The 144179-nt window shown below is 41.8% G+C and overlaps 1 protein-coding gene across 1 annotated transcript; it reads right to left on the bottom strand.

Moving 5' to 3' along the window:
• Positions 1-400: 400 nt before the first annotated feature.
• GRIN3A (glutamate ionotropic receptor NMDA type subunit 3A) lies at positions 401-68488 on the bottom strand. The gene is made up of 9 exons (XM_052700872.1): positions 67769-68488; positions 38737-39341; positions 32235-33282; positions 16041-16186; positions 14589-14704; positions 12562-12713; positions 5079-5243; positions 4284-4357; positions 401-2169 (listed from the first exon to the last, which is right to left on the bottom strand). Exons 1-9 carry the CDS (start codon positions 68486-68488, stop codon positions 1833-1835), a joined length of 3363 nt encoding a protein of 1120 aa, XP_052556832.1. The 3' UTR covers positions 401-1832.
• Positions 68489-144179: the final 75691 nt, after the last annotated feature.

The following is a 144179-nucleotide window of genomic DNA, read 5'->3' on the forward strand; positions in this document are numbered from 1 at the left end:
GGAAGAGACTGGGTGCTATTCACATAAAAAGCTCTTCCAAATTAGCTGAGAATCTAAATGAGTCAGGTGAGTAAAGCTAAGGAAAGGCAATAAATACAATGTGACTTGACCAGTCATATATTTTGTTAGGAGCAGGGAAGACAAGGCACCTGAGTCTTTCAGACTCTCTGGTGGTGCAGGTCCCCTGCCCCATTTTGCTGTTTTCTGTTCAAATCCACAATTTTCTGAGAAACTGGCTGCACTGAAGGAAGCAGCCAGACTTAATTCTCAAAAGCAGAAGGCAAAGACTGAGCAGGGATGAACTTGTTTTGATGAGGCTAACTGCTGTGCACGTTGCTGCTGCCAGCTTTTAGTTGTCCATATAGAGCTTTCATTAACAACTGCTTTTCAAATGTTAAAGGTGCAGAAAGGTAGTATGCTTTATTCAAACCCTAGAATGCAGTTTCAGATCTAGCTGTAGCCTTTAACCATGCCTACTGAGAACATCACCCTTGGCAACATTCACACGGTTGGCTGGAGATACAAAGAGGGAAAAGATGACCTCAGTGACATATCTTGGATAGAACTGATAATTCTGACAATGTTAAGGCATTCTTTTTCTCTGCAACACACGATGTGTTGGGAAGTGATTAACAGTTCACAGAAATCCTGTATACATAACACAGTCATTTGGATTGATGTATTATTTATTCAAATGCTGAACAGCTTACCCTTCCTTCCCCTTTACTTATCATTCAGGTGGGAGGGAGCTCCACTCAGTACATTGTCTTTGAAACAGCAAATCTCGTTTTCCATTACTGTGAGTCCTGGTCCACAAGGACGCTTTGGTGCCAACCTCCCTCCTACTTGGGTGGGAGTTTGGTGTCAGAATAAATCCCCTTTATGTCATTTTGACTGTAAGGAAGAACCTTAATGTCTGCTGTAGACAGAGAATATTAAGGGAGTGGTTTCACAGTGGTAAACCTTCAGCAGAGGGCACAGGTAGCGGTCTGCAGCACAGCTACCCCCTCCCTTCCTCTCATCCTTACCCTGTGCCACTGTGAACCCAATCCCTCACACTCGCCAGTGCAGCTGTTTGCATGGCTTCTCTCTGTGTGGACGTGCAAAGTGAACCTGGGCTCAGACACAGACAGAGGTGACGGTTTGGTTTATGCAGTTATTTTTAAGCTGGTGAAGTTTCTTTCTTACAGTCACAGAACAGCCATGTCTGCGTTTGTGCTGAGGAGCTAAGGGAACGCTGCGTACTGGGACTACCACCAAGAATATGTCTCGTGAACCACAGCCTGTGCCAGGAGGGAACGGGTTGCCAACACAGAACTAGCACCTGGTGTAATGAGGCAACCATAAGGAGCCTTAGCATAAACAGAGACTAAACCCATAGGTACCACAACAAAAACATATGAACAAGGGACATGCTTCCAATGAGCAGTTTAGATTTCCTTCTGTTTTTTTTTTCTCTTTTCATTTTTTTCTTTTTTTTTTTTTTTCTTTTTTTGTTTCCTTTTGAATTAATGCACAGAAAGGGCTAAAAGAGAGGAAACTTCACTGTAGTGACAAGTGAAGGAATCAGGGACTCTTGCTTTTCAGACACTTTTTGTTTCTCTAGTCCCTTGGGAAGGGCAGGTGTTGGCCACGAGAACGGGAAACTTGCTATGAAAGGAGGAGGACTCAGGATGGTGGCAGTGGCTGTGGGCTGCTGCAACTCTGCTCTCATGAAGAGCATATTGCCTGCTTTATTTTCATGCCTCTTTCTGGCATTACAAAAGCGAGTTACAAATTTTACAGAGAAGGGGAATAAGGAAGGACAGGGGAAAGGGGCCAAGTGTGCTGGCCTAGGGCTCTGCAGTCCTGTTTGTCCTCTGATATTCTTCCAGCTCTGATTTCCGGTCCATGGCGAGTTGCAGCTCTTGCTTGATAATTTGGATCTGCTTCTCCAGCTCCGTGAGCTCTTGCATCACTGACGTCCTAGCAATACTGAGGGACTCTGCTTTTCCGTTGGTCGTTAAAGAAGCCAGAGTCTCCCTCCTCACCTGTGGCAGAGGAATGTCTTGGTGCTGTCGGACTGTCACCTCGTTTTGTCCTTCGTCAGTGCAGATGTACTTTTTCCGGTGACAGTTGCCTGTGTTGGCTGTATTCCACACAGCATGCTGGCTGTTCCCTACGTGGGACCTGAACAGAGAAGTGTGAGAGTTAGTACAAAATCAGAGCCTCCTCTTATGTGTATGCATCTCTTCCCTGTGATCCATCCCACTGGAGAAATATGATGCTTCTGTTATCAATTGTATGTATTATTTCTTTAATTATTATTACTCGAAAGCACAATTTATGAACACAAATAGCCAAATGCTTATGGTAAACTGCAGCTGAGACTTGAATCCTAAAATTCAAGTTCCCCCAACATTTTTTTTTTTTTTTCGTTGTTGAATTGCAGTACTCTCAGCTCCAGCATAGGAAGACTTAAGCCTGCCTCCAGAGCTCTCCGAAACCTTCGTGGATGCAATATCCAAAGTTTGTTACACCATTAAGGTGCTGTAATTTGTTCTCATGGAGGGGAAGGGGGTGCCTCGAGTTGGTGTGCAGAGACAAAGGGGAAAACATGTTGATTTCTCGTTGAAAGCTCCTTGTGCTTTGAAGGAATGGACCTGGCTTAATAACCTTGCAGCACAGCAACATGAGCTTCCCAGTGTGAGTTATTATCACTGTTATTTCTGATGTATTTTTCTTTCACAAATTGAAGCTCTTTGATAAAGCATTAGTTACTGCCATAGCTCCTGCTGCTTATGGCTGGCTGGTCTGGGAAGCTGGTTCTGACAAAGGCCCCAAACCAAAATTAGCACTTGGCTATCAACAAGCAAATGAAAACCTTTAGAGTTCAGCTACTGAGGCTGACAAGTTCTCTCTCAGAACAGACTTTAAGGAGTTCTGGAAAGAGTTGCAACCTGAGTAGTTTCCCCTCTGAGTAGTTACCCTCTTAAGTCCCATAATACAATTTTTTTCCACTTCTTTTCTGTATCTTGCTGCTTGTAGTAACTACACAATCCTCAGCAGGAGCAATATAAAGTGTAATAATGCAATTGATCTGAAACCTCTGGGTTGCATCTTGCTGTGTAAGTGTTGATTACAAGCTACTACACATTAGTGTAGTAGGTGTTTAGTTAAGTGTGTTAGGTGTTTTGAGCTAAACTCACCACAATTCTGTGCAAATGGCAGCTCAGACCACACTCAGACTACTATGCAGAAACACACATGGGCTGGGTGCTGTGCCAGCAGAATTTCTGGGGCAGCAGCACGTGCTCAGTCTGAATGATGAAAGAATACTTGTGCAATTCTTTCTCAGAGCTGTTCTCTGTAGGGCTTTTGGACATCACCTGCAAAATTTCTGCACTGCTCAGTATGTGGCAAATAGTTTAGCCCGTCATTTTTTTAATCATCAAAGATACAAACAGACGATCTAGTTCAGTCTAGAAGCTTGTACATGCTTCTTCTTATATCTGCTGACACTGGCACTGCAGTAACGAACTGAACAAAATGTACATTTATGTGTTCTGGCCAGAGTGACGTTATGTGGCGTTTCAGTCATGCCAAACACACAGCAGCAGCCAGGAAGACTTTTCTTTTCTGGATTCTGTCTCTACCCATCTGCAGAAAACCAATTACTGATGCCAGTGTCTTTAAAAAGTGCAGCGATAGCTTTGAGTTACTGGGCAAATGTTTAGTTTTAAGAGAATGCCTTGTGGTCCTTATTGCAATAGGTAAGTCAAATTGTCTGCTCTTCACAGCACACAAGCTACGAACACAAGGCAAGTCTGTCACCTACTTTTTCAGTAACAAGAGTTAAGACAAAGGCTTTCGAAAGGACTGCATTTTTTCAGGATTTTTTAGTACTTATTCTGAAAAATAATAAAGTTGAAAGTTTTTTAAACACATGTACCACTTGATCTGGCATTCACTGTGAAGCTATTGCACAGGGCATGTTCATCTCCTGGTTCTTATCTGAAGAAAACCAACAGCAACAGACCTAAAAATCTGAAAAGCCTGTGCTCTGAATGGAGTGCTTTTATTCTATTAAGGAAATCGCGAAAGAACAAGATTTCTAGATTTAATGTTTTTTGTTGGAAACAGCTCATTTTTGCTTCACTCCTTTGTCATGTCGTCATTTCTATTTGTTGTTGTTGTTCTTATATCTGATGTGTATTAGATCCATAAATAGACATTCTGGCAGAGAATACTTCATATCACAGTAATTTCTATAGTTTGTTTTAAAGGCATTCAAAAATTCCTACCTCTTTTCTGCTCGTTTTGTTTTAGTCTGGCGTTTGTCCTCAATAAATGAACTGTTCAGGGCACGATGTAATCTCTAGAGGGAAAAGAAATAAATTACTAAAAGCAAGATTAAAAATAGCTCCATAAATACATAAGCAATTTGGGCTTTGTGTGATGGACTTAAGCATAAATTATTTTGCATTTTCAAGGATACAAGCAATGTCTGTGCTTTGTCATTACAACAATCTATTTTTCCCATGGTTTCCTGAGAAAGGTTACTCTGAAAGGTGGATAGATAGTTGGCAAACAATCCTTGGAGTTATAATTATTCTGAAGAAAAGTCTTAGGAAACGGTGTTATTTTCTAAAGAAGCTCTTTTCACTGTACTGCTTGAAAACAATAGAAAGTCTTATTTTGCCTTTTTCTGCAACGTAACCTCTTCCTTTACAGCAAACACCTAGAGCAATTTTCTTCTATTATATTCCTTAGAATAATGGCATAAACTAGCCAGCACCTCCTGCACACATCAAAATTTGGGACCTGCTGTAGTAAGATAAAATCTTTCAGACTAGGATAACAGTATTGTTTTGGGTGTCCAAAAAATGTAAGGTTAAAAGGGCAAATGGAGAATTCTGTGAATTACGAATAATTCTAGCAACTCCTATATACTTCTGCTTTCACCCTTAAGTGAGCCTCTTCAAATTCCAGTAGCTGCTGCCATCCTTCCGATGTCATTCATCACTGCTCTTCTTACAACCTTTTATACATTGCTCTTTTCCAGCATGACTTTTATTGGGTCACTGCTGAATTCTTACCTGGCTTGTATGGAGCCAGTACTTCATCTTGGATTTCTTCTTGAATCGTGGTAGCACCAGTCTGTACACTATGTGCTCCCCAATGGTAGTAAGAATGGATAGAACAAACCCAATGCACAACATCACAAAGAGCCCAGAAAAATGCTTGATGCCCATTTGCAGTGTCTGTGAATAAAATCAAAAGGGGAAGTTAATGAAGAAAGCTGCTGGCTTATTTTAACAGACAGTTATATTTTCTTATTTGGAAATGTGGTCTGAGCGGATACGCAGCAGTCTGGATCCTGGTCACAACAAAGCCTTTCTGTGCAGCATGGCTACTTGAGAACTTGGTGCTATGTCACAGCAAATGGGAGTGAGATTCGGGCCATACAGAGAGTCATCACTCTGCTGTCTTGCTAATGAGATGAAGTGCTGAACATCAGAGAATCCAGTACTTACGGTGTCTTTGCACTTGCTTTTGTGAAAGCAAATACTGCTTCGAGGAATACAGTCAATGAACTGTAGAGCAAATCTTTCATCAGCAGTGAGCTAAGACTATTCCTATTTTCTGAGAACCGAACACTAACTGCCTTTTTCATGCTCTGCCCTTGATGGAAGATCATGGAAAAAATGTTTTGAAGTAGTAGCATAAACACAGCATCTCTCCAGTTGTTACATTAATGTAACTGTGTTATGAAAAACAGAGGCGCCCTCACCTTGACTTCCCCTGATCCACCCTTTTCATGTAGAGTAGGAAGTCTTTAATTAATTTGGATCTCTTCTTGTCTTCAATCGTGTTTGAAGTCTGTGGAATCATGTACAGCAGCATTTATACCAGAAACACCTGAACTGCAATGTGTGGGTCAGGCATGAGTATCATGTACTTTTATTTTCATGCCACCATAACCCACTTATGAATTTATCAACAACTTAAAAACTCTACCTAATAATTACTGCCCAAATAATACTTGGGAAATATTTCCAAGAATACAAATTTTACCCTTGTCTTTCTTTTGAAGAACTTTATTTGCCTTCTTGGTAAAAATTGCATGGGTAGTAGGACTATATGCCAGGACATGCCACCTGGATGATGCTGTCACACCTTGAATAATTGACCTGTTGAGTTTGTTGTTTGTGTGGTGAGCACAGGGACTGTGCTTTGTTAGCACAACAATTGTGCAATCTAGAAAATAAACTGGATTTAGTTCAAAGTTAGATCACAGAATTATTGGATCATTAAGGTCGGTAAAATCCTCTCAGATCACCAAGTCCAACCACAACCCATCCCCACCATGCCCAATAACCATGTCCCTCAGTGCTCGACCTCCATGTTTCTTGAACACCTGCAGGGATGGTGACTCCACTGCCATTTCAATGCATCACCACAAAAAGAAATTGTTCCTGATATCCAACCTGTGATAAATCACAATTTTTGATAAATCTTGTTAAGAGGTTATTTTAAGCTAAAGAGCTAATTTGTGATGAATTCACTGAAATTGAAGGCTCTGCAATCTTTTTTTTTTTTTTTCTGAGTTTCTGACAGCATTATTTCTCTCTTCTGGTTTCTATGCTTGGTTTCTGTTCTTTAGAACACAACGAAAGGAAGCAGTGTAACACATTTCTTTAACAAGAACAGAGCTTCAGTAGTATGAACACTTCTATGCTGCTCTGGCAATAGACCATGGCAACTGCAGTGGGGATTCCTGCACACCTTAGACATCTCCTCCAGCTTGAGCTTGGTGATTGATGCCATTATAGCACTAGCTGCAAAAAGAACAGTTGGCCAGCTCTTCACATAAAAAACAACTCTGTTGTCTACAGTAAAGTGTGCTGATTTATGCTGATGAGGTTCTGACTCACTGTCCTGTCAGCTCTGCAGAATAGTTTTCTCCCTTCCTTGGAAACAGGAGAAAGAAATTCCAACCCTGGCATCCCAGATGTGTTTTTCACTTGTAATGGATAGCTTCTGAAATTGTCCCAAACAAGACATCTTTCACTGGGAAGGGCAGTGCTGAAACAAGGCTTCAATAGTATTTCATCTAGCAATAAAAAAGATAACACTCTGAAAGAGCTGCCTGATAAACATCAGAGGGAAATCTTGAGAATAAATCGCATGCAAAGAGTTAGAGGAGAAATAACACAGTGTGCCTGACAGTCTGAGTGAGGATCTACACTGAAGTCAGCAGACTTACATACCCTTGTAACAAGGCAATTTATCAGCTCTTCACAGTTATTCAAGAAGCACACATATGTTAAAGAATCCCTCCTTTTCATAGCATCATGCTGATCAGTATGAAAGCAGCAAGCTCCAATACTTCTCTGTGTAGTTCTTTTACATTTGTGGTGTATATAGATTATATTTGGAAAGAGCAGCAATTGACTGCATTCTCTGTATATGATTGCATTCCTCTCTGCTGAAGGGGTCAGGTGCCTAGTCCTTTGCTGACAACATAAAAACAGCAAATACTTTCTATTCTGCAGAACTTTTTAACAATAAAAGCTCATAATGTGCCGTATTCTCTATTAACCGAAGGTGAAAGAACAGTTCTCCCTCCATGTTTGTAACCATACATTGAGGAGGTAGCTCCCTGTCTTTCAGAAACAACTCAATTATGCCTGTGTGGTGGCTCTGAAGCAATAAGCAACTAAAGGCAGTCCTGTGATAATTGCATGTGATGGGCGGTGAGGACACACTGGCAACAGCCTCTAAGTCATCTGCTGCTTACAAATGGGGAAACTGGCAATTTGTGCAAACCAACAAATACAAGAATGGTTGTGAAGGTATCTGCCTTTTTACATATCCTCAGAGACACATTTCTTATTCACTGACCCACATCTCCAATTGCTACCTAAACAGTCTGTGCTGCCTCTTCAGAGTTGTTTCCTTTTTTCGTTGGGCACTGAGGAGAAGGGAGGTGATGCAGAAAGCTCAATACTTGTCTTCTGCTTGTAGGGGAAAGCATGCAAAAACAGCACACAGTGTTTCATTACTGGATTTAATGTGCAAAACTCCTGCTTTACCCCCGTTACAAGAGACAACAATCTTCTCTCCTTCGTTGTACTGAGAGCAGTGAATAGGCCGTCAAATAATTTGAGGTCTAGAGGTTTGACTAGTTAAAAGCTTCTAAATATCACTGTAGACTCCCTGCAGGTTGACAGCACAGCACAGCCATTAATGCTATACAGTGCTGAACACAACACTAAGTAGAGATGTTAGGTTTGTATTAGCTATAATAGTAAAATAAGCTACTCTTTTTGATAGTGTTTTTCCCTCAAAGATTTTAGAAAGCTTTAGTGAGATCAGGCAGTTAGATTTTACAGCACCTTTGTAAAATTCCTCTGAAGAAAGAATTAATTCCAGCTTTACTAGGAATAAATGGATATAAAGAGCAGATTTTTAAAGACATTCAGGCACCTCTGTAGATTTCCAAAATCCTGCTGACACTGATGCTTATATTTAGGTAAGCAGACAGTATTAAAAACTGTCCTGTCCCCACATTGTAGCATTTCTTGCAGCTGCAGACAGGCATTCACCCATCCGTCCATTCGTCCATTCATTCATTCTTTATTCATTTATTATTCTTATGGCTTTGTGTGCTTTCAAAGAAGTGGCAGCATTGATGTAATATATATTTAATCTCTTTAGAGGATTGTCCATGGCAAAGACTGGTGACTATAGCTTCAGGGTATCAAGTGTCAAATTTTAAGATACTGTAAATAACTTCGTCTCACATTACAAGTTCCTTTCCCCTCTTGAGAAAAGTTCTGCACAGAACTGCATAAAACTCTCTTCTGTAATCAATCCTTTTCATTTAACTCATACATTACTCAACTCCTGTCAGCAGTAGGAAGAACAACAACACAAATACCATCAGAATTAGGCACTGGGCTGTCTGTTTCTGTGACATTACAGGCTGACGAATTGGGAGTAATAATTCTGCCTCCTAACATACACAACTCTTTTCTCCATTTGGACAGGTGAATCTAAATCTGATATTCATTTTCTAAGGAGCTCAAAAACACTTTTCCATACTGTGCTGCACGACTCAGTGCTCACATACTTGTTTCCCAAGGACCATGTGGAAAGTACTTTTCTTCCTTGAGCATGTGCAGACATCATTAGATCATCCCACAAAGATAAAAACCCTTTGCAATGTAGTGTCTGTGGTTTTATGACAACCTTTGTCAAGTTTCCAGTCCTGCAGTGAGCAAGGGCCAGCTCTCCTCCCACACAGTATATGTGCAGGCTGAGGAAATCCTGACAGCAGTAACTTTGTTCCTACTCTTTGTATAGTTTTACATGGACTGATATAACCACATGTGACTGATGGAGGCTTTTCTTGATTAGCCAAATAAACACAAGCACTGCTTTTCTTCTTGTGGGGGGCCTCACTGACATTTGCAGTGCACCAGTGACAAGTGCACCAGAGCTTCAGGGAGACGGGGAGAAACCCGGCTGTTGTAAAGTGACAACAAAATGGAATCCTTGAGGACACTGGTCAAACTTAGAGCACAAAGACTGATTGCCAGATGACAATGGGATAAAATTACGGCAGGATGAACAAGGCACTGTCTGATGATGTATCCTGTGCAATACTGAGGCCAAGGATCACCAGTGTGGGCACCAGACACAGCAAACCAAGTTTTGGCAATTTCTTCCAAGATTCCAGAGAACAGCCATTGGTGGATTCCACCACTGATGAGAAAGGATGAAGGGACCATGCTGTCACTGCATGCAATAGAGGATAGTGTGACTTTTTGTTCCTTCTATTATTTGTTAGGACTGAATTGCCAGTCCATGTGCCAGTCAGTCTTTAAGCTCCAGAGCTTCAGAATAATCAACCTTTCCAATTAAATGGAAGTTAAAATTTAAATAATAACATTTTTGAAAATGTCCCATAAGAGCTATTAAGAAGTCTGTATATATAGCTAGCTGCCTCCAGCAGCTGACCATCCCCTGGCCGTTCTCTTTCATACTTTCCTGAGAAACCTCTCAGTGCCAACTCACCTTCTGAGCACTCTACCTTGATCACTGCTAATTGGTCCTAACAGTAAATACCACTGCTAACTGATGTGCAGCTTTCCTGTTCAGGTTATTCACTGCCTGTGGTAACAACTGCTCAGTGCTCAAGCTGTTCCACTCCCATGAGCAGGAAGCTGCAAAGCTGCCAGTTCCCAAAAGTTCCATAGGAAGAAGGAATTTACAGTCCCACCTTGGTTCATCCTTTTCTTGACTAGCTGTTCTATGATTCATGCTGACATGGCAATGGGAGAGGAACAGCAGACTGACGAATGTCTAAATGTATTACAAGTAAACTGAAAATGCCACAATTATTAGGTCCAGGTGTATCCTTCCACACAATGCTGTGCTCCAGGTAGAGGCACACAAAGAAATATGTTTGAAGCTAGAGCATTGCAATTTTACATAAGGAGTATTCATGTGGTATTGCTACTGATCAGCCATCAGTAGGAACAGTTAAGGTTACCAGCTACTGCTTTCTGGGCAATAAAAAGCTTGTTCTTATTACGAAAGTAACAAATTCTGTTCTAATTCTAGGGTCTGGCATCAGAGGAGATGGATAGATCAGCATTTCCCTGGTGCAAATACTAGTATAAGAAGGGAAGGGAAGAACAAGGAAAGGAAGCAGAAGATGCAAATGTATCAAAATGTTCACAGTGGAGGAAGGTGGAGTCTGAATCATCTCGAGACTTTGTTGGTATCTAGAAGGGAAGAAGCTAGGGAAAGATACAGGCTTGGACACGGAGCATTCCCTTCATGTCTTTTGTCTGTGTGACTGTTAAGCTCTCACTAATAGAATCTTAAGCACTTAACACACATGACACATTTAACTGGAACTTCTGACAGCATCTTTTGGGGCTGCTGCAGTTGGGCTTTTGGGTAAAGGTGCCACATGCTGATGTAAGTGACAATAACATGGTAAAGCTGCCTTCCAATGTGGTTAAAGCCTCTGAACCACAGAGGCTCATGTTACGTTTTCACACTTAGTGCAGGGTCACTTTTAATTCAGAAGACATGGGGCTTTGCCTTGCTCTGACTTTAGATTGTTCCAAAAGATAGTTTTCTGGCCAATTTTTGACCTCTCTGCCCTCTTTTAAAATGCAAACACTTAATAAAAGTATTTAATTGCTTCACTGGGAATTAATAACAAAGTAAGTCTGTTTCTCCAGCTTTAAGACAGTTAGGGTAATTAATATAATTACCATCTGGTAATTTTCATGCGATGTAATTCAAAAGACTGTGTTAAAGTGCAGAATTAAAAAAGGCCACTGAATGAAGTGCTTGTCAGGAACAAATTTGTAAGCTCCATTAAAAGCAAATTCCTCCAACAACTGTCTTGTTAGATCATATAATCTTTAGATAACCCAGATCAAAAATAGCAGTGAATGCACATTTAACTATACTTTTGTGTGTCTATGTATATTGAAGCAATCACAAAAAATTGAGTAGGTTGAATAAAAATAAACTGGATTTTCAGATGACCACTGAAGAGCAGGAGTCAGAGCTCCAGGAGCCTGTACTTCCTTTACAGGAGAAACTGGCCATGCTACTACATCCCTGGACAACAGGAGGGCTGGTTTAATACTCGGCTAAACCTGCTCTGAAGAGGAGACAACAAACTCTAGCCGTGTGCTTTGTGAGAACACGTAACTGATGTCTTTTGGAACACCTCTGAGTTAAAAATCTATGTTCTGAGCGGCAGGCATGCTGGATCTTTTGATTTCTCAGTACTTTATCTTTTTTACTTGACAGTCTTGAGAACTTGAGAAAAACTGCTATTCCGATAAGAGCAGCCTTTTTTCTCATAAATAATGCCTATATCTTCAGCTGCCACAAGCTGGCATAACTCCTCTGATTTAATACCAGTCTGTAAATCCATGAGGATTTGCTTCCATTTCCTGTAACTGTACTTCGATATGAGAACTGCTTCTTGTTCTTGTCAGTACTCAGCACTGTCTTTTGGTGGGCCTTTTCTTTTATGAACTGTTTTTGGTATAACAGCCTGCTACCTATGCTAGGAAGTGGCTAGGGTTACATCAGTAACTTGGGGTGTATTAAATTCCTGCTCTCTCTGCTTCTTTCACTCCTGTCATTATTTGTGTATGCAGCCACCACTGCAGAGTGAGATGGTCCAGAATCCATGGCAGCAGTGATGCACATAATGGAGTGGAATCAGACAGATCTGTTGTACAGCAAGCAGATCACATTTTCTAACACAACATTACATATCCTGTTTGTCCCCAGATGTGCTCTCTGACGCGTGCTCTGCAAGCCTAACATAGCAGCACGGCCTTGCTGATGTTTTCCTTGTGCTCTGACCTCAATGGTTTTGAGAGTAACGCCTCCTGCTTCTAATGCTTAATGCTTCCCTGCAGCTGCATGCCATCTCTATGTCTGTGTCATGTGGAGAATGAAGAGAAGTAATTGGCAAGTTGGGCGCAACCTCAGCACTTTCAATTAGGTCACACATCATTCATCATTTACCTCTGTGACAGCAAAGCTTCTTTTCCCACATGGAACAACTTTGTACCACTTGTCATGCAGAACATCCATGAAGCCATGGGATTTGTACTGGCTTATCAGCTCGGAGATGTTGGAGGTGAGTGGAGAGTTGGGGGGAAGACCAATGCCATATCCTGGAAGGAAAAACAACAGTCATCTCTCTTACTGGCTTTTTTTGCTGAAGTGCATTGTTTTATACTATCAACTGCCAGCACGGCAGAGCAGGCTGGTGTTCAAACCTGGATGCTTTCCATGGACTGAAAATGCTGAGATGAGACTTCTTCGTGTGCAAGTAGTTTAATACAAACAGGATATGTAGCTTCAAAATGATTACAGTCACAAAAGTAGTATGTAAAAATGGAGATTCAAAAAACCTAAGATGTCAGTACAGACAGATAAATAAATCTGTCGTGTCCAGAAGCACAGCCTTCACACTGCTTTTACCATAGGTTCTTCTGGTTTACATTGCTTTAACACTGCAGAGGAGCCTTAATGCCAAGTAAATGACTATGTATACCTTTACACTGTTAGAGCAGTAGATGTGACCGTGGTGTCAGATGTGGCATTTTTTCTTCCTGTGTATTTTTTGATGAGAAGCTGCACACATGCCCATGGGAGTAGTCTGTATTCTTTTCACCAAAATTTAAGCCCCAGGGGCTGGGGCTTTCCTTTATTGCTGTTCTGCTCTGGACAGAATTTAATTATTATTTGTTGTTTGGCCACTTCAGGGTGCTGGTACAGGACTCAGACTAAGTGCAGCAGGGTTCAGGAACTATAAATACGGCCTGCTGCTTTAGAGAAGGGTGTATATTGTGCCTATATTTGTAGCTGAATATATCTGCTAACAGTGAAGAAATGGTTTCAGAGAAAGCACAACCAGGGCTCGTTAATACATTTTCGGCACTTTTAACTGTTTCTCAGTCGGGTGCTATCAAAGACCAGCTCTTTTAAAATGTATATTTGAGGGTTGCTTTTTTTTCTGCCTTCTGTAACTGACTCAAAGTTGTGAAAGCTGGTGGTTTCCTTCAGTAGAGCTGACCTGAGACTTACATAACTACACATGCATGGTGGAACATGCTGCTCCGCACACGTCCTGCTACAGCCTGGGCTCTGAGCATCTGTCCTCCTCAGTAACACAAAGACAGGAAGAAAACGTATTGCTTTCAAGTCTCTGGTGCGAATTCAAACAGGAAGCACTGACAGAGTGAAATTAAACATTCTAGAAAATCTCTTGAGCTGCTGGCTTGTAGCTGAAATTAATTTATCTCTCGGCTTCCACCAGTCTTCCTTCCTTTTGCCTTCCTCCTTCAGCTGCAGCAGTTCTTTAGGAGATTGTTTTAATGTGCAATGGGAACAGCCAGCCAAATCAATTGCTCTGGGAGGGAGGGAAGGAGGAACTTCAATCACTTTCACTGCCCATCTATTGCAAAAGTGATTCCTGAAGATTAACAGTGCTAAGTGTTTGCTCATGCTGCAGGTGGCTCCTGACCAGCTTTGCTTCCATGCTGCCTTCTGCTCTGCCCCTCTGAATACAGCAGGGCTGCAGGACCAGTAAGGCTCTGCAATTTGGATGCACTTAGTGACAGATCCAGCAGGGATCCCACCTGGCCTTTAGAAAGGGAATGGTGAAATTGTGGAACGGCATTTTGAATACACTTCACTGAATTCTGAAAAGCGAGCCTAGAGAAGCAAGCCTTATCTCAGGAGCAGCTTTATTTCAGTGCGAGCAGTGGGATGGGCTGTGCTTCCTGCCTGCTGGAGACAGATCACATGAGTACTGAATAATTCCTATACAGAGTATGGCAACAGATGGTGTGAGTGATCTGAAAGCTCAAAAAATACACAAAAAAGGGCAAAGCCTTGGCTCTGCTTAGTCACTCAGAATGCTACCCATTAGCTTAAAGGGGTCCTCAGTTTCGCATAAGCAGTTTCAATCAGAATACCAAATTACAATATAGCAAATGCAACATATGTGAAATAAAGCACCATGCTGTAAAATTCATTATTACCTTCAATGGCAAAGGGCTTTCCCACAGTTAGAAGCTTGCAGTCGGCATCTATGGATACTTCGTAGTCCAAGAGAGCTTTATCCATAATGAAGGCATCAAGTTTCTCTGGGTCATTCCTGCATTCAGCATCAAAGTCACAAACAGAAACACTTCACAGTCCAAGACTCAGAGGTGCGCACTGAACATTTATCTGTCTGGTTCTCTAGAGGCATAGCAAAGGGAATCAGGAACTTGTACTTTAAATGCTAAACTGATAGACATTTTGAAGGAGGGAACTGTGCATGAAAGACACAACCTTTATGCACCCAAAGCAGGGCAGCAGGGCTAGGGCTTACTTCACTCTCATGAAATACCTGATCTGAAAAATGGAAAAGACTACAAGCCAGACTTTGGCTCAGCTGAAAAGCAGCACACATTATTGGAAGAGAAGAACAAAATTGTTAATACACTTATGCTGTCTTGGTTTTCTTTGTGATGTCGAAATTGAGATCATTAGAGCAAAAATGCAAGAGGATAACTCATACAAAAGTGTTCCTCTTCCTTTCTCCTGAGCATGTGGTATATTAATTTCCTTCTCTCAGATCAGCTCTTCTCTGTGCTAAGCCTTTGTGAACGCAGAGGATTCAATTTTACTAACCTAATAATTAGTGAATAGCACACCTACAAAAGCTGATGGTACAAAAGAACAGTTGCATTGCTTGCTTTCATGTGACCAAAGGGCTGCACCTTCCATCTTCATCCTTGTCTCTGTAAGGGTCAGGATGTTCTCCTAAGTTCTCTAAAAGTTACATTACTTTTTTGATCTTATAGAATGATTCCAGCTTAACTCAAGCAAAGGACTGCCTGTATTTTATCATTAGGATGGCTCTGGGAAAAATACGTAAAAAAGAAGCAACTTCTGGTGGAAATTCCTGAGTCCATCCATTATGCAACTTCTGTGCGTAAAATGCAGTATTTCAGGTGTGTCATCACTTCTGCAGTGTCCTAGCAGAAAGAATCAATTGTATGATTCCAGATTGATAGCCATAACTGTCTTTGAAACATAAGGACATTATGATTTCCTAAAGCAAGTTTCAGTTACTTTTTACATGTCTAATACTTTTATTCATTTTAATGACAAACACTCTAAGGGTTCTCCCTGACAAACTCTCCTACTAGCATGCTGAAGATGCTAAGGATCTTCATTCTCAACTTTTGCCTGGACAGCAATGTTTTTTTCTGAGCGTTTATCACTGCCTGGTGAAGGTCTCCCATGCACAGAACATTGCCAGAATTTAAACACTGCCTATGCTTGATGGCAGCCTAGCAGTTAACGCAATATACCACTTCCTGTGCTCTCCAAGTAGTAGGTGACCACATGCTTGCTGAAGTGAAAGTGGGAAGCTCATCACCACCTCACTGCCGCGTGTTCTGGCCGATGGACCAGATGTGCTGTTGCATGCAGAGGCTCACTTTAGATATGCTACTCCATCTGGGGTTGCAGGGACATTGTACCGCCGCATGTACTCGTGCATCTCAGGAAAGCTTTGCCTCACGTAGTCTTCCGCACTGCTTTCTCGCACAGTTCCAAAGCGAAACCCTTGGGACGGGTGATGGAGCTAAGGAGGTGAAATGACAGATTAGCAGCATCATTCACACAGGATAACTTGGTCTCATTTGTGAACGTTTGTCAGAAATTCTCAGTGCTCATAGGCCTGTATCAAATCTTTTCCTACAGCCAGCTTGTCATTTCACTGAAGTACACACAGACTTACCAGATCACTCATCAGCCTGTTTATGTACTCAGGATTTTCTTCACACCATGAAATATATTTCCCTTGAGACACCTAGGGCCCCACAATCTAAATGTGGTATAATTTGTCAGTCAAAGTTTCAGCAAGTATCAGGACAACCTTCCATACATGCTAGGACCCATTCCCTGAAGCTCTGGTTAGACAGCAGAGTCTGTTATGGAATAATATTGACTCCTTAAGAATGAAGTTTACTCTTCTGCAGAAGGGTAACACCACCTTTTCATTTCTAGAAACTGGGAAATCAAGTCCCAGACCACTTCTGTCTTTATTATCATTCTCTGCAGAGAAACTGAGACTGAATAGTTGTGGACATTAAGTCTTCCTTGGCTGAAAGGAGAAGAACACCCACAGTACAGCCAGTTATACATACAATTTTTGTATAGAACGTAGACACAGTTGTGCATCCTTTTCACAACTGGCAAGCAGCTTAATACCATCTGTATTAAAGTCTGGAATTGGTTAGATGTTCGTAAATTTCAGAGACCTGTGTTTTTACAGTATCCTCTTTGTCTTGGGAGCACTTAATACACCTGAAAATGAAATTTTAATGGTTCAGGCAGTGCCCTCTAGTAAGTCAAACACTGCCCCAAGATAGCTGCATGTTGCCAAGTGCAGGCTAATTGGAAGGCCTTCAGCAACGTGCCTGCCTTCGAAAAGTCAAGATTTCAGAGCTCAGTAAAGCTAAGGCTGAAGAAGATGGGTTCTGCTTGCTTCCTAGGAAGCTGAAGGTCTCCACAGCAGTCTGTAATGATGATCTCACCATGGCCATGCTCTGCTTTGCAAAGAGCAAGCAGAGAGGCATTCTGCCAATCCATCTGTCTCCCTGCATTATCATCTATGCAAAAGAGAGTGCAGAGCAACACAAAGTTGTACAGAAGACTTTGCCCACTCTTCAATGACACTGTGGATAAAAGACTATTCCCGGCTTTTAGAAAAATAACACGTATGATGTAAACTCATCATCATCTAGTTCAGTCTGAAAGGAATAGAAAGGGTATTTTAATGGTATTCTGATTATCGTGGAACCTGTAGTTTATTTCTGGAAAGTGGGCAGGTGCTTTTTCCACACTGTGCTTTGCTGACCTGGCTCTTGTGTCCCAGAAATAAGCCCTGCAACCCAGAAATAAGCCCTGCAAACCTGTGGGCATGGAGTGAATCTGAACATGTTTTTTGAGTTGTCCTGGCCTGGATAACATGAGGATGCACAATGCAAGGACTGCCTCCATCAGGAGCTGGCCACCAAGCACACTGTGCCAGAAGGTCTGTGGGCGCAGAGGGAAATGTTCTTGCCTGTAAGTGTGGAAGCAGCATTTAAGTGCCAGAAGACATAAATAACAGAGAGTGGTTTTGTGACAATACATCATGGAGCTTTCCAGCACAATGTTGTCCATCTAGGTCTAGTCTAGCTTCCACACATCAAGGATAACTTCCATAAAGAATGAACTTGGACAGGCTCTATGTACTTATGCTGTCCTAGGAAGTAATCACCACAGTAAATGTCAGTTCTTCAGGTTTTATTTGTTGTCAGTTTCAGTGAAGAAAGAAACAACATCACAAGGTCTAGACTATGACCTATATTAACCTTCCAAGTCAGCTGAGGTGTTTGCTGTGACATTTGTGGTCCACCCAGTAATGGCAACTGTAGTGCAACAACTGATCTGAAGACAGAGATGGCTGATGCCTGAGCTCACTGGAAAGCATCTCGCTCTGTCACCAGCAAAACAATTCTAAACTCCATGGGAAAGACAGGAACAGAGAAAATAATTGAGCCTATCTCAATTTAACAGTTTTATGTAGGACTCTGTGTGCTTTGCTCTACGTTGGGCATATTGTCAAATTTCACCACAAATAATAACAACAGAGGAACATGGATTAGACCAGAAGTCCATCTGGCTTAATATCCTGTCTCCAGCAACACCATATGCCTGGTGGGAAGTCTGGAAAAGTCTGTATAGGAAAGTTGTGCAGTGCACACAGTGAACACAGTGCTCTTCCTGCCTCCAGCATTCTATGTTTTTTCTTAAGAATAATTATGCGACTGCAAGACTGTATTTGGTGACTCTTGACTCTTTTAATGAAGGATAAATCTTAATAGTATTCTAATCCTGTATGCCTCTTGTCACTTCTGCTTTCTTCTTACTGCTGCTTATTCACATGTGGAAAAGACTTACTTTCAGCTATACTGAGCAGCGGACTAACAAAGCAAAATGCTGCCAAAAGCAGATAATGGACTACCTGCACTATCCTTGCTGCCTAATCCACTAAGGCTCCTGAGGGCTACTTGCTTCAGTGGAAGATAAAAACTCCAGGATTGAAACAAGGCTCTTCGGCTTTCATTGTGGTGTCACTGTTGCTTTCTTACTTTCAGTAGTCATCTCTGGGAAGATTCTGTGAAAAGACGGAAACCAAAGTATCTGTATGCTAAGAGTACAGGTAAATGGCAGTCTTTGTGTGAGTCTTGCCTTAGTAATTGTCTTTTTAGATTTTTCTTTCCTGTTTCTCATGCTGTTTCTTCTGTGTTTCTCAGACCTGATGAGTTCTATAACAAAAACAGATCTTTCCAAAAACAGATAACAGGATCCTAACGCCTAGGACTTAGAGAAATCCCTGAAAACCTGACTCTAAACAAACCTGCATTTGAAGAATCACAATCTGGAGATTCAGGAGTGGATTTATTTTTTAAACTGGTGATTGTGGGAGACAGTTACTTAGTGTTGGTATCACTAATAGCAAATATAAAGGCTGTTTCACTCAGAAGATAAGCTGTCCAAATTATAGGAATTTCTAGATACGCAGAGACTGCATTTCTGTGTAAACTCCACTGAGTTTTTTTTACTCTAAGCCTAGCTGGTACTTAAGGTGAATAACCATCACAAAGCACACCTTGGGCAAAATGTGTGTATTGACCTGGAGATCTGCTGGTGATGCTACTATGTTTAAAATAAATAAATGCAATGACTGCAGATCCATCTCCAAGTGGTGGTATGAGCTTTCTTGGCACTCAGCTCAGCTAATGTTACAAGAGCCCTCCAAAATCAGGTATCTATCTATTGCTGCAAGAAATCACAGGATCAGAGTTTGTCTTCATCTAGAGAGAAGCTTTCATCCTCTTCATGAAGCAAGAAATTCCCACTCTGATAATGCACTGAACAAACTAAAAAGACAGTTAAGGATACAGAAGAAATCCCTCTTTATTCATCTCTTTCTCAGCCATACTTCCCTTCTAAAGGCCTGGGAGAAAAAGAAATCACTCTTTATTCCAGAAGGATCATTGCTCCTGAATGTAAGGACTCCTCAACCAGTAGTGCACTTCTATGCACTGCACAAGAATTGAGTATTGCTGCCACGCATGGGACTGCCTTCTGTGAGCTGGCATTAGGATATCAGGCAGCAAGACCACCATCACAAACTGCACGCTGCAGTGCAGAGCGACGGATCTGGAGAAGCAGAAGAGCACCACCAGGAGCTGCGGGAGGATGGAGCAGAGCCCTGCTGCACCTGGAGGGATCTGGGTGCATTAACCATAGTTGAGAACCGAAGGGAGATGGATGGTTTGCAGTCTTTCAGACTGAGTCCTTCCAAAATGAATCGTTCTGTAAATAATGCTGGTAGGATTATCACCTTAAAAGCTGAACGTAAGAGATACCTGACATTCCAGAGGTTAATTAAAGCTCTGGGCTGCATCCCATTAGAATATGATATCTGTGCTGGCCTGGCAATGGAACAATATGCATAAAACCAGATTTATGGAGTAGTTAAAATACTTCCTGGGTTAAAAAGCTATTTCGTGTTGGTGGGTAGTGGCTCTCCTAAAAAAAAGGAATATTGAATACTGCCAGCTAACAATTGCACTTTTGCAGCTGAAATGGTCGAGATGAAGGATTTCACAAAATCACAGAATTGCAGGTGTTGGAAGGGACTTCTGGAGATTGAGTCCAATCTTCCTGCTAAAGCAAATCTCCTATCATATTTTGCATTAGTAAAATTAATTGTTTTATATATGAAGCACTGGTGCATACCATGAATGGCTATGCTAATTCGGTTTCTCCCAGATTTTGTAAATCATCTCCTTTATGCTATGAGAGCTACTGCATGTGAGGCTGTGAGACATGTGGTGCCTACCATTCAGACCTGGGATAGTGCCTGGGGCCAACTCAAGAAAGAAAATATGGCCACGAGAGCCCTTGCAGGAGAGGGATGCAGAACCAGATGGAGCTGAGTACTCGGCTTCTTCAGTCTGTAGTCTGACTGCACAGATGCAGGGCTGTGAAATACAGGACCTAACGATCTTGGTGCATAGATCTAGGGCAGACAGATCAGGAAGATGACTCATCTTCTATGAAGACAGAACTCTTGGGAGGCCTATGAAATGCTGCTGGGAAGAGCAAGTCAAAGGTGCAGAAGGCTAAAGATCTTTGGAAATGAGAAGGGTTTCTGTACCTGGGGCTCCTGAGGATATTCATCTACCGTAGGGTTCATGGGTTATGCTAGTATTTCTAAGGACAAATCTCACTGTGTAAGAAAATACTGTATCCAAGGTAGGGGTAATGTGATTGTTTCCAAGTGCTGAGGAGGTAAAGTACTTAAGTGCTGAGGCAAGGAGGTCACGGAGCATCCAAGAAAAACCCAGAGTTCTGCATAACATTCAACCTCTATGAAAGCTCCAGGAAAAGCTTTGGGATGCCTCCGAGTTTACTTGTATAACACTGTGCTACTAAAAAATGATGTTTGTGCTGCTCACTGCAGATACCAGTTCCACTGGTTTACCACCTTACTTCTGCATGTTCTTAGTTTTCGTCTTGTTGTTAAAACATCTGCTGAGTGGGAAGTGGAGAGCTTGTGTTTTATTTGGGAAGATGTTGAGAAGAATTGGGTATGTACATACATCTATGCCTTGGGGTGCCAATTATGCATGAAAATACCAATGTGATAAAACCAGAGGAGCAGAAACAGAAAAATAAAATCCTAAATGTCAGGGATTTTGAATTACTTGGCACATTCCAGTTTATGTAATACAGTGCCACTGCATTCAGTACCATCAGCCAGGCTGAGATCACCTAGACTTAGACTTGAAAATACTTAGGCATAGAAATGTCCTGTTCAAGTTGGGATTTAAAACTGAAAATGCATGAGATACTGCTAGGAGTTGACATAATCCAAAGTTTGGCTGTTAGGCTGTGGGGCCTTTATAGCAGGCTCTGGTTTCTGAATGAACTTTCATTGCTGTGTAACTAGATTGGGCTCAAAGATTTTTCCCCTTTGGTGCCCTGCTCACTTTATCTACCATCACTTTGAGGTTTGCATCACATTTTGGTTGTCATGTATTTTTGCTGCGTGTAGGAAACCTTACATGTTCAGAATATAAACACAGTGAAAAGATTTACCTCAGTCCCAGAAAGGCGAACAATAGAATAGGTGTAGTGAACCTACCCAGTGGGAAGAGCAGTTTTTTCTTGAGGAAGTTCTGTATCACATCCTTGTGGTTCTCCTGAGAAACTAGCTTTCTGCATATGTACATAAGGGAGAGAAGTACACTGATTGCCTGATTACAATGCTTCTTCTGTATTTGTCAATTTTAATAGAAGCCTGTTACCGAGATGCCAGACTGCATCAAGACTACTTAACGAATGGAGCACAGCGGGGTCTCTAAGTGACAGGAGTTATGCTGAAGTATGAACTGGCCAGGTGGATTTCTGGCTTTGCTTCCTTCTGATTCAGTGGAGTTTGAGCTTGCAGGGAACTGTAGAGATAAGCAAGTTCTTAACACTCTCTTTTCCAGAGAAACTGCTGGGAAGTGAAATCGTGGCTATCTCCAACAAGCAGAGAGATCAACATTATCCATACATGACTGACATCTAGGAAATGCCTTCCCAGCATTTGATTAATGGGATGCAGTACCTGTCTCACCAACTTTAATTCAAGACTGTTTTGTGCACCTTGATAGCTGGTGGGAGGAAGAATGCTTCTGGAGCTCAGTTTCCAATTAGTATCTTAAATCATCAATGTGATTTCATCATTCATCCAAAATACACCTCCATGAAGATGAGGACAACATATAGTGGGATGCAGTGGTAGTGACAGCACCCTGAGTGAGAGATGCAGAGGTCACACAGATTCAGCTTTCAGTGCCACCTGTGATACTGCTTTTCAATTTTAAGAGGGTACAGAAAGGGTGAACACAGCTGAAAGCATTCTCCTAACTTTCATAAAAAAATTCTGAGGAAGAACTGTTGTAAAAAGGCTTCAGTAGCTCTGCCTCATACTATTGTTAGTTGCTTGGTGTAACACCTCTGCAGTGTTTAATGGTCAGTGCATTCATCAGCAGCTGTGCTGTGAGTGCCAACACGATCTGCACCAGGGAATTGCTGCAGACATTGGAGAAAATGTTCAGTTTTGGCTGTTAATTGCTAGAGAGTGGTGGCATCAAGTGCTCTGCTCTGCTGTGAAAAACTGACACACTTTTAGAGTTCTGCTGCTTTGCTGCAAGCCTTTAGGAAGCAGTATAGGTTTTTATTCTCCCTTACATAACCCACACACTTACACGGTCATATAGCTTCTCATGATAGATTTCTCATGACTGCTGACAGAAGAAATGCAACTGCTGATACTAACCAAAGTTTCAGAGTAAAAAGAACAAAACAAACAAAATTTAAAAGGATACCTACAAAGTATAACTTATCTACAAGTTCATGGGCTATTCCCTACTTATCTACAAGAATTTCTGAAAGCTAACTCCAGTGCATATTTATGGGCTGCAGAGGGGGATGAAAGGAAATTATTCATAGTGAAGCACATGAATTTTATGTTTTAGCAGATGAAAATTCACAGCTGTACTTCTGGAAGCATAAGCTTTGTTTAGCTGTCCCATGTGTTCGGGCTTGAGATGTGGAGGTGTTCCTAGGGTCTCCAGGAGATGGTGTATGCAGGATACGTCTGAAAGCTCACTATCCTTTCCCTGTTGAGTAAACTGTCAGCAGAGCTGATTCTTGGTTTGTCAGGATAATGCCATATTTTGTTAAATATTTTTGTAATTTTGAATTCAGCTTGACTAGGTCATTAGTTGGCATAAATCTTTACAGCTCCACTAAAGTAAACGAGTAGATTTAATCTGGGAACCAATGCACAGTACTGAGTTTTTCCTCCTATATCTCAACATGATTGCAAATGAAAACAAAGTCAAACGTAGGTCTCTTAAAAACATAAAGGCTCCTTCTGTGAGTGGTAAGAATAAATTTTAAGATCTGCTTTACTTTCTTGTGTGCTGCAGAAACTGCTTTGCTACAGGGTGCAGAGTGGGACTCGAGTCTGAGCAGGTATTAATTTCTGAGGATTGCTCTGCTGATTGAGTTTTCTGGGCAATATCTCAGTGCAATAAGCTCTGTAAGAACAGAACAGTGATGAATATAAACTTAAGGATATGTTCATCTCTGTTTTTAACTGCCCTTTTGGTCTGGATAGAGAGATCTTTCAGATGGGGTTTATTCCAGAAAAGTTGACAACTGCATGATAGTATGTGTAAACATTTTTAAGCCAAGTTGATAGGCTGAGGGAAAAATAGGGATGTAATTCCCAGCAGACAATAGATCACTGTTTCCAGTTAACTTTAGTGGCATAAAGCATAAACCATAAAAATGCTCCAGCCTGTGTTCTTCTGTTCCCAATACCTAATACCCAATATCCAATAACCCTCCTCTGTAAATAGGGTTAATGCTGCTTTAATGTCAAGTCCTTCCCAAACAGAAAGAGAGCTGCTTGGCTGAGTATGTTTTCTACACCAAAAAAACCATGGGGCATTTCTGGTTCTATAGTCCCTCTTCGCCTTCCACCCAGTTTGCTGATGGAAAGTATTTGAAGAGCTCTCCAATTCTGTGGGCTGGAAGAGCACACCTAATATCACAGTAGCATATCATGTAGGGTAGCTTCCTCATCAAGTTTCAAAACAACCACCTTTTAAATCATTTTTCTTAGAAGTTCCTCCTGCTCCAGCTGTCACACACTGGTTGGTCAGAGCCATGCTGTCAGTCCCAGCCATGTGGCACTCATCCCTACATTGTACAACGCTGGTATGGCAAGGACAGCATTCTGCAGTTTGTGGGAAAGGGAAGACAGCAGTGTCATGGTGGAAGTGGGGTGACTGGTTAGAAGAAATTGAGGAAATTTTTAACAGTGAAACATGTGTTAAGCCCGAGATGTAAAATACAACGATGGGCTCATTTGGAGGACATGACTTTCTGCACAGTGAAATATGGCCAATGGTACTTGACTTCACTTGGTGTTCAGACGAATCTCGTTGCACTTGGTGAGAACTTCTGGTTCTTTTCAGGCGTGATCCCCTAGTGTCCCTGAAATCCAGTGATGCTGGTGCTGAGCGAGGACTGCTATCATGAAACAGGCTGGCATCCAGGTGTGTTTTTATAGACTACAATGGCTGTGAGCAGTAATAAATTTCCTTTCACCCTGCTAAGTCAGCTGTACAATGATCTTCAATCTGCCACAGGATAAGATCAACATTATGTGTCTTCTCTGTCCTCTGTTCTTTGCCAGTTACTCAGTAGTATCTTCTTGTCGTCTTTCTCTGCTCGCATTACTGCATTATTTCTTGCAAGGATCTCAGTCTCATCAAGGATAAGCTGCTGCTTCTGATGGTGGGCTCACTTTCACTGCTTTTACCTGACATGGCATAAAGGTATACTGCAGTTTTAGAGTAGGATACTGATGTGAAAACTGCTGGGAAAATCTCAGAACACACTGACTCCTTCCAGTTCTGAAAGAACAACTTTCACAACTTACACCAAAAGGAGCAAAGACAGCAGAACTTACCCCCTTCTATCCCCCTACCTACATGTTTTGGGTCAAATTGCATAGTGAAGAGCAGCCTAGGCAACAGGTGACTGAAAAACTCATTCTATGTAGACAAAGACCTGGAGAAGCAGGAGGATAACATGTAAAGATGCCACAAGGATGACTGTTGACAAAATGGTGTAAAAAAGCAGGTTTTGAAGAAGGAGAGTTCTTTGGAGAATGGTCAATACAGTGTCTGATAGAATATTAGCATGGCAAAAATCCAAATTAGCAGGATTCTGAGGCTTCAAAGCCATAACTTTACAAGACATTTTTTATAAGTTGAACGGAAAGCTAAACAAGTACATTTTTCACTGCTATAAACTGCATGGGAGTGCTAAGGAAGCTAGGATTTCACCTCTACAGACAGGAGATGTCTTCATCCCCATATCAGACTAGTCTGCAAAGCTCTTCTTCATATGACCCTTCAGAATAATATACTTAAATTCTCTTCCATTTGAGATTTTTGCACTTTGTCTGGACTCCACGACATTTGAAGTCCTCTTGAGTTCACTGACTCATTAATACTCAGAAAAGCACCATACACTAATTAGCAGGTTGTGATGCTGTCAGTCATGACCTTCCTGTGTCCAGTATCTTCCAGCACAGACATGTATGCTGTATAGACATTGTTGCCTACTTCTTGGAATTCTAAAAACAAATGAATTCTACAGTCCTAGGAAGTACAAAATATCATAGTAGCAGTAAGGTTTCTGTTAACTCCATTGAGATTGTGCTTATTTTTTTGCCATACAATTTAAATGCATTTAATGCATATTTAAATACATGCTATTTCATTATTTATTTAAAAATAGCAGCTCAAGCAGTGCTCCTGACAATGACTCGTCTTAGGTGGCTGCAGCTGACCACAGCACTTTAAGTCCATTTGCTTAAGTGTAATTCTTACAAGACTTCCTTTTTTATATATAACCTTTGTATATATACATATATGCATATGTATATTCCCTTTGAATATATAACAGTTATGGCCTCACTATAAAGCTTGTTGGACTCATGGGAAAATCTCAATAAATGCAGTTCTGTTCGGATCACACTGCTAACTTGGAAAAAGGCCTGTAAAGTGTTTGGAGCTTTCCCCTTTTGTGGTTTGATATTGCTAAAGCTCACCTGCAGTTACTAGCTGGTTACTATTTCTGGGCTGTTTTAATACTATACACAGCAGGGAGTTTTCAGCTGATACACAGTTAGAGACATAATGCCTCTAAATTAATTTAGATTTCCATAAATCAGAAACAAGAGTCTGCAACCTCACAAACTACACTTTAAATTTAGAAACAAAAGTCTGGTTGATTGCAAATGCTGAATTGATGGATAAAATACTCTCAAAAACATCTTGCTTCGATTATTCTAAGCACTTAGTCTTGCAACAGAGAGATAGCTCATAAAAGTATGTGTTCTGGTGGCATGTCAGAAGGTGGATTGGAAATATCCAAGAGAGAGCATCAGAGATTTCTGAGGATTCATTCTAAAGCATGGTGGTTGGAAGGATGTAGCAGATGGGGCTTGTCAGATTGCAGGTGTCTGCAGTGTGTTCCCCAGGGCTTCTACAGTGTTGTGAGACATCAGTGCTGGATGTGCTAGCACACTATCACATGTGATGGAGAGAAGCTTATGCTTTCAGGAAACGGTTTTGGTGATCTTTTCCCAAAGTGTCTTCAACAGAGGACTCACAGCCAGATGTGCCTACCTCTCCCATCTGTGAAAGCATATCAGATTGAGTAAACCACACATAATGTCCCCAGTGCAGACATCTCAGGTGAGATAAAGCAAGGAAATTGCAGGTGGTGGGGCTCACAGCTCTAGCACTTCTTCTTAAATGAATCTCAACAGGTATGGTATTTTCTGTGAAGATACAGCATGGAGAGTTCCTTTGCCACTACCATTGAGCACTGTGAAGGCAAAGTGACCCAGAGAGAACAAAGTACCACCATACTAAATTAGCATACACAGATACAAAAATGTATCATGAATTTGGCAAAGAAAAGCTGAAATCTTTTACAGCTGTGACAATGGTAGAGCAATACCTGAAAAGTTCATGGTACTGCTGAAAGCATGTCACCTTCACTAGTAGAAAGAAAAGCCAGGTGTGAGACCACCACCTGGAAGATCCTCCCTGCTCTTCAGCTTCTACTGATGGATGCTTTCTTACTGACAAGTTTGCAGTGTATCTTCTGTTCTCTGGCCACAATCATTTTCCCTTAGATAATATGGGCTTCTCAATATGCTCCTGACTTTTACAGTACATTTCCAACATGTGACATACAGTAGAAGCCTGAAAGCAAAGTCCCTGCTTCAAAGAACTTGACACTGACAAACTCTGCTCCCTGGGGAGAGTCTACAATCCAGAGCCTTCCTTTTAGATTTGACAGAGAAATTTTCCTGCATCCAGGCCTTAGACTGCAGGGTTAAAGAGCAAAGAAAGGCAATGGGAATTGTTTATGTATTTATAATCTCTTCTTTTCCCTGATTGTGGCACTGAGATATAGATCACTCGCAAGCAGATTGTAATGCTTTACCGGAACCATACTGGAAACTAAGACATAAAATATTAGAACTTGTCACAAGACTGGCTAGAACAGACAAAAGCCATAGAGATACAGGCTTTCAAAGCAACCTGGTAGCAAATTCTCTTTTTATACCCCAAGTCTCTTGTTTATCTCTGTGCTCCTTCTCTACTCAGCCCTTGCCTGCTGCACAGCAGTAATGCAGTCGCTGCCTGTCAGTCAGGGAACAGATAGAGCAGCCTCCTGTCTTGTCCCCATCTATTCCCATTTGCACACCTCAGTGCCTCTCTAGCAGCATTTTTAATTGGTTACCTTTTGCAACCTAGTCTCTGTGAAAATATGCGCTGGCCTGGCCACAGCAAGGGATAAAAGCTTTTGGTGGTGGCTTTTTCAACTCAGACTTAGTATAATGTCATGGCCAGGGGACTAAGAGCAATAAAACAAACAAGGTGGCAAGCAGATTGGGGAGATGGCAGGAATAGTGCCAAGTGTCTTCCAGGCTGTGACAGGAAGGCAGGACAAATGATCAGACCTGCTCCAAGGCAGCCTGCTGGTCTGCGTGCTCACAGGATGAATAACTGACCTTGTACGGAAGTCAGGTCTGCACAACAGACAGTCTGCCAAGCAGTCTGAAAATCAGGAATGCCGTGAATTTTTATGCACCCAGAGATCTGACACTAGGAAAACATCCTAGGATTCAGATAGCAGAAGGGATGAAAGCAGTAGAAAATGATCGGAACTAAATGTTTGCTGTCTCCTGCCTGCAAGTGCGCTTATAAACTCATTGCCCGTGGTGCGGAGAGCAGCCTGCTGCTTCAGATGAGGGCTCAGGACACTGCTGCAACCTGTGTTGAAACTGCATTCATGCTGCAGCTATCCTCTACTGCTCAAACAGCAGCCTGGATTCATTCAAGTGAATGTTTTTTTGTGTTTTTTTTCCCCTAAAAGATGGGTTTGCCAGTTTGTACTGAGAAGACACCATGGTATAAAATGTGTAAGATTAGAAAACAGGAGGAGATAAGGCAGCTGTGGTCCCCAGCTGCCCATTTTCTTAGGAGAGTAAGATCTTAAGATGACAGAAAATCGCTTTAACATATTTCTGCAGCTCAGCGATGGTGCAGCTTCTGCTAAAAGAAAGGTGTGCAGTCAGGCTGCAGCTGGCTGCCTCTGAGGTGGGAGCTTCCTGGAGAGCAACCACCCAGCGTTCCTGCAGGCCTTCACCTGTGGCTGACCAGAGCCTGGATACGTTTGCTCACTATTCACGAGATGTGATGTGAAGAACTGGAGGACAGACATTAGATAAAATGCATTTCTAATTCCTTCAGCATCAAAAGGGCTTTCAGGTTTGAAAACGCGAGTCAGTGGAGTACCTGGTTGGATGGATGCTCTGGGTATTTGGCTTGCCCTTGTTAAGATTCTGCGCAGGTCTCACTCAGAGAATGCGCACCAAGAACCTGAGGCACAAGGCCTGTTCCCAGAACAACATTCTTCTGCCTCCCATTGCTGCTGTGGGTAGCACCATGCCTGGCTGGTGCCTCCTGGAAGCAGCATGGTGATATTTCAGTATTTCATCACTCCCTTCTTGTCTGAGCACATGAAGGTGCCCTGGTGAGACCCCTCATTCCACATTCCATGTGATCAGCGGATCACCGCAACTGATTTTCTGTTGATCTCTGATGAGAAGGTCGTACCTCTGAGACTCCTTTCAGAGCTGTAGTGAGCAACTGCTAAAACACGGAGCTGCTTGGTCAATTACACATCACCACTGCAACATGTATTCCTCCACAAAGGCAAATGCTGTTTATTCAGGCCATAGCTAACCTTGGATATTTTTTTAATCAGAAAAAAGAGCATAGATCCTCCTGTCAATACTGACTTTAGAAACCAGGTTTCTCATGCTGAAAAAAGACTTTCTCTTTTTCCCATCTTACCATCCCTCCCCTCCTGCTTAGAGTCTCACACGGGACTTACTGTCTGTGGTGCCAGGTTGGGGAAATCGTACGTTTTACACCACCTCAAACAGGCTGCGCATCTATTTTGGGTTTTGCTTTTTAAATACTTTCCAGAAGCACAGTACAAGAGTGTATCTGCCTGGGGAACAGCAGGGGAATGTTTAAAAGCACATTAATATTAAAAAGATTATTTCAGCATCTTATTGCCATCTTTTTCAAAAAGATGAAGAGGCAGGTAGATCTGGAAAAGAAAGTAAAATATTTAAATCACCTAAAAATATTTAAAGAACTAATCAAACTGGTGGGTGTACCTCTACAACTGCTGTGCTCCAGACGTTTTCCAAACCTGAGCTTTATATTATAGAGAAAACTCTGTCAGAGAGCAGCTCAAGCTCTGTGTGAGAACAGATTAAAGCAGTACCTTTTCTGTTATAACTGATCATACAAAGACTTCAGAAGCAATCATGAGAACAAAATATCTACAAATATTTTGTAGTTCATGTAACATCACGTAATCCTCCCTCATAAAACCTATCTGTTTTATTTCTACATTGGAAAGTGGGAACAATTCAGAATCTTAGCCTTGTTCCATGAAGCAGAGAAGTGTCTGTCTGGGAGAGACCAATAATGCCACTGATTTACCTGATCCCTGAGGTGATTAACCCCAAACCATTAGTCAACAGTGCTTTATTCAGGCCTAAGACCTGTGTTTGCAGTGAGCAATATGCTTCAACACCGTGCTCAATTTTGTAACTGGATGGCAAAGCTTCACAGTGCAGCTTTAGAATAATTCTATCTTCTTACAATTTGCAGAAGTTTTCCAGTATCTCTCATAGGAACTGCCTGCATGATCGTAACAGTGACGCAGAAAATTAGGATGTAATCTGATGTGATTAGGTAATGGATTAGGTAATGCCCATACAAAAAACAGAGGACTAACTTCATTTTCAAGTCCATGTTGAGGCTTACCAAACAAGGACTGAAACACTCTCAATTACTCATCCAGTATGTCCTGAACAAAACAAATACGAAATTCCAGCAGTCTTGAAGCTTAATTTGATGAAATTTTTTTTTACTATTTCTATTTTTTACTATGTCTGATTCTTTATGTAGGGGGAAACGCACAAGCTTTAAGTCATAAATCAGTGCCTTAGGCCAACCATAGAAAATAATATTCTTTAAAAAAAATATTACTGTTCTAAATGTTGGAGGAAGTGATTCAGAAATCATATTCACAAAGTGAAAAGTGGATGGTCATCAGTCTGAACACAAAGTTTTACTGATGTGAAAGATAGAGCTTGGCCTGTATTATTTGGAGGTATGTATATAACCTTTATTAATAAATTTTATGAAAGCGAAACAAGCGATTGGTTCTGGAGTTCTTGAGGTGATTTGTTCCACTGGCATAATGTTTTATCAGTTCAGCCACCTGAGACTGATGGTAGATAGTTTCGCAGCTGTGTACTAGCAGTTAAATTATGAGTATAAAATTGTGGACAATACCATGAATCAAACTTTTGCTGGTGAAAGCTTCAGATAAACAAGAGAAATTTTCTGTTGGCATTCTGTTCCCTAGAGGGACTGTCTCTTGAAGAGGATGCCTGCTTTTGTGCCACCTGCAGCTGTGTATTCTCTCCATAAACCCTTCTGCTCAGTTTTATTTGTGACCACAAATTAGTAGCAAATAAAATCATGACAGTCTTCTAAAATGGCTGAACTATGGAATGTGGCTGAGGCTTAAATTTTTACCTTCAACCACCTTGAGAATGAGGGAGAGAGTGTGTGTGAGCAGTCCTGCTTCTGCATTTTTCCTTGCCTTCCCAGTATGTATCAAGCTCTCTGAGCTACATACATACATACATACATACATACATACAGCTTGCGTACAAACTGTCTACTACGCAATCCAGTTCCCGCATGAATAGTTCCACAGCAGAAGTGACACTGAAAATCAACTGACTACTCATAAAGTACTCTGTCATTCTGACACAAAAAGTAGTTTTTCAAAATATTTCAGTTCTTCTCCAATTGATTTAATATTCATGGAAAGCACTGGCAATAACACCATTAAGGCCTCTGAAATACTAGCAAAATGCTGCCTAGAATATCAGGTTTTGTGTCCATGCTTTTGTCTCCACACTGTGTGGTTATTTTGCCTGAGTAAATCTCAGAATGATCTAAATCACCTAACTCATCCAAACAGCTGCAGCCAAAGAGACTTCGGAACTGTAATCTAACCTTAAATCTGCATGCAGAAACCACTTAAAATCTTTGCTGTGAGCAAAACAAAAAACCTTGACTAACCTCTAACCTTACACCTTTGAAATCACTCCATACACTTTAATGGATATTTAAATACCTTCTCTCACTGGAGTTTCCTCCTGAAGTGCTGTCAGATGATAATTAACTGTAGGATAACTGCTGTTTTGCAGACAGGTCGCTTTCTGATTTTATTAAGAAACCATAAATTATGTAGCAGTGAATTTCAACTGGGAAAAAGAAAAAGCTGAGCTAATAACAACAGACATGCTTTACCTTTGGGTCATGTATTCCAGAAAGCTCTTCATAGATCTTCTCTCCAACCATGACAGCAGCTAAGTTGGCTGTGTACGTGGACAAACAAAACAGACAGAAGATAGCCCATAGATTCATTAAAAACCTTCCAGTCCAGCATTTGGGGGGTTTGATGGCAGCTGTTCTTCCAAACAAGATCGCATAGCAGACATTCAGGGCAGAGGAGAAAGAGAAGACTTTGTTTCTGTTCCTTCCCTTGGGGGTCATCCCAAAAGGACTTTTCCACTCGTATAAGGTGAGGAAAACAGCAGTGATGTGGAGCGCAACAAATATCCCCAGCCACATAGTCCAGTGAAGTGGCCACATGAAGGCTCCAATCGGAGCTGCCGTGTCTCTGGTCCTCACCAATATCCCCAAACTAGTGGAAAAGAAAGGGCTAGTGAAATCAATCACTTGGCTGCGGGCTGTGTTAATGCTAAATGATGTCACTGCCATGTGAGCTGTCCCAGAAAGAAGGTCTCCTACCAGCCCAGTCCAATGACCATTCTTCCAGGCTCCATATTTTCCATCACCAACAATGTACAAGTCAAAATCAAAGTTCATATCCTCAGCCAATTTCTCCAGCAGATCAATGCAGTAGCCGTAGCAGCATTTCTTCAGCTCAATGGGAACGGTGTCATTTCCTCCTTGAAGAGTTTCAAACAGGTTATCCAGCACTGCTGAATCGTTGGTCAACGGATCCAGGCACAGCTGCCCTGCTGGGCAAAGACCTTCATCATCTACATCTCTTGTAAAGACAAAAGGGTGCTCAATAAGAGTTACCACTCTGAGGTGCAGCCGAGTGGGGTGCTGCATACGACTTTTATGTCTCTGGGCCTGTTCTGGCCATATCCCATAGTCCATGACAATCTTTCCTTCTTGCCAGCTCCCTAGACGAGTCCACATAGGGTTCCCAACAGGGTCATGCTGCAGGTTCCAGATGAAGAAGTTGTTTTCTGAGCTGATAACAGAGGAGCCCTTCACCTTAATGTGGCCACTGAGACCATCAAAAGTTGTGTTAGCTAAAAACCTGTTAGAGAGAGAGAGCAGAGTAATCAGAAGCAGATATCATAAGCCATACGCTGAAACTTATGCAGACGCCATGAATTTATGTTTAAGGGATTAGATTAGAAAATCTGGCTAAACACTAGATATTCATAGCTTTCCTACAGCACAGTGAATAACCTACTTATGATTAGAATACTTGGGAATGCTCTGTCTCCTGCATATTTTAAGTAGTGTAAATGGAAACTATGTAGAAAAGATATTTTATTTACTTACTATAAAAAAATGAGAGAAATAATTTTTTTTTCAATTGCCTTTGCCCTTTGCTTCGTAAGTAAATGAAACATAGGTTAGTTCTCAACTGAACTTAAAGAGATCAGTAGCCAGATTCCCAGACAAAAATATGAATGAAAATGGAAGAATGCAAATGAAGAACTGCCCTTCCAAGAAAAATCTTGTGATCTTAGTAAGATGTAGCATATGTAAGAGAGGCTACTGAAGAGCTGTCAACATGTTTCAAGCACTCTCAAGTGAACCAACCCAGATTCTAAATGCCCATTTGGTACTGGTAAGTCACAGCCACTTCAGAATGAGGAAAGGACTCAGCGAAAGAACTTTGCCCTAGAAAAAGATTTTAATTCTTAAAAAAAGAAAGAAATTATTATTAAAATACCTGCAAAAGCAATGTTCTGAAAAGTGCAGTTTTGACATAGCCGATCTCATCAAGCATACCAATTTTGCACTGCACATTCGTCTTTGGATGTTTACTATCCCACATCTTCAGAGTAAAAGTTATTTCCTTCGCATTGGGCTGGCAACATTTGCTGTAGTTGTCATCCACCTATGTGTAATATAGCTTCTGGTAACTCATTATTCAATATGCTAAAATGATACAGATAAGGGAGCAGGGAAGTAAGTGGGAACATGACCAACTGAACTGCTCTCTGTTAATGAGAAAGCTGCTGTGCATTTTGCAGGGACTGCAGAGGCACTCTGTTATGACTATGAAAGTCTTGGTAGAGTGATTCCATTAAAAACAACAGAGTTATATCACTGCTAATATGGTATAAGGTAAGTGAAGCACATATTTTTCAGTAAGAGGCATTCAGATGACAGAGTATTTAGCTGTCACAGTAGAATGTAACACGTCATAATAGCTCTGAGAATTAGATGAAAGCAAGTACTGAAAGAGGTATAAAGTGTATAGCTGTCACTGCAGCCTCAATAGACAAGGCATAAACTTTAAGTAGTGTTAATTGTTTATCAATAGCTAGAGGGGAAGAAAAAACTAACCTTAAATAGATTAAAAAAGGATAAACCTGCAGCAAGTGTCTGTGCATGCACACTGCTGACTGCACTGCACCAACGAAATCTGTTAAATTTTTATGTATCTTCAGCAGTAAAAGTTCTGTATATGTGCAGATCATACTAACATTTGCCCTCAGCTAAGAGCAAATTTAAGAAACTAAATAATACAGTTTGAGTATAGCTGTATGTGTGAAAGCCTTTTCTGTGATGGCTTCAAAACTACTCTCAAGCAGTCTATTGTGCATGAAGTTCGGAGAAAGACCTTAGAATCACAGAATCATTAAGGTTGGAAAAAACCACTGAGATCATCTAGTTCAACCACTAACCCAAAAAATGACGCAGTCCAAGATGATGCAGCCTATACTGTTCAGAACAACAAATCTGTACACGTGTTACCCGAGTCTAAGAATTGTGCCCCAAAATACACAAAAACGTTAATAATATACAGGATTGATGCATGATTGTGGATCACATTCTAGAAGTCCTTTTCCACTTAGTCTAGTGTTAGCTAAATGTAACTGTAACTTCATTAACCACTGGTGTCTGTCATGTGTGACAGGTGCTTTCCTTCCGGGCTGCTTTTTTATTTGTCAGGATCTGTGCATGTTTGCAAATGCAAACATCATGAAGACAACAGCTACAGAGGAAGGCAATCCTGAGCACTAAAGGAAGGTTCACAGATCTATGAACATGTTTGTTTTCTGTCTCTCTTCTCCTCAGTCTTTGTTAAAAAAAATAAAAATAAAAAGCGCAACTTCTTCCTTACAAGCACTGCTGTGTTTATATGCTGAGGTCATCATTATGACAATAACTAAAGGTATAGATGAACCTGTGCACAACATTATGAAAGAAGCAGTGTAGAAAATAGTGTTAACAACTCATCAGTGTTAACAACAATGCCAAAATTGACAGACACAAATTCCTAAGAGGAATAAATTAGCAAGATTCTGATGGATTTGGCCCCAGATTTCCATTGCAGCACAACCTGAATATTAGAAAGCTGCAAACCTGGAGTTTGGAGAGTAGATGAAGCTATGGAATAATGCATTAGATTTACTTTCTACAGGTAGAATGAGAACAGTGAAATTTATGCACTGCGTTCTCTGACTTCCAGTGTAGAAATAAGCATGCCCATGAGAGTGAACCAGGCACTCTGTACCTGTCCTGTAGTTGAAATGTGTTAGAAGCATTTGCCTAAGAGATTTAGTAGCGTTTAGACTTTGCTACCGTATCGAGGTAGTAGCTTACTTTTGCAGCTCATTTGCATATTCCATATTTTTGGTAGTGACAGGACATTAATCAAAATAAGTGAGGGGAACCATGTGGGAGATACATTTTAACAACACTTTGTAAAAGTTGTAAGTGGCTCTGGCTCCTAATCTTCTGCATGTGCTGTGTGCAGCAACAGTGAAACTCATGCCACAGTCTTCACAGCAGAACTCAGTCACTTTAAAAAACAGATCTGAGGATCTGACCCCATTATTTAGACCAGCAGTCTCTAGTGTGAAACCTCTGAGATTTACAAGTGTCACATATCACACAGACACAATGGAAATATCTGATATATATCTGATACATATGTATCAATATATATATAATATACTGAGCTGGTCCTCTTCAGAAGGGCAATGGACAGGTTCATGCATAAAGATATGTACAGATTTGCAGAAGGCAAAGGGACAGATCCTCTGTGAATTAATTCCTTGATGTGTCAATGTCTGTAAGCTGATAATCGCACTGACAGACTGTGGTAGCTGTCTCAACATTTTACTAGCATTACTTAGTTTGACCAAGAAGTCCCAAGTGTGCCACTTGCTCTTTTCAGCCTTCTTCCTGCTTTTATTATTGTGCTTTGTTCTAAGAACTGGTTGTTACTATACTTGAGCAAAACCCTCTTTGTAGAATGACTTAATTTAATGCTTTCACTTCCACTCAATTTCAGTGGTTTGGCCACTCTGTATCTGTCTTGGCAAAACTACCAGAAGCAAGAGCCAGAACAGGCAGACAAACAGGAGGCTGGAGAAATTGCCCAAGGCAAATTAAAGTTGTGAGACTAGCTTAGGCTATAAGAAAAGATGAAGCTCTTAAATTTTAGTATCTTATTCTGGCAACAAGGATGCTCCCAGGAGCAACAGGAATAGATCTGGGAATCAGACTTGCTGTAGGAGGAATTAAAGATGGGAGATTTACAACAAGCATGTCTTCCTCCAATTCCATACTCGTATCTATAAAAGCCTGTTTTGCCATGGACCGGACAGTGGCCTTGTTCACAGCTGTGCTGCCTTTGGGTGTCACTTGAATGGCTGCAGAATCAGTGCACAAGCACACTGAAAGCTCTGGACTGGTGTGCCAGCCATGGATGTGCTTTTGCTCTGTGTGCTGCAGCTGCAGAAACAATGCTCATGTCTCTGCATCTCTCCATCCCCAGCCACTGCAGCTCTAAGGCAGTGTATCAAGACAGATGAGCTCTCAGGCAGGACCCCTGTCAGTAAATACTCAGTTACCAAACGGAAGTTTTGTCTCTGCTCTGGTCACAATTAAGCCACCCACTGGTGACTCATAAATCATTGTTGCTGTTAGGAATTAATAGTTGTGCTGCTAACTCAAATACGTAAGGACTGGCCATCAGGTGTCTGCATACACTATGCACTGCAGTGATTCAGACCAAGGGTTTATCAAGCGTGTTCTCCTCAACACAGTCCACCAGCAGCTACCTAGGGAAAAGCATGCCAAGTGTATGACATTTTCTCCTAATGTTTTGACAGTTCTCAACCATTTTGAGTTCCAGGCATTTCCAGACCCTGTTGTGATTTGTCAGTGTGGTGTTGCTCCCTCTGAATTCTCTTGCAAGCACTTCATTCGGCCTTCCTCTTGAACTCACTTAAAATGCTAGTATTCTTTGAATTTACAAACATACTCTCTGTACTGTACTGTACCACAGTGCAGTGGTATAAAGTGCTGCTTTTGATTTGTTCTGAACCTTGTTGACTTCATCTCCCTTGTTTCTTTAAGGCAAAAAGACAATGAATGATTTATCTGTGTCCACTCCCTTCATTTCACTAGTAACTTTGTACATCTTTACAGATTCCCCAAAAACCATCTCTTTCCCCAGCTGATTCAAGTAATTCCTTCTGAGGACAGATTCCTCCCTACCTTCTTGCCTTCCACTGTATCTTAATCAAGATGAAGGGACAAGAATCTGATGACAGCAGTCCAAGTTCATTATGTAAGTGCTACTAGTTTTTTGAAGAAAACAATGAAGAAATGTTATGGAGGAATACATAGAAGTGTTTTGATGTAGCTTTTGTTTTTCTTTGACCCTTCCTTAATCCTCAAAACATTGTAACACTCAAACATTTGGCTCAAGAACTCCTATCCTAACCCCATTCATTAACATCTGTAGGCTAAAAACCAGGTGTAAGGGGGTAAAAATCTGCAGCAGTCACTAAATATAGAACAGCCGATGACTTCACACACATAACAAGGACTCCTCTGTTTGGTTTTGAAAGGAATCATGCATCTTTCTCAGATGTTAAAGCTCAAATATTTGTAAACATTGATCTCCAAGTGGTTTTGGGAACAACTGGTCTACAGTTTTAGAAGCTGCAAGAGGAGCTTCCCACTCTATCCTACAGAAGATTTGGTTTCTGGCACTTCTTGTAGCTTTGAGAACTCTCAGCCTGCACAAGTGGTGTCTAAATGGCCAAGGGTTTTTTTGTTTGCTAACCCAAGGAAGCATACTAGCAAGGGCCTGAAAACACACACCTGTTTTTATATTCATTTCTTTGGTAGCACAAATACTCATTTTGTGTTTTGTATTCTCTCACATATCTCAAAACCTGAGAGAATTTGACTTCTCCCACAGATATATAATTACAAGATACTTTCAGTACTTAGGCTGCAGCTGAGCCTACACACTCTCTGTACTATCTCTGCCTCTATGGAACAGGATCTTTTTCCACAACTGCCCTCACCTCCCTCTATGGCTAAGTTTAAGCTTCATTTTGTCTCCAGTAGATTGAAGCAGGAAGAAATACTGAAACAAATGCATGCATTAGTAAGAGTGAATAGCATTACAGCCATGCTATAAAGATGGGCTGAGAAGGGAAAGAAAACTAAGATGTTATTTGATACCAGAAATGCTAGCTGCAAACAGCAACAACAAACTTACTTCGACAAATACTGTCCTGAGGTTATATTTTTTTCATCTGTGTCCATGCAATTCATTGTACTCGGAATAAGAGCTAGTTCAGGCTGAATCATGGTGGCTGCTGCTACAGCTCTTGCTACCAGCTCCATTGCATCCTGCACATAATGCTCAAAGACAGACTGTGTTGTCTTGCCATGAGCAATGAGACCGAGTGGTAAACCTTCTGTTCTCAGTTCTTCCACGTTCTGTGAATCCCCAATAATCCAGTGAAGTTCTGGAGGCATCACACCAAATCGGGTAGTTATTTCAAAAATTCTCCTTGTTTTCTCCATGTCACATCCAAACATGACCATGGTAGATGTTGTGTCTTTGATGCTCTCCAGGTAAAACTGTAGGTAGTTCAGAAGGTCCTTGGTTGAAGTGAGATTTGCTGTGATGTTTATAATGGACCCCAGGTGGAACTTGGAGCTCTGTTGTGTGAGGAAGAGAAAATCCGTGATGTTCCATTCCTCCTGGCATACCATTAAGCTGAAGTTGTACCAGTTGTTCATTGCAAGGATTGAGAATGTGACATCAGCATCAGAGCTCAACGAGTTTTCTAAACTCATTTGCAGATGGAGGGGATTCTGCAGTTAAAAATACAAAATATTTTAATTAGAAATAAGTTAGAATTAAAGTTAAATGCATTTTCTTAATTTTTATGTGAGGAGTGTATGTTCAGTTAAGTTGTTCCAAGTAATTGATTGTTGATCTAGGTAATGGTGTGAGAAACTGAGACTTAGATCTACCCAACTTACAGTGAATCAAGGGCTTTCTGGGCTAGAACCTGAGTCAACTTCAATAATCATCAAAGGGTCTGTTTCCAATATTTCAAATTTCTCTAAATCCACTCGTACTTTTGGATTTCTTGGCATTCTCTATCACTGAATTCCATTTTCTTCTAACACAGCGTATGAGAAAGTAAGACTATTATTTGCATTCAATCATGGCAATAATGCTTAAATTCAATGGAAACTGTCAAGTGCTTTGGTAAAAAGTAAATGAAGATAAAAAAAGGAATTTCAGGGTTTTTTGTGTTTTTTTTTTTTCTCTTTTTTTTTTTCAGGGGCTGGGATGAGGGGGTGGGAGAGTAGTAGTGGACTTTTCCTACACAGACACATGAAGGAAGCTAATGGAACAGATCATCACTGACAACCAGTGCACATCATGTACTGCTAATAAAACCTGAGTAGATTAATTCCTTGGTAAAGGACTAGGTACTAAATAAGCAAAGGGCTAAGATGTGCACACTCTGTGCTATCTGATTTGGAAAATACTTGACAAATAGGCATTCCATACTTATATTTTTTAAGTCATTGATGATGGAATAGAACGTAATCAGTTACATTTCCCAGCAACACTGCCTTTTGCTGTATCTTTTCCAGGAAAGGAGGGAGGATATGAGGTTAATTCATCTGCTTGGTTTCAGCTCAGAACTTGACAGTCCTCGGTATAGCTTTTCTATGAAGTCAGGTAAGAAGTCAGTTTCAGGATCTGATTTGGCTTGTAAGATCTTTGTTGTGACTTCATGTCAACATTTGCTGGTATTCATGCCCCCTCAAATTATATATTATCCTACACAGGTTCCTGAATTTCATCATCTTTCTATCCACTCCTAAGTCGCTCAGCACTTCAGGTCTGTTCCTCATGCTCTTACATTTACTCTGTTTAAAGCTAGTATAAAATGCTGTCCTTTGATTTTAGCAATATTTTAGTGATCATTACAGGCTCCAGCTTGGATGGATCTTAGAAACAGTATTCTAAATTTGAAATAATCAGAAATGCACTAAAATAAAACCCTAGCTCTCCACTTGGGATGTAAGAGGTAGAATGCAGCAAATAAAAAAAAAGCAACCAAACAAAAAAACCCCAAACAAACAAGTGGAAGAGTTAAACACCATTTAAAAGCAGCAAGCTTTAACTGTGTTAATTTGCAGCTACATGAACTCATGCATTTTCCTGAGCAAACCATTTAAATTCAGAGTTTAGTTGTGAGAATACTTTAAATGAAGAAGCTCTCAGCTCTTTCGTTACCTCCTGGTTTTGGTACCAGTGTCTTGTTTTTACACAGACTCATGAATAAGCTAATTGAATAGATCAGTGTCCACAATCAATGCACATCATGTACTGCCAATAAAGCGCAAGAGGATTGACTCTTTGATAAAGGACAAGTTACTGAATGCACAAGAAGCTAAGCTGTGCAGACTCTGTGAGCTAAGCTAAACATTGCCTATTAATTGAAATACATGATTAGCACAGAAAAAAAAAGCTTTGCACATAATACCTGGATTTGGGAAGCTGATTTGAATAAATTAGTGTCTAAAAACTCAATTAAGACGAACTTTTCTGGCTAAAATTATGAGCTCATACAATAAATTAGCTTTAGTTTGTCCCTCAGTTGAAACAGAAGGGCATAGAAAGTTTTCCTTGTGTCCTCTGCCCAAGATCAAGTAAAAGTCTGGCCTCCAAACAACCCTGCAAGCCTACTTAGTTAATTTTCCAGTTTACAAGTAAGTTATTCAATATAAATAGAACATTTTGCACATACAAGAGATAGCGTACAACCTGTACATACTGCATCAGGAAGCTCAAAATTCTCTGGTTCATTCAGAAGAATAGCATCTCAATCATAGCTTCACAGCTATTACAGTGTACATGCAGATAAAAAAGAAAAAATCTACTGGACACAGAAAAACCACCCTGTACTGATGAATGATTGAAGTTAGCAAGAATATTTGTATCCATACTTCTGAAAAAAAGCTTCCAGAAAACAAACATGAGCATTTGCGCTCTGTAATTTGTTCCCACACCGGGTTTGGCCCACGACAAGTAGCTTTCCTTGGTGTCCTATGTGTGTCAGTGTGAGTTCCAGTACATTTAGGGGATTATTCTCATTAGACAGTATGGGCAAGTGCATGAGAATTGGTGCTCCACCTTACCCAGCAGGTTCGGACATCTCTAGACCTATATGCGCCCATGCTAAACACAGTGCTAATGCACTGTTGCACACTAAGTAAGATTCCCTCCTGTCCACAGCACAGTCCTTCCAAACACTGCATGTATCAAAGCAGTTTTGAAGCAAAAAAGATACAGAACAGGTAAAAATTACATGCTGGGGTCACTGGGGTTCACACTGTACCCACAGGAAACACAGCACTGAACACATATAGAGAAACTTTCCTTTGGGGCTAGAAAACTGGTTTTAATTTTATTCAGCAGTGCAGATGAAGACAAACTGCAATAGACCTGTGGGTAGTCTCAGGTGGAAGATGGACTTCCTACAATAGTGCAGCCAGAGGTTTGTTTCTGAGCAGTTCTAACAGTGGTTCCTTTTAATGTGAAAATACTTAGATGTGTCATTGTGGTGCAACAGACTCTTCTCGCATTGAGACACTTCACTCAGGGTCAGGCCTGGACAGAGCTCTGGACACACTGATCTAGCTACAGATGTCCCTGTTCAGTGGAGGAGAGTTAAATGAGATGGCCTTTAAGGCTCCCTTCAATTCAAACAGTTCTATCATTCTACCATTCACTGAGTGGATGTGAACTGGCATAACCTGTTTACATCAAACATGTTTTTAAAGAAGGTTGTTAGCAGGTTTTAGTTGTCATTCTCTATAATCAACAGGTACATGTACTATAGCAATTACCAGCACTGTGATTAACTGCTTATTTCATTGTTAGCATGCTTGAAAGGTAAATTTTAAGCCCTGAAAAAGTGGCATGAAATGCATGAGGACCAAGCGGTAATTTGAAGGGAACTGACTAAAAACGTGCCTTCAGAACCTTTCTGGTACAGTGACATACAGGAAAATCAATTAGAAGGCCTCTGTGTTCTGCTTAATTTTCAGCCCACCATGCAAACAATCCTACTGACTTTGGAAATCAACAAGCAACTTTGTTTTACTACCAATTTATGTCTGCTTTGTGCTTGGGATTTAGCTTGGGATTTAGCTTTGGGACACTTGACGGGTCAGGCTGGTTCATTCACAACACACTCAATCACAGGGTTCATCTAGAGAAACATTGGTCGACCTTACTGTTTTTACATGCAAAAAACCTTTCAAGAAATGATGCAGTGATGTTTGAAGATATTTGGATTTAATACCTTCTTAATTTTATTTTGAAAGGTTTGTATGTCATTTGTAGACTGCAACTGAGCCTAGCGGGGACTGAAAAAATTACACAGATAAAGTCACATGTATACATACAGAATACATCTTTGATGAGCCTTTATATATTTTTGATGATTCATTTTTCTATAAAATAAAAAATTACTGCTTTATAATGAAGAACTTCCAAAAACTGCCTATTCAGTAATTCAATAGCAATTATTGAGGCTGCATAATTTCAGAGCAAAGGCTTTTGACAACTTAAATGATAGTTTAGATATGTATAACTTTCTACTTATCAGGAACTAGAAGATTTATGAGATAATATCAGTGTATCGAACTGTGCCTATCCATCCTTATCAAAACTCTTAGGCAGGCACCTTTATTACTTGACTTCGGAAATCAGTAAAGTTTGACTGTTTCAGTTAAACTGCCAATTAATTCTTGTATGGAAAATCAATCGTTTTGTTTCTATTTTACTTTAAGCTGTTATTAAAGGTAGAATGATTTGCATCAATTTTTTTCTGCACTGCACAGAAAATTAGAACTCATTTGAATAATGTTAATTGGAATTTGTTTTTAATGTGTTTGCATTTACAAAGTCAATGAGCAAAAGCATTTCCAATGTTTATGAAGACTTAATTTCTTACTGCACATAATTAGCTCATGTTTTATAAACCAGCCAGTATGACTTGATTTCAACTTTTGGGTAACTAACGAACCTAGGATCCTTATTTTCTGATTAATCACTTTTGGATTTTGGATACCATCGGTCTTTCCACTGATGTCCAGTGGGCTTCAGACCAAGCCAATCCCAGTACAATGAACTCTATATGATCTGATGTGTTTCAGTTCTCTACACAAAAAGACACAGTAACTACTTATTTGCTTTCTGTACTGCAACCAGAGCAATTTTTCCTTTCATTGCCCGAGATACTTGAGATAGCAGGTCCACTTAACACCCAAAACATGATTTGCATTTCATCAATTACATCATTTTCAAGGCTGTCTCAGTCATCTGTAGACCCATTTTTGGTAAAGGAAAATCTTGAAAATCTTGTGAACATAATGCTTGGAGCTAGACTGACTTGCACCCTGCAGGATCTGACCATTTAACTCTTCAACCAAATTTGTAATGCTAATTACACATGGCCATGGTGACGTTTTATCTGACATTATGGTAGATCCATAAGCAGAGTTAAAAGCACTATGCGAATAATTTTTGCTAACTGTAGATGTAAATAACACACTGAAAATATTATTCCCCATTGATTCTAAGGGGCAAAGGCAGTGTTCATGGCAGTGTTTATGATAAGAAACAAAAGAGAAAACAAGTTACATAATTACACTAGAGAAACCTCTGCTGAACAGAAAAAAAAGCCTTCTGGCTTTCAGTGCAGCTGTGGGGACTCACAGCTTTACAAACAGAGTTAAACGGCAGCTGTGTGTAAGCTGATGCTGGAGCTTCAAAAACTGAGAAGCTATTTCTTCCATGGTTGAAACAACAAAGTTTAGGCTCAATACCCAGCTCCCTACAGACTAAGTGCCTACCTATTGCCTTTTCTTTACATGCCAAAACGAAAGATGCTGTGAAATATTTTGTTTTTCCTTTGTAGGTTCCTTGCTGCTGAAACTGCAATGCTTCACAGAGGTTTTGTGGCACCTGTCAGAGTGCAGGAAGGGCTCTGGATGGGAAGGTCCCACTGTTGGCCCAACCAGCTGGAGAGTGGCTGCTGGTGCATTCTGGAGACAGGTGAGCAGTTAGGAAAGCGTGAGCAGCTCTCACTTCACCAGGTCACTGACTGTCTCACACCACGTACGGTGAGAAGGGGAGCTTAGAGCTCTCCATACTTTCAGCCAAGGATATTTCATTTCTGTGCCTCACCCGTTAGTCCCAAGAGCCCAGCATACTTCTGGTATCAAATGCTGGAACCGTGGTGTAATGCTGCTTCTGGCCTTTTTCCAGCCCCAGCTAAACTCCCTAAGGCTTCTCATGGACATCACTAAGTGTTACATTCAGCCTTCAGGCCTTCATCCAGAAAAACACTTAAACATCTACTTACATAGCATCAGCATGATTAAAAATACCAATTTCTTCTGCTATTTAAAAAGAAGAATAAATTCATCTTTTGTTCCTCTGGGGAAGAAAATCCTAGACCCAGATGATTAGGTCTATTCATCTATGTAAAACAAGCCAATGTGAGCAAGGAATTTCTCCTGCACTGGCCCAAGAAGAGGAGGATGACTTTACTAATTCTCTTTCATAGTCTTGCACATCTTGTCTCTCCACACATGCACCTGTTAGAACAAGACTATAATTTGAAACAATGCAGATCCCCAAACAAAGGCTACTTTTTTGCAGACAATTTCAAATCTGAGAGAGAAAAGCCAGTTCAAACTAGCTAAAACCATTCTTATTCCTACAGCAAAACAAGCCTGGCAACAGTCCAGGCAACACTTATCAGCAGATCCTAACGAGGCATTAACTGCTGATTTAAAAAGGAAACAACAACAAAAACAAGCATTAATTTAAGGACTGTCTTAGTTTGTCCTCAAAATGATTTTTCTTGTTCGACCAGACAGTCAAGAATTCGGGTTGCTTAACATCTCTACTGACTACATTCGAGAACTTCAAACTAATCTGAGTAAGTACAGTTCTCTACAAGGTCAAACAGGCAGTATAAAATAAGAACATTCAGCTGTTCTTGGAAAGAAAGACCCATTATTTATCTTCATGGCCATTTATAAATTATCGTAAGTAATACTACTTCAAAAACTTCAAGGTGTTCTTTGCTCCAGTGGGGGGAAAAACCAACATTTAAAGTTCAACTGAGAATATTTCATAGAGACGCCAAGAGCCAAAACAGCTTTTTCTTTCCCTAAAACATGTCACTAATGTTAGAAGACAGATGATTGATAACACAAATGGATCAAGGGAGTTGCACTAATTCTCCATAGAAGGCTTTCCCCCATCATTAAAATGCCAATGCAGTGCTCTAGAGGATCACCTCTGGTCTGTGGCATGTTCCCAATGGGAGAAATGGCTGGGTCCTTGTCTGTGACTGGCTCCCAAGCACTCTACTAATGTTAGTGGGAGACAGGAATGTGGAAGACAATGTATTTGCTTCCTTTTACACAACACTCCTTGCAGAGAATCCAAATTATTACTGCCTTCTCTTAACCTGGCTATTAATTCATAGCATTTGGTAAATGACTGCTTGTTCCTTTCTTGCCTCAACAGTTACCTGAGGAATTCTCCTTTTCTGGGAAAGAAGATATGATTCATAATCACCAAATCTTCAACCTGCAAAGCCCTTGTAAGCTTTTGGATAAAAGATGCCAGGGGGTATTAAATGCAAGTATTAGCCACAATGGACAATTCCATACAGTACGGCATTGTTTTCTATAAGTTCAGCACTGTTACAGAATCCAGCTGTGCCTGATAGGTGAGCACACTCAATCAAATGTATGCTGATCTTTGCCAGCTCTACCCAGGCTTTGTTTGCAGTGTGATTTCCCAGTAACACATTTTCTTACAGCTGACCTCATCGAGGCTGCTGTTTCTCTGAAGAGTATTTCTCATCTGGTATTTGTGCTGCAGCCACCCTGCTACAGGTTTTTCACTCCTGTGAAGAATGAAAATTATGGGGGCAGCTCCAAAGAGGCACACCTTTCAGGAGTTTGTCTGAACAGCACTACACGCACAGAAGTTTCAAAACAGCGTTTAGTAAAAATTATTCATTCCTTTAAAGCAATGTGGCATATTCTGATGCAGCAAGAATAGCTGAGTGTCCAGCAGTGACACCATCAGAAAAGCCAAAACTCTGGCAGCGCAAAGAGAGCACAGTGCATGAGCTTTGAGGCTGTGAAGTTACAGACCTGCATCGTGTCCTGGTCCTTGAAGTGCAGCACAGAAAGGCCAGGTTGCTGTAAAGCAGTTCTTATAGCACACTCAAAGCGCTGTCTTACCTTGAAGATAATGGTTTAGGAAGCTGTCATAGCACTCCATGAGTGTCTCTGAATGGAGGAACTCTTCTTAGTATTGTTTTAGAGTGATTACTAGCAACCCCAGATAAGGCTGCTGTAATAAAATGTCAATTGATTTATGAAGAAATCACATCTCAAAGGTTGCTGATAAAAAATTAGCAGAGGCCGTATCAAGGACCTCCATAAGCACTATCACAGGATCACAGCAGGCTGCAAGCACAGCATGGCACAAGAGGTGTCAGGGCGAAAATCACAACTCACTGATGGTCAGTTAAGGGTCTCTAAGAGATTACTGCTTTGAGAGCAGAGTAAAACTTGTTCTAGAGAGAGCAAAGAACAAAGTATCCAGCTTACACCTACAACAGATGTGCAGATAAGGTGTAACTGTGAATGAATAGGAAAGCGGCAGCTAAGTACAGCAGACACGTAGACAATATTAGCAAACAAATAAAAATGACCAAAAGCAAACTCAGGAGAGAAAAAGACTCCCACCACCAACATAATACTCCTACCTTTAGAGATTGGCAGACTTCATCAACCCTTTGAAAAGACAAACACATTTGCTCTGCTCCCTAAAAGAGATTTCTGATATTGACTTCAGTACCAAGAGATGAATGGAAAGGTGCTGAGAAAGGTGTGAAAAGAGATAGCAGAAGTGCATGTAAAATAACTTGAACTGTGTCACTGCTGAGAACGAGCTGTTCTATTTGGATAATTTGTCTGTAAGTATTGTTGCAGCGGGACCAATAATGCTACTTTGATTAGACTGCTAGGACTTTAATTAGACTAACAGCAAATTCTTGGCTTTGCATATTTCCATAGCTCACGCTAATTGCACACAGTGTTTGCTCTAATGCCTCGCTCTTGAGGACTACCATTAACACAACATGAAAGTTGACAGAGAATTTGGCAACTAAGTCTGTAATTATGATGCACATTGCCAAGTGCTGCTCCCCACTGTGCTCCTTGGCACATCAGCTGTGCCAGGTTCCCCACTGACAAGGTTCTTGCAATGGCATTTCTACCCTCAGCTCATTATAGCAGACCTCATCTTCCCAATAGCAAGATGGGATCTCTGTATCGTAAGAAAATGCTACTCTTCCACAAGCACAAGCAGCTGTGAGTTTGCTTCCATTTTCACCTGGCTTTTTGGGCATGAGCAAAATTCTCACAGAACCAAAAGAAACAATGCCAGGAAAAAAGACAGACAGGAAGGAAGGAAGGAAGGAAGGAAGGAAGGAAGGAAGGAAGGAAGGAAGGAATGAAGGAAATACAAGGGCAGTGAGTACAGAAAAGACTGGTTCTGGCTATGAAGGTAAAAGAAGTTTTATCTCAGTCTACAGAAGCTGGTAAGTACCCCATGTACCCATGCAGCACTTTATCCAATTAGATCTTATTCACCATTAACACAGGCAGCAAGAACAAAAACTGGAGCACCTTTTCCACCCACCGGTCCAATTCCAGCCTGGCTTAGAATATCTCCAACCCGCCCAGAGCATTTGCATTCTCTGTGCTCACAGGAGCTGTGTCCCATGTCTTGTTATTTTAAAGATGACAACAAGCCTGCCAACAAGCTTTGCAGCCCCACTCACTGGTTGCAGCTCAGCAGAGTAAAGTTAAGCTATTTGTTCCTGGAAACAAATGTGGAAAGGGAGGACAATTCAACCAAAAAGCCTCTCCTATTCTTCCTGAGGCCATGTCTTGCAGGAAACCAGAATGCTGGATGCTGCTCCTCCAGCACACTGACCAGCCTTGGGTTAGCACCTGTAACACTGCCGTGCTTTGCATGGAGCAGTCACTGAAAGATTCATGGCAAACCACAGAGGGAAAAATGAACCCTCATCTGGTTCCTCAAGAAGGATGTGACTCAGAATGGTTATGTTAGTGGGCACAGCAGGGATGGTGGTTCGATGTGATGATCTTATGGATCTTTTCCAACCTTAACGATTCTATGATTTTATGCACCAGCTCACCATCGATCCTCTGTGCTGGGCCTTGTTCTGGGCATGTTGCACAGGATTAATTTCACCTGCAGGTGCATTTTACTCTACATTGATTTTTTTGTATGAAGGAAAGCTGAAAATTAAGCTTGCAAAGACCAATCTCTTTAACTCCATTAAAAGAGGCCAGGGTGAATTAAGTTAGTAGTTCATCTTTATGAAGCTAGACATGTAAATCACGACTCTAAGGTGAATTCTGTGTGTACTTGCTTGGCTTAAAATCAGGAATAGCATTTAAAAATCTCTTCTTGAAGTTTCTTATTTAATACACCAAGGATTTAATTAGAAAGCTGGGAAATTAGAAAGACTTATAATTAGCTCTTAGGGGAAGGGGTCAAGAAGGAAAAAACTACATCAAGCAACTCTTCTAAAAAAACAAATCCTGCAAATTCATTTTTTTTTCACTAGATGCAGAGATTTCCATGGGAGCACCCCAGCCCTCCCCTCTGCAAGATTTCTCCCCCCCTACATAAGCCTGGAGAATGCCAGGGGCCACAAGCAGTGGGGAGGCACTGTGTGGGTGGCATATTCAGGGCTTGCTGCCGGGCAGCTGGCCGGGTTGCACCCCTGCAGGTATCCCTGAGTGCATGGTAGGACTCTGCCATCCCAGCAGCAGAAGAAATATCAGAGGGAGATATGTCAGCCAAAGCCTGCAATAACTTCAGGAGCAAGAGGGAGGCATGATGTATAGAGAGAATGGGAGAAGAACTCATTGAGAGCAGCTCTGCAGGGACAAAGTTGGAGTCTTGGTGGACAAAAAGCTGGACATGAGCCAACAGTGTCCACCTGCAGCCCAGAAGGCTGACAGTATCCTGGGCTGCATCAGCAGGGGGGTGGCAGCAGAGAGAGACTGGGGATTGTCCCCAACTGTTCTGCCCTCATGAAGCCCCACCTGCAGTCCTGCATCCGGTTCTGGGGTCCCCAGCACAAGGAAGATGAGGAGCTATTGGAGTGGGTCCTAAGGAGGGCCACAAAGAAGATCAGAGGACAGGAGCACCTCTCCTGTGAAGACAGGCTGAGGGAGCTGGGCTTGTTCAGCACGGAGATGAGAAGGCTGTGGAAGGACCTCGCTGCAGCCTTCCATATCTTGAAGGGAGCGACTAAATAGGAGGGAGATCATTTTTTTACATGGTTTCATAGTGGTAAGAAAAGGAGGATAGCTTTACACTAAAAGAGAGGAGATTCACTTTAGATGTTAAGAAGAAATTCTTTTCTCAGAAGGTAATGAGGCCCTGGCACAGCTGCCCAAGAAAGCTGTGGGTGCCCTATTCCTAGAGGTACTCCAGGCCAGGTTGGAAGGGGCCCTGGGCAGCCTCATCCAGTGGGTGGCAGCCAGCCCAGAGCAGGGCACTGGAGCTGAATGGGATTTCAGGTCCCTTCCAACCCAACGCATTCTATGATTCCGTTTGTTGGCTTCTGGGCTGCAAATTTACATTCCTTCAATAGGAGATGGAAGCATGACTTCTGAAAATGCAACAAAGCTCAGTGACTTATATTTACTTTCATTTTTTTCCTTTTTTTTTTAATCCTGAATTCATGATCATGAACAAACAAATTGGCAAAACAAACAAAAAACACAACTGCCACCAACATTAAAAAAAAAAAAGAAAAAAAAAGACAAGTGTACAGTTTAGCAGCTTTGTCATGCTCTTTGCAAATTTCTCTTCTGGTCATGCAGAAGATAAACAAGGTGTGATTCTGCAATCCAGAATTCCCTCTTCACCAAAGGCAGAAGCATTTAAGCTTCCAACCAAGCACACAGCAGCCTCCCACAGAAGTGTCTGACTGACTGCACAGTGCTGTTACCAAGGCAGAGAGAGATAGGAGATAAAAGAGGAGGAGGAAGATACCCTGGCTGTGCATTAAATATAGCAACTGAGCAATCCTGCTTGAAATCCCTGCCCTGCTCTGTGCTCCCTTTGCATGTAAGCTCCTCTCTGCAAGACAAGGATGGCCCTGCTGAAGTACAGTGCATAAGTGAGCACCACAGGATACGAACACCACAGCATGTCTGAGTTTCTCCCTTGTGGAGTGGCTTTCTGCCCTAGAAGTCCTGCAGCTTACAGCAAGATAAATATTTCACATCCCTTTGCGCAGAGAGGGATCTGAAGGGACAAAGGAAAAAAAAAAAAAGAGGTTAAGTCACATATCTTAGACGATATAGCAAGATCTTGCCAGAAGCAGAATCTAATGCTCAAAATTCCCTTTCTACCCATGCAAGACAAAGCTGCCTCAACAGATAAAAGAATGTGTGAAGTTACAAATACACTTATTTTATGAGTTACTGTTAAGTACTTTGGATATTAGTACCACTGCTCTACTCACAGCACACTGGCTTGTCTTTCTGGATTCCTTACTGACTCAGTGATGCCTGCCAAGTACTTGGATACTCTGACTTCTTCATTAATTCTAAATGTTTAAACAACTTACCAACAATCGTAATGTGATAAAGGTAGACCTTACTATAAAGGTAGCCTGCAGAGCAGTTACACCTGGTGCTGTGATGGGGCTTGGAGAATTCATCAGAACTCAACAGCCATGACCATGATTCATAATATTCGATCAGGTGGACATTTACAGCTCCTTGTGATCTACTCTTCTGAATCTATCTAGTATTCTAATCTGAATACTTGACAGTACATACACAGTAGCATTATCTCTCTACTGTGCACAAATATTTGTACAGACTACAGCTACCAGCACCTAAGATGGACGCTCAGACCATCAATAAAGTGACAGCATGGAGATATTAATGACTCCAACTTTTCTTTCCTTTGCACTGAGTCCAAATTCATTGGAACAATGGCAATCAATGCTTTCTAGCCTTTAAGCCATCCTTACACGTGATATGTGATAGCGTGCACAGACAAAAAATAAATATGTGACTATGCATGCTGGGAGCCACAACACACCATTGCTGGTGTGATGACTTGGCTGTACTGAAGGCTTGTACTATGTGTCTGCCACCACCACTCTCCAGCAGCTGGTACTGATCACAGGATGCTGGCACCGGCCACATAAATATGTCTCTTTGTATGGCTGTGCCCATGGCAAGCGCAACTGGCTCCAGTATTTCATCAGGAGCAGCCCATCAGCTTTACCTTGCAGACCTCTTTCTGCTACAACAATATGAAAGCACCACAAGGGCAGGTCAGTGCTGGTGGCCGTGGCCCCTGAGTTTCGCTGCACTACTATGGTTCTATCAGAAGGAGAGAGCTTCCTGCCTTACAGCCTTCCTTTAATTGTTTTTTCTGTGTGTGTGTGTCCCACATGTCCAGCAGAGGACAAGCCTTCTGCTGAGACTGGAGATCCATCATGCACCACTCCTCATGGACAAGCCTTTCCTCGCAAATTTGGAGGCAAAGGATGGGAAAAGATGGACTCTCACTTCTGAACTGATTTCCAGATGGAACCCAAAATGCTCATCAGGAAAGGAAGCCGAGACCTGTTTTGGTCATGCAAGAGTGGCTCCAAAGCAAGGCTGGAGGACTCAGGAGGACTGGGTCTATTGACCTTAAAATGAGAAGTATGCAAGACAAGTGTGCAGCCTCCACCCTTTGGCATGCATTATGAGGGGCTTGAGGAGGCCATAGCTCATTTTCTGGAGGGTGTCACTGACTTAGTCTGAGGATCTCTACCAGGCTTTGCCCCCTAGAGTGGCACTTCCAACTTCCAGCTCCCATCAGCGTACGCATCCAAATGAATGCTTCTGCACTGCAAAGAGTTGAAAAAAAAAAAAAGGAAGTCTATGTGGTGTCAAAGAAATATTAGATCTTCTGCTGGTAAAAAGAAACTCACTAGCGTATGGGCAACAGTGATTCAGCACAATGTTCTTACTAGCAAGGCCTGTGGTGATAGAAAAGTTCAATATATATAGGTCACTCCAAAAGTAGTGCATCCTATTTATTACCATGGAAATTACCAAGAGCATAAGAACACTGCTTGATAGAGCAAATCCTCAGATAAAAAACATCATTTTTCAGCATAGTCATCACCATTAGTTATGCATTTTCACCAGCATGAACAAGAGCCTGCGTGCCACACTCAATCTGCACCAGCAGCAGTGACCCATTGTTTGCTGCCAACGCTGCTGAAATGCACCATTCATCACATTTCTTTGCTTGCACACCCACTGGTTGGTCTCCATCAATGTTCAGCAAATACTGACAAATATCAATGGGGGCCACTTTTTTTGCATGGAGGAATTCAGTGACAAACCTTTGCTTCATACACACTTCCATTTCAGACACCATTCTGTCAGACTGCCCCTCTGCTGCCATCTGTCACATGCTAACATCATGTAATGGGATACTGTCATGAAGGTTCAGCCTGTACAGCCATACCACCAACATCCGCCTCAGATAACAAAGGCCATCACAATAAAATGAGAAGCATTATTTTCTTTATTTTATAAAGAGCAGACTTTATACTTCTTACCCTTACAGAAGAAGACTAGTGAGGAGAATCTAGACAAGTATTTGTGATGGAATTACATGTGAACTTTGCTTCACTGTAAATAAGGGTCATTGTCCCGCCTACTTAAGCAAAAAGGTATTTGCACTGCTCCTTTTTGTTTCTTGAGGGGGAAATGGAAGATGTTGTTCTGGCAGGTTACTGAGATCAGCTTCATTTACGAGAAGGTAATGAAGTAATAGTGTTCATTTAACAGGCTGGGTATTATTGATGGGCAGAATGCTTTGCACCATAGGAACAAGGTGAAAGGCATTACTAATCTCATTTTTGATACTGACTCCCCCCTTTGCTGCAGCCCCTTTAAATCTCCACTACTTCAGTATCCCCCTCTTATAAAATAATGCATCTCCTCCTGTTTGCACAGCCTTGTGACAACTGACAACCACTCCACTCACTTTAAACTACCATTTACCAAAGCATGTTGGGTATTTATTTTTTAAGAGCTCTGTGCTTTAGGATCCAGAAGGGCTGCACATTTCCATCAAACAAAATACTCTCAAATACTCTGCACCATAGGAATCAATAAGCTCTTGTCTGCACTAAGCTCTGTACCGACACGAGATACCTTCTTACTCACCACAAGTCTTGCATCGAGCATCAGGTGCTCATTAGGTCAGCTCCCTAACAGTAACATCAGCAGGTGGATGACAAGCTGGCCCTTATCTCCCACTAATGAGCCCAACAAGTGGTCTGACGCATGGCAGCCAGACTGGAATCTCTGCATGTGGGCAGGGTACAGCTGGGGCAAATCAGCATCTTGACTTGTGTAACTGCAAATCCACAAACACTGGCTGCTTCTGTGGATCCGCCTGCAAGTGGCTGCACTCCCTGGCACTCGACGGTGTACAAACCTCCACAGCACCACAGCTGCAACATGTTTGAGAGGCACCGTTCCTCTCACCACCCTCGCTAAGAATGGCTTTGTGGTCCACGCTCCCAGCACAATGGCCAATGAAGGAAGTGCAGCGGCAATTTTAGTGAAAGTTACAGATTTAATGACATGGGAGCCCACCCTGAGTTTAGCAAAACGCACAGAGTTAGGTATTCACAAAATTGCTTCAGTATAATTGTCGGCATGTGGATTGTTTGCAAACAGCTAGCACAAACTACTTAGTGCTAATCATTTGTTCCGTGACATAGTTAGTCATGCACTATTTCTGCTTCTTGAGTGGGTGATTGTATCCTCCTAACAGAGAGGATAAGAACCAGTGAAAATGCAGCACACCCTGGGATTCTGACATGGGTAAGCAGTTGTGATAAAATACAAGAGCGTCATGTCTCACTAATCCCGGCAAGACGCTCATGTCTGTCTATCTGCACGCAGACAATGCACGACAACTGTGCAGCCTGGTGGTGAACCATGCTTAGCGATCAGGAATACACGTCAGTGGGTTCTGCCTCAGCAAGTCTTCGTAATTCTCTCAACAACTGCTAGCGCTGCGGAGAAGCACCTAATTCCCTCAGACAACCTGAAGGGAAGGGATGACAGAGCACTGCTCCTACGTGTTTGACAAGAACATATGATGGAAGCTGCAGGAAACAGTGCTGCTTCACGAGGAGGGAACCTATAATTAAAACCACAAAAACAGCATATTTCCCAGAGAAATAGGAACATGCTCTTTTCCCTATTTCACTTTTCTCTTTCTCTTTACACGGCTCCAGCACATGAATGCAAGTCTTGGTCAGTTTTTCAAAAGATTATACTTCTACACGATTCAGCGATCTGGGATGGAACTTAAGAAGGTGAAAATAATGCAAGCTCTGAATTTAGGTATTTTGCATCAACACGAAGGCAGCACTGCCCCATCTGAGCAAGGGATCTAAAATATTCTGCAAAATTCCATGCTTAAAATCCTCGGTGGTATCATACAGAACACTAGGATGCATTATTAATAAACAGGAGTGAAACAGCTAGCCAGCTGAGAGGATAAAAGGCAGGGAGAGACACACAGAGCAGCATCTTCGAAGGTCTGTTCTGGATCTTTCCTGAAACGAAGGTAAAGTAAGCAGTGTTTATTTGGAGACCATTCTTCAATCGACTGGAGATTGAGTACGTGTGTAGGAGCACTGATTTAAATAGCTGCAGACTGCTAAACTTCCAACAAAGGATATTTAGCTGTCCAGTACCTTACCCCACTCTATTTCTCTACAGGTTTTTAAGCTTTTAAGGCTTTTAAGTTGTATAAGTCTGGATTTCCTGTTACAGTCCTCTGGTCAATGGTCACATTGAATTCTTATTTCTTCCCCTCTTACTGACAATAATAAACCATCCTGTTGGTCATTATTCACTAATAAGATCAGTAATAATTTTGCAAAGCCCTTGGAAGACATGCATTTGCTCTTATAACACTAGAGTATGTAGGATCCACAATAAGATGGAATGTCTCTATTATCTTTGGTTTTGTTCTGTGAATGGCTTTTTGCACATCTTTAAGTGAAGGGAATCTCTGGTAAAAACAAGATACAAACATATAAAATTAAAGGTCAAAGTTGATAGCCACGTTGAGATCAATTATGAATATAGTTTTAATATCACAGTAGCAAGCCACAGATTTGTTATACTAATTCCTTAACCTCAGTATAGCCAGATCATGCTTAAGAGAACTGGAAGTCTGAATATATTAGCTTGCATTTGATAGCAAATACATCAGAAACAACTATAGATACCCTCACAGCTCTTCTTGTAGTCAACGTTTCCTTTCACTTGAGCAATCAAATTGCACCAGGATAGAATTTTGTAGAAAGTGAACAGCAGAAATTAACACTTTCAGTATTTTCAAGTTTCAGTTTCCAAGTATATCTCAGTTCTCATGCTCATCAGACTGGATGCAAAAAAAATACCATGTGGCTTAGCCAAGCAGCTAAAACCATATCTCAAACTTCAGTCCCTACTGAAAGCCAGTGAAGTAAAAGGAAGCATTTACATAAATTTTTGGAAGGTTTGAGGATGCAGTTATACCTAATGCCTTTATTGTTCATCCTTGTTCCAGAAATCTCAGGTATTTTTCATGCAGAAAAAATGGCTGTAATTATCAGATGTATTATTCGATGTAAGTTCTTATTTCATTTTCCTTTTAAAGTGCACTTCTGGGGAGGAATACAAGAACAGTATGATCTGGGCAACAAGCTCCCATTCTCTAAGCAAGGCATATTTCTTCTGCTAATAACGTGACACACTGCATCCCACAAGCCTCGTTTTGCCATTTATTCCTTTGCTGCGAACCTGGATGACTTGTGAATGCCCACAGAGGACATTGTGGAACAGCTAACTTTCACATAACTATGTGTTACATATTTATATGCACTGTCAAAATGGTGGGAAGATAAAAAATCAGTTTCACTGGAAACTAGCAGGCTAAGCTATTTATAAATAAGTGTCTTATTTTTGGTGCTCTTCAGAAAATGTGACGAACAGTGAGTGATGAGCAATTTATGTCGCTGATCATTTGTATCACAATAGAGCCTCGTGGTCTTTTTCTGGAGTCAAGACTGTTAATTTAGGATTTATCCTACGGTGGAATACAGTATTCAGAACAAAGACCGGTGGGCAAGACTAAAAGAGGATGAAAGAAGCAAGATATGCTGAAAACAGAACAGTAGGTACAGAACAGTGCAGCTGAACTAAATCTGGGGGTTCCTGGAGATTCTAGGCATCAATATTTGAAACAGACCACTCACCCATCCTGCTCTCAAAAACATAAAAAAATAAAAAATGGAAGTTTTGTTATTAAGGAATCCTTTTCCACAGGAATTCCTTTTCTGCTCTGAAGAATGTTCTGTTTATACAGTAACAGATTACATTACACAAAACACAGGATAATGAATCTGAAATAAACATGGTTAGAAGGATTACATGCTCTGAAGAGATCTTATGGGTCTTACAATGGAAAAGCTGGTTTTCATTAACAAGTGTGTAAGTAGCCTGTACTAAGTAAATAATTCATGCGTATAAAAGGATGATCATAAGGGTGACTGAATAATGATCATTTTGCATTCCCTGGGTTGACTGTTGGATGCGGGATACTTCATTAGAGGCCAGTAGGGTATCATTAGCTGTACCAGTCTATCCAGCATGTTTCCATACTGATACATTTTAACGTGAACTTTTAAAGAGCTGATTAATAGTCCTTTTTTCCCCAGACTCCCTGGGAAATGAACACTGATGCCATGTTTGATCATATTTTTTTTTTTTCTCTCTCTCTGAGAAATGCACAGGGCTGAACGGAGCCTGTCAGCTGCACTGATCACACATCTGCTCACATCCTGAACAAGCCTGGCAGCCAGGAAGGGGAGGCTGTTCCCTATATTTCTCCCTGCCTTCAGCCTCAAGCACTGCAAGAGCACCAGATCAGGCTGTGCTGCTCAACTCAGCATCCCATGCCTCATGAAAACCAAATCTCAACTACTTCAAGCTCTGCTGCAGATGGCACCAGACTCCCTTGGGCACGTCTTTTTCTTCTGGGTCGTGGGCAAGACAGCATAACCAGTGTCATCAGAACAGCTGGAAAAGGGGAAGCAAAGAACAGGAAAGCAGCACCTTCTCTTGCAGCCTTGCTTGATTTTGTGCTCTCGTACTAAGCCCCCAGATACTCCCATCTGGCCAGCACAATGCGCTGCAAGGCCATTAAAAGCTTTCATGTCCCAAAGCTGAAACCAAAAGCTCCAATGTGTTTTGATTCAACTGCTTACCCCTGTTTCCCTCAAGGCAGTTAATGGGCATGTATTCATCCTCCCAGAGCTCTACATTTCAGCACCTATCACAAGCAATTTAAGCTGAGGAAGCCCAGACAAGTAACTGCTTCACCCTATTGCCCTTCTAATGTAGGAGCAAAACTAACTGTGCAATATTAGTGTGCTACAAAAAGTAAGTTACAGCTAAAACAGCTCCAGTACGCTCTGCAGAGGGCAGCTATCAGCTCCAAGTAATGTTCAGATCTATTCTTCCCATGTATTGATGCTTATGTCAAGTACAGTAAATTCTTAGAAACTGTTCCGCTACCGAGAGCTGTTTAACTGAAATATAGGAGTGAGCCTTACAAGCTGAGAAAGTGATAAATAATTATGCTTTCATCTAAAATAGCACCAGACAATTATCAAACTGAACTCAAAATACTGATTTTTCACATCTTTGGGAAAAAAAAAGTTCTTTTTAAGCTGGTTTGAGTGAGTATGCTATTAAAACAAGTGTAATGTAACTGCTTTATCAGTGACGTCGTTGAGAGAGCCTGGTGCATAATACGGCTGCTCTTTTCTGCTATTAATTGCTAGGTCTAATAGTTCTTTCCTTGCAACAAATGCAAGGCTTCATTTTCAAAATTTCAGTTTTTGCTTGAAGATCTATCTTGTCTTTTAACCTTGTCTTAAGTTAAGCCTTGTAAAATGTCTGATGAACAGTATGGGCAATCATTTCCTCCACATTCTTAAAAAAGCTGAAATTGGAATAGTACACCTTTAGGGAAATACTGAAAGTTTAAAATATGCCTGTGCAGCATATCCATAGATTTTTATAATGCATTTCAAATCATTTCCACATTGTAAGATAGGCTTTGCAAGCTATCATCACATATGAAAGCTGGTGAATAAAAACTAATAAAAATACTGTAGCAAGAAAAGGAAAATGATGCCTGTCTCTGCATTTCTTGACATTTGACTTCTCCTATATAACAGCAACAATCAAAATATTGCAGTAATTTACCCATTTGCTGCACTTTACTGGCAGCAGAGGGTGCACCTGTGATCACACTCACTTTCCCCCCTCATCTCTACCTCCCCATCTGCAGTTGGACATATTCAGGTGACTGCGGCACTCTTGATAAAAGCTAATTAGCCAGCATGCTGGTGAGCAGATCTTTCCCCCCAGGTGCCAAGCAAAAACCTTCCAGTCAGCTTTCTGCAATGGGAAAGCCAAGCAAGCAGCTTGGTACAGCCCAGAGAGAGAAAGAGACTCAGCACCACCAGCTCACTTGCTGTCCCTGCTTCTTGCATAGGCTATATATACAACACAGGGCTGCAAGATGCTGTATCATACTGCTCTGTGGGGAAACGACACAGTAAGCTCAGGATGAAGAACTGAATGTCAGGTCTAAACAGAGGTACGTCCTGAAAGCCCACACAAAGCCAAAGCCATGTCCCAGCAGTGCTCTGAACAGGTGGCAGATGACACCCACTACAGCTTGCTGCAGTTTGTGGTGTCCGTCCCCACTCTTGGCAGTTCTTGTCTATTTGTCAGTAATTGCCAAAAGTAACAATCGGAGCTTGATGTGACAGCTGAGAAGCACTTGGGGCCAGATTGTGGACTTGTTAGTCACGCTGCTGAGGAGTCCCTTGCACAAATGGCTTTGCTCAAGTGTGACTCCCTTAATAAATGAATCATCCATCACTGCCGTCTACTCAAGCTTAAATACTTCTTTTTCTGCTGTTGTACATCCTCTCCCCATGGTGGTGGGGACCACTTTGGCTAACGAGATACATGCAAAAACAAGAAGAACTTCAGGACCGGATCAGATGTACAGAACAGCCACTGATGCCAGATGATGCAATCCCAGAGCTGCTGTGGACTTGCTCCCATCCTGTTGGGTACCTACTGGTCTCATGTTGCATATGTTGGTACAATCCTGGTCTACCTGCAGATACAGGGACACACTGGAACTACAAGATGCCTAGCATCCCCCATGATGATGCTGTTGGCTTAGCAGTTCCCCAAGATGTCTGCAGGACTCATTTGGGAAGCACAGCTTGCTGGAGACAAGTGTCCCTATCCAGCGAGCAAGGCAGCCCTGCCAACTCAACCCTGGCAAGCTTCTTGGCTCTCTGCTTGGTGACCCTGGCTCCTCATACGGCAATTTCACATAAAGCTCTATTACTCTGTTTTTATGCTTCTGGAGTCAGAGAAACTAAGAGACAAAGAGACTCCTTCCTTTCCTGATTCAGTTTATTTTCTCCTTATCTGCCCTTGTGTCACTTGCATTTATGTCTCTAGCTTTCTTGTTTTCTTTCCTTTCTTTTCTCTGGCTTCTTTTAGCTATTCAGTATAAACTCCAATACACAGCTATCAGAACTGCAGTGTGATTTGGTGAGCTCTTCTGTTCGACTGAAAACACAATCCTTACACTATTTAAAAGATCTTTTTTCAGATCAATTGAAACATGATTCTTCTTGGGAAGACAACGCTGGAATGAGAAAAGAAACTGCTTTTTCCAGTTTTCTGTTGATTACTGTTAGGGATTAACAGAAATACATAAATTTTATCTCTGCTAAACCTGGATTTCTTTCACATTCAAATATTATAAGGAAGTCTCAGCAGGAAGTGAATAGAACACACAGGCTAAACATTTTTATTTGATAACTTAAATGAGTAACTAAATCCAACACAGATTTGAGTTCTAATGCTTCCATTATCTCATGAGTTTAAATAATAAACAACTCATTAACTGTATCTAAATGAAAATGTTTGTAAGTGGTCTTTGAATTTGTGAACATTGAATTGATCAACAGCTTACTGAGGTCTGCCATATATTCTAGTGCAAATATGGGTTGATCAGGCTTTTGTGATTAATAAATTCTTGGTGGAAATTACACTGAACATCCTGATTTACATTTGTAGAGAATCTTTTCTTTGTTAATATTCTGTTTATTGCCTACATTTTGTATTCATATAGTATCTACTAGCAAATCTGCCTGGACAAAATTTTAGTTTTTACTTACTGAATGCCATATGGGTGTTTCTTCTGTCAGCAGGTGTCATTAAGCCCAGTAAGGATTAACCACTTACCTCTGTCATAATTTAATCACTCATTATCAACATGAGTTTGTACACTGTACTATGAAAGATCTATTCAGTTAGGAAAATACCATTTTATAAATATCCATAACAAAAGTTTGCAACTGAATCTGATGTTAACTCAGTGTTTCCTGCATCACAGCAATAACACATGATGGGGAATGCAGAAATCCTGTTATTAGACAGCTCAGATATTTTTTCAAAAATCTAGTACCATATGATCAGTACAGCAAGGAAGGAGACTGAGAGATAAATGCATGTTAGACTTTTTAGTTTCTGTATTAATTCAAGAAAGATAATTTTCTTAGTTTATATAGTAAGTGCCTTCCAATATTCAATTGTGAGAATCATTTTCCCCCCACCTCTTTCCCCAGTTGCAGCTCCTCTATACTCTTTTCAAATGGAACTGATATAACTGAGAACACAACAAAGCTTATAAACTTGACTATGTGATTTGATAAAACTTGACAAAAGTAGATGTTCTTCAAGAACAAAGTGATCATTGACATAATTTTATCTAAAGATTCACGAAGTCAAATACCTAGAATAATTATAGACTCAGTGAACATTCTGAATCTGGGTAATAAACCATTGCTGTAATTGAGACAGTTTTCCCACTGTTGAGCTGAAGCCACTAGAACAGAGAATCTCTGGTATATGTATTTCAAATAATGCTGCACTACCCAGTCTCCAGTGTCTTAGATTGGTATGTGCTACTTATACCCTCCAACTTGGAAATAAACAGACACTCAGAATGAGGCATGGCCAACATTTCCTTAAGTAACAATTGTTTGGAAAAAGGAAAATAAAAAAATAAAATAAAATACGGCTGTGAATAACTCTGGGATGGTTGGTTGATGAAACCAAAAATGCTAGAAAACAAGAACACTTCTATGCACCAAAGATGTTTAAGAAACTTAGATGATAAGAAGCCTGCTGAAATATTTCATGGCAACTTAGATGGTAAGAAATACTAGGTAAACTTCTACGGTTACAAAGAATGTGAAGTCTTGAAATAGTACTTCTGAAAACACTCCTTCACCTCATAACACTGTTTCTCCACAAGCAATAAAACAGCTAAGAAAATGCATTCTTGAAACTCAAAGTACATTTATCATGTATCACACTAAAATACTATAGGCTGCAAGATCCCTTAATTCCAGAAGCCCAATGGCAGGATAGCAAATTCAATGGCTTTCTGAGAGGCTTCCTTCTAAAGAAGTTGGAAATAGCACTGAGAGGTGAGACTTGGAAAAGTGCACCTCAGCACACTTCAATGTGATGCTGAATTAAGGACTCAGGGAGAGAGCTTAAGTAAATAAACTTTCACCACTTCTCAGCATTTCAAAAAAACAAATATACCCTGAGCTATGGCACTAACAAGAAGACTTCACAATGTATCAGATGCCAATGCAACTTTCAAACATTATGCCATCACCACTTTCAGAAAACCTGGGAGGTTTCTGGTGATGGGACAGAATACAAACAACAACTTTCTCCCATCAGCACAAAGCATCTGCCAAGTTTATGGTAACAGACAGACTGGCCTCAGCTGACAACTCATTAAACACTGAAGCTGTGCTTGTCTCAGCCTGTAATGCTCCACAACATGCCGGGCCGCAGGTAAAAACCATTCTCAACCATTCTTAAAGGAACAATCTGAAGACAGTGTAGGATACCAGGGAGGAGGAGCAAGTGAGAGGCAGGAGATGGCAGCACCCAAAAGGTACCAGAGGTCACCTTGTCTGAAATAGGATCAGTCAGCAAACATGGCACTGCTGTCATTTAACAGAGGGTTGCTGCAACAAAGAAATCTCACTCATGGCACTACGACAACAACACTGCTAGCAAAATGTGAATTGCACCTCTGAAATTTGTGTTTGATGGAATCAATGGCTCTAGGAGAGCTGACCAGAGGAGGTACTTCATTAGGAGGCAGTGTAGAAAGACTTTCACTTAATAGCATATCTGCGGTCCAAACTATGAAGTTTTAAGAACAGAACAGCACTGAGACCTTCACCTGACACCAACTGAACATTTGTTTTCATGCCATTTCCAGATTTTGTTTCCTTTTTTTTCCCCCAGGAAACCTCATAGAATCACAATACCTGGAGCTGGAAGGGATCTGTACGGACCAACGAATCCAACTCCATCTCTCACAAACCTCCCTGAGGTGCCCAGCCACTGTGTGCCACAATTTATGCAGTGAGGTGAGGAGGACTGGTGATCACAGGGATGACTGCATACTTACTGCTCATCTGTTCAGCATGTGGTACAAACTCCAACATGTGGAACAAGTCAGATTAGAGATGATAGTATGAAGTACGAGAAGCTGCAGCTAGGCATGTGTTTTGTAGTCTCCCCTGGACAATGAGATATCTTTTCTTCTTCTTTTTTTTTTTCTTTTTTTTTTTTCCCTGCAGATCAGAAATAACTTTCTGATGCAATTATAGCTCGAAGGAGGAAAAGTGCCTGCGCTATCAGCTGCACAGCTCTTCCACGCCCCCATGGTCCTTTTATTTTCAAAAGAGAACTTAATCCCTTTAAAGTTAAATACTAATGGTCATTTTCTTTTAGAGCCTCTGCTCTGAGCATGAGATTGCTAATTTGTCAGGAAACTCACTGTTTAAACTAACACTCTTCACAAGATTTATGTATTCTTTTTACCCTTTCTGAAGTCATAGCAGTGATCAGAAGTGTTGGCAATTCCAGTCACTCCAGAAACCAGATGAAGTATGGACTTCAGGAACCAAGGAACCAAGATGATTCAGATTTATTTTGTTCTGTTTTGTTGCTCTGGAAAGAATCTTTCTAATGTTAAAAGACATTACAGTTAGCAATTTATCTGAAGCCCCCTGAAAATAGTCCATTAGCTCTGAAGTTCAGACAAAAGCTGCTGCAAACATTATCTCCCTTGTGTTCCTGATACTATCACCTGTAAAATAAAATTACAGGCTATCCTTCCCAAACTCCTAGCTCTGTTATCACTGCATTTATTTGTGGCTCATGTTCCCTAGCAGTGTTCACTATTTCCTCTCCAGAGAAACAGCTAATGACATTAGCAGTACTGAAAAGAAAAAGTGGTATGTTATGAAAAAATTAACAAGGTAAGTCCTGCCTTAATGACATCAGTGCTTGTGAGCTGCCGTCTCCAAAATAATGATCTGTCAAAGCTTCAATGTGATCTGCATTCATGTAAAGGAATCCAGTGGTTTTCTGCTTGCTGAATGATGGTGATAAATTGTTATTTTTGCTTACTGAAAGTGTGAAAATTTACAGGACTGACAGTAAATTCAGAAAAGTAAACAGCTTTTTTCAGGTCACAACAGTGTCTGGATTTACTGTCAGTCTATGTTAGTCACTAAATCACATATACAAATCAAAACAAAAGAAAAATATGTCACATTTTATTCTGCAGAGCATCCCTTGAAGCTGTGTGTGTGTTCTGACACACACAACCCTCAATGCTGTATCTCTGTGATGGTTGTTGCCAAGTCATTGTTAATTGTTGTGGAGGAGCGCTGTTAGCTTTGTCATTCTCTGAACTTCAGAAGAGAAGAATTTAACGAAGAACAGACATTAAAAGGATGCTTAGACACAGCATTCAAAAGCACTAATCATCCAGCTGGCTTCTGATGCCCAGCTCTGACACTGTGTACCTCCTCTTGATGTCACATGTTTGAAGCACACCGTCACATGTGATGAAGACAACAGCCAGTGCTATTAAAATAAATTTCAGTTCCAGATCCTAGCCTTCCTCTTCATTTCAAGTATTGCTTTGTGCCACGTTACAGAAGACTTACTAAAAAATCCAAGTACTTTTCAATTACAAAAATATCTGCTTATTATAATCTTCCATATGAATGAATAAGGCTGTTGATGTTCAGCACAGGTGTTATATTTATACATTCCCATCATGGCATAACTTGGAAAACTAGACCTTAAAACAATTCTAACAAAAGCTCGAACTAATACTGAAGATGGGCTGTTAGGACAGCACCTAACATATGTCATATTTGTTCGCACATCTGCAACATTCCCAACAGGACAGGAGATAGGCAATGCACTTCAAGGACAAACACGCTGGGGGCTCACTGCTATTCTGGATGGAAAGCCATAGGCCTGCAGGCCATGACCTGGGCCATGCTGCTGTGCAGCAGTGAGGAGAAGACAGGCAGAGTGAGCTCTGCCAGGCAGAGCAGGACGGGAGGCTTCTCTGGGCTGACAGCTCCCACACCAGAAACGCAGTCACAGAATACCCAGAGCTGGAAGTGACCACAAGGATCACAGAGTCCAACTCCTGGCTCCAGAGCGTACCACCCAAAATTCAAACCCCAGTGTCCGAGTGGTGTCCAAACAATCCATGAACTCCAGCAGCTCAGTGCTTGTTCCAGGGCCCAACCACCCTCTTGGGGGAAGACTGAGATTGCAGCCCTCAACACCTTTCATTTCTTTCCTCCTCTAAAACACTGGCTGCTCAGCCTATTTAGTGGCAAAGCCTATCTCACCTAACCACTGTGCTACCCACAACTTTCTGCTCTAATGCTGCCTGTAGCCAAAGCAGTCAGCTAGCAGTGTTGGGGCTTTTAGGTCTGGAGGCTATGAGATGCTAGCATGAGATGGAGGGACAGACAAAACTCCAGCCTGGGGCAATAAGCCATCAGAGCTGCCCAGGTCAACCGCTCTGCCTCTCCCAGGTCTGAGATGGTGCTGGAAATCTTGCAACTCTGGGAAACACATGAGGTGAGTTAGCTTCTGAATGGTGTTTGTTAAGTATAAGTATGAAGCAGTATTCAGAAGGATGTGCAGGCTCTTCAAGCTGATCTTGGAGATGAATAGATTTGTATTACTAAATATATAGCCAAATATACTGGCCTTTAAATACAGATTAGATTTTTTTAATATCCACAAAACCTTGAAGAGTGATTTTTTTTAAGCTGATCTGAAAAAAAAACCCTGAATCTCCTCGGCACTTAAATATGATTTAAAGTCAGGCATTGATTTCACTGTCATAGACGACAATGACATTTAAACGTCTGCTTAGGAACAAAGTCCTGATTTGGACAGATTTATCCAATGAAAACAGTTGGCTCCACACTGAGGAGAGTGTGAAAGTTAAGCAGGAACCATGAAGTCTGTGAAAGGAACAATGACTGCTGTCCTGCATGATATGCGTTTAACATATGCTGTGTCCTCAGGCAGCTCCAGATGAACTTACTCCCATCTGGCATGGAAGAGAAAATAATTCTGATTTTGACAGAGCAATGAGATGGTTCAGGCTCTGGTCTTCAGGGAACTTTGGTTGTTGGCTCAGGTACAATAGGGAATGTAACTGGTAGGCTGGTGTCACTCAGCTAACTTGGGTGCTACTGGCATCATGCACATATGAACAAGTGGCATTCAGAAGAATGGATCACCCTTGAGTTTATGCATAATCTGTAGAGAAACCCGCTACCTTTCTTGTCAAGCAAGAGAAAACCAGCAGAGTTTAGAGCAGCACACAGTGATCACACCTCCAATTACAAACTAGCTCTTTTCCTACCCTTTCTGTTACATTCTTAATACCAAAAAATATACAGAAAATATTGATCCAGGGTGGGATTTCTATTTGCTTTTGCAAAGAAAATTCAGTTGGTAATCTTTTTTTTTTTTTTTTTCTTTTTTTTTTTTTTCTAATTAAATTCTGAGTGCAAAGTTGTGCTATCTCCTTCTACATAAAGGAACTGCTCCACCTGGCTACTTAAATGGCAGCTTCTGCCATCTTACCACAATTTCCCTTGTGTGGGCCGCACAGAAAGGTGTGTTTTCTTCCCACTCCTTTGCCCGGACGTGACTTATGGCACTGAGCCTGCATTTGCAGCATACTGAACCACCATCACCTTTTCCCAGAGCTTATAACACAAGGATGCCACCTCTGCATGGCAGATAATTCAGCACTCCTGGGATGCTGCCTTAGATTGTGCCTCAGGCAGTTAGGCACTGACTTCTGATACTATGACTTCAGCTACACAATGAAATGCAGACAGAGTTAGCCATTCTACTGTTTTAGGTAAGCATTACAATACTCCACAAATCAAACTAGCAGTGATGCATGAGCTACAAGTAACAGAAATGCTCAATGAAAAGCCAAGAGCGAAGAACTTCCCTGAAAACTGTCACCGGGTGAGCAGTCCATAGATACTACCCCACGCGAACTCTGCAAAGCATTTCGACCACTAATAAATACATAAAGTAATAAATAAAAACATTACTCTCTCCCCCGTCTCCCCCTCCTTTTCGCTAACGACCCTCTTTTGGTGTGGGAAGCTTCTCCAAAAGCCAAGTTAAGCCTCTACAGAGGATCGCCTCTTACACCGCACGGGCTGCACCGCAAGAGCCGCTATCTAATCTCAGCCCTGCAACTCCGCACGGCAAACCACGCCGCGCTCTCAACTTCGCTCTCACAGCCGAGTCGCCGTCTCCTGTGCGGGAACAGGATGCTCGTGAGCTGCCACCACTGGGAAAGAACGCCGGAAGGGGGAGAGGGTGCAGGACGGCTCCGGCAGCCCCGAAACCGGCGCGCGTTCCCCATGCCGGATCGCTCCCCGCGCCCCGACCCCGCAGGGCTCCCGGGATGCGGGCATAGCGCTGCATCCCCTCCTCCCCCCCCCCAATCTCCTTACCGGGCTCCGCCGGGGGAACTCTCCCAGTACGATGCTGACCACGGGGATGCGCAGCGCCGCCGAGACGAAGTCCAGCTCCAGCATCTCCCCGCGGCTCTGCGGGAAGGCGAGGATGGCGGAGACCCCCTGCACCACCACGGTGTGGCAGAGGCTCTGTAGGAAGGAGACGGGGTCGTTGCTCCACGAAGCGCTGGGGGAAGAGAAGGGGAATAGGGGCAGGTCGCCCAGCCCCGCCTCGATCGCCATCACCACCTCCAGGGACAGGTTGTAGGGCAGCAGCCCGGCCACGCCGTTGAGGTTAGCCACGGCCAGCAGCAGCGCGTCCCGCGGCGAGGGAGCGGGGCCCGGCTGCCGCTCCCCACCGCCCCCCGGCCGGCGGCCCCGAGCCCCCGCCGCAACCTCCCCCTCGGGGCCGCCGCCCGCCGCCTCCCCTCTCCAAGCGGCGGAGGGGCCGCGGGGCTGCAGGTGGGTGGCCCCCACCCTGACGGTGTGCCCGATGCGCCGCAGGATCTGGCAGGGCTGCGGGTGGGACGCGGAGCCGGGCACCGCCGCCAGCACCAGGGCGCAGGGAGGCAGCAGCAGCAGGCACGCCCGGCCCAGGAGCCCGCGCACCCCTGGCCGACACATGGCCCGCCGCCGCCGCCCGCCGCCTCCCCCGGCTCCGGCTCCGGCTCTGGCCCACCCCGCCTCAGCCGCCCCGCGCGCGGCCGGCAGCGGCATCAGCCGCGGCGGGCGAACCCGGCGCAGAGCCGTCCCCGCCGCCGCCCATGGGGCCCCGCCGCCGCGCCCCCGCCCCGGGGCCGGAGGGAGTGGGGGGGGGGAGTGAAGCCCCCGGCCCGCCCCTCGCGGAGCCCGGGCTGCAGCCGGACGGCCCCGGGGCGGCCCCCGCGCCGCCCCCGGAGCGGTTCCCCGCGCGGTGCCTCTCCCCGTGCCGTCCCCCGGCCGTCTGCCAGCTCGGCTCCGCTCCGCAGCCACCGGCGCACTCCCCTGCCTGGCTCCGGAGAGAGCAAGAAAAGTTGCCGGGCGGCGGGGCTGCGGGCGGTCGCTGGGCTGCGCTGCGCTCCCACCGGGAGGGACGGCGAGCGGCTCCTCCCCGGGCAGCCGGGACTTGTAGTCGCCGCCGCCCCCGCCGGCAGGGAGTCGCCCGCCCGGCGGGAGAATGGAAAGCTGCGGGAGCGCCCGCTCCTTCCCCCGGGGGCGCGTCCCGGGACGGCCCCGACGGACGGCGCCGAGCGCCGCAAGAGTGAGAAGGGCCAGCGGGAGACGTAGGGCGCGGATCTGGGGGTGTCAGCTCCCGCCCCCCCCCCCCCCCCCCCGCGGGCGCACCTCGGGAGCAGCGCCTGGTGTCTCCGTCTGCGTGCGACCGCTCCGCCGACGCGTGTTGTTCAGCGCGTGGGACCCGAGCGCTGCGCTCAGCGAGGCGTGAGCACTTTCTTCAGTTGTTTCTATGACAGAACACCTTTCTCCCGGGAGAACACAGAGCAGAGATGTGCGTTTGCCTGCGCGTCTGCAGGGCACTGGGGAAAGTCCCCGCTTCGCCTCCGAGCCGCTGATTTGGTTCAGAGCCGCACAAGCCGGAGGTGCGATGCCAGCCGTGTGTCCGCATTCCGTACTCAGCCCCAGGACCCAAGAGGGGATGCTCCCAGCTCCGTGCTGACCCGCTGCCGCCTCCTGCTTCGCTCCTCCTAACTTCGCTCCTGGAAGGGTCAGAAATCGCCCTGCAGCCTCAGCTCACCTCCCCCCACCTCACACTTAGCGTAAAGAGCTTTCTCGCTGAATGTTCACCTTCTTTCCCGCTTCCCTTTTTTCTTTTTTTTTTTTTTCTTGAGATTTACTCCCAGACGTATACTCCCAGTGTACACGTCTTTCTTTCATTTATTTTTTTTTTAGTATTTAATTGACAGGCAAAAAATCCATCTAAAGGAAACACTCAGACGTGTTATAAGAAGGATGTGATCTTGTATTATAAAAAGGATGTGGTCTTTGCCCTCTAAAGGGTCAGTGAGGCTCTGGCACAGGTTGCCCAGTGAGAAGGTGGATGCCCCATCCCTGGAGACACTCAAGGTCAGGTTGGCTGGGGCTCTGAGCACCTGATGGAAGTGTTGGTCTCCTGTTCAATGCAAGGCGTTGGACCAGATGGCCTTTAAGGATCCCTTCCAACTCAAACTGTTCTGTGCTAATATAATCCTGCAACACGTATTTAAATCCATCCTCTGTGAGAGGAGTCCACCAGAGGTGTACACAACACTCAGTGTTGTCTTAGCAAGGTCTCACTGATATTTCTGCATTTCTACAAAACCCGTTTCACCTCTTGTGCCCTCAGATCCATCACTTCAGCACCTTCTCATTCCCATGTGCCACATCTCATTGCCGAAGTGAGTGTCAGAGCCCTGCTTCTTTCATACTGCACCTTTAGACTTGTGTGGCTGCATGGTAGGGAGCCACAAATGGCAGTGGTATGCATGCCAATACATGCTGCTGCCTCTAACAGTGAGATAGTTGTATGTTAAAGGAGATTCATTGATCCTTTTTCCCTTTTCTCCTTCTTCTGGTCATAAAATCACATTTTTTCTTGGCATTTTTATCTCTACTCAACTCTTTCCTCACATTCACAGGAATGGATCACATTCACCAATGGAGTATTCAAAGGCTCCTCTTTTATCAATAAAGAATTATTGGCTGGGAGAACTGGCTTGGAATATAGAAAATTTCACATGGCACAGAGAAAAATGTCTTTTTTTCTTTATTTACTTTCCCACCCTCACCCCCAAGGCCACAACAGCTGGCTTTTAGAGTTACCTGTATTTGTATCCTTTTTCTCAGGTTTGGAAATGCCTGCTTAGCAAGTAACTTCTCAGCTGTATAGCTCAGTAATAACCGGTTATTACTGGATCATGTAGCATTGGCTCCAGTGTGAGAGAGGATGTTTCTGTGGGCCACAAGTAGAACCAGCAAGTCTTTTAGATCCTATGATTTCTAGTCTAAGATTTAAAGTAATTAGGTTTCAGAAGTACACGGGCTGAAGTTTGGTTACTGGATAAAGTGCATCAATTTTATCCATTTTAGAAGAAACCATAAGTCTTAACAGACAGCCTAAATTGCTGTTTATTTGAGACTTCATTGCAGTGGATCTTTGTCAGGCTGTGCTAGTTAAAAAAATCAAGCTTCTCAGAAAACGTCATCAAGCTCAATATTGGAAAAGTTCTGAAAATTACAGAAGAATTTAATTAAGAATTGGAAATCACCGTATCCATTTGTGTGTTTGCTTGTTTGTGGATGATCTCAGAGCAGGTGCCAATTCCTTGGTGACCATGGGTACCACGGCTGGGACTTCTGCTGTAGATAATTCCTGGTGCAGAGCTCATTTCCAAGCAGGTCACAGCAATTGTCCACGCACAGAAACTTCAGCAGAGTACAGCGGGCAGACTGGAGGTGGTATCTATGAACGGGCTGCCCAGGGAAGTGGTGGAGTCTCTGTCCACGAAGGTGCTCAGGAAATGTGTGGATGTGGCACTGAGGCGCATGGTGAGTGGGCATGGTGGGAGGAAGGGCGACTGTTGGACTGGATGATCTTAGTGATCTTTCCAACCTTAATGAATCTACAATGGTTGAATTACTTTAGCACTGTACAGACTTATTGTTTATAGCAACAAATTGTTACTGGTTTTCTTTGTAGCCTTAACTTTTACTCAGACACTCCTGATTATTAATAAAGTTTTACACAAAACCAAGGGCTTACTCATGGGCTTGTCTGAAGAATGCTCTAACCATTATATGTGCTATTCTTTAAGGGGCTGAAATATTTGTAGAAATTGGTCTGAGAAAGGATACAAACTTTGACAGAATGTACACACGCAGCATTTGGAAAGTTGTACAGTCAATTTTTGCATGACTTTATTTACATACAAATATGCATGTGGAAAAGAGGCACAACATTTTTGGTTTGACAAAAGGAATTTGAGCCCACTCAGGGTCAATGGCACCCTGCTTTTTAGCTGTCCCTCTTCCAAAGCAGAATAATTTTTAAAATTTTGACAGATGATAGATTTACTTTTTTCATCTCCAGCCTCAGAACTGCCTTCTGCTTTCCCCTTTCTCATGGGGGCTCAGCCACAGCATCTGCTCTGCTCTCCCTTCCAAGCTGAAATAGGACCAGGCAGATCAGGGAGGGCCCGCTCTGAGTCAGCCATCCCCTTGGGTAACCCTGAGCACACAGCACTGGTGGCACTTCCTGCTGCGGAGCTGCAACCACAGAAAGCACTCTGCCTCCATCCCTTAAAGCTGGGGAGAACCCGTCAGCAATGAAAAATGCATTCAGGAAATGTGATTAAAATCACTGCTCATGTTTCTCTTGCTGTTACTTCTCCAGCTGCTTGGTTCATTGTCATTTCTTTGTTTGTTTGTGTTCTGGGATGCAGAACAATTGTCCTCTGTGTATGGCAGCATTCTTCTGCAAGGCCTGTTCCCTCCAGGGCATTGGAAGAAGGCAGGCTGCTTGCACTTAGCAGAGTGTGAGATCCCTATGCTTCCAGTCGTGTTCATCCACCCCTTTATTCAGAACGCTGAAGTCACCAGCTGAGATGCAGGGTATCACACACTACCTCTATCCCTGGAGTGCATAAGAGACTTATTATGGGTCAGTCTGTCAGTCTGAAATGAAATTCTTCGACATTCTATTTTTTTCCCCCCCAGTGATGATAACCATCATTGAGAAATCAGAATTAGGGAAAAGCCTGGTACAGACTGCCCAAAGGCTGTGGAGTCTCCTCCTTGGAGGTCCCCAAAAGCCACCAGGACACAGTCACCCTGCTCCAAGTGTCCTTGCTGAAGAAGGGGCCAGACCTGGTGGTCTCAGAGGAGTCTCTGCCAGCCTCTGGGATTCTGGGAAATATTCACGTAAAATTAATGTAAAAGTGAGTTTCTCACCAACAAAGAGTAAATTACTTTTTTTTCTATTTAGATGCCCAAATTTATCTAATTACAGTTACAGACATTTCAACATGCCATGTTTTTCATTTTAATTGCCATTTTAAGATGGAAAAGAAGAGGCAAAATAAAAATGTCAGTGTTTTTAGTTTTCTACGTTCTTCCCTCCACTAATCTTTTTCCAACCAGTATTTATGAGCTTGCAGATACCTTCAGATACCCAAAACTTCATTAAACATGTTAAGTAGGCTATTATGCTTAAAAAGCTTTGCATTGCCTTCGTGCTGGCCTTGTATGAACCTACAGTGCATGGCCGCTCTAGATTTATGCCTGCAGATTTCCTGGTAGTCAGGCTTGCTGTTGGCTCCTGACCATCCCTCTGAAGTGTAAGCGATGCTCACAAGTTAGGTGAAGGTATTGAGGTGCCTACAGTGGGCCCAGCTCTTACTGTGAGACAGACCATTTTCTTTTGCCAGAAGGGGGAAGCACCTTGCAGGTGCTCTGTTAATGTGAGTGATCCAATGACTCGTTTTACTGCTCCTTGGTGGAGGTAGGTGGTGGTGTATATCTTCCCAAACAAGCAGCTGTAAAACCTTCATGAGATCCCCAATTGCCATGTATTATTTTCATGCTATATGTTTTGAGTTTGGTGTTTCGTCACGTTTTCTTCCTTGCGGTCTGCTTGCAGCCCCTCGTTTTCTCTCCATTGAGATACATTAAACCTGGGCAAAGTTGTAACTAGTACCAAAGCACCCTAATAATCTAGTTGAGTACTAAGCCTGTGGAAATGACTCCCTGAGGTTTCTGCCACTGCCTGGAGCTGCTTTTATTTTTGTCTCTTCAGCTGTGTTATCAAATCTCCCTTGTTGCTCCCTCTAGGTTAATATGGTGGTGATGAAAGCAGCTTCGGTAGCAAGGAATGGGCCCACCACTGCTTATAGCAGCACAGTGTATAGCACAGAGAGAGAGGCTTTAGGAGACCCTTGGTTTAGAGGGATGCTTTTCTGATGATCCAAGGGCTGGTTTAATGTAAAGTCTCCTGCAGTCTTCTCAGTTCCGGAGTCATAGAATCCTAGAACTGTTTGAGTTGGAAGGGACCCTTAAAGGTCATCTAGCCCAACTCCTCTGCAATGAATACAAACACCTACAGCGAGATCAGATGTTCAGAGCCCAGTCCAGCCTGGCCTTAAGCATCTCCAGGCACGGGGCTTCCACATCACAGGGCAATTATTCTAGTACTTCTCTATGCTTACTGTAAAAAACTTTTTTTCCTCTCCTTTTCTTTATATCCAACCTAAATCTCCCCTCTTTTAGTTTGAAACCATTTCCCCTTGTTCTGTCACCACAGACCCTACTAAGGTCTGTCTTCTTCCTTCCTGTAGCTCCCCTTTAGATACAGAAAGGCTGCTCCCAGGTCTCCCTGGAGTCTTCTCCAGGCTGAACAGCCCCACTCTCTCAGCCTGTCCTGGTAAGATAGTTGTTCTATCCTTTGGATCATTTCTGTGGCCCTCTGGAGGTGCTCCAACAGGTCCATGTCACTCCTGTACTGAAGACTCCACATCTGGAAGCAGTGGCCCAGGTGAGGTCTCACCATCAACGAGTAGAGGGGCAGGATCACCTCTCTCGACTTGCTGACTGTGAGCCTCTTAAACTCTATCAAAAAACCTCACTGTGTGCCAGAAATGTGTCAGAACTGAGTCAAAGAGGAAGAATATTATCCACAGAGAGTCATTAAGGAGGAAAAGTCATCCCCACTGCTGGCCAGCTTTTCTGCTGTGCTGACAAGCCCTGAGTAGAGAGCACAGTAGTGGCTCTGAGTGTGTTGTGTGCTTGTATTCATATGCTACTGCTTTGCATGCAGTGACTTTTTTTTGGCTTTTGTCAGCCGACAGGCAGGCATTCCCTCCTCCAATTGTTCTGTCATAGTGGGAGGTTTTCTATCTTATCCTCATTAAAGGTACTCCTCATGAAAACTGGATGCCACTGGAGGCATGTAGGACCAATCTGGATTTAATGCAATTTTGTCTGTATACTTTTGCATCTGTTTTCCAGGATGACAGCTGTGTTTGTGAAAAACTGAGGAAGTGACAAGAGAAAAAAGAAAAAATGCTCTCCAAAGTTCATATTGAAATTGTGGGCAATGTCAGTGTCGTTTGAGTAGGGAGGTCAGACAGGCACCTTACCTCCTAACAGAGCAAATGCATCATTTTAAAGAAAATATCAGTGCTGATTTGCTGGGATTATGGTGTCCTGCGCATTGCATGATTTCCCACACACCCCTGCTCCAAATATATGGTTATTATGGGCTGTGTGCAACCTTTGTGCTGCTTTGATTCATTTCAGAAGGCCACTTACTGTAAATGCTCAATAAAGATGAAGGAAGACCGTTTGACATTCAGGCAGTCTTCAATTTCCACCACAGAAGGAGGGCACCCCCCAGCACATGGCCCTGGAAAAAACATATTTTTTGCTGCCTCTGATCTTAGAGATGGGAAAGAGATGGGAGGAGTGAGATATCACAGGTGCTTATCACAGTTACATGGTAAGAGTTGTGTTAAAACAGGAAAAGACTGCATAAGCAAGTCTTGAAAGGCCACAACAGCATCTGTGTAAGAGATAATTCACCCAATTTATCCAGCTAAACAGTTCTGTCAGGTTTACCAAGGGCTGCAAAACTGGCAAACTGCCTCATCTCCTGTGCAGCAGCAGTGTGGGCTTAACCCTTCCACTTGCCTGTTGGAAGCACTGAATTTGCAAACCTCATGGCAGGAGACAGAACCTTGTGCAAACTGTTGGCATTAATGACAATTTCCAATAGAGCAAAAGTGAGTTGGACAGGATTCCCATTGCCAGCTGCAGACATGACTGCCTTAGGCATGCCTGGGGCTGCACAGCCGAAAGGGGATACAGTGAGAGATGTGGTCTAGCAGGAGACGAGCGCCTATCCCAGCCTCTGGACAAGCCCCCACCTCAGCTTCCATCAGAAGGGATAATCTGCTGAGGGCTGTGTTCTTCATAGTTTTCATTGCATTTTCATGTTTTAGCAATAGCAACCATACCTGTTGTTGGAGCCCCTGCCTGGCTGTAAGGGTGTTGGTCTCTCCAGCAACTCGCTTCTTTTGCATAGCATTATCTCGCCGATGTGCATGTATTTGTGACAGGTAATTGATTCCTTAAAAGCTGCTTCTTGCTGAAATTTCCCTCAAGATGTGGCATACTGAGAAAAAAAGAAACAAAATCACACTGTTGTATGCACAGGCATTGTGCTGAGCTTGTGGTTTGGGAAGCCCCAGGGAGTGACCATACACCTTGCTCACTCTGCTTCAGTAGAAAATATCCTAGGACGTACCTGGTGTCAGCTGTGCATGTCTGGAGAAGGGCAATGAAACAGTGAAGGGTCTGAAGAAACTTATGAGGAGCAGCTGAGGGAAATGGGATTGTTCAGTCTGGAGAAGAGGAATCTTAGGAAGACCTTAATCATTGTCTACAACTCCATGAAAGGAGGTTGTGGTAAGGTGGGAGGCTGGCCTTTTCTCCCGGGAAGGAGGAGATAAAATGACACAGATTATGAGAGACATGTGATAGGATGCAATAGGATGAGAGTGAATGGTCTCAAGTTGCACCAGGGAGAATCAGGTTAGATATTAGGGTAAGTTCTTCTCAGAACGAGTGGTCAGAAAAGGCTGCCCAGCAAGGTGGTAGAGTCACTGTCCCTGGAGGTATTCAAGAAACGTGTGGATGCAGTTCTTAGGAACATGGTCAGTGAGCATTGTAGGACTGGATGACCTTAGTGGTCTTTTCCAACCTTAATTCTTCTATGATTCTCTGATTCTAGTCAACCTATCTATTTGGATGAAATACCCTGATAAGGCCATGTTCATGAATGGAGATAAGAATCTTCTGCATTGAGAAGGAATTCAGCAGTTTGTTCCTACACATGTGGGCTCAACAACAGGCAGGTATGTCATCTGTGATGTTGTCTGAATTACAATTAATCCCTCTTCAAAATGATATCAGGAAAAAAAATCTGTAATGCCAGTAAGCATGTTAGGAAGCAAAACAATGGAAGAAGTTGGCAGGATTAGGCTCACATAGGAGATTACGGTGGCAAAAGGAAAATGACTGTAAAATGCTGACATGGGAGATAAAGTACAAGTGAGAATGGCATTCACCCAAGGTCATGTTTTTAGAAGGAAATAGATGAACTGGATATGTGGCATTTGTTCAAGAGAACCTTTAAATAATGTGATGCTGGATGCCCTCTTAGTAAGGCAGTACAGAAGAAGCAATAGTTAAATCAGACATGTGCATATGACAAATGACAAATGGGTTTTGTCATGCTCCAGAAGCTACCTAAGAATGGGAGAATTTAAATATCTGCTAAAGAAAAGTGAAGTCTGATATATTTTTAAAAACAGAAGCTTCCTTTAACAGCATGCTCATGAAAATCCAGAGTGCTACCACCAGCACCAAATTACTCCCATTGCAGGAAAGGGCTGCGTTGGAGTAAGCACATGTATTTTTAGGTATTGATGGTTAGCAGGGGATAGACATATCCTATGAGAAGAATGAGTAGAGATATCTCAGGGTTTATGATACGATCCTGGGTTTGGAAACTGTGGTGTGCCTTCCAGCTATGCTGTGTAGGTCCTTAATCAGTTTCAGTGCCTTGTTACAGGATGCAGACTTCAGTACTGCTCTAGCCCCTTGCAGTGTGACAAGCAAGCATCAAGGTGCACCCTTGAACATGGTGAGACAACATACTGTTGTGCATAAAGTTTTTTAAAAAGGCAACATAATGACATCACGTGGAATGAGACTTCATTTTGCTTGTGGATGAAACCTTGTGTGTTCCTACTCCTTGACAAATAGCTGTGGAAAAGAAGTACAATAGTAATTAATAGTTACTAATAAATACAATTATTACTAATAATTATTGTTGATATATGCTTTTTGTTAGAAGTATTGAAAAGGAAGCCTTTATTTATTAAGCCTTTATTATTAAATAATGCTTTCCAGATAGCTTGAGTTTTATTTTTATTTTCTTCATTTTAAAAGGATTTTTGTCAGAAGTGTGCCGGGTTGTTATGACCATAGATAACTCAGATGGGAGGCTGCTAGTAGGAAGATGTGCTGGTTAACCACGGCAGAGCAGCTCCTCTAAGTGAGCTGATGTAAGGAAAGAAAAATGTGCTATAAACCATGTGTGCCTTTAGGAATAAAGTAGAAATTGCAGAGTGCACTGGTAATGTGAGCTCAGATGCTTTTCTTCCTTGCTTCTAATAAAGCAAAATTATGCTCTGTCCTTGACTCAACTTTCAGAATTTGTCCCTACAACTGAAATGCTACCACTGCTTTGCCCCTGCCCATCGACCTCCTTAAGTGTACTGGTGCAGTTAGGCATGACACAGCAGGAGCAAGCTGGGCACTTCTGTGGGTTCATCAGTGACAGCAAGCAACTTGGCCATTGGCTGCTCCAAACTTTGATGGAAAACTGCTTTTATGGTTGATGAGAAACGAAAAATGTGGAGGCTCTTTGGAATGGAGATCAGATGCAGAGTGTTCATTCGCTCCTGCCCCATACATCTGCAGACAACAAGAACTGTGGAAGCACCACTTGGGAAAATATTATTGTGGTTGATACGTTTCAATACAAACAGGAAAGATGTTATAGCATCTCAGAGTCTGGGATCTTCAGTAGAAAAGAGGCTGATGGAAACTGAATTTTTTGCCAAATGCTCATAAAAAGTTCAGAAACTAAGCCTAACTAAATTCACAGGAAGAAAAGCCTAGATCTTCTGGGAGGATCTTCAAAATTGTACGTTAGCCCTTGGCATAACTCAATGTCCTAAAGTTTTATCCAGTTACTGGGGACATCTAATGTGGAAGCTGATGTGCTTAACGACTTGGCTTGGATAGGAGTTGAACAAATGAAGAAGACAAAACCAGAATTACATTTACTGTCCTCAAAAAAATATCTGACATGACCTGGAGAGAATATTTCTTTCTAACAAAGGATTATAGGCACTGTGGAGTGGAGAAGAGAAAGCTAAGGAAATCCAATATTAGGCAGCCTCGTGACAAATTACTATGATCTCAGTCAACCAAAAATAGTAGGTGGTTTCTGCAGATTGTATTTTGAGGAAACATTTCTGATTTCATTTAGGCTACCAACAGGAGAGGGACCAGTTTTGTTTAATACAGTTCAGCTACTTCAGCTAGTCCAAATTCAGTATTTTTCGTCCCCATCATTACTTACACAAATAAAATTAACACTTTCGCTCTTTGTTTTGTTTCTGCAGATATTCTATCAAATAAGGACAATTCCATAAAGACAATAGAAATGTTTGAATATATTTGTAAAAAATAAATATTTCATCAGTTCAGGTCTGACAAGAGTCCTACAGGATACTGATTGGTTGCATGCTGCATGATTGCATCAAGCATTGCTAAAGTGGGAAGAAGAAAAAAACTAAACTATCCTTAGTTTCCTAAATACATACACACCTGATTGATTAAATGAATGAGTTCTATCTCAAATTCATATCTCACAGTTATAATTTTGCAATTAGAAAGTTGTCCTGAGCCCTGACTGCTTAATGAAACCTATCATGCATTTGAATTCTAATGTCTATCAAACACTGGCAAGAAGCTGCCAGATGATGAATCTACCGGCTGAGAGAGTGCATTCGACAGACAATCTGGGCAGCAACAAACATTCCAGAAAGAAGCAAAGACTGATTGTGGAACAGAAAAAAGAAATCTCATTCACAATGGCTGCTATGAATTATTCACTGATGAATAATAATAATAATAAAAACCCACCTCAAAATTACTGGTGTAGATATGCTATCCCTGCCTTGTTAACAGCTTGTGGCTGTTAAGGAGCACTGCAGCTTTGTCAAGGGGCTAAACCTGCCTACTGGAAGAAAATGAGTCTGTTAAGCCTAATATAGCAACTGGTTTAGTTACAGTGGTGCCAAACACCCAGGGAAATTATCTTAATCTAAAATAAGCAGAATTCAGGCTAAAATATGTGTGTTTTTATGCAATTCTCCAGACTGTTTTAAATAAGACATTTGAAAACCACATTTTTATTTAAAATAGTGCTATTTTTTCCTTGCTCAATCTTTCCATTTTTTTCACTGAAACTTGTGACAAATTTGGAATCGCAGCAAATACACGTAATTTGTTACTACTCTTGCATTCAGCAGCAAAACTGTAATACTCAGCTGTGAAAAGATAAAGCCATGTACTTGTCAGTTTTTTAGACAATGAGTGAGCCACATTTATACAACACGTTGCATGTTTCAATTTCTGCATTGAGAATGTTCATATTCTGGACCGGTCCGGAGCGAGAGACAGTGGTCAGTGAAATGACTTGAAGGAAACCAAGAGGAGAGTCCAACAACCTGCTCTTGTGACCAGCAAGTTGAAGACAGTGAAGAGCCACAGCAGGCAAAAAGTGTGGTCAATCTGCTCTTTCCAAATCAATTAGCAAAGCTTATTAAGGTCGTGTTGACTAAGGAAGCTTTTTGACAGTATCTGCTGAGAGCTTTTTAGGCTTTGATTTAGTTTGTTAGCTCATGTTTGAAGGTAGCATGGATGCAGATGAATCATGTGTTGGTGTGATATTAGACCTAAAAGAGCTTGTTCATCTGAAGCCAACAGGCGTTCAGTGGAAATAGGTCCCCCTGTGACTGTTCCAGCAAGAAGTCATCAGCTGTGGGAGGAATAAGCTTGTGTGTGTAATAATGAGTTAATCACACCCAGCACATCACACTGTTGCAGCAGAAAGCCTTGTGATCGAACCAAGTAGCTAGCAGAAACAGCAGGGACTTGTAAAAATGGTAAACCTAGCAGGGGAAATCCATAATGTGTTATTTGCTGTTGCTCCAGTGGGGTCAATGCCATTGTATGAATTAATGGCACCTGCTGAGGGCTGGGTAATTTAACTGAAGGACTAGAACCCCCCCCCCCCCCAAAAGGAGTTTCATACACTGAATTAAATTGCTGGAAGAGCAAACACTGAGTTCTGTTGGTACTAAGCCAGGGAAGCATATCCTGCTAAAAATTCTGCAGAGGACTGCCAGAAAATCAGCGAGCGTTTGCAGTTAAGAAGTTGTCAAAATACTCCTGTAAAAATAGACTGAATAATGAAAAATACAGGTGAAAAATGTGTGCAGCTAATGAGTGAATGGAAAGTCGAATGATGTAGAAATACATCAAATACCACTTTCCTTTTTACTAGATAAAGGGCAGCTTTCTAATTAACAGTTATAAATAAAGTAGAGATACTTTTTATGCCCATATGAAGTTCAGAGTTTTAAAAAATACAGTAATCTTTTGTTAGGGATTCAGAATATTCTTAGAAACTTTATAAGCAACCTGTATTCCTTCTGCAGGCTTCTGTAGGGCAGGCAGAGCTGTGTTTGGAGGTATCAAAGAGCAGCAGATGTTGGGGGCTTCTGTAAGAGACTGCCAGAGAGTAAGCGATGTTGGCTCCCTAGTGAATGCAGTTGTCTGAGTAATTCTGATATATTGCTATGTGCTCATTTGACCTAAAGAAAAGTTACGAATTAAAATTTCATCTGTATGTTTAATGTCACTTTTACGCTTTTACTTGGTGGATTTCTACAGAGTTTTTTTTTTTCATTTCATCCTTATTAAGTTCTGCATGATACTTCCTCAGAGGAAGGCAAGGCAAAAATGAAGGAAAAAAAAATCTTACTTATCCCCTGAACCATGCATTTTTTTGCTCTTCAGATGAAAGTATAGGTATATAAAGGTTTTGCTCTCTGTTGGTTATTACTCTTTAAACTTCAGCTGCTGAAATCTGCTTGATTCACAGAGTTCTTTGATCTAAGGGTCTAAACAAGACATGTAGATTTTGGGGGTCAGTGATTGAAGTAAGATCAGTAATGTTATCAAAATAAGTGCACAGTGCAACTCCATATCCGATGAACTCAGTAAACTCAGCAGCACCTCAGTGGGAGTGGGGTTCAAACATTTTCTCGCCCAGCAAAAGGTAAGTCTTATGTATTTTTGAGAACAGAGACTTGCTGTAGTAGAGCTTGTCAGCCTGTTGTTTCCTTCTCCTCTGTTTCTTTCTCTTTTGCACTTGTTCTGTCATTGTCTGAATCTCCTCAGACTACGATTTTTTAGTGCTTTGCTTTAAAATCTTCTGCTCACTCCCACCACCATCAGTAGTCACAACTCAGGCAGTTGTGTTTATTTTCCTGTGTTGTCTGCATCTCTTTTTCTCCACTTTCTGACACTGCAAACCTTCACCATATTAATAACTCTACTGCAGGTGACACAGAGTGAAGTTGCACAGACAAATATACGCTCATGGAATTTTTGCAGCTGTATGAAGTGTGGCATGAAAAGTTCTGGAGGACTTTTGTGCCTGCAATACACTATACAGAAGATATTTTTAGTTCTACTAACACATTGTGTTAGACATGAAAGACACATGAGCAAAATCAATCCTAAGCCTATTGACTTACAAAATGGCAACTAATGGACTCCTGATGTAAACACTGTCTATTTCTAGCCTATTCTGGGGCACGTTTAGGCTTATCTAAGCAGTTTTCCCTGTGCTATCTCAGAGGCTTCTTTAAACACTCCAGTAGTTTTCCTGTTTCTCTCAGTGCCTCTCTGCTTCCATTTTTATATAACGATCTTCACACTACAGAAGCCTTTTCTGCAGTGGAAAAATTGGATGGGTTGCATGTGCTTCTCCCACTCTGTGTTATTTTCCAGGAGTGGCTGCTAGAGCAGTGCTTGTGCTGTGTCATTCAGAGGGCCGAGGATCAAATTCCCAAAGGTGTTGAAGCAGCTCTATCCCCTGAGAGATGCTCATGCAAGACTACAGGGACTGTCCTGAGGCCTAGCAGATGACCAGAGTCCCAGCAGATTTGTTTTCCTTCAAGTTTATAACAAATGCCAGGTAGGGTTGAATGCTGGCATTACCAAGGTATTATCCCTAGGCAGTAGTGGATAAGGTTAAACAACAAGGCTGTTTAACAGGACAGGCCTATTTAATAGGCTAGTCAGAGGAATGATGACACCACAGTTGTACAATTCAAGAAGAATGCTTTGCTGGCAACAGAAGAGCTACACTTGTGGACATCATGCTGATCTACATACTACTCTTTATGTACTTAGGGGCTGTCATGAGAGGCAAAACCTGTAGAAAACCTTCCCACTAGAGATTAGTATAAAAATTTGCACTTCACCTCTTGTGTGAACAGGGAGAACCTTGGATTAACCGTATAGTATTTAAACCATGGCAGAACATTTCATCTTTCCACTGCCTTGGAATCTGACAGAACACTGTCCAAAAGCTAAGAGATTTTTACTTAGAAGTCAATGTTTAGATGTATGGAGGAAGAACGCTGGTAGTAACTTCTTGGATTTAATAACAAGCAAATACTTTCAAGCATCAGAACACACAATAATAAGAAGAATGTTATGAGATTGTTAATTATTTTACTAAAAATTTTCCTGTTTCATCTTTGCCACTTTATTAAGAGAGCTATGAGTTACGAGAAGGCAACAGTGGCACTATGTTAGAAGAGTTATAGGAAGTTTTTACTACCCCACCTTCATACTTTGCTTTTGAAGCTTTCATTCCTTGAGTTATCTTCAGTGTAGCTGAGTGATAGCATTCAGCAGCCAATCTAAAAATGGAATTCACTGCAGAAGTTCAAGAATCAAGGTGAAATACTGAGAGAACACACTGGCTTAAAACCAAAAAGGAAAGGAAACAGAAAGAGATGAGAAAAAAAGAAAGGGAAAAAAAGGCAAGGGCATTGCTGCCTGAGAAGGCTCAGATACTGATATTTTCCTGAGGATGAGGATAGCAGATACTTGTGCATGACACCAAGTTTGAAAAAGTGAAGCAAATAATACTGGACTACATACTTCCTTCTCTGGCTGAGGTGTTTGGTGACAAGGAAAGCATGGCGAATGTTGAGTAGCTTGTTTCTAGCAAGGAAAGGATGGTGGTGGAGGGCAGATCCACAGCCTCATCTGCCTTGACCATGGGAAGATTGGGTTTTTTGTCTCCTGAGGGAAGAGAGCAGCAAAACTAAGAGGGGAATGACCGCCCTGACCTGCGGGAGCACAGAGGTGCACTGAAGGAATTGGCTGACATCATTATGCAGCTGCTCCCTGTTGGTTGAGGTCTTAGTGCATGGAGAAAGGCCCTGGGGAATGACAGGAAAATGTCATCCAATTCTGGGACAGTGGGCCTGAATCTGTTTTCAAGAAGAGAAAGAGGAATTCTGCAATTTCCTAAGATGTGCTTTCTACATGAAAATTAGATACTTGTTTTGTGTTCTATTTCAATCCAACTTACGTAAGTCTACTTAATACTTCAGTCCTTTTTTAACCACATGCACAGATAATCTTGGAACAACCTATAGTTCAGCAGGTATCAGATCTATTAAACTTGTTCAATACTGGAATCAGAAATCTAAACATATTTTGTATAAGCTTCACTTTTTTTTTTTACTTTTTTTTTTTTTTTTCCCAAGTAGGTTCACTTTTGTTATTTAAGTAGATTTAACTTTTATAGGACTTGAAATAGACTATGTCTATTTCAGTCCTGCCTAGGATTATGTCTTCTATGTGTCAGTTCAAAAGAAATATCAATATTGATCAGAAAAAAAAAGGAAGGGACATGTTTTAGTGAGTACTATTGGTGATAGGTGGACATTTGGACTTGATGATCTTGAGGGTCTTTTCCAACCTTGGTGATTCTGTGATTCTGTGATTTTGTCTTAGCTAGACAGCGAAGCCCTCATTTGCTCGAATGCTTATCCCTGTGCTTAACTGGGAAAATGAGAAGCCCTGATGATTTAATTAAAAACTTCCTCCTATCCCCGCACTTGTGGGAGAGGATGTCCAGATGCAAGATTTTCAAAAGCCTTGAGTTGCAATCTAGTTCCATTCCTCTGTGCATGGTATAGGGTTTGACATCTTTCAGGACTGTTTTAGTTACTTTAACTATCGTAGTTATTAATTATGATTTTTCTTTTTCGGTCTGATATGAACTTTTAAAAAGATATACTTACAGTTTGTTTGTGTTGATTCTATCCAACGTCTTCTCAGTTTTTCTATCATAAACAACAAAACAATGAAGATGGTAAATTTACTGTTGTAATTTGCATCAAGCTTTGACTAACCACTTGGCCTTTAATTAATTAATTAATTAATTAATCTGAACTCAGTTCTTTCAGGGTTGTGAGCGAGCAGGGTATAGATTCCTATTTCCTTTACCAGGGACGATAAACCCTTCTCAGTAGAAATTCCAATCACCTGTATGTATAGATACTACTGTAATACTTTGTTTGACTTCTGCTGGTTCACAGAATCACGGAATCACCAAGTTTGGAAAAGACCTTCAAGATCATCCAGTCCAACCATCCACCTATCACCAATAGTACTCACTAAACCATATCCCTCAATACAAAATCCAAACATTCCTTGAATGATCCAAACGTTGCTTGAACAATCCAAATGCTCCTTGAGCAATCCAGACGTTCCTTGAATGGTTCAATACTATAAAGGCATTAGGTGATGGAAGCTAACTATTATAAACTAAATTTATTAATTTAAGAGAATTTAAGGAATCAGAATATAACTTTCTGAACATCATTTTCTTCTTAATATATCATTCTGAATAATAGAAACAGAATAGATAGTCAATCAAAAGAGGTGGTTCTTCTATGTCTACAATTTCTGAAGCTTAAATTTGAATACTGTGTGTAGTTCTGAGCTCCACAGAATCACAGAATCATAAAATGACTTGAGTTGGAAGGGACCCTGAAGATCATCTAGTTCCAGCCCCCCTGCTGTAGAAACAGGGCTGCTAATCATGATATAAAAAGGATGTTAAGATACTTGAAATAAGGACAACAAAGCTAGTAGAAGGTCTGGAAGGCATTTCCGATGAAGAGAGGCTGGGCACACCTAGGTTGTCCTATGTGGAAGAGGCAGAGAAGTGGTCACTGATCTGCAGCACCCTGAGGGGAAGCAGAGGGATATGCTGGGCTCAGCTTCCTTGTGGGACAGAACACAAAGGAATGGCACATAGCTGCACCTAGGCAGGATGAGACCAGGCATTGGGAAGCATCTCTTTACCATGAGAGCAGTCAAACTGTGGAACATGCTTCCTAGAGGTGACTGATGCCCCACAGCTGTTAGTGGCCAAGGGGAATTTGGGCAGTGAGCTCAGTAACATGCTTTAACTGCTGATTAGCCCTGAAGTGCTCAGGCAGTTGGACTTGGTCTGTGAAGGTCTCTTCTAACTAACTTGTATCATTGCACCCTCCCTTCCCCTCCCGTCCCCCTCTCCTGCCCTTTCCTCTTCTACCCTATCCTACCTTACCCTAGCTTTGAAAATGTTGAAGAGTTTATTCCTTGATTTTTTTTTGTGAGAATTCCAGCCTGCATGACAAAACACAAATCTCTTCAGCTTCTCTCTATTTGCTGTTCCCTTTATTGGTCCTTTGCTCTCTGTATGCTACCTTGCTCTGAATGAGTTTTCCTAGGCACCTTTGTTCCCTCCAAATTGCATTATAATGTAACATCTTGAAGTAGGAGTTTGTCAAGTAATACTCATTATGTCTTCTTTGAGCACACTCTCTGATTGCTATTAATTCTTCTGGAGATGTTCTGCCAGTTGGTGATTTCCCAGGTCTATTCACTGGGGGTGAAATCTGCCTGAGATATTGCTCAGAATTTTTCTCATAGTCACATATTTCATGATAAGCATTTTCCCTTCTAATATTTTTCCTAAAGGAACATTTGCAACTAGAGGGAAAAGATGTCAGTTTCTGGCCAGCTGCTTTTCCCTGAAGGTCATACTTAGGCAAAGAGACTCTTGCTTTTCCTGATAAAATATTCATACTCCATCTCGCTGAGCACACACACCCGGACTGAAAAGACTCTGCAGGTATTTCTGAAGACAAATAATCAACACTGCTTTACTTTGTCCTAATAATGCAAAATAGATGGGCATTTTTAAAGGTCTTAGTTAAAATATCTATTTTGAAGACCTGTTGGTCTATCACCAAGGACATTTCAGCCACTTTCATTAATTCAAAACAAGAGAAAGTACGATCATCCTGCAAATACTCAAAGTTGATTTATAAAAACCTTATGGCTCACCAACTTGCTCATTCCCTTAAAATCCTAATTTTTGATTGAAATCCTCTTAGAAGAATTCCTGCAGACCATAATGAAGGTATTCTTTATCAATCTATAATGGACTGGAGTTAGTAGAGCACCAATTTCAGACAGATATTCCTCACCGGCTCAGTACTGTCTGACTCACAGTTCACTGCTAACACTCATTGTCTCTCTTGTGTCTCAGTTCACTTTTTGTGTGTGTGTGTGAGTAAATGAGTATTATATAAAGAAACAAAAAATCCTTTTATTCTTTTTCTTTTTCTTTTTAAAATAAGAGGTTTATAGCAGAGTTACTGGAAAGTAAAATAAGAAGAGAGAATTAGTAACTGGTTATTCTGAGAGTCTGGTTTTCCAAGGCTGAATGCTGAACTCTTTCACAACGTGACGTAATTTTGATACATCTAAAATGGAAAGCAATAAAATGGAGAGTCCAGAACAGAAGTACATTTCGAAGAAGTGGACAGCTGCTAAGAAGAGGCCAACATTTTAGGAAAAGGGAGAAAGGGAAAAAAAAGAAAAAGAAATAATTAAAAAAAAAAAAAAAATAAAGATTAACACTTTGTCACTGTTCATTTATAAATCACAGTCAAACCTATATTTCTTTCCTTTATTTATTTATTTATTTACTCTACCAGCCTAACAAGCAGCAGAATGGCTGCAGTTAAAAATTTAGAATAAACACACTGACGTTGTGTAGCCAGGGATGGGGTTTACGGATGTGGTAATGGTACGAGAGAGGGGAAAGTGATGGATGGCAGAAGAATGGTGTGCTCTACAGGAAGAACACCTGTGCATTTTGTCTAAAAGATCGTGTAGTAAGAATTATGTTGTCTGCTGTAACTGAGTGGAGTAAATGACTGTTTTGCAAAGATGAAGCTGTCGGGCAGTGCTGTGGATTGCCCTTTGTCGTGGATTATATTGAATGGGAGACAGAGCAGAGAAAAAATGCGAATGAAATTATATCTGTTGTGCTTTTAATATTTGCCATATGTCAATGGAGTAGAACAAAGCAGCGGAATGGAGCAGTGGATCTAGTCCTGTGTTTGTCTTGCCGGCATTCCATGTCTCTTCATGCTTAGTGAGGGCTTCATGAATCCTGACCAGGCACTGGTCTTTGTTATTTCCACTGTCATGGAGGCTGGTAGATCGCTGGTTGGGGCTTACACCACTTGGAGAGTGACTCTGTTTTAGAGGGACATCATGACATTAGCTTCCTGCACACCGTAGTCCACTATTGACTACTGCTGCATCTGAAGGCTGCGCAGGTACTTTGGTGAATGTCCCTTTTCCTGAAAGGTTTTGTGAAAGTTACCTGGGTCTGGATACATGGTCTTTGTTCTCAGTCTTTTCTCCTTTACTGTGTTTTCAAAATTCAAGGAAATAAAGAACATCTGTGAGAAAAGCATTGCAAACATCAGGTTTTAACCAGACATTTTTATTCTTACATGAGAAGTATGTATGCCTGAGTTAAATTTCTGGAAATAATGCTATCAGTGTGCTGAGTATGAGCTCTGTGGTAAAATGATAGAAAAACACTGAAAATCTGTAATTTTCCATCATGAATTATTCATGGCATGTTACTCAAGTTTCAGACAGGAAACTCATATGTATGAAGTTATTTAGATACAATAGTTCATTTATGAAGAGGACTCAGTCATGTGAAGGCTTACCATATGGCCCCCACTAGAGAAGCAGAGATCCAGAGCCATATTTTCTGCTGGTGCACACAGGCATAGCTCCATTGACTTTAATGAAGCTGCAGTTTACACTAGCCGAGGACTTGGCTCTTTCCTTTGAGAGCTTTTGTTGTTTCTCTGTTTTACATGACCTTTCTTTTTATGAACATATGACCACCTTGTTTTCTCTTGTGTTGGGTAATGTGGTTGTAAATCCAGATTTGTCTCTGCTCTGCAAATGCTGAGGGTTTTCATCTCTATTATCTCATAACAAGAATATTTCCTGGTGAAAACTGCTTACTTTTTGTATTGGTTGAGATTTGAGAGAAGTCACATTTAAGCAAAGAGGAGAATAAGAGCTTGAAAAATAATATTAGCATAATGGTAAAAATGGCTACTATAGCACATTTGCATTATGAGAAACTCAGAGCAGCCTGTTTGGGAGGACTAAATGTCACTTAAGGTGAACATCTTGTGTGTCAAAAAGTGAACAATAAGTCATTATAGTTGGTTGGTTTTATTTGCCTCCTTCCTAAACTTCCAGCACTGTCTTGTGCTTTATAATTCTTTTTCAGAACATGGATCACCTTGAAGTTTTTCCCTTACATGCATGTTTATTGCCCTGTATAACTGACAGCCCTGCAAAATCCATACGGCTTTATGGGCTAACTGCAGCTTTCCGCCATGACCTCATGAGTGTGGTGAGCAAGCAGCAGTTCTCTGACGGTCAGTGTAGAGGGCCGTGTGGCTGTGGTTGTGCCTCCAAAGTCCAGGGCATTCTAAAGGTGCAGAGGTAATCTATGAAATGTTTCAGTAGATCTTAAAACTGCTTCTGAATGTGATGGGAAAATTCCATATTCTTTATGGCAAAAGGCTGAAATTCAGTTTATTGTGCTTAGTAAATGTGCAAGGGCATTACAGAGTAAGTTTGAGTACAAATGCTTTGACTTAAATGACCACACATTGTGATTTTTTCCTGAGCTGTTGGTTAAGCAAGGCAGCCAACAGCTAGCCAAATGTATTTTAAGCCACTCTAAGTCCAGAATTGGTAAAATTGCTACTAAATAGTCATCCAATAGACTGACAAATATATTCTAAGCCATTCCAGTGATGCCAGGCTTGGTGAAATTGCTACTGAATATTCCTCTCCTTGCCTAGGAACAATTGTCCATGATGATAATTTGCAAAGCAGACAAGTATTAGCATGTTTGAGCAAAATATCTGCTGTCTTCAAGTGTCCTGTTCTAATGCCAAACTTCTGTGTCTGATGAGCTCCTCACAAGCAGCAGGCTTACTCGTTTGTCGGAGCTACATTTCAGCAGGCACACCATTCATGCCAGAAAGACTGGCTTTTTAAGTTAATGAGATTTTGCAATATTAAAACAGCTATTTGGGAATTTTTCGTATATTTTCAGATTTGCTTTCATTTTTCCTTTTCATTTTTGAATAATTAAGCTAACCTGGTCATTTTCGTTATTTCTCCTATAAATGCTTGGTATGTTTGGACGTGCAATAATTTGACATTGTTTGCATCTTGCAGTTTCAGGGATCAACCAGCCTTATTACCAAAATAAAGCACGTCTATTTCTTTTCCTACTGTCCGAATAATGTTTTTTTTTTGAATACCCTACCATCAAGCTGATTAAATTTTGTAAAATGTGAACAAGAGGGGCCTGAAATAACCTGTTATTTATGTTTTAATACTAGAGACATTATGATGTCTCTAGTAGGTGATGCTCATGGTGAGCAAATAAATGAATTTCTCACAGATATGCATTAAATCTGCATGAGAGCCGAGTGCTGAAATTAAATCCAGTTTCTTCCTGTTACTTTTCATAGGTCTTTTCTCTTGACCATCAAAAAGATTGCCACTAGGCAGTTAACAAAAGATGGCTACATCTGAGTTTCAGAGAAGCAAAGATGTGATTTTGGAGATTATCGTTGACCACAACAAAGTGCCGAGATTTCTTGCCTTGGGATTCTCTGCATCACATTGGCAGCTATAAGGATTTGGAGAGGAAATTTCTGTATTTCTGGGAAGTGTTAGGGAATGGCATAGGTATCCTCATTCCCCTGATATGACCGTGCTCTATTGTCTGAACTAGGGCTGGTAGAAGGAGAGGGCTCTGCCACTTGGCTTGCCTTGCGATAGTGCCACTGCTAATCAAATATTGCCTTTTGCAGGGGCAGGTGAAATACAATTTGTTCAAACACAATGAAACAGTGTCTTCTGGGTTCCACAGTGGCCTGGAGGATTTGCTGTGCATCAGGCTTGTGTGATTAGCTCTGAGTACAGCCTGGGATGAGCTCTTTGAAGTATACGGTAACAGCAATTGTGACAGAGTTTTTCTTAGAAATCAGAAATCAAAGCTAAATGTGATTAAGAACTAACCTCATACCCAACGTTAAATATAAATTTTGCAGATAGCTTTTTTCTTTGCTTTGTGCTTGGCAGGAGTAAAAATAAAAACAGAATCCTTTTTTTTCTCTGGAACACCTATAACTGGAACCCAATGCCATTCTTTTACTTTAAGAATTTTTACTATAGCATATAAAGAGGGAGAAAAGGAAATTTTTTTGCTTACTACAAATCTGGTGGGAAAACAGCAACTTGCTATGCCTAGTCATGATCAAGTGAAATAAAATGTGATGGCAATACAAGAAAGAGAACAACAGAAAGCAAAACATTCTGCCATTCAAAGAGAAAATAGCAAAATCTATGCATTACACTATCTATGCTTAAAAAAGTTGGATTCTGGACTGGTTAAGAGCAGGAGGTAGTGGTCAAAGAAATGACTTGAAGGAAGTTAAGAGGAGAGTCTAAATATGTGCACTTATGACCAGCAAGTTGAAGACAGAGAAGAGCCACAGCAGGGAAAAAATTGTGGTTTCCCTTTTTCCACATCAACCAGCAAAGCTTATTAAGGTCATGGTGAGTTAGGAAGTTTTCTGACAGTATCTGCTGATACCTTTTTGGGACAGTTGCTTCAGTTAAAATCATTAACTTCTGACCACTGGTGTGCCAGTCCATTTGGACCTCATACTGTGGCAGAGAATAGAAGAAACTCAGTCTTTAAATAAATGCCCCATACACATAAGGCTAAAATGGAAAAGCTGGACTATACATTTTCTAAACTGCTTTATTTTATTTCATTTTATTTTATTTTATTTTATTTTATTTTATTTTATTTTATTTTATTTTATTTTATTTTTAAAGCTGGCCTTCTCTGAATTCCTTCAGCCTTGTTCTTAAACCAGGAATTTCAGACAAAATAGTAATTGAAAATATGGTACTCCTTGTTTGTCTTGCTTTGGATCAGCTTGAATTTTCAATGAATTTATAAATCAGTGTACAATATACACTGCACAGTGTTTGTTCTTGTTATTGCTTTCACTCTTACAGTACAGACACAAAAAGAGCAGTATGTTTGTTTCAGGTAAGCTTTTGTACATCTTGGATAGTTCCTCATTTTTAAAGGCTAATTCTAGATTAAAATGGCAGTGTTGAAATACACCCTCTAACAGAAAAAAAACCCCTTTCAGTTATTCCCTAGATTTTCATAAAGCTAATAAATGTGATCACAGAGCCACAGAATCCCAGCATGGCTGAGGTTGGCAGGAACTTCTGGGTCCACCAGGACCATCCCCTGCTCCAGCAGGGACACTCAGGACCACGTCCAGCAGTTTCTGGAAATCTCCAAGGAGATCCCACGGCCTCTGGGCATCTTGTGTCAGGGCTAAAATTCATTTCCTGTTCACAGGGAACCTCACATGAAATTGTTAACAGGAAGAGTCAGATAAAGACATGTTTCTAGAAATGCAGTAGGAATGGGAGCAAATACTTTCTTGTGGCTAATATGTCAAGAGCTGAGATAGCCAGAGGTCATAGCCAGAAAAAATGAACAAATGAGTGACTTATGTATGTTCACTGACATTTACTATAATGTGAATGGACTCCTTAGGAATTCTTACAGTAAAAATCATCCAATTTAAATAAAATGGGGATGAAACCAACACCTGATAGAACCCATGCTGTTGGCTAAAAACAGGCCTACAAAGGCATGCTGTAGTGCTATGAAGGATTCAAAAAAGGTACTCCTAAGAAGGATAAAGTATGTCTCCTTGCCTTACTGCTCAAGATAAACAAAGATAACTTCTGCAATCACAGCAGAAAATGAATTTCTCATGACTTCTTCAGTTTTAATGTTTTAGAAACTAATAGCACTTGCCTATCACAATATTAGTATCTTGTGATTGTTGATCAGTTAAGACTGAATGCACCCCTACAGAATAATCCTAAACACAGCACCTAAATGCCAGAGGCCGGATCTAACAGCTCCGGCTTTCTGTTCCTCTGGTTGCTAAAGGTCTTTGTCTTGCAAATGTGGTGGTAAGAACTGCCTCTTGCTTCTGTCGCAGGTGCCGGGTTGTGCAGGCCGTATATCTGGACTTAACAGAGAGCCTGAGCTTTTACTAAACAAATTCTCTGAGGAGATCTGCTGCTGACTTAGGCAAAGTGGCTGACTTTTTAAGTACTCTGGAGAAAAACAGCAAGAATTATTATGTATTTTAAGAGTATTTTTTACTAACTAGGCTCCTCCCATCAAAGATTTAAAAGAGATTGAATGCTCTGAAATCCTCAATCTAGAATTTTTCTGACTCTTATCTGGCCTGAAAATGATATGTAAGAGCCTATATTGCCAGCTTTTTAGTGTTCATTCTTTCTGCTTACTGAGAAAATATTTTAGATTTTGAGAGTTTTTTTGGTTCTACTTTCATGGAGTGGGCTTTACTCTTCCTGGTTTCTGATGACTGAAAATTCAGATTATGAGGGAGATTCTTTTTTTTTTCTCTTACATTTTATCTAAAATTGCTTTCTATTTGGCTTGAGTTTCAGATACGTGTATAAGAAAAGCAGAACTGAAGATAACCTGAAGCCATCAACTTTTCTTATTCCGTTTACATTCTTGCGTTGTGCACACCAGGACATCACCTCCATGTCTTCATGCAATCACAGAATGGTTGAGTTGGAAGGGATCCTAATGCCCACCCAGCCTCAAATTCCTGCCATGGGAGTGCTGCCACCCAGCAGGTCAGGTTAGAACAGGGCCCATCCAACCTGGAGTGCCTGCAGGGATGGGCACCCACAGCTTCTCTGGGCAGCTGTGCCAGGGCCTCACCGCCCTCTGAGTGAAGTCTTCCAGGCAGTGATGAACAGATTAAAGTAGAGATAAAGCTTAGTTTTGTGTAAAATTTACAGGTCTGAAGATGGCTGACACTGGATGTGGTGTTTTTCTTCTCACCTCGCTATGCCCTCTCCTTTCTCCTACTTCGTACATGTGCTCTTCTAAGGATGTTTGAAAAATCTTTGAAGCTGTGGACCCTTGGCAGAGTGGCAGGAGGACAGGATGCTGAGGATCTATGCTGAGCAACCTGTGTATATCTCCTTTTATTCTCTCAGATTCTTTTCCCATATTCTCCTTGAATGTTCCTTTTTTGGTCTCCACACACAGAAGTGTGAAGTTATGGCTCCTGGGCATCTACCTGCAGCTCTTGTTTGCACAGGCTCTTATTGGAACAGGCTGCCTAGGGAAGTTGTGGAGTTATGATCCCAGGAGATGTTCAGGAAACACGTAGATGTGGTGCTGAGAGGCATGGCTAGTGGATGCAGTGAGGATAGGCTGATGGTTGGACTAGGTGATTTTAGTGGTCTTTTCCAACCTCAATGATTTGATGATTCTGAGCTTTCCAGTTGTCCTTGAGTATCTTGAGAGAGAAGAGTGTTCCAGTTTTCTGAAATCAGCATTGAAAAATATTAGTTGATCATGTGTGAATCATAAAGAAATAAACAAACCAAAACCTGGCACAGTGAGTTTGCTGCCTCATGACCTAAGTTACATGATAGCTAGTGCTGATAGTATTGCTGCACTCACTGTCTCAATAGTATGTGAACAAGAAGAGTAGCTGCAAGAGGGGACATTTGCTGTGTTCATATCAGGCTGGTTTTGTTCTAAATATCAGAAGTTAAAAAGCAACGTATCTGGAGCCCGCTTGCATAGGTTGCTGTAGTGCCGTTGTTCTTGTCACCTGTGGCATCATTTGTAGAATTCTAGAGTTTGAAAAAAAATCACAGCAGATACCTCTTTTCTTTCTGGTTTTGGATATGAACTTTTTGTTTAGTGTTGTCCCTTACAATGCCTCTGATCCTGCCATCTTCAAACCAGCTGTGCTGATGAACATATGTAAAATCTTGTCTTTTAGAGTGCTTGATTTTGTCAATGTGCATGTTTTATTAGGAGGAGAAAAAAAACATCTGAGCACACAGCATCTGAATGAATGTTTCGTACAGTGATTATATGATTAAAATGCTCTAAGAATATCTGTCTGCATTTTTGACTTGCACAATGCAACCTTAATGGCTGGTAAGTGCTGAATTTTGTCACAGATGAAAAGAATACAAAAAATGCAAAGCTTGTTAACATGAGCCAAGCCTGCCATTTATCTGATATTTTCAGCACACTGCATATATTTAAGCGGTTTTACTGTCATTATGGAACTTATTTTAGACATATCAAGTGCCAATTTTCTTCCAGATCATAAAGAAAGAGGAGAGAACAGGAACTTGGTTGTTTGTTGATAATCTAGCCCTTGCTCATCATAAAGATACAGCCAGAATAAAGCAAGGCTGCTTATTGCTCACGGTGCAGCAAATAGCAGTTTTGTCGTAAGAGACAGAATTAGTGGCCAGCTCTTGCTGATGCTTCTTATCTACGCACTGAAATGTGATTGAATCAAAATCATGAGAGCCAGAGAAAAACAAAGTAACACATGTCTGGGACATCTTAATTTCTGCTGTCTGAGATACTGAGGCTGGGGCATGAGATAAAATGACTGCAAAAACAAGGGATATACAGGGCAAAGTTTTGGACCTTGCTGGTTATTGCACTGAGTATTGACTAAACACGACCTGTGTCAGAATACAAACAATGCCTCTTCCTCTCTGAGATGTAAATGTCTAATTGTATCTCCTGGCAAACACTTTGTATGAGTTTGAGGAACCATGACAAACTAAAACAGGAAAATTTGGAATCAGATCAAAAATCTGTGTAGACTGGCATCCTGTAGCTGGCATGTAGATGAAGGTGAATGGAGAGACTATAAAGTAGAGGCAGAGAGATGTGGAGAAAAGCTGAATGGTAAACAATATAGAAGAGCACTTTCAGTTTAATTCAGGGCAGTTAAAAATGGCAACAGAGTGGGGAAAGGAGACAAAAGGCCTGGACACCTGCAAGGTATTTTTGACTCTCAGTGATGAAATCTGGAAAGCTGTATCCGTTAGCAATATCTTTGATCATTTTGACTCTATTTTTACCTTGTCTTCACTCTTCCAGCAGCAGCAACAGGATTTTGCAGAGGCAGGAGGAAGTGAGGTGTTCTCCAGTGTGGTGATGCTCACAGGCATCTATCTGCTGCTTTATCTTGAGCTTTCCCCAGAGAAAACAGTGTTCCATTTTTCTGAAATCCACAAAAAGGCATGACTTTATCATGTGTGAATCATAAACAAAAGAGCAAACCAAAATCACTCCACCAAACAAAGCAGAAATGAGTGCACTCATAGCTTTTCACCGACATCCATGGGCTATAGTTGAAACCCTCAAACTATTCCAGTAAATACAAGATCAGGTCTATTCTACCACTTTTCCCTGCCATTGTATCTGGTTTGTTGGGCATAAGAGAAACACAGAATCGTAAAATCATTTGAGTTGGAATGGGCCCTTAAAGGCCATCTCATCTAACTCCCCTGCAATGAACAGGGACACCTACAGCTCAGTCACATGCTCAGAGCCTGGTCCAGCCTGACCTTGAATGTCCCTAAGGATGGGGCATCCACCACATCTCTGGGCAACCTGCGCCAATGTGTCATGACTGTTCTTGTTTTTCCTTATATCTAGTCCAAAACTCCCCTCTTCTTGTTCGAAACCATTTCCCCTTGTCCTGTAACAGCAAACCCCAGTAAAGAGTCTGTCCCCTTCTTTCTTATAGCCCTTTTTTAGATATTGAAAGGCTGCTGTCAAGTCTCTCTGGAACACAGTAGAACATGGTATAAATGTGATTCCCTTGGATGTATTTGCTGCCTTGTACTGGGAGGACGTTGCTACTGATGTCCTGAGGGTTAATTGTAGCAGGTTGTAGCAGGAAGATAATGTCTTGTTTAATGACTTAAATGGCAAAATGGAAATGTTTAGAGAAACCAGATGGTGAGCTAGGAAGGGCTGAGAGCATGATGGGTAATGGGATTAAAATTAAATATGATTTTGATAAATTGGAGAAAGTGCACAGCATCAGTAAGATGAAATCCAGTGAGTGCAAATGCAGTGTAATGCTTAAGGAGAAAAAAATGAAGTGAACAAAGAAAAGACGAGCTAGAGCTATACAGCAGATCACAGACTGAGTCTGAATCAGCTGTGCTGTTGGAGAGGAGGCAGGAGGGGGAGGCAGTTACACTCGAAAGTATATTAAAAGGAACATCAAATGTATGATGTGGGAGGAAATCACTTCTGGGCCTTGGTGAGCAGTGTGCCCCACCTGGGGTACAGCACTGGATGAATGTGAACTGGGGAAGGTGCAGGAGGCAACACCAGGAATATAGAGAAATTATCAAATAGGGTCTGTGAGGAAGGGTTGAATAATTTAGTTATGTTCATCTTGAAAGTACAATACCTGTTTTCTGGAACTAAGAGACTGTTGTGTAAGGGGTGGCAGAAAACCACTCTCTATGACCTCTATACAGGGGAAGGTTAAAAGTTGCTTCCAGCAAAAGAGAAGAAAAAAAGATTTGGAGATAGATTGTGGGAAAACTTTTTGCCCTAAGGATAGATGAACAATAAAAGAAGCTACCCAGGGAAATTATGGAATACTTTTTGCAGAACACCATAAAAAGAAATAAGAGAAATATCTACAGAGGTGTTTTAGGATGAACTGAATTATTCCTTGAGAGGTGAGAAGTCATCATGAAGTGATAATCCTTTTCTGCAGGCTGTCAGAGGTAGGTGGAGCAGGAGCTGAGGGTACAGATCTGTAGCCTCCGTTGTGTAATAGTCATTGATCTCGAAAGATTATTTGCTTGCTCTGCAGACAGGCTGTATTAGTTATGTGCTTAGGAATATTTTCCCTGTCCAATGGGTGGGGAAGTGGATGGAAGAGGTGTGCAGAAGAAATAATAATGTAACAAAAATATAGACGGGTAGAAGTAATAGATATAGCCATAAAAATCAATTTCATTTTTCATTATGAATTTGCTGATGTTTACAGTGAGGGTAGTGAGCAAGTGCCCCATTAAACTGTTTAGTATCCATCAAATTTTTGGTATTCTTGCTTTTCTTCAGCAGAGGGCTGTCAAGATAGTATGTATTTAATTTGGTGCATGTGCTGCTCATGAAGCCTGTCCTGCAGTATCTGCAAGTGCTTTCACACAGAAATAGCTTTGCTTTTTCATTACATATGGTAGTTTGCAAGTCTGGTTTAATAGATCACAATTAATGCATGGATTTACAGCACAGAAAGATGTTCCTGGCTTGGGGCAAAGGAATGTAATTGGATGACTTCTTTGAAATTCCTTCCAGCTCTAGTTTTGTACTGACTCTATGTTTATCTTCTCATGACTGAAACATAAGAAATTCAGAAGAAATTCCCAAGCACAGAACTTGTGGTACAGATTTACTGGCATTTTTGCGCACGCTGGGGTAGAATTATAGGCTTAAATGGGAGGGAGTGAAGGGAAAATCTGTTTTTTTCTTCTTCTTTAAAAGTTCATTTAAAAATAAACAAGCACACAAAATAGGATGAAAGGTTCTTCTACTGGAGCAAATAGAAGCAACTCTACCAGTGTTTGCCCTACTCTGTTACAGGAGGGAAGGGGAATGTATTAGGAATACCACCTGTGAGGCTAGGAAGACTGCTTCTCTTTTCATTAACACTTTTAGTAAATCTCATTTACTGCCAGTTAATCAGAAGGTGCAAACAATATGAACTGTAAGGCACACATTTTAATAAAGAGTGTATTTTTTTCAATTCATTGAAGAAAATCAGACTTTGGATGTCATTAATTGTGAGTTTGTTACATCTTTGTAATTTGCCTGGTGATGACAGTGAGGAGACAGTTTTAGAACTGGTTTCTGCTTTTTTTTTTTTTTTTTTTTTCTTTTTTTTTTCTTTTTTTTCATTCCCCTAAGCAGACTTTCCTGTACAAAATTTCCAAACTAAAACTTGATTTCACAGAAACTGTACATTTATACCATGTTGACAGCGGAAGCATTTGATAATTAATTAATTAAATCAGACCTTTGCTACTTTCATTTTCTTCTAAACACAAATTTTAAAGGATCTTTCTGGTTCTTCAAATAGGGATGATGTCTGAGAAAGAGGAATGTTGTCTCTTGGCAACCTGATCAAAAACCAAAATCTTTTGTATCTATGTTCCTTTTGAGGCGTTAAGAAACCTTTCCTTTACCTCCAGAGAGGTGCTCATGTGCCTTTGCATCTTCCTATCTGTCAACAAATAAACTTTGTGATGATAGATGTTAAAGACCTTGCTCTACCTTCTAGGGGAGTACCTGGAATCAGTCTGGGAAAGCAACAGCATCTAGAGATGGTGAAGTGATCTCACGAGACTCTGCATTTTTTCCCTATTTAAAGATCTATGGTTTCAGAGAAGGGCATAAACGAAAATTTCTGGAAGGAGATTTTTATATGAATAGTCCCCATAACAATGGGAACCATGTAGGAAGATGACAATCAATCTGCTACTGCTGCTGCTACTCATTCTGCAGGGAGGTGTTTGGAACTTTTTAAAATCCCAGGGCTATCAAGTTTTTCTTTAAATGTACAAAAGGAGAAAATGATGTGGTGCTGCCTTCATGGATCTCATTTCCAATCAAATAAAAATGGTTCAGAAGTTCTAAAAATTAATTTTCTAACAATTTACCATCTTGCTTACACTTGCATTTTGCAGATCACTGATATTTTACACCCTGTTCTGAGTCCTACAGATTCTCACAAACTAAGAAACAATGCCTGCGGATGCAATCTAATTGCAGAAAGGGTATGTCCATCATGAGGACCAGCACACAAACTGCTGGGATGGATAGCAGTCGATTTTCACCTTTACCTTAAGGACATGGCCTCCCAGCAGTCACTAAAGCAGTCCACAGTCCTGAGCTGGTATCTAGGATACCTTCTGGCTACTGCTTTCATGGTCTGCAGGAGAGGCACTTTTTTCCTTGTCCTCTGCTACGTTATATGCCAAGACCCCAGTGTGTTTCCATATTGTCTTGTGTTACTCTTTTCAATCCCAATGAGGTTAAATCAATTGTAATTACATAATTAAGAATACAAAAATTGCTGTTTATAAGAGATTCAGACAGAGCAGTGTCCGTGAGATAGGCCATTAAAAGGTAAAATCTACTAAAATCTAAATTTATTAATTTAAATTTTTGTTGTTATGACCCAGAAAGTGGGTTATACTGTAGCTGAGAAGGAGGGAAACTCATTTTCATAAATTACTGTATTTATATTTATGAGGTCATGCAGAAACACTGATTGCTACAATGTACACGGTGACATAAGGATTTTCGAAAACTGTATTTGAGAGAGAAGAGAAATGAAAGAAGAAAATGGTAGCAAGTCCTCATTCTTTTCTGCAGATTGTCCTGAGCATTGTAGTGTTTTTGTTCTCATGCTGATTGATTTTAAGTATTTTTTTTATTATTTTTTTCATAGGAGAAAGCTATGAAGTTCTTTGTGGAAAAAAAAAAAAAGCATTTTCCATTAATCTCATCCTTATTTAAAAAAGAAAAGTAAGTGCTTCTCTTGACAATTTTAATAAAAGGTTGTAAGGAGAACCCAGGGAACTGCAGGCCTGTTAGCCTGACCTCGGTGCCAGGGAAGGTTATGGAGCAGATTGTCTTGAGGGAGATCATGCGGCATGTGTGGGATGAGCGGGGGATCAGGCCTAGCCAGCATGGGTTCGTGAAGGGCAGGTCCTGCTTGACCAACCTGATCTCCTTCTATGATCTAGTGACCCATCTGGTGGATGAGGGAAAGGCTGTTGATGTGGTCTACCTAGACTTCAGCAAAGCCTTTGACACTGTCTCCCACAGCATTCTCCTGCAGAAGCTGGCAGCCAGAGGCTTGGATGGATGCACTCTTGGCTGGGTGAGGAGCTGGCTGGAGGGCCGTGCACAGAGAGTGGTGGTGAATGGAGCTAAATGCAGCTGGCGACCGGTCACGAGTGGTGTTCCCCAGGGGTCGGTGCTGGGCCTGGCCTGGCCTCTGCAATATCTTTATTGATGACCTGGATGAGGGCATCAAGTGCACCCTCAGTAAATTTACAGATGTTGGCTGGAGGTATGATCTGCCTGGGGGTAGAGAAGCCCTACAGAGAGATTTGGGCAGGCTGGAGAGCTGGGCTGAAGCCAGTGGGATGACAAGGCCTTCAACAAGGCCGAACACTGGGTCCTGCACTTTGGCTACAACAACTCCAGGAAATGCTACAGGCTTGAGATGGAATGTCTGGAAGACTGCGTAGAGGAAATGGACCTGGGGGTATTGATTGATGCTCGGCTGAGCAGGAGCCAGCAGTGTGTCCGGGTGGCCAAGAAGGCCAATGGCATCCTGGCATGCATCAGAAATGGCATAGCCAGCAGGAACAGGGCAGTGATTGTCCCCTGTACTCAGCTCTGGTGAGGTCACACCTCCAGTATTGTGTCCAGTTTGGGGCCCCTCACTGCAAGAAAGACATTGAGGCCCTGGAGTGGGTTCAGAGAACAAAGCTGGTGAGGGGTGTGGAGCTCAGGCCTTGTGAGGAGCGGCTGAAGAAGCTGGGATTGTTCAGCCTGGAGGAGGCTCAGGGGAGACATCATTGCTCTCTATGACTACCTGAAAGGAGATTGTAGTGAGGTGGGGGTCGGCCTCTTTTCTCATTTAACTGGGGATAGGACCAGAGGAAATGGCTTCAAGCTGCACCAGGGGAGATTTAGGCTGGACATTAGGAAATACTACTTTTCTGAAAGAGTGGTCAGGCACTGGAATGGGCTGCCCAGGGTGGTAGTGAAGTCACTGACCCTGGAGGTGTTCAAGGAATGTTTGGATTTTGTGTTGAGGGACATGGTTTAGTGGATGATTGGGCTGGATGATCTTGTAGGTCTTTTCCAACCTTGGTTTTTCTGTGATTCTGTAATTAATAAAAGGTAAATCTGTCTTCACTAGTTTAAATTGGGGGTATATGTGATGAGGTTGGATGGTTTGAGTGTGGAAAAAGAATAATCAGACAAAAATTTAACAGTTACACCTCCTTCTGCTCCCAAATATCCTTCTAACAAAGAGAACAAGGAACCCGCACTGAAACCCAAAAATCTGAAGTCTTTGTGCAAGATATTACAGAAAACTCTATCTAGGTGTGTCTGTAAAAGAAATACAGTAACGAATTCTGTTAGTCAATTCATGAAATGGACTGATTTGTTTGCTGCTCTGATTGCCTGTCTTTCTACCAGCTGAACTTGACTATAGCAATAAGCATTGAACTTGACTACAGCAGTTACCAATATGCCCATTAACAATGATGTTGGTTAAGCAGTGATCACATTCTCTGACTGCTGCAGGTAACATTAGATTAGAAGGCTAAATAAGCATGACTTGGAAGGTGTAATTGAAAGGGAAGATTCAAAGTTGTTGTTAAAAGAGCATTATACAATCTTCCATTTTTAGTTTGTGCGCTCCTGCCTCTGCTGAACTGTATTTACTGTGGAGTGGAGCAATTGAGTTACTGCCTGAAGTCGTACAAGGAACAGTCTGTGCTGAAATAGGCATATTCTGTGGATAGTTTTGTATGTATGCTTACCTTATAACATCTACTTGCATTTGTATATCCATAAGTGAAACACTGAGCTTATGTTTCAGCTTATGCTGAAGGTGGCAGAATGTCAGTCAATAAGGCTGATGAAATCCATCTTTTACATGTATGTGTTCCAATGACATGTGAAAGGGTCAGAGAGGATCAATTAAAGGCTATAGCTGAAGCTGGGAACACTGAGCTAGAAAAAAGAGCTGCTGAGAGCCATGATAATTGAAGCACAGATCTTCAGAGTGCAGAAGAAAACCACTGGTTGTTTCAGTACAGCTACTGTGCTCTATTCAGTACATACAGAAATGTACACGCTAATTTTATCCTTCTCCCATTTCAGATCTTTATCACAGGTATATTTTTAAAGAGTTAGGTGCCATAAATCTGTACCGTAATAATGAAAAGAATCTGTCCCTTTCTTGGTTTGTAAGTGGCCTGCAAGATGTCCCTGATTTATATGAATTTAGGAAATTATGAATGAATTCTGCTGAATCTGGGACTATTATCCGAACAGGTCAATGATCAGTAGCAGGAAAAACTGCCTGGGCTTTTCCAAAAGATATCTTGGAAGGAGATATTAGGATTTACTGTCAATATTAGCAAGATACTAGTTAATTCCTACAATTAATGGAGATTCTTCCTCTCTCATAAGCGCACAGCTGTGGCTTTCCTGTAAGTAATCCTGATCACTGGTGGCAGTGAGTGGTGCTGCCAAAGGTCCAGCTATAACCTGAAAGGCAGTACAGATGCAAACTGAGCTTTTCATGCAGCGACCTATGCTCCAGCTCCCAGACACCTGCACGTGCCTCTGGATGTGCCTTTCCCAATGGAAAGTGCCTCTCTGCCCCTGCATCCAACAGCTCTGCCAGTAAGAAATATGGTACAGCTTCCACTGTGCCAGAGTCTGATGCAAATTTTGTACAGATGGTTAAGCATGAAGTAGCTGACCTAATTACAGGATTAAGATCCTGTCCTTTAAGACACCATGTTTGGTAACAGATTATGGTTTCATTCTGATTTCATTTCTTTTGGAGAGAGAACCACCCACGGGAAATGAAGACAATTTTGAGCGTCTCTGATAAATGAAATGACTGGAACTTCCTAAATTTAGAGCTGAAATTTTGCTCCTGTCCTCAAATCAACAGGCCATTGAATGCTGCACATGATTAAAATACAGAGGAAACATCTCTGAGGCTTTACTTTTTAACAGTAGCTATTCGCCTGTGTTATCATAGATGCTAATCATGCTCTTTCTATGCTACCTTGGATTTACAAACACATTTAAATCAGTGGATATTAAGATTAATGGTGGGACCGTTATATAGCAGCCTTCCTGATCTTCCTTCACTTCGCAACTGCCATTTATAGAAACAACCTTCTGTCTTTCAGTTTTAAAAGATACAGCCTTATATCCTGAAAGATTAGTTCCACCAGTATTTTTAGATCGGGGTTCTGTGCATGAGCATGTGCATGAGCAAGCAGTCCCACCAGTTTGGAAGGGCACAAATTTGAGTCATTCCATTTTATTTACTTTTATGTGTAAACTTAAAAACTTAAAAAAAAATCCCAGGCCTAATTATAAGCGATCCTCCCCAGGGGTTCTAGTGAATGGAAACTGATTTTTTTTTTATGCAGATGTCAAATGAGTTAATCTAGCACATCATTGGAATAGGCATATTTTTAAAAAATCATAGTGTGTTTACCTGTCTAATTGAATAAATGGCCAAAACCAGGATGAATGCTTAATAACCTGCTCTTACCAGAACTGCTGCTGGGAATAATCACCCTCACACTATGCACAGTTTGTGGTTTATCTTCTTAAAATAAAGTATGAGTGTTGAGTTAGGGACTGAGTGAAGGTAAAGGAGGAGTATTAACTTTGCTATCTGAAAAGTGGAGAAAACCCAATTAAAAAAGAATTTAATGTTAATAGGCTGGACCTTATTGCTAGATGGTGCTATTCATTCTGCCACTGCAGCTTGATGAGCTGTTTATACAGATTTTTTGTTGTTTGTGTCAGGGACAGTGCCCTTAGTTGAGATTTCATGTATTGAATTTCTGGAATACTATATTAATAAAACAGAGTTAAGTTGTGTAACGATTCTTCATTCAACTATTTCTCCATTTTTCATCCCACTTTTTTTATCTTACACATCACACTGTTTTTATATACAGAGGTAGTAACAGACAAAAATAAAGAAGTATGTAAAAAGGCAATGTGGGGAGACCACATACATTTGCTAAGTTCTACTTGGTGCTTAGGGTAACAAATACTTTTATAGCCAATTCTCGAGGAATAACATAATTGAGGAAGACTGTTTCTGTTCAGTGCCACAGCTTTGGAATAGATGTTAGAACCTGCTGGTCAAATGCCCTTAGGTAGATCTTACACATATTTCAATGAAGAGTTGCTTTACAATTCAGCTAACATGCAACCAGATTGCTCCGTCTAACCTGAATCTTCTTGACTGACAGGTGCAGGTCAAACAGATGCGACTGATTTCCATGTTTGGCCAGACCTGGATTTCAGACAGGTGAGGTGTTGTCTGGATAGAGCTAAAAAAGGAAGTCTTTCTCATGTTCTCTGTTCTCTTTCCCTCATAAGATGGCATTTAGTAACTTGGGGAGGCACCTGGTTTTCACTCTGCCATCTCCAACTGGGTGTCCCTTTCCATGACCTGCTGCATTTTCTGTCCACACCCTGCTGTTACACTGCTCTAGGATTTGAGAGCCCTACTAACATGTCAGCCTCCACTTGCACTACAGGCTAATCAGAATAGTGAGGTAACAAAGGTGCTGGATTTTGTCTCTTCTGCTTAAGTTTAATAAAAACAAGCAGTAACAACGAGGGAATTTTCAGGGAATCTACAGAGCACACTCTGCTTTAAATCATTCCAGAAAATAGTGATACAAGCCTACATGACAAAAAGCATTTCTCTAGGAAGCAGGCCTATTCTGCTCCAGGTGATATTTGTGTTATTTTGGTCAAGTGGTTAAAATGTAATCAATGAAAACTATCCTGCTAATAACAGGCATGATAAAAAAAAAAAAAAAAAAAAAAAAAAGTATCTTTCTGTTGTGTGTGTCACAAGGTCAGCAAAATGTGGGGTCAACACTGTGAAGCAAGACACTTTTAGGAGTTTTCACAGTGTCCATCTTCACTTTCACTTACAGTATTCTGTATCATGAAGTTTTGCAGCACTGAGGTCTGCCCCATAATCATCATCTCCGTATTACTAAAAACTAAAGCAGTATGCCTGGTGTCTAGGGCAAATCAGTTTCCAAAATGACACTACCACTGTAGTATTAAGGAGGTGGGAAATAAGTCTTAGAGAGTCTTAGAGAGCTTAGAAGGCGACTCCCTTCTGCAAGGAACAGAAGGCCCTATATGCCGGCCCGGCCCTACCCGCAGAGAGGTGTGCTGCCTTCCTGGGGCACAGGTCAGGGACGTTTCAAAGAAAATTCCTGGGTTGATTCGGTCTTCAGATTATTACCCACTTTTAATAATTCAGGCTGGCGGCGAGGAAGTTGATAAGGAAAGCCTGAGGTCTATCAAGAAAGACTTCAGGGGAATGGGGCGAATACTTGAAGGAGCTGGGGTGCAAGTGGTCTTTTCTTCTATGCCCATGGTGTCAGGGAAAGGTACAGGGAGGATCCAAAATACCCAACTCTTCAATAGATGGCTTAAGAGCTGGTGCAGGCGCAAGAATTTCGGCTTTTTTGACCATGGGGCAATTTACACTGCACCTGGCATGATGGCTGCTGATGCATGCAGCCTGTCCCTGAGGGGCAAGAGGATCTTAGCTGAAGAATTAGTGGGACTCATTGACAGGTCTTTAAACTAGGAATGAAGGGGGAAGGGGACAAAATAAGGGCTACTGGAGTTGAACGGGTCATTCGAGGGCTTGTACCAAACTCCATGGGCAATGACGGCAGAGTGCATAGGGAAGGACTAGGGCAGGGGGATGCTGGGGATGCTGCTGTTCTAGGGGATCCTAGATCCCTTATAAAGGTGGCGAGACGGATAGCCCGGCTGAAGTGCCTTTATACCAATGCACACAGCCTGAGTAACAAGCAGGAGGAACTGGAAACTGTGATGCACTCGGAAAGTTATGACCTTGTTGCTATCACAGAAACATGGTGGGATGACTCCCACAATTGGGATACTGCCATCGACGGCTATAGACTCTTTAGGAGAGATAGGCAAGGTAGGAGGGGTGGGGGAGTTGCTCTCTATGTCAGAGATTGGATAAACTGTGAGGAGCTCCCTACGAGAAACAGTCAGGAACAGGTTGAGAGCCTGTGGGTTAGGATTAGAGATGGGACTAATATAGGTCAGCTGGTGTTAGGGGTATACTACAGACCACCTGATCAAGGGGAGGCTGTTGACGAGGCTTTCTTGCTCCAGATGCGTGAGATGTCTGGCTCACGGGCTCTTGTCCTGGTGGGGGACTTCAACCATCCGGACATCTGCTGGGAAAACCACATGGCGAGCTGCAAGAGCTCCAGAAGGCTCTTGGAATCCATTGACGATAGCTTTCTGGTTCAGGTATTGGACAGACCGACCAGAGGTGAAGCGTTGCTGGACCTGCTGCTCACCAACGCCGAGGAGATCATCAAAGGCGTCAAGGTTGGAGGCTGCCTGGGCTCCAGCGACCACGCCCTGCTTGAGTTTGTGATCTCAAGCGATGTGGGCCTGGCAAAGAGCAGGATCAGGACACTGAACTTTAGAAAAGCAGACTTCAAGCTACTCAATGGATTGCTGGCCAAGATCCCCTGGCGCGCTGCCCTCAAAGACAAGGATGTTGAGGAGAGCTGGCTGCTCTTCAAGGATGCCCTCCTGGAAGCACAAGAGGTCTCCATTCCTCTGAATAAGAAAGTGGGCAGGCGAGGTAGGAAACCGGCATGGCTCAGCAAGGACCTGCTGAGAGAACTGAGGGCGAAGAAAGGGGTGTACAAGCTCTGGAAACAAGGCTGTGTCACCTGGGAAGAGTACAGGAACGCCGTCCGGACTTGCAGACGTGGGATCAGGGAAACCAAGGTGCAGGCAGAACTGAACTTGGCAAGGGACGTGAAAAACAATAAGAAAACCTTCTACAGGTACATTGGCCAGAAGAGACAGGCCAAAACAGGCGTACCTACTTTGGTAAATTTAAAAGGAGAACTGGCTTCAACAGATGAAGAGAAAGCTGAGGTGCTGAATGAGTTCTTCACCTCGGTCTTCACTGGTGGCCAGGATTCTAGTCTTTTTCCCGTCCCTGAACCCTGCATCCCCAAACCTCTATGTGGGGACCAAGGAGGTAAATCCCTCCCCACTGTAAGGGCAGAGCAAGTCCGAGAGTACCTCCTTAGACTGAATGAATACAAGTCTATGGGGCCGGATGGCGTGCATCCCAGGGTCCTGAAGGAGCTGGCTGAGGTGGTTGCCGAGCCGCTCTCCATCATATTTGAGAAGTCGTGGCTGCCAGGTGAGGTCCCGGATGACTGGAGGAAGGGTCACGTCACTCCCATATACAAGAAGGGGAGCAGGGAGGACCCGGGGAACTACAGGCCGGTGAGTCTCACCTCCGTGCCTGGGAAGATCACGGAACAGATCCTCCTGGACAACATGCTCGATCACATAAAGAATGAGCTGTGATCCGAGACAGCCAGCACGGCTTCACCAAGGGAAGGTCATGCCTGACTAATCTTGTGGCTTTCTATGATGGAGTGACGGCATTGGTGGACGAAGGGAAGGCGACCGATGTCATTTACCTGGACCTGAGCAAGGCCTTTGACATGGTCCCCCACCACATCCTCATCTCCAAATTGGAGGGAAGTGGATTTGATGGGTGGACGACCCGATGGATAAGCAATTGGTTGAAAGGCCGCAGACAGAGGGTGGTGGTCAATGGCTCTATGTCCAGGTGGAGGCCGGTAACAAGTGGTGTCCCCCAAGGGTCTGTCTTGGGACCGGTGCTCTTTAACATCTTTATTAATGACATCGATGAGGGAATTGAGTGCACCCTCAGCAAGTTTGCTGACGACACCAAGCTGAGTGGTGCGGTTGATACGGTGGAAGGAAGGGATGCCATTCAGAGGGACCTCGACAGGCTGGAGGGCTGGGCTCAGGTGAACCTGATGAGGTTCAACACGGCAAAGTGCAAGGTTTTGCATATGGGCCGGAAGAACCCCAGGCACCCGTACAGGCTGGGAGGAGTGGTCCTTGAGAGCAGCTCGGCAGAGAAGGACCTCGGGGTCCTGATGGACGAGAGACTGAACATGAGCCAGCAGTGCGCTCTGGCAGCTCGAAAGGCAAATGGGATCCTGGGCTCCATCAGGAGAGGGGTGGTCAGCAGGGAGAGGGAGGGGATTGTCCCTCTCTACTCAGCTCTTGTGAGGCCCCACCTGGAGTACTGTGTCCAGGTGTGGAGCCCTCAGTACAAGAAAGACATTGAGATTTTGGAAAGGGTCCAGAGGAGGGCGACTAAGATGATCAGGGGGCTGGAGCACCTCCCCTATGAGGACAGGCTGAGGGAATTGGGCTTGTTCAGCCTGGAGAAGAGAAGGCTGCGGGGTGACCTCATTGCAGCCTATCAATACCTGAAGGGAACCTACACCCAGGAGGGGAGTAAACTCTTCAGAAGGGCTGACAACAGCAGGACTAGGGGAAATGGATCCAAGTTGAGGGAGGGAAGATTTAGGTTGGATGTTAGGGGGAAGTTCTTCACAAGGAGAGTAGTTAGGCCTTGGAACGGGCTGCCCAGGGAGGTTGTGGATGCCCCGTCCTTGGACGTGTTCAAGGCCAGGTTGGACGGGGTCCTGGGCAACCTGATCTGAATGTGTGTTTGGTGGCCCTGCTAGGCAGGGGGGTTGGAACTACATGATCCTTGAGGTCCCTTCCAACCCAGGTGATTCTGTGATTCTGTGATTCTAGGGCAAATCAGTTTCCAAAATGACACTACCACTGTAGTATTAAGGAGGTGGGAAATAAGTCTTAGAGAGCTGACCCAGAGGCCATTTGAGGATCATGTGAACGTCATAGACAAAAGAGTGGGACTTAGAGAGAATGACGAACTTGCTGATAGATCTGTATAAAATTGCAGACTTTTCAAGAAATAGAGAATGATTCTCAAGATCTGTGTTTCTGGAATTACATCTTCCTAACACTACAAGTAGGAACATAAACCGTTTGTTGTTTGTTCTCTAGCTTTCAAAATTCTTACCAGACATCAGGTATGATCTTCCTGTCATGTGGTGAAGAATAAAGATAACTGGTTAAACAATTTAAAAATGTAATAGCCATTCAAATCTTGTTTTTATTTCATTTTGAAGAAGTGACTGGAGTGTTTTAGTCAGCTTTGGTATGTTTCCATTGCACTGAAACAGAAAGTTATCTGAAGATTTCAGAGGATGCAGATTCTCTCATGTTGCTTATTTTTACATGCTGTATTTATTTTAACTTACCATTTATTTTTATTTTTATTTTTTAGTTTCTGAATTTGTTATTGTTATCTTATTCTTCATTTCAAGAGCATTCTAATATGCTACCATTTCTCCCCTCTTTTACCAATCTTCAAAAGTTTCAGCTTTCTCTGTGCAAACCAGAGGACGTCTCTCATAAAGGCTACTTTTCATTTTTCACAGAAAAACAGGAGCATAGAATTTTTCAGAAGAGAGTAGATTCATTGTGTGCCATTCAATATTCCATTTCCTATCACGTAAAGTGTTGGATACTTTAAAGGATGTAAGAAAACACAGAACCTTTGTACAATGAAACCATTGCCTAATGACATTAAGCTGTGACTTTATAACATGGATAGCATGGATGTAACAGCCCATCAAAATCCTTGTGTACTACTAACCTGTTTGTTTCTTCCTGTGAAACCAGTTTACCTTTCTTTTTACAGCAACCAAGATTTTTTTTTGTTCTCTTCTGCTCCTCTCCCAGCTTACCCAATCTCTTTTGCTAATGTTGTTTTGTACCTTCAGAATGCTTTTTGCTCTGATGGTGTAAAATATTTCCTGGCTGCTGCCACTGCAATCCACACTAGATAGGATTTTGTGGGATTTTTTTTGGGGGGGGAGGGGAGTTAGTTGTTTGTTTTTGCTTTTACATCACTATCAGATGTAAAGGAAGATGCATTACAGAATGCTTTAACATAATGTCTACATAATGGCTCTTGAAGACTAAAGGAGGATGAGAAAGAGAGCATACTCTGAGTGCACCGAAAGAGTACATCATGTTTCTGCCTAGCATGGTGCTTCAGAGAAGTGCCAGCTGAGAAAAGGTCCAGCGAGTGAATGCCTGTAGGATCCATGCAGCTGATGTGTATTGCTCCCCTTTTAACACCACTGTGGTCCATCTGCAGAGTGGATAGTTGTGAGATGGATAGAGCCCACTGGAGAGCTCAGGCAGTCCACTGCAGCTAATCCTTCCAGTGCTGGTGCATCCACACAAATAGGTGGATTATTACTTGAGTACTGTGTACGGAGCTGAATATTGACTTCAGTGCATTGGAAATGATGGTGGCAGTGTTGCAATATGGCAGAGTTGGAGCCCCACAAGAGCTCACACAAGAACGAAAAGAACACTATATGCAAGTTTGTAGGGACCTACTGAACCAGTACAGACCTGAAGGTGACAGCTTCCTGGATTGCATCATTACTAGTGACAAGATGTGGTGTCACCAGTACTAGCCACAGTCAAAACAGCAAGCCATGGAATGATGGCATGGACTGTGCAGGTTGTGAAACAGTGAGTCACCTCCACTGGTACAGGTTGTTATTAGTGCAGTATGCAGACTCTTGTTCATTGCTGGTGAAAATACATAGCTAATGGTGATGACCGTGTTGAAAAAACAGTGTTCAGTACTTAGAGTTCGCTCTACCAATTAGTGTTCCTGTGCTCTTCGTACGTGTTGTAGTTTCCATGACAATAAATAGGAGGCATTGCTTTAAGAGCAACTTATCTGCTGTCCTTCTGCGTGTACTCCCAAAGCCATTCTGCCTGAAATTTGTAGGGAGAAGAGTAAACTTGCATGGCCAGATTCCCAGCAAGATTCTTCCTACCTCCTTTGTAGCTCCAGTACAGTTTATACAATGTGGTCCAGTGAACTATAACACTGAAACCATATCAGGAGAAAAGCTTTAAAAGCAATAGAAGATTCTGAGCTATAGGAGGGTCTCCTCAGCTCCTCTTCCTCTGCCTTCTCAGAATTGTCTAAGGGGAATAGATATGTGCATACCTAGGAACTAAAACACATGTATTCAACATATATGAATGTCCACAGAAAGCCCACCTGCTTTGAGAACTGCTTCACATATTAAAATTTCATACTTTGCATGAACAATGGCAGTATTGGGTTCTTGGTGGCTTTGGTGCCGTGGGGTTCCACTGGGAAGTGCTATCTGGCCAAAAGTTTGTGTGCTAAGTAGGTCAGGTCCCACATTTGCTCCAGAACATTTTAACAAAACATTGTCAGCTGACTAGTTTCTGGTGATCACTTGTTACAGGGCCACCATTATCAAGCCTAGCAGAGTTCAGTGCAAGTCCCACAGCCCATGGAATGTTGTGACTCTGCTTTTAGGCTTCAGATGTCCCACTTACCTGGGAAGAACAACCTTCCCTAGGAAGAATGCCGCTTTGCTGAGACTCTGAAGCAACTGCTGAAGCAATGCAATTTGCGCGCGCAAAGCAATCATGTAAGGCAAACACTAAGGAAGATGTTAATTTGTCTTTATTTGCTGGAAGATGTTACATTATTTTTGGAAAGGTGTCCCGCTGCTGACAGCTCTCCCCCAGCTCTCCCCTACAAGATGGCAGTGTGCAGCGGTGGGAGCTTCTGCCTGAGTGCGCCTGGGTGTTGCTGGCGCCTGAAGCAGCGTTTTGGTGTAGGCCGTGATGGCTACGGCCGCGGCAGCTGGAAGCCGCCTCACAGGCCCTGGGCCTTCCCACGGCGGTCCAAGAGCCTGGTCTTCTCTCCTTTCCTGTAGGAACCAAGAAGAAAGACGTCAGGCTCTGGGCTGGGGAGGGAGAGACAGAAATGCTGCAGGGCTTCTCTGGGGCCTGTAGTCTGGGGATGTGCTGCCCAGGACACACCCTGCTCCGTGTGATGCCCAGGGGCCCTCGTGCCCAGGCCCATCTGCACCGAGAGCGCCCACCAGCCGGGGGAAAGGCGGGCAGGAGGAGGCCCAGCCCCGCAGCCCAGGGAAGCCCGGACAACAGGTCTGGGGCTCAGGGCCTCCTGACGCTGCCCCCGGGCCTCTGCAGGAGCCGGCACGCACTTACTGTTCCCGTGATGTCCGCGGGAGCTGGGGCTTGTTCTGCCACCCCTCTGGTGCTGTCTGCCCTGCAGGGCTTTGGCACCTGTCCTTCCCCTTCAGCCTCTCTCGCAGCTGCTGGTCATAGTCCCGTCTCACAATGTAGGCAGGACGAGGGTCACCCTCCAGCAGGAGGTGGAAGGGGTTCTGCAAAGGCAAAAGAGATTGTCCTAAGGAACAGTTGCAAGGAGCTGGGGCTGCCCCTCATGATTTGGTCGTGCAGGAAATGGCACTGAAGAGCAGAGGGCTCTCTGTCTGCAACACAGACTGTGCCCTCACTCCCCGAAGCCAAGGGCTGGCACCGGCTTCTCTGCCCGAGGCAGGTGAGAGGGCCCCACTGCCTCAGCTGAGGCAGGTGCCTCACACAGGCCTGGTTTAGTCTTCACGTGCCTGTGCCCAGCCAGCTGCTGCCTTTGCCCTGTGCTCTTGGCTGCACGGCAACTTGCAGGGCAGCGGGCAGACAGAAGATGCTTCCTTGCCAGGTGGCCACAGCCACCCTGCCGTGTCCAGGAGCCCTGAGCTGCTCCCCTCCTGAGGAGCAGGGGGAAATGCCCTTTCCCTGAGGGCGGTCAGTGCGCACTGTACCTGGCTCCTCTTCGTGCTCAGCCTCTGTGTGCACTGCTCATATTCACTCCGCATTTCAGCTTCGACCTCCTTGCGCTTGGAGGCCATCAGCACCTGGAGCCGTCTCGCCTCAGTCTGAGCGTGCTTCAAGCGCGCTGCCTGCAGGTCAGGGAAACACAACCATCGGCAGCGTCAGCCTCCTGGGGCTTGGGCAGGGACCCCTGGGAGGGCAGCTGCTGCTGCCATGCCTGCCCTCCTCTGGAGCCCTAGAGGGATTCAAGGGTGGTGGATCAATGCCTCTGGCATACCATTCTGGAGGTCTGCTGGGCAGTGGTAGAGGGCTTTGCCTGATCTGGAGGTTTTGGTTTTTTCAGCTCTTCTGCATATATCTGTTCAAGTTGTGGCAGGAACCTAAAGAGACACAGCCGGCTGAGCTGGCGGAAGCACAGGCTGAAGCAGTTTCTCACCGCGGGGCTCCCAGCCCACAGCTCTGCTCCAGCAGCACAAGCAACTGTGCTGTGGTCACTTTGCCACTTCCAGAGCCTTTTGGCAAGGGCACCACGGCTGAGGGAAACACCTCCCTGACACAACAAACCAGAGCGTGGTGTGTCCCCCACCGCCTGCCTCTGCACTTCTCCAGGAGGCTCACCTGAATTTAACCCTTTGCTGTTTCTTCTCCTGCTCCTTGCGTCTTTTCTCTGACACCACAACTTTTGATGCCCTTTGCCGAGCCAGCATCACCGGATCATACACGCTCACTGCATGTGGGGAAGCAAGAGAACATCACATCATCTTTGTGACTGTGCACGTAAACAGCAGTGGCAGAGCTGCTTGGCCCCGCTCACCCACACTTATTGCCACCTCTGGCAGAGTGGAACAGAGCCACTGTTTCAGGGGTTCTTTGCCCCTGTTGGCCACTGGACTAAGCCCAGATCTGCATTCATTCTGAGCCCGTCCTGCTCTCTCTCTCCCCTCTCCCAGTAGCACGGACACACAGGGAGGTGCCCAGAAATTCCAGGGCTTGCTGGAGCTTACAGGCCGGGGGTGAATTCCCCAGCAGAGAAGAGATTTCCTCATCCAGTTCAGACACATTCACATACCTCTGCGGGCACCCTCGTTCCATGGCTGTGACTGTCTTCGGGGCTTGATGAAAACTGTATCTTGGCATGTCTTTGAGCCCTCAACTTGAATTCTGGAAACAAGAAGACACCAGTGGGATAAAAGGGCACCAAGCTTCCTCAGTGCAGGACATAGAGAACCTGCTGGCATGGCTCGTTGGGAACCAGTGCCGAGCCCCGAGGACTCTCTGTGGGACCTGAGGGGCTCTCCAGTCTCCAGCAACTTCTGCTCCCGAGCTTCTGTTGCCTTCGTGCCAGCCCTGAACAGGGGGCCTCCATGCTGTCCCCACACCCTCCTCCTACCTCTCACTCAGGGCCTATGGCCCACGCACTGGCCCATTGGACTGTACTGTCTGGGTGGACCTGAATGGAGCTCTCCCAGAGAAGGGCTGCTCTTGCCTAACATCTTGCCAGGAGAGAGGCCTCAGCAAGAAGCTGCCACAAAGCATGAGCTGGGCAGCTGCTCCCTTGGCCGGCTGGCTGCTGCAGGAGTGGTTGTGCTCACCTTGGCAGTATGACACAGCCGTCCTCACTGAGTCGAGTAAAGTTGTTTTTGCCTCTAAACGCAATCATATTCATCATCTCAGAGTCCTGCATCAGGATAGACACAAGTGAGCAGAGGCCACAGACACGTGTCTGTTGCTCCCAAGAGTGACAAACCTTGGGAGTGCTGCAGGGAGCCCCGGAGGCGTGCAAGCTCACCCCAAGAAGAGCGGGCAGCATGTTGCCTGTTGCATCCACCTGCAGTACGCAGTCATCAAAGAAGTTCATGATGACCTCCTGCCCTCTCAGAGAAAGAATGCCAAGTGTTTTGAAGAAGAAGTCAACTTCCTTCTTTCCTCTGAGTGATTCAGCAAAGTAGAGCAGGGTTTCATGGATGCACTGCTTTACGATTGGCACACGGAAACAGATTGTTTCAGCAATCTCCTGGAAGTTCAGTGGATGCTCCAACATCTCAGCTGCAAAACACAGACCAACTATGTCACTCCCTGCGCAGAGGAAGGGTTATCAGCATCCGAGCCTCTTGTGACTCTGCAGGGAGTGGGCCCCTGTCTGCTTTGGCCACATTTCCACAGTAGTGCTGATGGGTAGCAGAAAGGGCAGGGAGGCTTTGCCACCAGCTCCCAGCATCCAGGTAGAGGGTGGGGAAAGCTGGGCAAATAGGGATGGTGCCCAGTGGAGGGGCAGGGTGCTGGGGCACTCTGTGTGCACCCTCCCCCAGCACTCTCCAGGTTGCAAGAAACTTTGCTCTTGCCATGTCACAAGGATTTCAGGATGGAGTAAAATGCTAGGGCTATGCAGCGGAGCAAAGGAAAGCAAAATTCTTCTTACGAGGAATTTTGGTTTTAGACTCCTTGAGATCGTAGAACTTCTGGATGTGCTTGTTCAGCTGGAAAATGGGTCTGTCCACATCCAGAACCCCATCCTCCCTGGCAGCGGCATGAGCTGGTGCAACTGCAAAGCTGCCAATTCCAATATCCACCGCCTGAAACGTCAAACAAGAAGAGGGAGACATGGCAGTGCTGGGCAGAGGTGGGAAAGGTGCTGGGTGACCTGCTGGCCCTGGGCATGGTGTTGTGTGGCCTGCCCACCACTCAGGCGCAAAGGGGCAAGCTGGGCCACAAGCAGGACGTAAGGCTCACCCTCTTCTCCATCAGCTCTTTCCGAATGTACTCAGATGTGGCATCCCACACTCTGCAGATTTCTGGAAAGCAAAAGAAAGACCCGTCACGCTCAGAGTTGGCAACGCCCAACCATTCTGAAACCCTTTCCCCCAACGGAGGAGAGAGCGGGGTGCGACCAAGCTCTCCTTGCCCTCAACGAGCACTCGTGCTGCTGCAGCTTCCAGCACAGCTCTTGACCGTGCCCAGCAGCGGGAAGCGCACAGTGCGCCCGGGGCCGGTCTGGAGAGGGAAGGGATGCGCTTTGGGGAAGGGGGTCCTGGCACCGGCAGCGCGTCTGGGCTGCCAAAGCAATCCCTGAGCCAGCAGGCACCAGCCGGCAGGGCTCTCCTTGCAGACACCAGGCCCCTCCTGGGGACCTTCCTCCAGCTGCCTGCCCCAGCTTTCCACACTTCATCTCCTCTCCATCTTTGCTACCACAGCGCTGCCCCAAGGGCCCCCAAAGCCTTACCTGCAGTGGTGAGGTCCTTCAGTAAGGAAAGCTCCTTGTGATCCAAGGGTTTGAAGAGTAGGTATCTGATAATCCCAGTCGCCATGCTGTGCAGCAGTTGGAGAAGCGGTGCTCACTCCCTTGCTCCTGCTCCTTGTCCCCTGGCAAGCAGCGTCCCACACTCTCTCACAGGTTCCCCTGGCCTTCTCCTGCCGTCAGAGCAGCTCCAGCAGAGCAGAGCAGCACTGGCAAGAACAGCCCTGGCACCTCCCAGGCCTCGCTGGGAAATGTGGCCTGGGGACGCTGGGGAGAGGGACTAAGAGCTGAGCCCCATTGTGACGCGCTGACGTCTCACAAAGGGCTGTGGGGACCCGCCCACCTCACAGGCCCCCCACATCTTGGCCCAGCATGGGCGGGGGAGCCCAGCGAGGCCCCGAAGGTGCTGCGCTGACGCTTCCGTCCTGCATAGTGTCCTTCTGCTCTTTGGATTTATTGAAATAAATAAGAGGCTTTACTTTTGGAGCAAACTACATAATTTTTCTATGGTGTAACTTGCTAAACTTTGTTAGCAGCTGCTAGGAATTTTGTCTATGAGTAAAACTGCTGGCCATAAACAGAACAATCACTGCAGTCTATTACTGAAATAAGGAACTTCATTGCTACTGCACATTCATGTGAAAGGGGAGAATGTGTCACAGGTGCAGTCTCTTGCCATCTTTCTGTATGTGTTTCAGTTGAAGGATGTGAAGCCTTGTTACTGCACACAGAAATGACTGCCATCTAGCCCAGAGTAGCTGGCTGCCTATGGTTTATCTCTTGTTACAGAATCACAGAATCACCAAGGTTGGAAAAGACCTACAAGATCATCCAGTCCAAGCATCCATCAATAGTTCTCACTGAAACATATCCCACAACACAAAATCCAAACATTCCTTGAACACCTCCAGGGTCAGTGACTTCACTACCACTCTGGGCAGCCCATTCCAGTGCCTGACCACTCTTTCAGAAAAGTAGTATTTCCTAATGTCCAGCCTAAATCTCCCCTGGTGCAGCTTGAAGCCATTCCCTCTGGTCCTATCCCCAGTTAAATGAGAAAAGAGGCCGACCCCCACCTCACTACAATCTCCTTTCAGGTAGTCATAGAGAGCAATGATGTCTCCCCTGAGCCTCCTCCAGGCTGAACAATCCCAGCTTCTTCAGCCGCTCCTCACAAGGCCTGAGCTCCACACCCCTCACCAGCTTTGTTCTCTGAACCCACTCCAGGGCCTCAATGTCTTTCTTGCAGTGAGGGGCCCCAAACTGGAGACAGTAATGGAAGTGCAGCATGCAGGGCACAAGAATCTTCTGTGTTCTGGCGCACTGTGGTAGCACCAAATTCAGTAAAATGCAAAGAGTACCTAGAACCATCTTACAAATAGCATTTGTGTACAAAAACTGAAGCAAAAACATACAAACAAAAAAGAAGTATATAACCAATGAGTTAATGAAAATTTCTATGGAAAAAATTAGAAGTTTTGGTGAAGATATTTTCTGAAGACATTTGTGAATTTAAGGAATTTAAGTGGTTTCTTCCCCCTGTCCATTCTTCTGTCCTCTTTCAGAGATTGCCACTTTCATAATACCTAGAGAATGCTAGGAAAATCAGTAATCAAGAATAGCTCAGAAACAAGTAATCTCTGTTGATGGTTTCATAGCAAGTATTTGTGCAGAGATGTAACCACAGCAATTAATTACTTTCATCAGGGTCAAGTCTTTTAGTGGAAGCTTTCTCACAAGCAAGAGTTTCAATCAGCTAAAAGGAACATAGCAAGAAGCCAATTTGCTTCCTTATGCTTCCAACAGTAATATTTAATTTCTGTCTTTATCTCATATTGTAACTGTCTGGAATTTCTGTGTTCAGTTTTGGGAGAATGTCTTGAGACTTGCTGGGCAGTCTTCCAGGTGCAGTGTCTTTGGTGAGCTGAAAGTAGATTTTCTTTCCTTACACAGTAGGATGCTCAGGAGAATTTCTCAGGAGAATTTGTCTTACTCAACTGACTCTCTTGAAAACTTGTGAGCCTGCCTTACTTTTGTTCTTCAGTGATGTCAGGAGAATGCTGTCAATGTTTAGGTTGATCAACATACTATAGTGGGGATAAGCTGATACAAGGAATTGATTTGAGATGAGATACTCCACCTTTTTTTTCTTAAAGTTCATTTTAGGCTGAAACCTCCATAAACCTTGTTTCATGTAAATTTCTTCCATTTCTTTCCAAGACTATTTGTAGAATCACAGAATCATAAGATACACTGAGTTGGAAGGGACCCATAAGGATGACTGAGTCTAACTCCCATTCACTTAAGATGATATCACTGTACATTATCTTTAGATTTTAAAGCATGAACTTCTAGATCTCCACATCAGCACATAATGCTAAAGGAATTAGAGGTATAAGGAATTTGGAAAATGCCACCTGTAGGAAAAGATAATGTAGAACATTAAGAAATCCATGCAAAGGAATGGTTAATCTGAATCTGTGTTCTAGCATTTGTGCCTGGGAAGATCATGGAAAAGATCCTTCTGGATGACATGCTTGATCACATGAGGAATGAATATGTGATCCAACACAGCCAGCACGGCTTCACCAGAGTAAGGTCATGCCTTACCAATCTGGTGGCCTTCTGTGATGGATTGACCACATTGGTGGTCAAAGAGAAGGTGATCGATGTCATTTACCTGGACTTATGCAAGGCCTTTGACATGGTCCCCCAGCACATCTTTATCTCCAAATTGGAGAGATGTGGATTTGATGGGTGGACCAGCCGGTGGATAAGGAATTGGTTGAAAGGCCACAGACAGAGGGTGGTGATCAATGGTTCTGTGTCCAGGTGGAGGCTGGTAAGGAGTGCTATCCCCCACATGTCTGTCTTGTGACCAGTGCTCTTTAATGTCTTTATTCATGACATCAGTGATGGAATGGAGTGCATCCTCAGCAAGTTTGCTGGTGACACAAAGCTGAGTGGTACAGTTGACACAATGGAAGGAAGAGATGCCATTCAGAAGGACCTTAACAGACCCAAAATGCAGGCCCAGGTGAATCTAATGAGGTTCAACACAGCAAAGTGCAAGGTTTTGCACTTGGGCCAGAGGAATCCTGGGCATATATTCACACTGGGAAGAGCAGTCCTTGAGAGTAGCCCTACAGAGGAGGACCTGAAGATCCTGGTGGATCTTAACACAAGCCTGCGATGTGCTCTTGCAACCCAGAAGGCAAATGGTATCCTGGGCTCCATCAGAAGACAGGTGTCCAGCACGGACAGAGAGGTGACTGTCCCTCTCTTCTGCTCATGTGAGACCCCATCTGGAGTACAGCATCCAGGTCTGGGGCATCCAGTACAAGAATAGAACAAGGGAGAAAGCCAGGGAGCTGTTAGGATCTAGCGGAGGGCCGCAAAGATGACCAGAGGGCTGGAACATCTTCCCAAAGAAGATAGGCTGAGAATGGGCTTGTTCAGCTTGGAGAAGGCTGTGGGGTGACCTCATTGCAGCCTTTCAGGACCTAAAGGGAGCCTACAAACAGGAGGGGAGTCAACTCTTTGAAAGGGTAGATAATGGCAGGACAAGGGGAAATGGTTTTACATTGAAGGAGGGAAGTTGTAGGTTGGATATGAGGGGGAAGCTCTTTACCAAGAGAGCAGTGAAGTGTTGGAACAGGATGCCCAGAGAGGCTGTGGATGCCGTTTCCCTGAAGGTGTTCAAGACCAGGTTGGATGGGGCCCTGCGCAGCCTGGTCTAGTATTAGATATGGAAGTTGGAGATCCTGCGTGCAGCAGGGGGATTGGAGGCTGATGATTCTTGAGGTCCCTTCCAACCCTGGCCATTCTATGATTCTATGATTTGAGTTGGTGATGTTTTTTCTTTATATCAAAAAGAAGCATTTTACTTCATTTTGATTGAGGCTGGAGAATTTATTGTATTCTGTACTTAAAAAGAATTGCTTTTGAATAACATATTTTCACACCTAATATTCCAAAAACATGTAAGAAAAAAGTTTGCTGTCTGTCCTAACAACATGCACTCACATTGTTACTGCACCATGCATACACTTAATCTCTGTATTCCAAAGGCACCTCCAGCTCTGACTCATTCACTGATTTTGTTTTTTTTCATATACCACCTCTCAGATTCCCTGCTGAGCCTAACCTATACCTTGCTGCTTTGTAACTGCTTTGTAATTTGATTTGTCTCTGACCCATGGGTTGCTTTGGTGCTAAAACTGTTGAGTTAACAGTAGGATATAGCTCAAAACAAGTCAAGAAACCTCCTTGCAAATTAATGGATAATTCTTTTCTTTTGCAGAATCAAAACTGACAAATCACTACTATCCTCCAGGACCCAAACACCTGTGTGCTTTCACTGTATAAAATATTTTCTCTTTATATCTCCAGTCTTGCTTTCTACAGGATTATATTTTGATGCTTTACTTGTTGTCCATAATATTCTGATAACATTCTGAGTTACTTGAACCAAATATTTGCAAACTGCTTCTTTTTTTGTTGTTGTTGGAAACCATGAAATTTCAAAGATTTTTCCAGCCAATTGTCTGAAGTAATTTTGTTTACTTTCTCTGTTCATTAGGAGTTTTGGACTTTCAAATGTCCTCAGGATGAAATTTTGCTTATAATAACATTATGTACATGAAGTGAAATCTTCCAGAGTTCCAAAAATTCCTCCATGTTTGACATTCTTTGGATGCATGGCAGCTGTTTTCAATAAAGAATACATAGAGGTTCTATCGTTATATTCTATCGTTATATGTCAGAATTAGCATATGTTCTCTAGACATTGTGAAGATTAAGCAAGCTCCTTTCAGTATAGATCCAAAAATATGTCAGTTACTACGAATAGGAAGGATTTTACTAGACATAAGCAATTATCTCAATTTATTTGGTTGAATTGATTCAGAGAGTAAAACAGCCAAACTGAAAGTATCATGTTCTGTCATTATGCTAAGATACAGCATTCTTCATGCAAAGAAATAATTTGTAGATCATAAGTATAAAGATGAATGAGAAAGATCATAAATGAAATAAACCTTATTTATAAAACATCAACCAAAAAAGGAGTAGAATTTTGTTTCTCTATTGAAAAACTCACTTGTTGCTTTTGAGTTTGGTCTTTCCTGCTTATTGGAGCTGGAATAAGGTACAAATGCTACTAATCCTTATGCAGAAATCAGGAATTCAACTTTCATGTGGGCAAGTATCTGATGAAAGACTGCACTCCATAATAAAGTACATTCTTATTGTTTATGATTAGATAGAGCTGTTGCAGGAGACCCATAGCTTTGACAGGGATGCTTTAACAGTTGTTTAAATTATTCTGTACTATCTAAACAGATGGAGAGTGTATGGAGAAAAATATATTAAATCCATGTTGGGAAATAAAATCTTGTGTATATAACTAAATATCTCCAGTAACCTGCCTCTGCAGTCACGTTTGCTTCTTCCAGAGCTGAACCATTCCTTGCAGATACTTCAGTAAGTCAAAGCATTGATAAAAATTCTGTAAAACTACCAAGTGTTCTAAAACATCCAGAAGTACATTTCTGCATTCAATAGCTTTACAGAACATAACATGACTGTGTCTAGTTTTGAAGAGATTTTTGTGATGGTGGGAGGAATGGAATCACTTGAAGATACTCTCAGTCATGTTCTGTTTCCTGAGCCCACGCTGTTAGAACTGCTGTATTTCTAAACTTGTCCCTGAAGCTGGACAAAGCTTAGTAAGCCTCTTGAAGGTCTCCTGCAGTATTCTGAATGGCTTTGGGTTACTGTGGAAAAGACTTTTTTCGAGTGCCCAAATGGAAATGCAGAATTGCTTGAGAAAGTGGTGAGCATAGTGGTCTCTCTAAATGAAACAGCAATATGGAGTGAAGAGTCCAAGGACTTGGGGTTTGTGGAAAAAAATTTGTTATATCCCTCTCGTAATGTCTCTGCAAACATAATTGACTCCATTAGGCTACTTCATGATTCTTTGTCAGAGTAGCCTGAATTTCACGAAACACTACAGTGTTCAGCTTTCAGGATTCTTTTTACATCCAGATTTTATTATCTTCATTTAGAGGTGAGGCATAACAGAATCAAAACAAGAGTATTAAAAATAGATTATTGGATTCTTGGTCAGTCAAGTTTGCCAGTCAAGAATTGAGGCATCATTCATCAGCTCACAAAAAACAGCAGCAACGAAAAGGTGCTACAGTTCCTGCAGTTGCTTTGTATTGGACACAGTTGTCTTTCATACAGTTTTCTTCACTAACTTCTGCAGTAAATGAAACCAGTGATTCTGCACTTAGCTTTGTGTAGCATTGCTGTTGCTCCTAAGTCTGAAAAATCAGGAAGTTTTCAGGAGGACTGTGATCATCTGATTACAAGTGCTTTCACATACATAGAGGAAGTAACGTAAGACTGACACTTAAACCGAGTATCTTACACTACAAACTTCAAAATTACTTTAAGAGTCCTACCCCAAGCCATGGTGTACAACAGTTAAATCTGGGTTGAAGGACAGACTAATAATACTGGAGCAAAGTTACATATAACAGAAAAAATCTTGTCTCACAATCAGCAATTGTTTTTACTTTAGTACTATAAATTAGTCCTCATACGTATACATACACATAGGAATAAATTTAGGGCAATGCAGGGAGCACAGATGAACATATTTGACAGCTAGTGATTGTATAGAAGCTGACTAAGAAGAGTTCCAGTTTAATCAGCTCAGCAGCCTCTCAAACAAGCTAAGTTAACATTTCAGTACTCAGCTCGGATAGCTTCTGAAGTACCAACTGAAAGTGGAACATAACATAATCCATTATGGATGGATGTTTGAGAAAAGAGTTGTTCTCAGCATAGATGTATTTTGTACTAAGCAATCATATGAGGCTGCTACATTCAAAAGTGCAACCCTGACTTTGCAGAAGACAGGCACTGAATCTGTGGCACTGTGACAGAAAAGCATGACATAAACCTACTTTTGAAGGGCATAAATGTTAAGGTTAAGCAGCACAGTACAGCAAGTGAGAGGAAATCAGGGATGGACAGAGGTACAAACAATGGAGTAAAAGACAACTTTTATTTACAATGAAATGCTTTCATAGAGACAGTCTTTGGCCAGTCTTTGAAAGTTTTTTCATTCTTTTAAAACCCTAGAGCTTACAGGGAAAATGCAATGAAATAAAAGGCTCACAGCCATGCATTGTTCCTACTGGCACGAATATATTCCTCCTTAAAGTTCAGGACTTAAAATAAGTACAGAGGTTTAACAAAGTGTTTACAGAAGGCTTTGATGAATGTAAATCGGGAGAACTGAAGAGAATTACATAAAAATCAAGTTCATATATTGTTAATTTAGTTACTACTATAAACAAGAGAGAAAGAAATGGTAGAAGAATTTTTGTTTTCCTCCACATATCTTTACTTTTTATTTATTTTCTCCTGAGCTTTGATTCTCGCTCCTCTCTTCCCCACCCTCCCCTCTTCCTTCCCCACTCTCCCCTCCCTCCCTCCCCCTTCCTACCTACTGAATCTTGTCTGAACTATTATGTGCCTGTTCCCTCCACACTGAATGACAATAGTTGAACTCCTCCTTTCTAGCTTTTAAGCACTTAGTCTTGTCATCATACATATAGCTGCAGTTTAACCTGTGACTAAGAAGATACTGCAAAGACTAAAAGGTCTGCAAAGCATGTGGTTCAAAGCTGCAGGCATGGAAAGCATGCCTTACATAACAATATTGATTTACCATCCATAAATTCTAGGTGCACTGAACCTGTCATGAACCATGTCACTTTCACATGAGCTAAGAAAACAATTTATATTTAGCTCTTCTGGCTATTTTTGACACTCTAAAAAGAAGAATGATTAATAGCTTACATTATCAAATTCACAGTGCTGTCAGCTGAAGTTATCTAGCTGCCTTCCTCCTCCTTTTCCAATGTGTTTTTAGAAGGAGTGAAAGATCCTACATGGCTTCTAAAAGGAGTACTTCAAGTTAGGTAGACCAGTAGACATCCAGACCGGCCTTTGGTTGTCCCTCCAATCTGACAAAAATGAATTCTAAAAAAAGCCTGGGAGGATGTGGCATAGACAGAGAAGAAAGCATGGGCATCTTCAGTGTAGTCTTTGGTACGATGGACTTGTTCTTGGATGTCACTGAGATACTGCTGATACCAGGCAGATATTGAACAAGATATTATTACAAACTTTTGCCAGAGCACTATGTGTTGTAAAGAAAGGCAAGGAATTCAGAAACACACTGCCTGCTTTTCTGCACAGAATAATTAAGGTATGAGTTCAGTGATCCTTATCCATTAGAAACAGCATGAAGTTGTATTGCTTCCTGTTGTACCTCTATCTGGTACAGATTCCAGGACTTTGTTTTCTCTTGTCTGCTTCCTATTCCACTGTAGCCACAGCTCTTGAAAATACCATCTAAACTTTTTCCACTTTGAACAGCATCTTCCAACAGAAGAATATTTAAGTATCTTGTTCTATAACTGCATATATGCATATAAACTGCATATTTGCATTCTTGTGTGAGTGGGTTTAAGTCATAACTGAGGTACTGTGTTTATAGAGATGAAGTGCATAACTTGCTTGATTAGGAAAGTATATTATATGCAAGCGTTGAACCATTCTACTAATGTTAAATGGTTTTGTTTAAGAGTTGAGTGCGCAGTTCTGTCAGAGCAGTAACTTGTCAGTGACACACTGTGAAGTTTCTTTAATTGATTAAAATATATATATCAGACATATTACGCCAAGTTTGTGAAGCACTGCATTAGCAAACAAAGAGTATTAGTTGCTCTGCTTTCCAGATTCAACTCATACAAAGGCTGAGCTGGGAACTCCTGAGATGAGTAACTGTTCTAGTTAAGTCTGAACAAAGAGGCTTTATCTCTGAGTGTGTATGGAAGTCTTGCATCTCTTCTTGCAAGGGAAATTGCTTGCCGAAGCTTGGAATTCAATTGCATTAATCCCTCACGCTCTGCCAAATTGTTTCATCTTCTCTATGGAGGTAGGGAAGGCTCTTTAGTAGAATTTGATGAGAATAAGACTCCAGATGCATGTAGTAACTTTCCTCTTTTTACATCCTCTGCTATAAGGAATGATTTTCAGATCTGTCCAGAAGCTTTGTAAACTTAATTGAGAGCAGTCAAGGATTATCTTTGTCAAGGGCCACTTACAGGCAGCTGCTGGATAACTGCATGCTATCCTGCCAAGGATCAAGAACAAGACAGTGAATGCCAAATTCTTCTGCTTTTTGACCTAAACTTGAATGGATATTGTGTTATGAAAATTCATGCAGGCATAACAAGCAAAGCTTTGGATATGTCAAGGGAGAAACTGAATATTTATACTTACTAATTGGTAAACTCTGATGCAGTAAAAAGATTAAGTCTGACCTTCAGTGAAAGCCTGTCTTTTAATCCAGTAGAGAGGAACACTAGTTTCGGCAAAAACCTTGGAGAAAATGTTGCATACAGTTTTAAAGGAATACAACTGCTGTAGAGACAGCAGTCCCAGGTGTTCCAGATTCCCTGAACATCACTTAGTAAGAATGCCAGTTTCAGGCATAGTTTAGTGTCCAGGTTTTATCAATATTCTGTATCATGACATGCAGCAGGCTGTTGGGTGCTGGTACACAGCGTGCTGTGGAGCTGCACTTTTTAGGTCCTGTGATTCTAGCAGTCTCATCTATTCCAACATGAGTTCTGGCTCTCTGAGAGGAAGATATGCTGAGGAGAAGGTGCTACTACTGTAGTCCTGATTCTGAGTGATGGGCATGCAGTGTGGTTGCAGCACTGTTGGAACATCCTTCTCTCTCATTTGTTTGATTTACTTCCGGAAACTTTTTTTTTTTTTTTTTTTTTATCATTATCTTTAAAAAAAAAAAACAAACATCATTTTTACAGTTGCTAGTGAATATATTATCTTTCCTTATCTTAATTGGTTAATTTTTGTTTTTCTTCTCCCTCAGAAGTGGATGGGAAGATGGAAGGGGCAAGGGTGACCATCTCCCCATTCTTTCCCACCTCCATTGCCCATGAAACCACAACTGTTAGGAATCATTTCTTGCTCGCAGAGACACACTGATCCTGAGCTTGGAGATATGATGTAATCAGGAAAAGCCAGTCATAAAACACTTCCTTATGTGCTTAAGAAAGCATAGCTTTGAGGAGTTCTTAGCACAGTTTTTGTCTGACCTTTCCTGACACTACCTGTTTCAGTTGAGAATGATACTTTAACTCCTTCTTTGCAATTATGAAAGTCTATAGTAAAGGCAGAGAGGTTTTGTCACCAGTATTAGAAATTGCTCACATTTCATCCTTACTTTTTAGGACTAAGGAATAGATGTCCAAGTACATTTAATGATTTCTCCAGGCAAACAGGAATAACAAAGAGGACAACAAGGATCATCTTCCATGATACTACTGATCAAAGACATATTGTACCTTATAATAAATTTGTTGAAAGATACAACTGATGCAGCAGGTCACTGTGTACTCGCCTATTTCTGATGTCCACTTTTGAGTTATTTTTCTCCTATTCAGTAGAAGACATTTTGAAGTCAGATAAGGGATAAGAAAAGTTTCTAAATGTGACGTCATTGCATATGACAGTGCTGTGCGGGTGTTTGCATTGTCTTAGTTTCAGTTCCTTTAAAGTCATTGAAGGAAGGTGCAAGTAATTGCGATTCTCAGTATTCTCACAACATCCTTGGTAAAAGGGTAGTACATGCAAAGTCTTTGATGGAATATTTTAAATTGCATATGCAGAGTTATCCTCTTTCCCGAAGGATTTCATCAGTTGCAGCTGGTGGGAAGAAGTGAATACAATACACAGCACCTGGTAGACCAAAGGATGATGACAATGAAGCAGTACATGACCACTGTGTACCTTGAATTGCTAGTTCTCAACAGCAGTTACTGTTAAGATGGAGGGTTTTTGTAGGCTAAGTTTGAGGTTCTATCTGTTAAGTGAAGATCACAGCTTATTTATTATAGGTGTCATGACTGCATTGGTCAAATTAAGGTTCCAACATACAGAAAATTTAAAAAAAGAATGACTGAAGCAGAAAGCAGCCAGAAAAATTGCCATGCTGCTCGGGGTAGACAGTTCTATCCATTCCAGTTATGGTGAACTACTAAACATACAACACCTAATGAGTTTTTCTATCTTAATTCTAAACGTTATTTACTAGCTTCTTTTTTCCATGTATGCACTCACTGCTTACAGTCACTGCTGAGATTTAGTTCCCATAAGACTTTCTCATCCTGGGCTGAAAGTTACAAGTTTAACTAAACATTCTGTAGCTACTGTCTCACAATCGTTACCTGTGCTTCATTTTTCCAATCAGACAACTAAAAACCATGAGGTTCTAAACTCCTTTGCTAGTGCTTGCAGAAGTCTTTATGGCTCAGATATTATAGATAATGATGGGTCTTATATATCTTTATGACACAGCAGTCATAAAACTAAAAGTTATCACAGTATTTGAGATGGACTTTTAATTGTGCTCATAACTCACTGAAAATTCCTCACTGTGTATCCAGTGTGTTATTCAGGTCAAACATAAAATGTGTTTGTTGGCTGAGAGAACAGATAGTTCAGGATTAAGCCATTTTCTAACTAGATTTAAAAGAAAGGAAAGCTGAAAGGTCTTAATCATGGTTTTATGAAGGGATTTACCTATCCATACATGTAACAATCCCATTAGATAGTGCCAAAGTCATCTAGAGCTCTATAGTTTCTTTTCTGCTAAGCCCTTTCATGTAATTTCTAGGTGACTGAATGGAAAACACACCTTAGTGTTGACAGGTCGGGACAAATTTATGACCAATGCTAAGAATACTGCTAGTCAAAGGCTTTTCTGACCTATAGCAGTTACACCATTCACTGTGTTACCCAGCCTGATTTAAATAGTCTCCTTTCTATAATTTTAGGAGGCCTTAAGTTCCTCCACTTCCCCAGAACATTTATGTATTCATTCAGCTGTACCCAGACCTATTGATCACAGCCAGGAGAGTTAGTAGTTAACTAAGACCAAATTATTCCCTTTTTCTCCTAACAGGTTCTTAAAGAATTATTTTCTGATTAGTGGGAAAACTTAGTCTTTCAAAGAAGCAACTAAAAACAAACTTCAGGGAGAGACAGCTGTTTTGAAAACCTAAATATTCCTTCTGCTAGACTATAGAGACTTTACATTATTTTGTCTTTTAAACTTGCTAGATCTATCACTTAATTTTTACAGTTTCTAATTTAGTATGAACTGAAGGACATTTCCAGGACAACCGAATCTGGCATTATCTCTATAATTTTCTCACAGACATTCATGTGGATACCATTAACAGATGCTGATTTGATAATGAACTACCTGAGTAACCTAGCTGATCTCAGAAAAAAAAAAGGGAGGTGGGATGATGGTGGAATGATTTCTGGTCATCTGTATCTTTACTTTCATCCTGCAAAAGGCACAAACTTTCCATGTCACCACTGTCAACAGTGTCACCTTGTGTTTATTCTGGAAGTGATCTTCTAGATTGCAGAAACAGATACATAGCAACCCTTTTTGCAACTCAGAAAGAGCAGTTGAAATTATTTGTACCTTGTAGTCTTCTCAAGAAGTCAAATGTCCTGAGTTTTCATCACTTGTGATGACTGATAATGGTTAGTTTAAGAGGATGATCACCACATGGTGGATGCTCCATCCCTGAAGACACTCAAGGTCAGGCTGGGAGGAGCTCCCAGCAGGGGAGCTGGACTAGAGGCCTTCCAACGCAAACGATTCTGTAATTCTACTAAGTTTAACCAAAGTGACAGACCAATCACTTAGGATGTCTGAATGTCCATTTTCAACACAGTACTACTAAGAAAAAAAAGAGTTTAAAAAGTCATTTGGAATTATGGAGGTCTCTGTAGGGCTTATGAGATCACTGTTGTATGTTTTCCATCTGCTTTCCCCATTAGAGGAGTTAGAAGGGTTCTCATCTCTGTTCGTTGTTCATGGGAGGAAACTAGAAGAAATGTGGAACCCTTGAAACCTGTGTCTCTTTTCTGGATAAATTACAAGGAGAGCTGGAGAAAGTCAGCTGGATGCATCTGTGTAGGTGTAAGTACCTACCTAGCTTCTTGAGCTAGAGCATTTTCACATTTATGAGTGAATTTGGCTAGAATTTTTTCTAGGACACAGAGGCAAGTACATTTGCATGCAATCCATCTTCTTGAAAAGGAGATGAATCCTTATTGTCTTAACTGCCATTCCGCGGATGATTCTTGGACTTACAGAAGCAGGAGCTGTCGCTCAGCCCATTGCAGTGGCCCTTTCATCTGAGTGGATGAGGTGCCTACCTCCTCTCAGAGGTTTGCAGAATGGCAAGAGGAGCAGGCACTTCTGACACTGTGTTTACAACAAAGAGTTTTACCTCTGAGATTCCCATTTTCATTCCCCTTTCCATTTGAGAATACGTCACCTTTTGTTTGTCATTGCTCTTCTCATGTCAGTGCAGTGGAAAGCCTCCACTGCAAGAAAGTGGAAAGGTATAAATGGTGTGCTCTTTGTCAAATCCCTGGAGGTGTTACTTTGAACTTCTTTAATTGGAGATATGTGCATTTCTAATGAAAATTACATGTTCAACAGTCTTTTTAAAGGAAAAATAGGAACCCACATATATTTTTAGTTTGAATATCTTGTGTTTTGGCAATCAACAGAGGCACCACATTTTCCTGAGAAAGAGCTAGAATAACCTTGTATTTCTGTTTAAAAAACAGTGATTGTTACCTTCCCACACATTATCTTACATTTATTTCATCTGCCTGCTTTCTCTGAGGCAGACCAATTATACATATGTTGCTCTTTGACAACTATTGCTTTAACTTGATCTTGAATTATTTTAGCAATATTCAGTAACTTTGCCAGTATTACAAATTCTCATAATTCCAAGCTTTCTTTTAGTGTTCTGAACCTCCAAAAGACTCCCAAACTAACAAAAAGCATAACAAATCAAACCAAAGAAACCGCTGCGTCCGAATGTGTAAACTGTTCTTATTCAGGATATAAACTGAATGAATTTATCCTTATTTTAAGGGCAAGAACAGAATACAAATAATCTCAAATGCCACAGGATCATAGAATTGCTCACGTTGGAAAATACCTAAATAACACCCAAAAAACCCAAATGTTACTTATTAGCTAAGGGGTCTCTGAGCAAAAGCTTAGAATTTGTGTGGAAATTTGATAGAGGTGAATGCAATTCCTCATTGTCTCCAGATATGTTCTGTGTTAGGAAATTTTTACTTTGAGGCAACTTGCATACACGTTTGTTCTTAAATGTGAAGAGATTAAAAAAAAAAAAATAAAAAAAATGCACTGGACAGAGTCCTAATTTTGTAAGTGTAAATCTTAAGGGTTTTCTTGGCAAAAGGTTCTTGCTTTCCATTAATTATTGAGTTGCATATTTTATATATGGATGTATAAAACATATTAAGAGCCGTATTAGTGGCCTCAGCAGTTACAATTTTTTGATACCACATTTTGTCTTACAAATGAGAGAGTAGCCACAGTATCCAAAGATTGCATGTACCTCCATGCTTATTTATATGAGCAGACATCTTTTACAGTCCTAGTTCTCTTCTTAATTCTGCAAAATCTTACTGTATTTTAAATATTTAAATATTTCAATATTTTAATATTTAAAATATTAATTTATAATAATTAATTTCGTATCTATTTTAATAGATAATATTAAAAATATAAGACATTGCTGAATTAAAGCAGCTGAATTCTACTGTAGTTATTTGCCAATACATTTTATTGTTGGCCCCAGGGCACTGAGAGAAAACATCGGCTTTTATGGGAATACTGTTTACCGTTTTATTGAATTCTGATAAACATTGTGAGTAACATAGGTGAAATCTTGACCTTTTGAAAGAGACTGAGAGAAAGGATTTTTCTTGAAGAAAAATGATTTTGTTTAGCCAAGATTGTGGGATCTGCATGGTGTACTATGATAAAAACAGGGCTGGGGGAAGGGTTGCAGGGAAGTAAGAAGCCCAAAATGCAATAAATCATTTTGCACCACAGAACTGTCAAAGTACATATACTGTTTCATTCAGATGTGAGCACAAGTTTCTGATCACAGAGATGCTGTTGTCAAACTAGGAAAAGAGTTCATACCGCAGCGTTCAATTTAAATGAATACTTTTTCTCCTGCAAGCTGCAGGAAGCTTAAGATTTAACTTATATATGCACACGAAATAATTTCTTCCCTGCATTAGCATAGAGAGCTTTAGATGTCACTCTACCTGGATAAATGCTGAAAGAATATGGATTAATAACTAATGTAGGTATCAAACAATCATCTGGTTGGTGGTACAGGAAAATGGTCTTTGCTACTCTCAATGATTTGCCTTTATCCTTCTTTATGAGTGACATCAAGGACCGAGTCAGAGACTCTATTCCTTGAGTGTAATTCCTACATTCTGCATGATGCTATAGAATCGAACAGATTTTGTCTAGAACCTCCTTTTAAGTGTAGGCAGATGCTGTCTCTGAACCCTGAGCCTTCTAAATTTGTCATATGTCAGATCAAACAAGTACTTTTTTGTCTCCCAATTTGCAAATAATTGTGTAGGAAAACAATATTGACAAAACTTGTTTTTGAAGTGCCATCAACTTTGGGAAAGTGTCTGAATGAGAAGTAAAGAATGTATCAGGAATTGGTATTACTCAGTTGAACAGTTGTGGCAAAAAACAATGCTGCTTCTGTTGTGTGGATGCTCTTGCAAGACAAAGATGTTCCAACAAAACATGTTGGGGTGGGAAGATATACTGTTGGCAGCCCCTGTTTTTCTCCCTACAGAATTAAATACAATGTGTAGGGTTTGTGGCTAAAATACAAAAGATACAGAACTGAAATATCAGTTACTTTCCTCCTCTTACTTGTCCATGTACATGTCTGGTTCGGTCTAAAAAAAATAATACCTTCTATTGGTTTCCCAATCTTTCTGTTCTTCTGGAATCTTGCAGTTTTTTTGGAGTCTTAAAAAGCATACAGCTTCCAAAACAGACATACTGTGTGCTGCTATTTCCATCAAAAATTATCTGCAGGATTACCAGGTCACAGGAAATTATGATTCATTTCAAATGGGAACAAAGTCATACTCAGAAATAAGAAAAATACTGTAAAAGGATATTTCTGAGGTTCATAACCCTCTCTTACAGTATTCTGGTGAGATTAAAGCTGAAATCAAAATATATTACGTCAATGTAAATTAAATCCTACATTACTTTGCTTGAATAATTTTGGATGGGCAGAATATGTTCGCTCACATTAAGTAGCAAATTGTTACATTCAGAAAATCTGGACAGATGTGTTACTGGATGTATGACATTAAGTGCAAAGGGCAGATGAGCTGATGAAGCCATAATGATAATTTCAGCAACTGTGACCAGAAGTTGAATAATAATGAAGATGCTGTTACATTTGCACTCTTGATTCCTTCCTTCAGATCGGGCCTGGTTGTACCTTTAAGCTCTCTGACAATCACTTTATCTGCTCTGAATACTCAGTATTCTACGCTATCGAAACCTTTGAAAAATGCCAGGGAAAACAAATAGAAGAAAATAGTGAATAGTCAGTGGCACTAAACAAATAGCATTCAGCTATTGCTTTCATGATTCCAAAGCTTTAACATTATAATTTGTTGAGCCACAAAAATACATTAACTTCAGCTTCAACATTTTTTTTTATGATAATAACAAAGTGTTGTTTCAGTGGCACAGAAGTCATTCATACCTGATGCTTTCTTATTTTTTCTCCTATGGCAAAACTTATTGTAGAACAACTTGTAGAAACTAGGATCACAATATGTGATGTGCATGTAAAAAAATCTCTCCTTAAGTGTAAAGTATAGTAAAGACTGTGTTGCTTTGTTGACAAGCTACTCTTCAAGCTTTCAAGGCTTTTTCTCCCAGAAAAAAAAACACTGGGATGGTATGTGAATATATCTGGACTTTTCTTGGAGCTGTTGTGTTTTCAACCTTTTATCTTCACTTTTGATAGGTATACCTTCTTACATATGACAACTTGAAAAGTATAGTTTAATTAATCAGTTGTTGCTTAGATACTGTCATTCTTCTTTGACCTAGAACTGCACTCCTAAATCAAGTTTAGGCAAGTTGGATGAAGCTCTAAAATAGCTTTACAGTAAAAAAAGTCAATCATTGTCAAGACAACACTTTTTCCTCAAAGTTCACATAGAGTTGTTAATTTGATGAAATTTTCTTCTGCTTTCTTTCTGTACCGGGATTAACAGTCCTAGTAGCTAGATTACAGAACAGATTATTTTTTCAGGAAAATTTTGACTTTTCTTGCAACAAATCAATATATATTTTATTTTTCTTTATTTTATTATTTAATTTTGTTGTTGTTGTCATTTTGCTTTTAGAAAACAAAACAGAGCTTCTTATGAATAATATACACAAGTTACTCAACATTAAGTTTGGAAAGCAAATTTAGAGTTTGGTTTCAAAACTAAGTTTTACTTCTGTAAACATTAGAACAAGTCATTCTTGTTAGCAATGGTACCATACAATGTAGCAGGTAATTTATGTTTCATTGCAGAGGAGACTGAGAGAACAATTTGTCTTTAAGCGAAAAACACCAAACATCAGAAATGCTTACGTATAGAGATATAAGTAGTATATCTTAATATGCTTAATATATGCTTCTGTGTATCATGCTGATAATTGCAATAATGAATATTACCTTTGTAAAATGGAAAACTGAAGGTCACTAATGCTTTACACACAACTGTATCTATGCCTTGTTCAGCTAGCAAGCAGAATGAAAATGGGGAATCTAGAAATTAAAGAGCATACACAGTGCATGCATCAGCTAACTCTAAATAACCTGAGCTTACTAGTTTATTCAACATCAGTTTAATCTCTCAAACATAATTTCAGTGTTGATCTACACATTAATATGGAGGTGCTCTTTAACAGGAAAAGTTTCAGAGAAAAAATTTTACTTCATCCTTCCTTTTCCTCTCCATTCAATGTCACTAAGGCAGGACAGGCCAAGAAAAAGGAAAATTTCTGCCTGGAAATGTGAGAATGATCTAATGATCATTGAGTTGTGGAATCATGGAATCACAGAACAGTTTGGGTTGGAAGGGACCTCAAAGCCCACCCAGTTCCAGACCCCTGCTATGGGCTAGTTGACATGCACCAGCTCAGGTTGCGCAGGGCCCCATCCAACCTGGCCTTGACGTCCATAAAGTAACAGGTGAGTGGTGAATCGGAATCAGAGGTCTGTGTAGAGGTAGATGAAGCAGACTGCAGCAGTCAATCACAGCAAGGTTTCTGCTTGTTTGCTTTTGCTGCTTTGTTTTTCCTCCCTTAGGGAGTTGTGGCAAGAACTTTGTTGTTCAGATTTAAAATCCATTTATCTGACCTAAGCAAGATGGCAATGATGAAAAAGGTATTATTTGACTGCAGGAAAAATGCAGATTTAGTAATTTTGCTTTTAAACACGTTATTATTATGGATTCACAAAACACTGCAAGTGTTCTTAGCTAAAAAGCTTTTTGAATAATTTTGAGCTTTTCAGTAATACTAACTATACATTTTTTCTTATTATGCAGAAGCTGTAATTTTTGCTGTAGCCTTATGTCGTCTTCTCTTTTTAAAAAAATCACAGAAAAGGTGCTATGGCTTTGACAGATCCATACTCACAAGCTCATTATTAACTTGGTTGTTTTTGCTTTGTTTTGTTTTTTTAACCAAGCAATTAGAAGGTCCAATCGCACTGATAGTGTAGTTTTTATTATCTTAGGTTGTGCAGAAGAGACAAGTGATGGAAATGAAGAACATTTTCTTCTGAGTTTTAATAGAACCAGATAACAGGACATGTTCCTCCATCTGTGGCCCTCTGCATAATGTATATTCATAAATGACAACTCAATTCACAAAACACAGATGAAAGTTTTGCACAGAAAAAGTAAATTGCTCTTGACTGAATCTCTTCTTTAGTCTGAGAAGTTCAGATTAATGAAATTGCAATGTTAATGCATTAATGTAAATGCATTACATGATATTTATTACCCTTGTCTTGTGGAAGAGAAGGTGAGGGGTAACGGAATTTTTCTCTTGTGGGCATTTTCTAAGGAATGTTTTAACTTTTCTGTCTGTAATTCTTGGCTATGTCGACCTTCTTTAAAATAAGGCAGCTTTCATCACAACAGAGATAACAGAGGCTGCTGGAAGGTAAAATTGTTTTTGTTCTTCTTCATCACCTTATCAGAAGCCTGTTTCCCGGGAAAAAGAAGGTACTAGAAGTTTATGTGCTTCCTGTGGTGCAGAAATCTCTCTTATTAATAGCCCTAAGCTAGTTTTAGTAACTGATGCTGACATCTGTTTTGCCTCTTGCAATCCAGCTCCCTGCCATGAGCTTCTACAGGCTGCTTTTCTGTTCACATGAAACAGAGCTGCAGCTGCAGGGACCACCCTCAGCATAGCAGGCCCTGACCCTGTGGTTTTGTTTGTTTGTTTATTTTGTTTTTTGTTTTGTGTCTGTGTGGGGGGGGTTGTTTGTTTTTTTTGTTTGTTTGTTTTTAAACACAGCTTTTTACCTGTCATTTTTGATACTGCTTTTCACTAAGGATTTGTCTGACAAGGTTTGAAGGATTTGATGTCTTCTTTCAGTCTCTGGTTTCAACAAAAGCTTTCTGTTTGTGAAGGAAATGCAGTACATGCTGTTTCCTACTAAAGATAACTTTAAGATAGGATTGGAAAAGGAACCTTGTAAGGTGGCTTGATGACCAGGAGCAAGGGCTACGTCTATCTGGGAGCTCTCTGCATTATTTTTGCAAGAGGACTGTGACATACTGCCAAAAGTTGGATAAGCTGTCATCCGGCGACATGAAAGCTTTACTGATTTTTGATGCATGTCTTTTCTGTGCTTCTTAAATTGTTGTTATAAACATTTGTCAATATATACATTACTGTTGTCTCAGATCCTAGTAACTTTTAGATGTGCTGTCCACATATGCTGGTATACTGAGTAACATTGACTGAATCTGAACATTATTAAGTCAGCCTTCTGGTGCTCGTTTTAAAAACAAGTGAATTTGTACACAAGCTTCCCTACCTTATTAAACAGAAGAAGGGAAGGAAAGATTTGCTTAGAAACTGCACTGTGTTAAGATTTAGCTGACAGCTGATTTTGTTTTTACAACTTTTAGAAATGAGTTTGAAATAGAAGGAATCAAAACAGTTTTAGAACTGTATAAATCTTACAGTTGATGCCACATTTACTTAGCTCATTTTTATACATTGCTATATGAGCTGTGATAATCTTTACCCTGTTCATTATTGACAAACATTTTTTATATATCTGTATGGTGAAAATTTATAATGCTTGGGCTTAATACAGCCTGACAGGAGAAAAACAAAAATTATATGAATATCAGCACAGGAAGTTCCGCACAAATGTGCGCAAGAACTTCTTTACAGTGAGGTGACGGAGCACTGGCACAGGCTGCCCAGGGAGGTGGTGGAGTCTCCTTCTCTGGAGATGTTCCAGACCTGCCTGGATGCCTACCTGTGCGACCTGCTGTAGGGAACCTGCTTTGGCAGGGGGGTTGGACTCGATGATCCCTGGAGGTCCCTTCCAACCCCTACAATTCTGTGATTCTGTGATTAGACACAAGCAGATGAAAATCAGAACTCTTTGAAATAATGTTCTATATTATATAAAAAAAATACTAGGGTGAATGTAGTATGGAATAATTGTGATCACAGTCAGACTGCTAATGTTCGTTACTGCATCTTTCAGTCACCTTGATGACACTTCTAAGATAAAGGCAGCAAGTAATTGGGTGAAAGATTCATAATTATTTTTTCCTTTTACTATAATGCCTGCAGCAAGCATGTATTATTGCAGCTATATGCACCAAGGTTCAGAAATCTCTTGTCCAAGGAGAGAGCTCCAGGGTGAAGACTTCCCTTGGATTGATAGGAAGGAACTTGCTCTCCATCACTACAAAAGCTAATGATCTAACTACTCTTTTATCGAACTTCCTAATTTTGTAGCCTAAAGATAGCTGCCTAAAACAGAATCCACGTTCTGCTCCACTGTTTTGCATTGCTCTGATGGTTTAGTCATTACAGTTTCACCTCATATTGTTAAATGAACTGTGGTGTGTGTGAGACAGTTTGACTTTTTCTAACAACAGCACTTATGGAAAACAGCATTTGTGGAAATCAGCCTTTGGAGCATAAAATCCAGAAGGATCTTTATTACTAACATTTGTTTAAAAATATGTTCAAATCTTGCTTTTTTAATAATTAGCTCTTTTTTCTTCATTCAGTTTTCCTAATAACCTTTAAGTTAATCTGGAACAGCATCAAGTTATTCAAATGCCTTGGTTACTATTATGTTGTTTGATTTGTGCTATAAAATGTAGGAAGATAATAAAAGTGTGGTAGAATGACTGGGAAGGGAAATCAGACCAAGCAGACAAATATGCAAATTGGTTTAAAAGGGAACAGTCATCAAAACCTTTACGTGAGACATTTTCCTGTGTGTGTGGAAACTACGTGAAAAACAGTGAAAAGAAAAATTATTCTTTCTTTTTAAGACAAAGATGCAGCTCTGCATTTTTGTTGGTAGCTGCATGAGAAGGAGTGACTGGTTGGCATTCCGATAAGCTATCCTAGGCACTGTAGTTACAGGTAGCCAATTAGACCAGTGACTTCTTGACAGGAGTAAGATCATAGAATCATTGAATAGTTTAAGTTGAAGTGGGTCTTAAAGATTATTCTGCTACAACCCCTCTGCTGTGAGCAGCATTGCCATGATCAGGCTGTACTGGGTCTCATCTGAACTGTCCTCAGACACCCCAAGAGGTGAAGAAGCCACAACATATTTGGACAACCTGTACAGTAAAGTGTCTGATTTTTATCAAACTCTCACTTCTCCTGATTGCTGATGGAGTACAGTAGCAAAGGGCTGACTCCCAGGCTGTGATCAGCTTGTGCCTATTTTCCTGAACATGAAGAGGCTGGTTGCTGAGTACATTGTCAGTTTCTACTTTTCAATCTAATTATTAGCTAAACGCCAGAAATGAGGAGGCTATGAGAAAGATGCCTCTCATGTTCTAGAGAATAAGCTAATTATCCCAGAAGCTCAAGGAGAAAATAAATCAAGACAAAAGAAAATCAAATTCTCTTCGTTACAACCCAAACTGTCAATGAAATGCATAAGACAAAGCAGGGAACCTTTAAAAAAAATATATTAGTCTTGTGTCTAGGCAGGATCAAAACTGTGGAGCTGTCATTATTACAGCATGGTATTAACATGTATCCTTCAAGCTTTTCACTGATGCAGCTTTCATTGTAGGAGTCCCTCTCTTGGCTTCCAGTGCTTCTTTTTCCTTCCAGTTAGAAAAATGTACTTACTCTTGCCAAATTGTGATGCAGTTTAATATTACTCTACACTCTTCACACCTCTGGTGCAGCTTTCCCATGCCTCAGGGTTGTTAACTAGTTTTTCCTTCTCTAGATTAACCAGCCCTGATTACACAAGTGTTTTCTAGATCATTTTTTTTTCTTTCTGTATTTATTTATTCTTCTTATTTCTGGACTTCAAGTCTCTAAGATGCAACTTCCTCTGCTTTGGTTATGACACTCTTATGTCATCGACTATGTTACTTTCTTGTTTTGTAGCACAGTGCATTAGTGACTCTAGACTACCTGAGTCAGTTAGCTGACTACTGACTAGTTAATAGTTCTGTAAATCAATTTATGCAACTGAATATGTCTACTCACACAGTGAATTTTGTTCTTGTTCTTACCAAATTGTTTCTTCTGTATTCAGTAGTTTTTTGCTCCAACTAGGGACATGCTTTGTTTAATCATTAATTTTATCTTCTGGTGTTACTGAGAATTTCTAGCTCAGTGACTACATAGAATTAAATAAGGGTCCATAGTCTGGAATCACAAATGAAAATACTGAATTGAGAAAGTTCTGTGTAATTTCACTTGATAGATCGTTTCATTGGTACATGAAGTATAAGTGCATTTTTTTCTCCCAGTTTTATACTTGTGTAAGATTTTTTGTCCCTCAATTTGCCAACAGTTCTGCTCTGTAAGACAGGATCCTTGCTTAATTCAAGACATATGTGCTGCATTAACTGCTATTGTCATTAGTACCAGACAAAATTACATATGCAGATGACTCAAAGTTGGGAAGAACTGCCTGGGTGTAGGAAGGCCTTTCAGAGGAGTCTGGACAGCTGAATTGCTGGGCTGAGGGATGAGACAAAGTTCAGCAAGTCCGAGTGCCGGGTCCTACGCTTTGGTCACAACAGCTCCAGGCAGTGCTACAGGCTTGGGGTTGAGCAGCTAGAAGGCTGTGCAGAGAGAGACCTGGAGGTTTTGGTCAATGCTTTGCTGAACATGAGCCAGCAGTGTGCCCAGGTGGCCAAAAAGGCCAATGGCATCCTGACTTACATCAGAAATAGAGAAGCCAGCAGCAGCAGGGAGGAGATCATCTCTCTGTAGTTAGCTCTGGTGAGGCTGCACCTTGAGAACAGTGTTCAGTTTTTGGCCCCTCACTGCCAGAAATACATCAGTGACCTGGAGTGTGTCCTGAGAAGGGCAATGAAGCCGTAAGAGGTTTGGAACACAAGACTTTTTGAAAACAGTTGAGGGAACTGGATTTGTTTGGTCTGGAGGAGGCTCAGGGAAGACATTATTGCCCTCTGCATCTACCTGAAAGGAGGTTGTGGCAAGGTGGTATGTAATAGGATAGGACAAGAGAGGCCTCAAATTGCATTAGGGGAAGGTCGAGTTGGATGTTAGGAAAGGCTTCTCTAAATGAGTGGTCAGATCCTGGAATGACACCTGGGAGTTGTCCAAGAAATGTGTAGATATGGTACTTAGGAACATATTTTAGTCAGCAACATTGGTTGAAGGTGGACACACAGAGTAGATGATCTAAGATGTCTTTTCTAACCTTAATGATTCTATCATTCTACAATTCTGTGATTCTGTGATTCTATGAAAGAAGCAAATAAATTTACAAAAGTCTGTACTGTTACTAATGAATTTTGTGTCACTTCTTGCCTCCAATGAACCTACATCAAAGAATCATAGAAAAGAGAAAGGTGTAGAAGACATCCATCTGATTTAATTATTTCAAGTTGTGTTTTTATTATTTTAAGTTGAGATATGGTTCAAGAGTACTGGTCACGGTTATTCCTACATTCAATTTACCACATTGTTAAAACTGTCCAGTGACATTCATTGCATCATACGCATTATTTGCTTGTACTTTCTCTCTGTTGCTAATTTACAGTAGCTATGAAAAGACTTGTGGATCTGTCTGTGGGAAGAAGATAGCAACAGGCAGGCTCTGGGTTCTGTTTTGGGTCATGAAATAGAATAATTAATAAGTATTTCAGTACAAGTCACCAGTATGTCAAGTCTTCTTCCTTAAATGTTCTCAAAATAACTAAAATAAAATAAAATAACAGGCACAAAAATAGAGACACTATTAAAAGACAAAAGCTACTGAACATCCTGAAGTGGTTTTAAATAGTACTACATGCAAGCAGTCAAACTGGGAAGAATAATTAAGATTAAATTCTTCCAAATAATGAAACAAACAGAAAAGATCCAAAACTCCATGACAAAACAAAGATCTAGGTTATAATTTCTAAGATTAATTTCTTAAAACTGCTGCAAGGTGTGAAAAAACCTATATTTGCAGATGCAGAATGTAAATACTACGTAAGTGCCACAGACAGACAACCAAGTTGAGTTCTCTTGGAAAATGAGGTTAAGTATCAGAGACCACTTAGCTGGGGAAGAGTAATTTGGCTGAGTTGCACTGAAGGAAGATCTGCTGTCCTTCTGGAGTTGTGTGAAATTTAATTTGCTGTTTCAACAGCTTGTTTACGTAAAAATAATAATAAATGTCTTGTAGAAACAAAATATAGCTCTATTAGTACAAGTCCCTGTGAAAAAATTTTCTCAAATGTTATGCCAGCTACATTCAGCCCATCCCTAAACAAACTTAAGCAAGATTTACGTGATGAATAAGGATCAAAACTCTATAGAATGGTCTAGTGAAGCTTTATTAAAGCTAAATTAATAGTGAGTTGTCTTCTCAAGCTTTATATATCTGATGTTTATGAAAAGCAATTGATCTTCACTTGTGCTAAGAAGCAATGGTTATAAACAGAAAGATTCTGACTTGAAAAAAAAAACCAAAAACATAACAACACACAAAAAATGGTTGGCATGGCTCAAGAACAGGAGACTACAGATTCTGTGGGATTTCTCTGGTAAAGGCTTTGAAGACATTATTGGATGTAGTGTGACCTGAGGTCACAGCTTGAATTCAGTTCTGAGATAACAGTGGCTGGAGATTGAGCTAGAGAACTCACCTTATCTTTCCCAACTGCTGTGACTGCCTGGGACTGTAGGAGCAAAAAGATCCGACACATAACCTGTATTATAAACAGGTATACAGATGATTACTTAATACTATGAAAAATCTGTGAGAATTCAGCAGGCTGGTATTTTTCATCATGACTGATAATTTGCAAAAGAAAAGATCTTGATAAACTTTTGCACGTATTTCCTCTGTCCATCAATTATAATGCCATTAACATTTCCCAGGTGTGAGGTCACCACAGATGCCTGAAACAACTGTGGGCACCCTGCTATGGCACATGATGAAGGAGAAAAAGCATTCTGTCTGAAAAATATTTCCAAACTATTAAGAGAACAAGGATGGAAGATTTGCAGATTATTTGCTAAACAAAGTAGAGGCTAAATTCTTAATGAATATTATTAATAATTGATACTCAGCCAGCTTTGTTTTTAATTTCCATTCCCCTGCTGCGGACTGTGCTTATTCAATCATTTCAGGTTACAGGTTGCCAAGTGACCAACTTTTTTCACCTTTGACAGACCTCTAAACATCAGGGAGTTAGATGCATTTCTTCGGAGGCCAGGTTTATTACCTTCTGAAAATAACATTCCTGCTGTTGCGGCTGTCAGGGACATTGTTGCTGTCCCTGTAAAACACAGCAAGAGTGTGAAATGTGTGAAATGTCTTTGCCAGTCAGGCAGGGAATAAAATTGATTGTTGCATAGCTGAGCAAACAAAGAGTGAAACCATTTAATGGGAAGGTAAACCTGAAATGGTAATTGCTAATAATAAGATCCTCTGGTTTCTGATATAATCAAAATGCAGAATGACCAAGGTTTCTTGGTGGGAAAAAATGGTGAGAAGGATTTAGACATAGCAGGAAAAAAAAATAGAGCAATGAGATGATTGCTGTGGACATAAAATCAGTAATTAATTAATTAAATAAAAACTGTTGGCAACTTTGCTTCTGGAAAATGCGCTTCCTACCAAATTCTAAAGCTTGCAGGATGTTGCTTGACTCTCAGTTTCCCAATACAAATGATCTTTATACCACTTAAAATAAATTAATATTGTCACGTGGTGCGAATGTGTCCCTGCAAATGAATTTTCATTTCAATTTAATACAGAAATGAGAAAAACATACAAAAAAACCCAACAAAAACCTATCACAACTTTTGTAGACAAAAGGAAGTGCTACATGGCATGGATGAACATCCTGGGGAAGGCGGGGGCAGCTGGGGGGAATGCCATTGTTCCTGCCTGGGGAGTTGGTGACACAGATGTTTTGCTTGCACAGGGAGAGTGTGCTAGAAATAGGCCAAAGGAAGTTGGAAGTATTTAAGTAAAATGGAAAGGTGTCTGTTTCAGCTGCTTTCATTCATCCCCTTCCATTCCCTCTAAAGCAAGACTGTTTTTAGCTTTTAAATCTTTCTGAGTTGTCTTGGCAATAATTCTGAATTGGTAGATCAGAATCTCTCCTGAGTTATTTCCCTGTCTTCACTCCTCAGTCATTCACTACGTTTCTCTTTGGCACTATAATACAAAAAAAGTACCTGACCCTTGTCATTTCAGGGTTTCTGTATATTCTCTCCTCACATTTTTGTTCCTAACCGTTTTCTGTTTCTCTCCAAACAGACAGTACATGCGGGATCTCTCAGTGTCACCATATGGCAGCATCTTTCCAATTTAAAGGTCTTCCAACAGAAGTTCCCTTATAAATGTACGTTTTAATAAAAAGATGAATTTATGGAAACCATTGCTTGGCCCAGACTCGGTGGCTGAACATAAAATACAGTTTGGTCTTCTGTTAAATAGACATACTTCATGTGGCATGATGGAGTGGGCCTTCTTTATCTCCTTTCCCGCTGGTGCTCCTGTGCTGTGGTTACTCTAGAAAGTGTGGGAACGGCTTTGGGAAAAAGGAAAGAGCTATGATGAAAAGTGTTTTCTTCATCTCTTTAGCAAATGTGAATTGTTTTAATACTACCTAATTGTTGTACAGTTCGGCAGGTGAGGAGAGCCAGGAGGGGGAAATGCGAGGCAAAGGTGGGCAGAGGTGGGTTGTGAGAGTGGATGTGCTCCCTGTGTTGAGGGAGCTGGGCCTTGGGGCCGGGGGCAGCAGCT

This window comes from Tympanuchus pallidicinctus, unplaced genomic scaffold (assembly GCF_026119805.1).
Source record: "Tympanuchus pallidicinctus isolate F22 unplaced genomic scaffold, pur_lepc_1.0 scaffold4, whole genome shotgun sequence".
Lineage (NCBI taxonomy): Eukaryota > Metazoa > Chordata > Aves > Galliformes > Phasianidae > Tympanuchus > Tympanuchus pallidicinctus.

What these genes read in the sequence shown, in the direction of transcription:
- GRIN3A (XM_052700872.1), bottom strand. Translation starts at nt 68,488, where the DNA reads ATGCCGCTGCCGGCCGCGCGCGGGGCGGCTGAGGCGGGGTGGGCCAGA. An exon ending in AGTTCCCCCGGCGGAGCCCG is followed by an intron (nt 39,342 to 67,768) that starts GTAAGGAGATTG and finishes TTTTAACTGCAG; the next exon opens with AATCCCCTCCATCTGCAAAT. An exon ending in CTGGAATACATGACCCAAAG is followed by an intron (nt 16,187 to 32,234) that starts GTAAAGCATGTC and finishes TCACCTCCTTAG; the next exon opens with CTCCATCACCCGTCCCAAGG.